At 40.1% G+C, this 143860-nt stretch overlaps 9 protein-coding genes across 11 annotated transcripts; 4 read left to right on the forward strand and 5 right to left on the reverse strand.

The window, feature by feature from the left end:
• Positions 1-1341: 1341 nt before the first annotated feature.
• On the forward strand, positions 1342-12834 carry acbd5a (acyl-CoA binding domain containing 5a). The gene is made up of 13 exons (XM_049565058.1): positions 1342-1440; positions 1757-1883; positions 3093-3213; positions 3950-4022; positions 4147-4264; positions 5590-5826; positions 5916-6107; positions 7931-8025; positions 8110-8341; positions 8451-8650; positions 9292-9351; positions 9539-9648; positions 10563-12834. The coding sequence occupies exons 2-13, from the start codon at positions 1787-1789 to the stop codon at positions 10573-10575; spliced, it is 1548 nt and encodes a 515-aa protein (XP_049421015.1). The 5' UTR covers positions 1342-1440; positions 1757-1786; the 3' UTR covers positions 10576-12834.
• Positions 12835-14351: 1517 nt separating this feature from the next.
• Positions 14352-25799, reverse strand: mastl (microtubule associated serine/threonine kinase-like). The gene is made up of 12 exons (XM_049565043.1): positions 25524-25799; positions 25304-25441; positions 25066-25205; positions 23869-23957; positions 23663-23769; positions 23410-23569; positions 23137-23285; positions 19503-20558; positions 17946-18087; positions 16827-16940; positions 16535-16636; positions 14352-15294 (listed from the first exon to the last, which is right to left on the reverse strand). The coding sequence occupies exons 1-12, from the start codon at positions 25689-25691 to the stop codon at positions 15137-15139; spliced, it is 2523 nt and encodes an 840-aa protein (XP_049421000.1). The 5' UTR covers positions 25692-25799; the 3' UTR covers positions 14352-15136.
• Positions 25800-26564: 765 nt separating this feature from the next.
• On the forward strand, positions 26565-36268 carry LOC125881748 (ATP-dependent zinc metalloprotease YME1L1-like). Of its 2 annotated transcripts, none has more exons than XM_049565044.1 (18): positions 26565-26788; positions 27409-27528; positions 28231-28399; positions 28561-28662; positions 29504-29613; positions 29747-29897; positions 29995-30102; positions 30585-30758; positions 30891-31043; positions 31134-31266; positions 31371-31433; positions 32665-32777; positions 32939-33094; positions 33221-33372; positions 33468-33594; positions 33904-33977; positions 35140-35226; positions 35320-36268. In XM_049565044.1, exons 1-18 carry the CDS (start codon positions 26753-26755, stop codon positions 35446-35448), a joined length of 2157 nt encoding a protein of 718 aa, XP_049421001.1. In that variant the 5' UTR covers positions 26565-26752; the 3' UTR covers positions 35449-36268. The 2 variants fall into 2 exon arrangements, with proteins under 2 accessions (XP_049421001.1, XP_049421002.1); XM_049565045.1 differs by having other exon boundaries at positions 29995-30078.
• A 1694-nt stretch (positions 36269-37962) lies between these two features.
• Positions 37963-45840, forward strand: pks1 (polyketide synthase 1). Its single transcript, XM_049565042.1, has 6 exons — positions 37963-38020; positions 38128-38281; positions 38971-39131; positions 39224-39427; positions 39513-39694; positions 39795-45840. The coding sequence occupies exons 1-6, from the start codon at positions 37963-37965 to the stop codon at positions 45288-45290; spliced, it is 6255 nt and encodes a 2084-aa protein (XP_049420999.1). The 3' UTR covers positions 45291-45840.
• A 112-nt stretch (positions 45841-45952) lies between these two features.
• Positions 45953-59635, reverse strand: LOC125881744 (uncharacterized). The gene is made up of 6 exons (XM_049565041.1): positions 56197-59635; positions 55625-55778; positions 54632-54792; positions 53769-53975; positions 53418-53599; positions 45953-52586 (listed from the first exon to the last, which is right to left on the reverse strand). Exons 1-6 carry the CDS (start codon positions 56252-56254, stop codon positions 47034-47036), a joined length of 6315 nt encoding a protein of 2104 aa, XP_049420998.1. The 5' UTR covers positions 56255-59635; the 3' UTR covers positions 45953-47033.
• Positions 59636-59779: 144 nt separating this feature from the next.
• Positions 59780-68195, reverse strand: rdh12l (retinol dehydrogenase 12, like). The gene is made up of 7 exons (XM_049565062.1): positions 68021-68195; positions 67637-67752; positions 64816-64971; positions 64624-64728; positions 61829-62038; positions 61531-61723; positions 59780-60314 (listed from the first exon to the last, which is right to left on the reverse strand). Exons 1-7 carry the CDS (start codon positions 68032-68034, stop codon positions 60212-60214), a joined length of 897 nt encoding a protein of 298 aa, XP_049421019.1. The 5' UTR covers positions 68035-68195; the 3' UTR covers positions 59780-60211.
• A 55169-nt stretch (positions 68196-123364) lies between these two features.
• On the reverse strand, positions 123365-130875 carry LOC125881758 (carbonic anhydrase 1). Its single transcript, XM_049565069.1, has 7 exons — positions 130709-130875; positions 130237-130434; positions 128430-128548; positions 126930-127022; positions 126733-126795; positions 126484-126639; positions 123365-123871 (listed from the first exon to the last, which is right to left on the reverse strand). The coding sequence occupies exons 1-7, from the start codon at positions 130740-130742 to the stop codon at positions 123752-123754; spliced, it is 783 nt and encodes a 260-aa protein (XP_049421026.1). The 5' UTR covers positions 130743-130875; the 3' UTR covers positions 123365-123751.
• A 1555-nt stretch (positions 130876-132430) lies between these two features.
• rad51b (RAD51 paralog B) lies at positions 132431-133851 on the reverse strand. The gene has a single exon (XM_049565061.1). It carries the CDS (start codon positions 133723-133725, stop codon positions 132664-132666), a length of 1062 nt encoding a protein of 353 aa, XP_049421018.1. The 5' UTR covers positions 133726-133851; the 3' UTR covers positions 132431-132663.
• Positions 133509-137847, forward strand: rbis (ribosomal biogenesis factor). Of its 2 annotated transcripts, none has more exons than XM_049565071.1 (4): positions 133509-133638; positions 136238-136353; positions 136462-136578; positions 136673-137847. In XM_049565071.1, exons 2-4 carry the CDS (start codon positions 136243-136245, stop codon positions 136739-136741), a joined length of 297 nt encoding a protein of 98 aa, XP_049421028.1. In that variant the 5' UTR covers positions 133509-133638; positions 136238-136242; the 3' UTR covers positions 136742-137847. The 2 variants fall into 2 exon arrangements, with proteins under 2 accessions (XP_049421028.1, XP_049421027.1); XM_049565070.1 differs by lacking the exon at positions 133509-133638 and adding an exon at positions 133875-134012.
• Positions 137848-143860: the final 6013 nt, after the last annotated feature.

The raw sequence follows: 143860 nt of genomic DNA on the forward strand, positions 1-143860 counted from the left end.
AAATGTAGAATAATAAACATAGTATGTATATCAATTATAAAAATAAAAGTGTTATGTGGAATGTAAAAAAGAATATATAATAAAATGCTAAAATAAATTAAAGAAATAATTATATAATTTAACATTCATATAAATTAATAAATTAATAATTATAAATTATGAAATAAATTATTAAATAATTATATAATGTAATGCTCACATAAATAAGTAAGTCAGTAAATAAATAACTAAAAATAAATATATATAAATAAATATATAATAAAATGCTGAAATAAATAAATAAATAAATATATAATTGAATTCTCAGATAAAGAAGAAAATAAGTAAGTAAGTAAATAAATAATGATAAATAATAATAATATAAATGCTGAAATAGATGAATATATACATAATTATCAGTTCATACTTAATAAATATATAATTATATTTAAAAAATGCTTATATTCATGAATAAATAATAATATAAGTTAACACTTAAATATAAATATGATTATATAATAAAATGCTTAAATAGATGAATAAACAAATAATTATCTGGTGAAATTCTTAATTGTCACCATAAATGAATAAATCACAAATTAAATGAGACATTAAATATATAAATGTATAAAATTTGTCTGTGTATTTATCATAGACTGTATAAAAATATGTATTTATGTATATACTTACACATCTGTATATTGATGTATGCATTTGTACATTAATTGATTTATTCACATATTCATTTGTTTACACATTTATTCATCTGTATTTTTATTCATTTATTCTTTCATTTATCCATAATGTAAATCGCTACAGCAGTTATTATTATTATTATTATTATTATTGTTGTTGTTGTTGTTGTTGTTGTTGTTATTATTATTATTATTATGATTATTATTATTAATAATAATAATCATAATTATAATAATAATAATAATAATAATGAATTACAATTTTAGATCATGTCGATTGACTAATAAATTAATCGACTAATTTCAGCTCTGGATATCTTACAACTTGTGGTACTCGAAAATAAAAACAAAGTGAGAGGTCTTGCTTTTCGTTCCCGTCTACTTATCATCATCCGTCCAACTGAAGAAAAAAAATCATGGCTCCCGAGTAGAGCATGATGGTAAATGTAGTTTTACTCTGAACTGTGGGGATTCATGCTATTTATTCAAGATTACGTCGAAATATTTTTACCATATCATTCTTATTTTTCACTTATTAATAGTTTTTTAGTTTCTCACTGAAACCCGCTTTCAATAACATTTCCACCAAAAGCGTTATAGTAGCCGAGGAGGATTTGTGGGGATTGTAGGCAAAAGCGAAATCCGGTAGAAAACCACAACTCCCAGAGTACACCTCAGCCAAGCCTCATTACACTGTTCATGGCGTCTGGTCGAAGGCTAAAGACAGGTCGCCGTCTGACAAACAGATAGGCCGTTGACTTTAACGGTAAGTATCATCGGTTTCGGGCTTTTCCGTCGACAGTTTGGAAGTTTATTTTGTATTTAGCACAGATATGTTGACAGTTAGACGTGTGTCGCAGAGCAGACGATGTGTCCTAGATACACAACAGCCTCCTACTGGTGGTCACAACATACTGTAAATACAGTAACTGCCAAGTTTAGCTAGTCGCATTAGCATTGCAAAAGTCTGGATATACACGCCAGAGTTGTATCAAGAGTTAGCATATATGCTATTGTGGACATTTTGGCATATTTTTGTTCTCGTGTGATGTTGCAGTGGTGTGTTTGTTTACTGTCTGTAGGTTTTGTGTTGACTGTCTCAGTGTGACACAATGGAGGTGGAGAGTGTCAAAGTGGAAGATGAGAGGCGTTTGACAGTGCTGAGGTTTGAGGCTGCCGTTAAAGTCATCAAGAGTTTAGCCCCGGATGGTAAGTGAGCAAATCAGTCTATATGCATATCATTTAGGCCAGTTCAACCAGTTCACGGCTTTAACATAAGGGCACAGGCAGAATGGTGTCAGACCTAGCTTGGTGCAGTGCCACAGCTTTGGGTGTTGTGCGACTTAAAAGGCATAATCCACTTTACTAACAGTGTGCAGAGATTTATCTCATAGCCTGCAGTCAACAACTCCATGCAAAAATCACAACAGTCACTTTTTAAAGGTCTAGTGTGTATAATTTAGGGGATGTAGTGGCCTCCAGCAGCGAGGACTGCAGACTGCAACTAGCTAAAACTTCTGCTGGTTATAATTTATTCATTGATTATTATTAAGTAGGGTTTTTAGGTCTCTTCTTCTTCAAAACAAACAGGTCAGGTGAGTAAAACCAGTAAAAGCACTAAATAAAGCAGGTTGCAGATGGCCTGCTAGCACAGCACCTGCAAGTGTGTGCTCACTTTATTTTGATCCAGAAGTTCCGGAGCTTTTTACTGGGAGCTGAATTATCCGCAGAGATCTCCTCCTCTCTAAAACAAACAGATCAGGCATTCAGTCTGCTGAAAACATTGAATAAAGCAGTGTCACATTACAAATCAGTGTTTCTCTGATGCTGTTTTGGATGTCAGAGGCAGGTTGCTCACCTAGTACCTGCTAATTTATCATTGGCTTTTTTTCTCAGATAACTCAGATCTGGACGTTTAGGAGGTTGTTACCAGGAGCTGTATTATCCACAGAGGTCTCGTCCTCTCTAAAACAGACAGACCCAGTGATTTAAACCACTAAAAATACTGAATAATGCAGGTTCATGTTAAAAAACTGGCGCTCTCTTCGCAGAAGGGCGCTAACTACAGTTAGCAATGCGAAAACATGAATGGCCCAATCCAGAGCTAGTGTTTGGTTTGTCCAATATGTTTCTGCAATCTCTGTGGATGTTGCACAGCTTCCTATAAAGATATAAATGAAAGGTAATGAAACCACAACGATTCTTTTTTTCAGGTGAATACACACAAAAGAAAACAGACTTATTATGTTTCATTTCTGCCTCTATATCCCACTAAATCCTGCACACTGCTCCTTTAAAGTCTGTTGTGTCTCAGAGACTTTGCAGATTTGTAAGAGATAGGGAAAAAGTAGGCTTATTGTGCTTATTAAACATTTGTTTTGCACATTTTCAGTATAAAATGTCCTCCATTTTCCTCAGGTCCCTTTCAGCCGTCCAACGACATGATGCTCAAGTTCTACAGTTACTATAAACAAGCCACTGTGGGCCCGTGCAATATACCCCGACCTGGCTTCTGGGATGCAGTTGGCAAAGCAAAATGGTAAAGACAACAAGAAATGCACAGTCATTCAGTATGTTTTTATTTTTGCCCCAATGCGTTCAGGTTTCTCACATGCTTTGTTGGGAACATATGAGTGTATTTAATTACAGTATTTTCTGTGGTTCTTCTGTTTTTTACTTTCAAGAATGATTCTCCTGTAATGGTCAAGCTGACGAAGACAAGTTTTATGAATAACACAGTCTTCAAGGCAAATCATGACATTTAATCTGGATAAGCCACTGTTGGCTGAAATAAAAACAATGTTTAACTTGTGCATGTTGCACAACATGTTGCTTCTGGGCCGCTTCAGTCTTACTGTGCAAAACAAGACAGAGCCACATGCACTCCACTGGGTATTTGTGACCCACAGCGTCCCCCATTTTAGTCTCCAGTTGTGTTAGGTGATCTGTGGACTCTTGGAATGTAACCTCTTACCCACTAGGCTGCTGTTTCTCTCATTACATCAGGGTGGGGTTTCGCAAGTTCATCAGGAAATTGTAAAAACACCTAGTGAGGGAATAACTCTAGTTACTGCTGAATGGTTTCTGTCGGCCTTTGTCCCTCAGCTAACGGAGGGCATATTGACCTCCAATAAAGTGGCCTTGTTGACAAAGTTGAAAACTGGCACATGAGTGTTCAAAACCGATCTTTAGGATGTAGATGTTTTACTTTTTTTTTTTTACATGATTAAAGGATGTAATAATGCAGTTTATTTATTTATTGTTTATTTATTCAGGGATGCTTGGAATTCTCTTGGAGATATGCCAAAAGAAGAAGCGATGGCAGCGTATGTTAATGAAATGAAGCTGGTATGTTACTTTTACAGACGATTTAACAGTTTTATTATATAAGAATACAAGTGATTTGATAGACAAAACTGTGGACTCATGGACTGTCACTGACATTGCATCTGTTGCTGTGTTTGATGCAAAGATCCTGGAGGGTATGCCCATGACGGACGAGGTGGAGGAGCTCTTACGCGTCCTCGGCCCGTTCTATGAGCTGATTGACGAGAAGAAAAAGATCACACAGATATCAGACCTGAGCACAGGTAGGTTTGATTCACATCTCACTTTGTTTGTGATGTCAGAAACAACATGTGGAGCTTAACCTTTTATAATTTGCCTCTTGTCATATGCTCAGCCCGTTTGACACAGTTTGCTAGGCAACTGGAAGGCAAGTATATGACTGAGTCTGGTGGTATAGTTTAGTGCTGGTCTGGTGTTGTAGATCAGACGCTTTTGGTGCTTGTTGTTATTAGCAGTCGTGTCATGCATGCTCAGTTAGTGCTATAGAACATGAAGCTTAGCACATTCTTTGCCATCAGAAATAGATGCTTTCATTTGATAGAGGTAATGCCAAACTTAATGTGTGCTTAGTTGGCACTGACTTTAAAATTGTGTCTCTCAACCTCATGTAAATAGATTATTTTGATTTAATTATAAAGTAGGGAAAGTATTATTAAAGGAGAACTGTGATATTTTTCAAACCAAACCCTAATTTCCCATGTTTTTGTGTCTAAGTGAATTTTTGAAATTGGTCTGTATTCCAAGAGAGTGCTGCAGCCAGCAGTGGTGAAACAGGCTGCAGTGTAACCATTAGGGGCGTGTTCACGCCAACAATTTTCATTCATTAAAAGTGTTTGTTTTTGCCACTCACTGGTTCACGTTATTCTTTTGAGTGTCTGGCAACATTACAGAAATGACCCGACAAAGAAATTAAATGTTTTTCCTTCCCAATTGCTTGTTCCGAACTGTCTTGTTAAAGGAGATGTTTTGCTTTGAAATTAAATACATTTTTTACATTGTTAAAATCTTCGTAATTGTCAGCCATGACATTAAAAATCTTCTAGATTATAACACGATTTATAATAAGATTTGCTTTCTGTACTCTAACACAAACTATTACTGGCACTTCTCTCTTCAACGGTCACTTGCATTTCTGTCGTTTTCTTCCGTCACCTCTTGTGAGATTTCAGAATGAGTCTTCTCGGTAGCTAGACTTAGACACCAAACAGACCGGAGCAAGTGAAAGGTACGGGAAAATGTTTAATTTTTCCATATTATCCTTTCTGTAATGTTGTAAGACACTAATAAAAAACTCTAAACCTGTCAGTGGCAAAAACAAGCACGTTTAATGGACGTAAGTTGAAGGGGCGCACCTGTGCCGAGTGGTTACATGTTAGCCTGTTGTCTGCGACAGGCTGCAGCCTTCTCTCTCAATACTGGACCAAAAACAATCGTCACTTAGACACAAAAACATGGGAAAATAGGGTTCAGGTTGGAAAAAACCCTGTATCGCTTTAACATTACCTCAAAGGAAGCACTGTCTTTTGGGATTTGCTGTGTTGGAATTAAATCCATTTTTGTTGCTCAGGATTTGGCACAATGTTGAATTCAATGCCGTCAAAGAGCGTCACAAAGAGCATCGTCAGAACGATGGAAATGAACGGCACTCTGGAGACCCGTCCTGCCAGGCTCAAATCAAAGGAAGTGAAGAAGATGTCAGAGGAAGAAATACAAGAGGAGGAAGAAGATGAAGATGAGGAGGATGAGGAAGAGGAGGATGAGGAAGAAGAAGAAGAAGAGGAAGTGATAAGGGACGTCAAAAAAGGTGACAAAGTTATAAAAACTACATCAGAAAATAATGCAAGAAGAAAACATTCAGTGAACGTAATTTTGTTTGTTGGGGTTTTATTTCAGATAAGAAATCAGCAGCATCACAGCCTAAGAAGAAAAGTTCAGCCAGGAGACACAAAGTGCCGCTGTCAAACGGTAAAGTGGCCAACGGGGTCACCCATCTGACCAATGGGAGTCATTCCAGGGCCGCTCTGAACAGTGACAACTCTCAGGAGGGGTCAGTTGGCGAGCCTGTGCTCAACGGTCACCACACAGGTAAGAAACACCGAGTTCCATGATGGCACGTCCTGTTCTAGTTTGAAGTCCCAATGAAACACCTTCTGCACCATGACACATTTCCCATTCAAGCTGAATATTCATGCAGTATACAGCAACAAGAAAGATTTAAACAAAATTATTAGCATTTGATTGGACCGCTAAAAATTGGGCGGGCTTAGACTATAGTGCAGTGCAGAGCTACAGCATACTGTTGGCTCTACACACACCTCCCACACCTGGAGCACATTCAATCTGAACTGTTCAGCTCCAGGTGGAACAACATGTTTTCTTCAAAATGCTTTGCAGTGTACTTAGAGGTATGTTCGGTCTCTCGTCATGTGGGTTTGTTGGAGCTGTTCCCAAATCAGCAGCAACGTGTGTATAAAGACAGTTTGCTTGCACAACACAAAAGGGTGTTCAGCTCTACAGTTTTCCATTTAAATAAACGCTTTGCCACATTTTGTCGGGGCTGAACGCACCTGTGTTGTTAGATCAGGAGGAGGACGAGGAACAGATGAAGGCATTAGACCTCACCTGCATTGTTTTGGAAATGAAAACAAAGGTTTTGCCCATAGATATCGAAACACACATATCTCCCTATCTCTCCCTATATTGCTCTTTTAGCTACTACAGCCCACAAATGGTCTCATTTGATTGGATGTACTCTTGTAAACGGCTCTGAGTGCAGCATAAAGGCCTTTAAACACCGGCGGCATGACAAATTAATGACATGAAAATGCAAAACACTCACCTGCGAATATTTTGCATCAAAACTGACAGCGATTTGAATTTGCAACAGTCGCAACACTTCTTTAATAAAAGATTAGAGTAGATTCATTTTGAGTGAATTTTAGTTCCCTCTGGTTAACAGTTACACAATGTCTATGTCTAGGGCTTTTATTGTGAAAGGTAAAAGGAAAGTGACTGGTTCTGGTATGGGCTGCATCTGTCAAGATTGGTAGAAGCAATAAAGTTTGCATTCTTGGTTTACACAAGCCTCCATGTTGCTGTTTGGAGATGCTGCTCCACACATTGTCTTTATCATTTTTGTCCTTTCTCATAAAATTCAGAGTGCCGAGAAACACAGACAATCAAAAGATCTGACATCGCTGTGATGTGACGTCTGTTCCGCGCAACATGATTGGTTGATGTCTTTATTTGTGCTGCAAAAGTTTTGAAAAATCAACTCCAAAAAAATATTACACCGCTTTTTCACTGCATAACATTCACGTTCTGTGTGTTGAAAAAATTTATTGACGTGTGTATTAATTGCACAAAAAAACCACAGTGCTGTGTAAAGGCCATAGTCATCAAACATTTTAAGACAGGGATTTTGATTTTAAAAATACTCTGATAAAGATTTTTTGGCATATATTTGGCATCGAACAAGAGATATATTATTAATTAAAGCAGCATTAAAACTGGGAAAATGTACTTTGCATTTCACTCTGTCTTAAAATCTGGCATTAGTAAATGTCCTGTCCTGTTACTGAGGACTCTGTACTCACCTCACCCGCTGCCTGTGACTGCCCGTGCTGGTGTATCAGCGCACCATGTGATCAGATAATCTGCTAAGCTTCATTCCCAGAGCTGTGGCAACTCAGCAGATACACTGAATCTTAACACTTTACACGTCAGCTGCTCCTGGGACAGTTTTAATGGACTAAACTAATGGCTCCCCTGAAATGGCACACAAAGCCCCCAAATAAAGTAAACACTGCCTTTCCTCCATGTCCCTCTGTTAATGATGGTGCAGTTTACTCTGCATTAAAGTGCTTAGCTTTTTTCCTCTCTATTTGTGCCCTCTGTGCTGATCTCAGATCCCAGTGTAGACGTGACTGGTCCCAGCCACCTGGCCAGTGACTCAGACAGCGAAGTCTACTGTGATTCTGTGGACCAGTTCGGCCAGGAAGAGGCAAGTAAAAACTGAAAACCACTTGTGCAGTGGTGGTTGCTCTTGGTTCGTCGTTGATTAATTTTTAATGTGCATCTTCTCCAGAATTCGGAGCATAACCGCTCTTTGGACGACCTGGAAGAAGAGGAGAACCACGTTCTTCCACCTCTGGAGGAGCCACAGGCAACACAGGAGCTCCAGGAGGACGTTCACGGTGCACCGCAGGGCATCAGGTGTGGGGGAGAGGACGGAGAGAACAGTGGAACAATGTCACAGAGACAGAGACAGAGACTGAATGTAGACATGCCGAACAGCTCTTTGGTCAGAAGAGGAAGAGGTAAGGTGATCCTCATAGGGCGTCAGTACTTTGGTTTGACTGTGTTTGCAGTCTGCATGGCGTTCTGAAGAGAGCTACTAAACGTGTACTAATTATGAATCATTTTTAGGCTCCAGGTCTCCAGGCCGCGGCTCTGGATCTCTGATGCCTACATACAGTGGCGGAGATGGGGACGGGGACCGCTGGGGAGGATCAACACCTGGGGGGAGCCTGAATGAGCAGATAGTTGTGGCATTGACGAGGCTGCAGGAGGACATGCAGAGCGTTCTGGAGAGGCTGCACACTCTGGAGGCTCTGACTGCAAGCCAGGTCAGACGAGTCAGACGAGTCCGTCCTCTCACTCATTAAAGGAATAAGGGCCCCAAAAACACCACATTTTGTTCCACCTTCTCAAATATGAATATATTTTGGTTTTATTTGTGTTTACAATAGGAATTTGAGGAATAGGAATTTTTGTGCTGTTGTCAAACAAGATAAGCAATATAAATATGTCAAATGCTTAAACAACTACCTGAGACTACTTTCAGTGTTTAACTAGCAAATAAAGGAAGAGGACAGTATTCAAAAATGACATGTGTAGCACACTAAAATTAAGTAAACCTGCCAAAAACTAGATGTATCCTAATGATATTTCTGTAAATTAAGTAGTTTTATTCCCATCTAAAAATAGCTTCCTGGGGCAGACAAGCTGCATGCTGTATGTCACTCCCTCTCTCTCTCCCCCCTATGACAAGAAGTGTCAGTGTACACGGACTAAAAATCAACTCAGGTCTGGCTAAGTTGTGATTTCAGTGTGCAGATGACGCCTTTTAGAGAGAAGATAAGGGGTCTGTACTTTGGTCTTGTCAACAACACACTGCAGACAGTTACTCACTGAAACATTCATACTTGAGTGGTGTCTACCTTTTCCTCTGACAAAAAGTATAAAGATTTTTTTTATGTCTCTGCAGGCAAGATCAATGTCTCTGTCGCCAACTTATGCATCACCTCCAGTGAATAAGAGGAGTCAGGTAAACTGTTTACAATACATCACTGTTTGTTCTTTGACTGATTAAGAAAGAAAGCTTTCTTTTTATATCCTACACCAGCTGAAATAATGTTTTGTGATCATTTGCAGGAATCTAATTAATAAATCAGTACTTTGACGAACCAGTTTTATTTAAAATAATGCTAATTCTTATTTATTCTTCACCTCAGAAACCATCCTGGTGGCCTTTCGACATCTCTCCGACCAGTTTGGCCTTTGCTGTTGTATGGCCATTTGTGGTTCAGTGGCTTATTCGCCTGTATATGCAGAGAAGGAGAAGGTATTATTTTACTGAAATTTAAAGGAATACTTCACTCCCCAAATGACCACTTAAATATTTGTTGCTCATCCAGTGTAACTTTGAATTTGTGAAGAAAACTTTTTCTCGCATACCTCCAGGGAATGAAGAATGAAGGTGAAAATTCTTGATGGATTTAAGTCATAGGGGTCCACGTTTAACAACAGCAAAACTATATCAGTTCATCTGTTAACAAACTCTCACACAACTCGTGCAGTATAATCCAAGTCTCATTTATCCAGTATGCTCGGTACTTTCCGAACAGACAGCCCTTTCTGATGGGGAACTAAACTCTCTCAAAGCCAAACTCCATTGACAAGAATGGTAATTTTACCTCGCTGAACACTGGAGCTGCTGGTCTACCACTGCCTCAATCAGATAATTTGTGTAACTGTATAACTTAAGTGTTTTAAAAGGTTAGTTTAGATTCACCAAAGTCAAACAGTAACACAAACAAACTACAGATCGAGACAGCGGTAGACCAGCAGCTTCCCTGTTCAGTGAGGTAAATGTCTGTTTTTGTCAATGGAGTCTGGCTTTGAAGAGAGCATAGGTAAATTTCACTTTCAGCTTGGTTTTCTGTCTGTGTGCAAAGTACTGAGCTTACGACTGGATAATGAGACTTGGACTATACTGTATGAGTTGTGAGAGTATATAGTTTTGCTGGTGTTAAACATGGACCCCTATAACTTTAATTCGTCAATTAAATTGATTTTTGGATTCCTTATTCACTGTTGAGGCATGCAAGAAAAAGTTATTTCATGAGTTCAGCATTACACAAGGTAATTGATTAACAATTGATAATTTGGGGGATGAAGTATTCCCTTAAAACTGCAATCTTCCACCATTTCTTGCATTACCCAATGTAACTCATTACATTTCTCCTTCTTTAATAGACGGACCAACTGAATCTGCTCTCACCCAAACACCCATGGGCATAGACGATAATGAGGAGTCCTCTGAATGTCTGGTCGGGTTGCTAATGGCTGTAACTCCCCCCTGCTTAGACCCACAGCCCAGTAATTTGCTTTTGCACTATAAAGAAGGCACCTAGAGTAATGAGTGGGAGGACGATTTCTCTTGAGCGTGTTGTAAGGTGGATGTGAAATCAGATAGAAACATGAATGTATGGGCTTAGAGCCTGTGATGATACAAGCTTTTTCAAGATGATACCACTGTACTGGAATATTTTTTTTCTGTAAACAAAAGGTTTGTGTTGAGAGGGGGAACCTAAAGTTGTGATGTTAGCGTATTTATAAACCAACTACAGCAGCTTCCCGATTATTTCCATATCTAAGGCTGTGTTGCACATCATATGGGCCTGATACTTTAGTTTGAGTATAAATGCTTGACGTGGTTATAAATTGTCACAATTCACTTTCATTAGACGCCCAGGCAATGCTGCTATAATAAGATGTTGTAATAACTAGTTTAGGCAGGAGGATTGAATGTAATTATATATTGATGTGTGTAATTCTTTTAAATTCTGAGAATATGTTAATATTTATTGCTTTTAGCAAGTTATAATGAAGGCATTGTTGGCCAGATTGCAGCTGTGTGAATGAGGTTTATGTTTAAAGTGACCACTAAATGTTGTTTATGGAAGCGTAATGCATTCACTTGAAAGAAAAGAAAATGTAGAGATAGATAAATATATATTTGCCCTGTTTCTCTGAATTGACGATATTATTATTATTATAATTTTGAGAAAAGTTTTATGACACAAAAATTACACTCTTTTCCTGAATTAACGAGATAATGTCGTAGATTGTCATTTTTCTGAAACATCCAGGTAATTTTATAAATTCTCGTTTTTACTGAATTCACGAGATTGTGTCAAAGTCTCATTTCTCAGAATTAATAAGATAATTACATCAACTCTTGTTTTTCTAAATAAATGAGGTCAGGTAATTTCACATTTTTCTGAGTGAACAAGATATTTCATCAAATCGTCCTTTTTCTGAATTTACAACTTAATGACGTAATTAACAACATTCTTAAATTATTGGGATTAAGTTGTTAATTCTCGTTCTTGTTTTTCCGAATTAACGAGACCATGTAAAATTCTTGTTTTCCTAAATTAATGAGACATAGTTCAAATTTCTCTGAATGAAAGAAATATTGCTGCAAAATTACAACATAATGTCGTAAATGTTGTAATGTCTTGTTTTTCTAAATTAACAAGCTCATGTTGTAAGTTCAGGTTTCTCTGAATTAATGAGATATAGCCATAAATTCTTGTGTCTGTAAATTAACGAGATAATGAGGTAAATTTTTGTTTTTTTTTTAATCTACAAAATTATCTCGTAAATTTTCATTTTTCCATATTAACAAGATCATCTCGTAAAGTCTTTTTTTTTTTAAATCAGAGATAATAATCTAATTTAGAAAAACACAGCAGATTTTTTTCCTCAAGTGAACGAACATATAACGCTTCCGTATAGCTTTGTATAGGTTAGACAAGGTTAGCGAGACTTCTCATCACCTGTCCTGCTGCATATCAGTCTGTGCTTTATGTCAAAGTGGACTCCACTTTAAATTGTTTTCCAAATAGAAGAAGTGCCTCAACATCATAAGGTACACTCATACTGTAGGTGGTGTTATGATTTCTTACATTAACACATTGTAGCATAACTGTTCCAGTGCTGGACCAAATGAACATGAATCATAACTACCCAGTGAGCCATAAGGTGGTGAGACTCTCTGACAACCTCATCGTCCACTCAGCTGATTATTAATGCATAACACTTGTCGCTGTCTGTGTTGTTTACGCTGTCACGTTTTTCTATATTGTATAATTTTAATGTGTGATGTAATATGTTTGTACAAATAATTGTGGAAAGATTTTGTGTGAGTGATAGTAATCCTTAATTGTTTGCAAAGCAGTGTGACCTATGTAAATTGTAAACAAATAGCTGTACAGTTCAGATGAAAATGCAGTATTTTAATTGCATTCCCATGTTTTATTAATATAGAATACTATATCATTTACAAAGGTGTGCATCTGCAATAGCACTAATCTTTCCAGAGCCATTATGTTTTAATAAAAAAGTAATAGTTTACCTTTCTACTGAAATGTACTAAGGCTTTCTCACCCTCTCTGCCTGTGGATAGAGTGGTGTTTGCATGTGATAATCCAAGCCTCAAATAAAGTTTTCATAAAGCATTCATTTGTCCACATTACTTCAAAGACACTGTTTGACATTTTGGGAAATATGTTTATGCTATTGTCTCAGAGTTAGATGAGATGAAAATGCTTTCATGTTTGTACAGTAAAGATGTCAGGGTTTCCAGGGGTCCTTGAAATCCTTGAAAGTTTGTGAATTTGAGGGGGAAAATTAAAGGCTGTGAAAGTTTCAGACATGACATTGGTGACTGAAAATTTATATTTATATATCAATTTATATTTTTAAGTTAATTTTAAGTTTTAAAGTTTTATATTTTTTTGTGCAAGAATATTAATTGAGGTTCTTTTGGGGTTCTTTTTTTTTTTTAACAATGTTGCTTAGGTTAAGTTGAACTACCCCCAACTTTTACTTTAGCAGCACTTGGCTGCAGCCCAGAGTGGCAGCTTTTCATAGACATTGCATGGGAGCTCACTGCATGCTGCATTTTTATATTACTACTACTTCTGCTGTCTACATGTTTCTCTCCCAAGTCCCATGTCATTTTTTAAAGCACCACCTACATCAAGAAAATGTGACATTTAAGTGCTTGTTTGAGTGACTGAAGTAATGCCATGTTAGGTCCTATAATTGAAGGGAATAAGGCGGGGAAAGTCCCTGAAAAGTCTTTGAATTTGATGCTTTAAAAAGGCACGGAAATGCTGGACGTATCATACAGGTAGCAGACAGTTAGCTCAGCACAAGATGGAAACAGAAGGAAACAGCTAGCCTGGCTTAATTATAAGGTATCAAAATCTGCATGACTATGCCAACAAATAGTATCTCCTATAAAACTACAACGTTTTACACTTCAATGTTTATATGAATAAAAAAGAACACACAATATAGACCTGCTTTGGACAGAGCCAGAATAGCTGTTTTCAGTCTTTGTGCTAAGCTAGCTAGCTAACCAATGCTTGGTTGAATGCTTTTTAAGAACTTTTAAAGATATTTTGTGAGGAAATTGATACTGACAATACTGGACAAATCATCTTTTTATTATTCAAGCATTGCAGGTAAGAATCAAAGTTAGTAACTTGCTGTATATGTGATCCCGTGCAGAGGTATGTTTTATGTAGGAATATGATTATAAAGCATGTTAGGTCAAACTACATTTTGCTGACATGTAGTGCAAGTATACAGTAAAAAGTATTATGTTAAGTGGTAGGTTTAAAGAATTGTAACATTAAAGATGTGGGCTTTCACGCAGAAGAGCTTGACTCATTTTAAGAAAAAAAATAATAAATTTAAAGATTGATAAATGAAATCGGACCAAATGTTTTACACAAACATTGGTTAGGTTTTGCAAATTTAATGTAATGACCTTTAAGGCCTGCTATTTCTAAAGCTTGATTAAAGACATCTTAAGACCTTTTAAGGACTTGCAGGCACCTTGTTTATCTGACAGACAAATAATTTAACAAATTGTCCTTTAAACATGCACCATTTAAATTTACATTTTATCCAAATGTAGTCAGTGATGTTTTTTCATTCAGCAGAAAAGGCACAAAGAACATCATGTTACAAACACAATTTTATTTGTATTTTACTTTTTTCTCAGAATGCACAACATAAAATTTTACGAGTACTTGGGAACCTAGTTAACTTATCTAAAACATAACTAGTAGTGTTGGAAATGGACAGGAGATCACATCAAAATTACAAACACAAATGACATAAAAGCAGCAAAAACTGTTCACAACATGACACTGAATGTTATTAAGAAGATTTACATATGAAACACATTATTGATGAATATATTAGCTTGTTTTTCTTCAGTACTGCACCCATCAAAGAGCTAATCATTTAGGGGGCCTGCCCACCCAGTCTGCCCAGAGCAGGGGAACATTACAGTGATGAACAGTACAGCAACAAATGGAGTGCATCAGCATGGAGAGTTAACATCAGGCAGTAAGAGCCACATTCTCATACAAAGTTATCAACGTTTAATCAGTATACCAGAAATTAAAGCCTATCATAAAGTAAAGCAGTAGCAAATATGATTTTGCTAGTATAAGGATCTAATACTATGTAATATGGCAACATTAAGTTTTAAAAATGTAACAAATTAAGCAGTCAACAGATTCAACTTTCTTCTGACTCTTCTGACCGGTGATTGCACAGAGGTAAAATGTTTTTTAAAAATATACAACCTTGAACAGAGAAACAACCAGAATCCCCATCATTACCATGTATTCATTTGTACAATTGATTCAGAGTTTTTCTACAATGAAAACACACGCCTCATTAACAGCCAAAATGTATTGACAGGCTGCTTTTCTAAAACTTAACTGTTATGACTAACTCTACAGACTGAAGCCAGACACGGCAATATTCTGAGCGTTGTTTCTTGCATCAAAGTACGAGGTGTCGGTTTCATCCTCTGGCTGAGGGATGAAAGGCATCGGCTGGTTCTGCAGGTTGTCCCAGTCCAAGCCCTCAAACAGAGGGTGACACTTGAGCTCTGGTAGATGTCCAAATAAAAATAATCAGAACACATTAGATTTACACACACACAACAGATGTTGAAACTAGAACCCACATTAGTATTTTTTTATGAGATAAATCCCTGTTACTTACAAAAGGTCTAATCCTTAGCATTTTTAACCACAGAAGTTTGAGCAAAGTTCTAATATACAACTTGAAAAAAACTCCCAACAGCGGAGATCTTGATATTTATGTCAGGTGGAATTCATGAATTTCGTGAAGGTCTCAGGAACAACAGTGTTTTAAAGCTGTGTTAGGCAGGTTTATTTTGGCATCATTTGGCAAAAATCCCAAGTGGTCTGAGAGAAAACTAGACCTGCAACTAGACTGCTCCTCCTCTTGGCTCTGTTTTTTGAGGCTTTAGAAAATCTAGCCTGTGACAGGAGACTTTGGCCAATCACAGGTCATTTTAGAGAGGGTATTCCTATTGGCTGTTCTACTAAAGTAGGAGCACATGCACGTCCCTTTGGTGAAAGCCTGTTTCAACTGCAGAGAATCCTCCAGAAAGAGTTGCTATTTCAGTATTGACAGCAACTGCCTACACTGCAAAGCAACCCAAAAAGAAGACGGACTTAGAGTCTAAAAGAGAGTCTGACCGAACAAAATAATGGCTGTGACTTATGTAGCTAATGTTAGCTAGAGCTTCGACTCACAGTGTGTCCTCTGCCTCACTCCTCACTGATATAGACCACCTCAACCGCAGCAATCCAAACCCAGCCAGCGCAAACTCCAGGTCTGGGAAACTGAACAGCCCCGACTCCTCACCGGATCAGCAAACTTTCTGTTGCTGCCATTACACAGGTGCTGCCACACCCTATGCTGGGGGTTTGCACTGGCGGAATTTAAAGCTGGTGCAGCCACAGACTAAAGGTCTGTCTCCAAGCTGTGGCCCGCTCTCCTCCTGAGGAAGCTGTCCACAGCAGCAGGGAAATGAGGCGAAGGGATCATAGGGTGGTGAGCTCGGTTGTTCTTGTCTCATTTGTGGTCTGATCAACAGAAACAGGGCTGAGTGAATGCCCTGCAAGCAGCTCTACAATGAAATTAAATAAATCAGTGTATGGGAAACACTGGTTATGGAGCGCATGATCATCTGGTAGGTGGGGCTTAGGAAAGAGTGGGGAGGGCTGCAGAAGGAGGGTGTATATTTTGCCTGTTTCAGATTTCTATCCACCGCAGCTTTCAATGTTGAAAATTAAAAATTGAAAAGTGGTCCTAACCTTTAAGACCAGCTCGTTTTGTCATGTCCATGGTCAGGAGGATTTCAATCGCATTTCTTGAGTTTACAGACAGTTCCTCCTCATCCTCAGGCCAGGGAATATCTATACACAAATTGACAGTGAGGTAGTAAAGGAAGCAACAAAAACATGTCATTAACATAATCAATTTTGTTCAATGAAAAATGTAATATGCCTTTTTTTGGCATGCTGATCATCAAATACAAGCTGTGTGTCAATTAAAGCAGTTTGTGATTTAGGTATGATTGCTCCTGTGAAAGATAACCACACCCACCTCTGTTGAGAATATTCTGGAAGACCAGCTGAGGCGTCTCGTCGTTGAAAGGTGGCACACCTGTGAGGAACTCGAAAAGACACACACCTAGCGCCCACCAATCCACCATGAAGTCTGGATAGAAGCAGAAAGGTCAAGTCATACAGCTGCTGGCTTCAAACACCAATTTCCACTGTGATTCCTGTTAGAGTGTGCACTAACTGTACTGCAGTGGCAGAAGCAGGGACTAAGTTAGGTTGAGGATAGAGGGATTGGGTTATGGGTATAAACTCAGTTTCTTTCATTCGCCCACAAGTAGCCTGAATTTTCTGTAATTATCAATCACATGTCACACATAAACCTTGACATTTGGGTCTAGCATTGTAGTTTTAAGTTATTTTTCTAGATTCAGAATTACAATTGTCACAATCATCTGATGTTGAGTTCAGAAAAATGATTGACAGCTGATGAATAAACACTGCCACACAGGATCATTCATGTCACAGCCTGACTGTCCATGAATTCAAATAGCAGCTACAAAATGGCATGGTGCAACTGACAGGAAATATTTTAATGAATAACAGCATGTCAGATCAATAGGTTATTATTAGATGACATTTTGCATGTCAGTTGCTAAATGTCAGAAGTAAAGCCAGTGCCACAGCACATTCACTTTGTGCCACAATGACCCCAAACCTACACATTTTAAGAGCAGACAAACCCCTTTGTCCAGTTAAAAGCACATCAGCCTGACTCCCCAACTGTTAACAATGGTGTTACAAGCTTAATGTTATCTTAGCCTTTGTAATCACACATAAAATGCTGCCCCCGTCCCTCTGATCAGGCCCACAGCTTGTTCACCATTCCAAGGGGCAGAAACAGAACCAGTGGGGAAAGGAAAATGGGGAAAGAATCAGCTCATTTCCTCTAGCGTATTAGCAGGCTGGGTGAACATGCAAGCTCGCTTGCACAAACAGGAATATCGTTATAAACTTACCACACTGTAAACGTCCTGAAACTCAAAGAGAATTCCTGTCACAAATACTACAATGTCAACCATCCAAAGTCAATACTATCAGGCTCAGTTGGGCTATTTTTGGGTTGTTGTGGTACTTGGAATTTAGCATTTTCTTATCTTACCATGTGGTTTTCCCAAGAGGAGCTCTGGAGCCAAATAGTCAGGAGTTCCTAAAATGGGTGCACCTTCAACCGGCAGTGCACCCCTTCTGACACTCTTTGGGGTCCTGAAGGGGGTGTGAGAGGTCGACATGGGCTGAGGAGTCTGATGTGAGATGGAAATAAAAGGAAATGTGATAAGCATATAATCCAATTGGGGCATGGGTATGGTTTAAAACAGTAGTTCCCAAGTGGTCCAGCCACGAGATCCAGAGCTCTCCTTCGTCAACAGTTCAAGGTCCACACAGTTTGATAGATTTACTGTCATACTTGTGTTTGACCATATTGTCAAACTAGTTTGCTGTCTTTGGCAATAAAAGTTCTATGCCGGAAATTCATTGTACTTAAAAATAAAGTGTATTTTTTACAAAATTGACATGTTTGCAAGTCACTTCTAGTCCACTCAGCATTGGACCACGGCCCACTAGTTGGGAACCACTGGTTTAAAAAACTATAACACCAGTACCCTTAAAGAGATACAAATACCAGTAGACTACTTTATTTGATACCTTTTTTCCCTACTTCATTCATTACCGATCATGTCATTCATTTGAGAAAATTAGATATCACAATATTTTTGACCAAGTACCTTGATAATTTGTGAAAGCATCAATAGTCAACCCTACAGTATCGTATAATATCTACATGATTTTTGATTAACAATCATCAGTAATGTGGACATAATGACTAAGGCCCTGATCACACAGAAAGCATTTCAGCAGCTGAAGACGTTTGTGTTGTGACACACCTCACGTTTCTGCACTTGCGCATGGCGTTTTTGATTTTAAAGGCGGCGGGTCCTCTGTGGTGGTCATGACAACAAATTTGAAGTTGGTAAACAACAGAGGAGAAACATGTGGTCGCAGCTGCTGGATACCCAGAGGCAGCAGCTTGTTAAACTGCCCTGGAGTCATCCTAAAATATACAAGGAAGCAGCCATCATGGAGGCGAAGCTCCTGGACTGACTGGTGGTACTCCCCGTGATCCACCCTCTTTTTTAGGGTCTCATGTACCCACAAACTACTCGCTGACAGCCTCTCACCCTCAACCAGACCTACAGCAAGTACCCTCTGCCTGTCCATTTTAGGAACTATCTACTAATTACTGTCAAATAAATAACATAAAATAAACAGTAGTTTGATTACATGGGAAGGTTAGGGTAAGGAGGTGAGTCAGTGGTTGCCTAGCAACAATAAAAAGGCATTCAATCAAAAAAAAAAAAAAAAAAAAGAACAGGCAGTGCGGCACCTTTCTATGTGATCAGGGCCTAAGTGGATAAAGGCAAATAGAACAGTCTGGTAAGTTCAGAAAATGACATCACTTTACTGTAATGCAGCCTTTAAAACCAGGAAAAGACAACACCTATGATATTACAATATCCAGAACCTAAGACAACATCTAGTCTCATATCACAATACCAATATAATATCAATATAATGACCCGCCCTAATTTGAATAAGGAGTTCTACAACTGTATAGCCTGAGCAAAACCTTTGTTAAACTGTGTCCTTGTATTCTTACCTGATTGAGTGAGCTGTTGGAGCTGGGTCTTTTCTGCACTGGTGTTGCATTGCCAGATGCTGTGTGATAAGAACCAGTGGCGGACAACTCCATAGCCTCAACAGAACCAACGCTAAATCGGGACACCCCTGACATGTTGGAGCGGTTAATGGAGCTACAGTAGCTACGGAAAGCAACTACATTTCGTGGCTTGAGGAATGAGGGGGATTGTGCAACACCGTCAGCCAGAGCAGGGAGCCTGTTAAGGAAGGAGCATTGAGATCCTCTCTGAGAAAGGTTACCAAGTTTAGGTGTGTCAGTAGTGACAGCAGATGGAGTCTGTGGGAGTGATTCAGTGATGGATGAATCTTTTTTTTCCTCTTGCTCCATAGATGACACTGAATTCCTGTTTATGAAACACTTGCTCGGCTTGAGAAGTGCACGGCTGTCAATAGTGGGAGACGTTTCATGCATAGACCCGTCAGAGTCGAGGCTCAGGCTCCTGCAAACGTCACTGTTCCCAGTTAGTGGTGATGTGAAACTTGTATGTGACAGGTCTTTGGCTCCGTCTTCAAACACGTCCTCTGTTGGCTCCTCCAGTTCACTAAACAGACTTTTGGCCACAGCAATGGGACTGGAGCGCTTTGGGATCCGGTCTTTAGCTGACCCAATCTCCTCAGTGGAGGCCATGAAGGCACCTATTTGAATGGTGGAAAATGTTCCAGTCAGGCCGGTGTGAAACCTCGCAGCCTCTTCTGGAATCTCGTAGCATCTCTTATAGGCCGCATTACTCCTCTTGGCTTGGTTGTCCAGGAGCTCAGGACTTTTCTCAACATCAGAAAATGTTCTCTTTGTAGATGAGGCTGATAGACAAAAATCCTCCTGAGCTATGGAAACAGACTCCAGTTTGTTGGTGTGAGGTCTCTTTCCTGTGAGATGGCCTGGATCTGACAGATTGCTGGTGACCTTGGCAGAGAAGCCAAAGGTGGCCACTTTTGTGGGTGAAGAGTCTTGTTTGGGCCCTTTGGACTCAGAGTGCCCTCTGCCCTTGTGTTCATTAGAAGGTTCATTTTCTTTCTGAAAGGGGATAAAAAAAATTTCTATCACAATATGGAACAAACAAATCTGAAAGACCAGTATAAGAACTGGAAGTGACATATTTCATTTAGTTAGTAACAAAAGGCCCGCTTCCACCGCAGGAACTTAGGGGTAATTTTACGGGGCCAGGGCTGTTGGTGCATGTCTCCACCACAGGAACCACCCCTGAAGGACAGAGTTCCGGAACTTTTACAGGGGCTAAACAAGTCCCTGCCTCGGAGTAGGTACTCAGAACGGCCCCGAAAAACTCCTGGGTGGGGCTTGGCTTACTTGGCTTACTCAAGGCGGGATGTGACGTCAACAGAAAGCGACAAAATAGTTCGGCATTTTTAAAACTCAGCAGATGAGGAGTCGCATTTTTAAAAGGAGTCGTAAGAAGAAAAGCAAGAAATGGAAGACAAATCGTCGCGCAACGATTACGTCACATCCAGAGCCCGGTAACTTTACAGGAACCTTCCTCCTACTGCGCCCTCTCAGTGGAGACACGGCGGTTGAGAGGGCCGAGTGAGAGGACTTTCCTGTAAAGTTCCTGCCCCCCAAATAGTACCAGGAACTTCTTCAGTGGAAACGGGCCTAAAGCCAATCAAAGTCCAGTCCTTTGAAAATGTTATCTCCTTACATCTGCACCAGCTGTTGTGTGTAACTAGACATTTTATATGACCCTAAAATGTCTGCAATGGGGAACTATTTTCACCCTCTGAGACCTAGCATAGACCAATTTTTTTCTTTTCAAAGGGAGACAGGGAACCTTTAGAGGTAGATGAAAGCGGGGAGCCTGAAGATTAATTATAGATGCAGCTCAGCACTGTGTGTCAGTTTTTGGTCATAAATGTGAAATAAACATTGTGTTTTGGTAAGGCGCCTCTTCATATTCTGAAGGTTTAGACTGTTTAGGGGCGTAAACATTACATTGGAGGTATATGATGGCCATTCCCATGCTCCATTATGTCTCATAGGTGGTTGCAGCAGTTTTTGGGTTGAAACCATTTGTTACACAGATTTGGTGCTAAATTTAAACACATTTTACCCCTTGAGCATTGATAGAAATGGTCAAAAATCCCTCCAAAATACCACATTAAGATATCAAGACCTTGAGTAATGTCATAGGAAAACCAATGCTGTCATTCGGTACGAAAAACTTTGGACATTTGGAGAGTTATATAAGAACTGTATTATTTAGCAATTGGATGGCAAGCACCTATGTTCTGGAAACTGCTGAGAGACCACCTTAGTGTTACCCTGGAAATCCAGAGTTCTTGCTAGAGCACAATTTGAATTTGCTCAGCGAATCACTCTGGCAATCAGTAATGATGCTCATTACCTATGCCCATGAAACCGAGCTGCACCAATCACATCAATGTATCTGATATAGGCAGGCCAGAGGCGAGCTAAACAGATGACGACAGCGCTGCAATGACGAAGTCCGGAATCAGTCAGTAAACATTGCAAGACGGCTACGGATGAACACCAGTTGTTTGAAATGGCTTTGGCCGCTACAATGAACGAGTTGGACTTGGCTTCTTCTCTAAAAGAGGAACAGAAGACGGCGCTCGAATCTTTCCTTTGCAAGAAGGACGTTTTTGCTGTTTTGCCGACCGGATACGGCAAGAGTCTAATCTACCAGTTAGCTCCGCTGGTAGCGCTCTGGATACGTCACCCCGTGTATTGTTCTGATTGGTCATGTTGTTATCCAATTGCGTGCAGTAGTATTTAGAAATGCATGCTTGGTGCCACCCCTGGAGCTGGGTCATTTTCATTACTCATGGCCAGACCCTAAATCCTTCTAGATTTGGGTCTGGATTTCCAGGCTACCTTAGTGTCAATATACCTCTGAAAGCCATACATCGTCTGAATGCCCAAGGTCTTTAGGTCTTCACGAGGCTGTGATTACCTTACAGGTAACAATAGGTCATTTTATACAATGAGGTCAAGTTTCAAAAATGGTCTCACTACAATGAAATACTATGGGGACTACTATGGGGACTAACATTGTCACACATGAATAAAATTGGGCTAACTGAATCCACAATAGTGTCAGTTTTTATGCAATTCCAAGACTGTTTAGGGACCCAGTATGCAGAAATATTCAAATACAGTTGGCTAAAATAACACGTTTGTACTGCATGCAAAAAACAGCATGTTTTTTTTCCTAAACTGTCTGAGATTAGCATAAACTGGACATGTCTATGAAGGGGAGACTTGTGGGTAGCCATAGAACCTGTTTTCCATTCAGATATCTTGAGGTGAGAGGTCAAGGGACCCCGGTGAAAATGACCATGCCAGTTTTTCCCTTGCCAAAATTTAGCCCAACTTTGGAGTGTTGTTTAGCCCCTTTCCCTACAAGCTAGTCTGACATGGTTCAGCACTGGAGGACAATAATATTGGGTGAGATTGCTGGCGGTCCCACAGGTTTCTGAGATTTAAACTAGTTAACAACGTTAAATGACTTAAATCAAGATTTGGGGGCAACACAGTTGGTCAAGACTTCTCGAATCAAAAAGTAACCTTGTGTGATTGACTGTAAATTGCTTATAGTTGTAGGTTTACAGTCACCAACCTCCTCACACTCCCACAGTGGACTGACGTCACCCTCAGTGTCTGTGATGCTGCCTGCACTCATCGTCTCAAACCTCCTCCTGGTCTTCAGCAGTGTGGGGGTCAGATTTTTAGCCAGGTTATGGGGACTGAACATCATGTTGCTGCTTCCTGTGGAGACAATACAGATAAACCAAACACATCTTAATTTCCAATATCTCACCAGAAAGCTATACTACGAACCAGCCACCAGTCATTCCACAATGTTAATGAATTAAAACAAAGCACAGTATACCTGTTTTCCAAGAGTAGCAAGCCGGTGAGTACAGCTGATCTTTTCTCGTCATCAAGGGAGAACCAAGAGAACCTGTTTTCTGCTTGATTTTGCCACAGGACATGGGACTCGACACAGCAGATGCGCTGCAGTGACGCCTGCCTTCTCCTGCAGGTGAATTCTGTGTTTGACCAAATGAAGAACAAGTCATGAATCAACACAAACTATGCATAAAGTACTCAATTAGGGCATCTCTTAATGCTACTTCACTTACAAATCCCAGGGAGCTGATTAAGGAGAGGACTTGGCCCGGGGTGCGGAAGTAATCTTTCTTTGGTTTAGCCAAGGATGGAGTAGTGAGGATATCCATAAGACTCAGCTCTGATAGAGAGCACAGATATACAATAAAAGAAATATTAACACATTACAAGTGGTGATGCTAACAGTTTGTTCAAGTGTCAAGATGATGGGACATCATACCTCTGTCGAGCTTGACTTTAGAAAGGCCGAAGTCTGTCAGCTTGATGTGACCTTCGTTGGATATCAGCATGTTGTCTGGCTTCAGGTCCCTAAAAAGTTAGAATTCAGGTCAATGTCCAGGTCACACAATAAATCTCACCCATTAACCAATCAATCAGTGCTATACACTAGGGCTGATAGATTAATTGCATTCAAGCCAACACTGCAATACTATAGAATGCAATTTTAAAACTGCAAAAGCTGCGATAAATACGAGGCGAGTGGTCGAGCCATAGTCAGTGTGCACTTTAGTTTGTGTTATTCGTTACTGTAACTGTCTGGAAACAAGTAAGATTCATATTTATGTATCATATAATATGTCTACACCAGGCCTGTTGTTCTGTATGCTTTGTTTATCTCAGTTTATTTCAGATTTTATTTATGTGAAGTTTAAGGGTTATATCACATGTTCACAAGACTTAAAGTAACAAGTGATAAAATTCTACTGCAATTGAAGGTTTTTACAATCAATAGCTATAAAAGATATGTTATTCATATCACTTCATCTAGTTTCATCATATCATGTAGGGGTGGGGGGAAAAGATCAGTACAGCATAGTGTCACAATATGTTGTGTGGCAATATTGGACTGATACACAGATGCAAAGTATCTTTTTTTAACATAATTATTAATATTGTGAATATAAATTTAAATTTTTGGTAGCTTACTAGGATAATACAATCAATTGCTTTTTCAGTACACTAGATACATTTTGTTGCAATAAAAATGACTGAAACAAGAGACTTTATTTTTAACACTTTCTTATTAGATACAGATGTTTACAAAGTTCTCATTTGCAGACAGAATTTACAGTTGAAAAAAGGTAATAAATTGAAATATATGTTATCGCATGTTATAGCATATTGCAAAATGTTAAAAATTGCTATAATATTGTATCGTGACTAAAGTATTGTTGTAATGGGAACACCCATTAACACCTATACCTGAAAGACCAGTTTTGTGTGTTGTATCCAATGTTGATCATACTAGAATGATTTATTGCTTGTGTATAGTAAATAATACAGAAGATAGGGGACTTGAAAAAAATCACATACCAAATCACAATTACAACATTGCCCCCCCCCAAAAATCGCAATTATTTCCCATATCATTCAGCTCTATAATATACACATTAAGAGACACCTAAGGAGACTGTACCTGTGGATTATACCATGTCGATGGAGGTAGTCCAGAGCCAGTGCAACCTCTGAAATGTATTTCACAGACATATCCTGGTCGAAATACCCATAGATATGAAGCAGAGATTTGACATCTCCACCAATGAGGTATTCCATTACCTGAAAGCAATATGAAAATGAACATGTAAGGACAGCCAAACACAATATAACTCACATAATTACTGTTAATGTGTCTTTATTTTGCCTCTGGGTGTTACCAGATAGATCTTGGTGGCTGTCTGAAGGGAGTAAAACAGGTGAACCACGAAGGGGCTTTTGCTTAAAGCAAGTGCATCTCTCTCTGCCTTCATCTGGCCTGTCATATTCTTATCAACCATGTCTGCTTTCTTCATCACCTAAAGAACAAAAGACGTATTGTTTAGCTCAAATGAGTCTTAATGAATGAGTCGAGGTTTTCAAAGATAAAAACCGACTCACCTTAATGGCATATAATCGCGCATTGCACTTCTTCCTTGCAAGGTAGACCTTGCCGAAAGCCCCGCGGCTGATGGGCTTCAAAACGATGAAATCCTCGACTGAAGGCGGTTTATGAATATCCACCGATTTATCACCTGCACCGGAGTCTGGTTTTTCTTCTGCGTCCATTTTGTACAAGTTTTCAAATGAGGAACTGCTAACTAGGTCAAAGTAAACACTTGCATGTTGAAATAACAACTTCGGGTTTGTTTTGAAATTTTGAATTGACTGCTCCCTCGCGGGGTCCTCTAACCTCTCGTTTCATTTAGTTGTTCAAGTAACTGCCTGGGTGTAAATCAGTCATGTTCTTGATGGGTGATGAAATTAAGTGTCAGTCATCAAATAAATAAATATTTAAAAGCTTTTTAGTGTATTAACATCTGTCAAAACAAGAGAACGATACGGTATATTTTTAATATAAAGTTATTATATATTTATTTTAACGGGGTTTTGTATTTTTTTTTGTTTGTTTTGCTCCATATCGTTGTCGTTTTTACTCCAAGCTGCTGTAACAGTGAAAGTCCCCGACAACATCAATACATTACTCTATCTATTTATCTATCTATCTGTCATTTTGATATTTTAATTTTGATCAGGCAGTAAAGAAAAACTTGAACAGTAAAGCTAAAAAACACACATACACCTATATCTATGCTCTTGCTCGTTTAATGCCTTTATTGTTCTTTTTTATTATTTTGTTGTAGCATCATTTCCACCATTGGTGCTATTTTATATCTTTTGTCTTTGTGCATCTATTCCCTAACTCAATTTGTATATTTTTCTTGTATTACAAAAAAACCTAAAAGAAAAACAAAAAAACTGTATTGACGGCAGTGTTTATTTATTTGTGTAGGGCACACAACGGAAAAAAAGTTGTATTTTTGCCTTGTAACGTTACCGTTTAAGCATTTTAATATTTTTGATTTACATAAATTTGCCGTTTGAGGTCCTCAAGCGATGTAGTGACGCAACCTCCAACCGGGAGTATTGGCTTGACGTCACTTTGTAGTCCATTTGACCTCAGATGCCGGAGGATCCATTTGCTGTTAGCTAAGCTGCTGAAAGTTGTGTAACAAGGAAAACAAAAAGGACACCGCTCGCGGGAAGACTCGTTCATTTGAGTTAAATAGAGGGTCCCTCCTCACACATCAACCCTCCAACTCTTTATTCTTTATTATAATTCGGCAAAAATGTTTTCACTGTCAACGTCGTTTCAACCACAGCAGGTAAGCCGACAGTATAGCCGTTTTTGTATTTAGCTAACGTTAGCTAATGTGTGTTCTTCTGACAACGTATGTCTTTTAGTTACAAAATCATTGTTGCCCAGGCTGGACTGTTATGGAAGTTGTAGCAACAAGAAACTCTGTCTTTTGTTGTTTATGTCTTGTCTTCATGGTCAATGACAACCTAACACGGCTAATGTTAGCATGAACAGCTAACGTCATATGTCTTCATAATCAGCCCATGCTTACGTCACGTTGTCATAGTAAGCCACTTTAAAGCCGTGAGCCCCGACACGCTTTGTACGTGCGGTTTCGGTCATGACTCAGACCATTAGATATATCTGTAAAGAGCTGGGCTTTTAGAAAATTAAAGTGTTGTAACTTAGTTTTTAAAGAGTTTAGGTTATGTAACTGGCACACGTCTGACCTATGGCCATACTGTTCTCTGATTGGCAAGCAGCATAGAGTTAGCCTGAATAACAGTGATATAACCGTCCTGTCCCACTGTCTTGTCTGGAGGATTCACATAAAACCCAGTAAAAGTGATGATAAATAACAGATTACACATCTGATAATGTGTGGAAAGACTGTTCTTCACCCTCTCCTGTTTGTTTCTCTGCCAGATGATAGTGCCCCTCAGCCAGCTCATCAATGCCCTCCACTCTCTGAAGAACTCAGCCACAGCTTCAGTCCACACCCTGCACAAAGACTTCATTCCAGAGCACAGTTCTTATTTAAAAGAGGTGAGATGACACCACACATACATGACATAATTCCATGTGGATACAGTACGTAATCATCAATGTCTTTAGTTTGAACTTGTATGTCTTAACATGCACTGTTTTGTTTATTTTGTTGGTAATACTGAACAATGGTTATGTTGAACAACCAGCAGTAAACAATATAAAGTGTCAGTAGCAATAAGATTATTGGATTTTGTTCTGAAGTCACTCTTTGTAAGTGAGAACCCTTTTTTAAAGAGGATTACACTTTGAGCAAACACATCAAGCAAGACAAATCCACAATGAGTGATCGCTACAAAAGCTTTTTTAAATATGCCTTTCATCATTCATTTAATTAGGTTTTCCTGCAAAAAGAGGATCTTCAACAGTAGCATTTTCCTTAACCACACAGTAATAATCATAAAAGCATGCATGTATGCTTTAAAAGCTTTTCCAATTTAACCCAAGTTAAGAAATGTATTTTCAAGCCAACCAGTACCTCTTTGTCTTGCTCATTCATTTACAAGCAAATTGTTTTGCACATCCCATTGTGCTGAAGCAGGTCTAACTTGTGCTATCAGGATGTAAATTTCCATACGTCTTTAAAAAAGTGAATGAGCCGTCATTTTTTTAGTTTTTTTAAAGACTCTAAAAGCCATGTGCATGCACTGATTGTCTTTAAAAAGGTGTAGATAACCTTCTTTTACTCTTCTTTCTTCACAGCCTAGCGTGAGTCTGAGGGATCTTGGCCTGTCAGACATCAGGGTGAGTCAGCTGGATGAGCTGGTCAGCAGGTTACTGCCTATACCAGGACCAGAAGAACCTCCCACTGTCCCTTCAACATGGAGGTCAAGTCACGTTTCTACAGACAGCTTCTTTCATAACAAGCATGGTGAGCAGCTCAGGCTCATTGTTTTCTTTGAAAATCTCACTTTATGAAAAGCCGTTGTATCTGAGATGATTGTGTTACTAAAGAAAACTAAATGTACACATTTATCAATGTATTATATCACGTTAAGTGAAACAAACCATTTTGCACTTTTTGTCTGACAGGGTTTTCACACAAACGAGTGGGGGTTTTTGGCTCCCCAATATTCCACAGACAATACCACAGTCCTCTAAAAGAAGCCTGTGCAGAGCTACAATTCCTGCCTGGTAAGAAACTTTGTACACTGAAAGAGTGAATTCAGTATTTTTCAACCTTCAACCTTCTCATGTTTTTGTGTCTAAGTGGCTGGTGGGAACAACAATTTCTGAAATTGGTCCAGTAATGAGCGAGACAGCAACAATTAGGGCATGAGCTCACCGATTACGTCCACTAAAAGTGTTTTGTTTTTTTTGCCACTGACTCAGACTGTTATTCTAAGTGTCTGTCAACATTATGGAAAGGATCCCTTCAGAGACAGACCTTTTTATTAAAGAGGAAGATCCTTTTGTTAAACAAGAAACAGCCCTGAAATTGCCATTGCCAAAGCACCAGACTCCATTTAAATAAACTGTAATTTTAGTGTGTGTACAGCCAGCATATTGGCAGAAGTAACTGGGTGGTTTTATTTCAACCGAACCAGAGCTGTTTATTGTCGGAACAGTGGAAAGAAGAACCAAGATGTTTTTCATCAATACAATTACTGTTTATTTAAATCGAGTCTGGTGGGTTTGGCGATGGCGGCTTCACGGCTGTTCCTGGTTAAACAAAAAGGTTTATCTCTGTAGGGATCCCTTTCTTTAGACACAGAGAATAATAACTGAGCATGTCTATGACAAAACAAGCACTCTAAGTGGACGTAAATTGATGGTGCGAACATGCCGAGTAGGTGACATTGCAGCCTGTTTCATGGTTGGTCCAGTTAAAGAAAATATTGTTCCCATCAGTCACCTAGACACAAAACTGTGAAAATATCCAAACTTATCTATAGTATGTGAATGAATGGCTTGGTATTTTAAAGTTGTATTTAATGGAGTTTCTTTTGGGCTTTCCATATGTGTTTCTAATTAGTATGGGTCCAGAGTCGAGGTTTCAAGACACTGCGAACAAAGACCAAGCGAATGGAGTCTGCGTATGATGGTCCAGTGGAGTCTGAGGCCTACACACCAGCCTTCATGAAGGTCAGCAAACAGTAGTGGGACCTACTGGAAGTTGCTCTGTATTAACAAAGTCAATGGGGGTTGGACAAAGGAAGTGAAAAAGGCTGTATTTTAAAGCTTTACCAACTATTTTCTCCCTCTGCTTCCCACACAGGGATTGCTTCACAGGGAAAAGGGACCAGAAGCACAATCACTGGAGCAGCTGATGAAACAAAAGAACCTTCCAGATAACCAGCAGGAAGCTTTCAAGACGGGTTTCACCGAGGGGTTCATGAGGTCTCAGGCCTTCACTCAGAGAACACAAGGCATGTGACAGGAGGCAGCGTTGGAGAAAAAACACACAGAGAGATTTATGATTGACATAAAGGATAACTCGTCTTTGTCTGTGCTCTGTTTTGACAGACTCGCTGAGGAGAACCAGGTTGATCCTGTTCGTCCTTCTCCTTCTCGGTATTTATGGCTTGTCAAGAACCCCGTTTCTCTCGGGTAAAGGCTCCTTTTCTGATGCTGGTTTGTGTCAGTTTTTATTCTCTCCTATGCTTGCAAATCAACTCACAACCCTACGTACACACTGCAAATAGAACAAAGCTTGTTAGTGTCTCCAAGGATGTAAAAGTGTTTTACTTGAGGCCACTTTCAGCTGAAATATTTGATATGTTGTTAATGTGTAACTGAAGTTAATACCTTAAAGTGTAGTGGATAAGATGTGATGTCTGTCCTGCGGTGTGCATGTAGGGTTTGACTGATTACTGTGATGCATATTTATGTGTAGTAAGTAATACCTAAGTATCTATATCAAATACATATGTTTTATACCAGTTAGCTGGATGTATTAGAATGTATAATAGCATAAATTTGTAGTTTCTTAGTATTAACATTTTACCACAGTAAGAATATTGTAGCTGTGTTGTCTGTCATTGTGAGACACTGTAAAGAAATGGAAAGTTTTTCTGGTTTTATTGTACTGAACCTGTTGTTTGGGGATTTCACAGTGAGGTTCCGCACCACATCTGGTCTTGACTCAGCAGTCGACCCCATCCAGATGAAGAATGTGACATTTGAGCATGTCAAAGGAGTGGAGGAGGCAAAGAATGAATTGCAAGATGTTGTCGAGTTTCTCAAGAACCCCCAGAAGTTTACCGTTCTGGGTGGAAAACTGCCTAAAGGTATTTTATATTTTTTCCACTTTATATATGTTTTTATTGTCCAGGAAAATGCACACATTTGACAATACTCCTATATTTTTCCTGATGTGCTGTTATGTTATTCTAATTCTGTTTCCTCTGTTATTCTCTCAGGGATCCTCCTCGTTGGTCCACCAGGCACAGGAAAGACTCTGTTAGCACGGGCTGTAGCAGGGGAGGCTGACGTGCCTTTCTACTACGCCTCCGGATCAGAGTTTGATGAGATGTTTGTGGGCGTCGGTGCAAGCCGAATCAGGAACCTTTTCAGTGAGTTGGCTGGATGTGAGAAATGTGAGTAACCAGTTAAGGATGTATGTAAACAACTACAATCTCTGTCTTTTGTTTTGTGGTTTGCAGAAGAGGCAAAAGCTAATGCTCCCTGTGTCATCTTCATTGATGAGTTGGACAGCGTTGGCGGGAAGAGGATCGAGTCTCCTATGCATCCCTATTCTAGACAAACCATCAACCAGCTGCTGGCTGAAATGGATGGGTGAGTTTTTTTGGCTGTTGATGTTTTAAAATGGCATAATGTAAATAAAATGTTGCTGTCAATAACTTTCTACTTCCTGTTTTCAATGTTTTGTTATTTTACAGGTTTAAACCAAATGAAGGCGTCATTGTCATTGGTGCTACAAACTTCGCAGAGGCTTTGGATAAGTATGTTTACATTTCTTTTCTTTTTTTTTTTTTTTTTCTTTTAAGATATTTTTTGGGGCTTTTTAGCCTTTAATGTATAGGACAGACAAGCGTGAAGGGGAGAGAGAGGGAGGGAGTGACATGCAACAAAGGGCCACAGGCTGGAGTCGAACCCGGGCCGCTGCGGCAACAGCCTTGTACATGGGGCGCCTGCTCTACCACTAAGCCACCAGCGCCCCTACATTTCTTTTTTTAACCTCTTGTTGAACAACCAGTTTGAAATGCATTCTGAAATAAGGTCAATCCATACAATATGTACCGTAGTAGTAATTCATGTTTACAAAACTGTTCCAGTTTTTAACTTCCTATTCTGACCTTTACTCTGACAGATGCCTCGGGCTGTTTTATCCCTGTGGCCTTGTCCTAGTAGTAACACTGTCTGCATGGAGCCATTTCATGTACACAAATGACAAAACAAACACTCTAAATGTAAATTAACCACTGACCTGTTTTATATCCACTACAGTAATATAACAACCTAAAGCCACACAATGATTTTTGTTTGCACATTTTTATGGCGAGTTTAATTAAATTGTGCTGTGCAGTGGAAAACAGCTTTGTTTTTATTTATTTTTTTTAGTTTATCATTGCAAACTTAGCTTGATTCAAAGGAAGAGCATCAGTTTCAGACATTATTATGGGTAGGCATGGAACAATATGAAAATTTTATTTCACAATTATCCTAAAAGAAGTTATGATTGAAATATTATCCCAATAATCATCAAAATATGCTTAAAACTCTTGATGGCACTACAATATACTTGAATTACTTTATCTTTCATTTTGTTAAGAAACAAACATGTTTATTCCATCACAGATAGAACACAGAGCTTTTTTCATGAACATCCTTTTAGTAGAGAATGGAAACAGTCTTAAAAAGCCAGAGTTTTGAACTATTTGAAGTGGTATCAAATATTTCTGTAAGAAATATGCCAATGCTTGACTAAGAGTCTTATTGTTAGTTGTCCAGCAGTCTCTTTGGGGCTGCTGGACATGATATTCATGATCATCGCGATAATGGAAATTCACCACAATGAAGTTACTTTTCGTGTCTTTATTGAGATCTGCTATAAAATCTGTATCACCCCATCGGTATTTGTGGGACACTCCAAGCACAGAAACAAGTAGAGCAAGCCAGTAGTATCACATGGTATTGTTTTAATCTTAATACTACTTTGCTACTATTTTCCAGCGCTCTGGTAAGGCCAGGAAGGTTTGACATGCAGGTGACGGTCCCTCGCCCCGATGTGAAAGGACGCACTGAAATCCTCAACTGGTATCTCTCCAAAATCAAAGTGGATCCTGGTAGGTCTCAGACCGTCAACATTAGCTTCCTTATCAAATGAAACCCTTTTAAAGCATCCAGAGCCGTGAGAATACCTTTGTTGCTATGTTTGTAAAGGACACCATTGTCTCTAGATCACTTTTACAAAGAAAGCATTTTCCATTGTGTTGCTCTTGTACAGCTGTGGAAGCAGAGATTATCGCCCGGGGCACAGTGGGCTTCTCTGGGGCAGAGCTGGAGAACCTGGTCAACCAGGCTGCCCTGAAGGCAGCCGTGGACGAGAAAGAGATGGTCTCAATGGCAGATCTGGAATTTGCTAAGGACAAGATCCTCATGGGTGAATACACACAGTGTTTAGATCTGCTCTGTATCCCTCACATCACATGAGACACATTACCTAGACGCACTCTTTTTTTTTTAAAATCACTTACAATACTTTTTTATTTTGTCCTTTGCATACCAGGCCCTGAGAGGAGGAGTGTTGAAATTGACAAGAAGAATAAGACCATCACAGCCTACCATGAGTCCGGTCATGCCATCGTCGCCTATTATACCAAAGATGCAATGCCCATCAATAAGGCTACCATCATGCCCAGAGGCCCAACTCTTGGCCATGTGAGCTTTTCTCATTCTCCTCACCAGAACCGCTTGTGTCACTTTTTTTGTTTAACTTAAAGCACATCAATAATGTTCTTGTCTCTGTCCTCTAGGTGTCCATGCTCCCAGAGAATGATCGCTGGAGTGAGACAAGAGCTCAGCTGCTGGCTCAGATGGATGTCAGTATGGGCGGTCGGGTAGCAGAGGAGCTCATCTTTGGGGATGACCACATCACTACTGGTGCGGGAATAAAAGAACTTCATTTAAGTGATGCTTGGATGGCAGTCCTGTCATGCTATTAGCAACAGAAAAGCACAGTTAGAGAGAAGACATGTATTCCAAAAATCAAATTTGTGTGGCTTCAAACAGTTTTGACAGATCGGTATCCTAATGAAAATGCATAATATTCATTTTTATCAAGCAATACTTTTCCTTAGATAAAAAAAGGCTTTGTTTGCAACTGCAATGACATCAGAACTGTTACACTACTATAAATTATTATTGTACATGTCTGATAATATTGACTGTATGCTTTGGTTATTTTTTTAGGAGCCTCCAGTGACTTCGATGGAGCAACCAAAATAGCAAAAATGATGGTGACCAGGTTCGGCATGAGTGACAAGGTAACCTTTAAGTTTGTGTGATTGATAAGAGAATGTTTTGATCCTTTTCAGTAACATACATAGGGATGGGAATTTATAGGATTTTATTGATACCAGTGCCATTATAGATTCTGCTTATTGGTCTGATTCTTTATCAGTTCCCTTATTGATTCCTGACCAATTTTCTGAGTGGGGAAAAAGGGCCTACACCCTTCCTTTCCATTTTCAAGCGTAAAAATGGGAAGCTGATTGGTGAATTGAGCTGATATACTTCATCCACTGTAATTAGCAGCCTCTCAGCGACGAGCAGCAATGTAAAAAAAAAAAAAAAAACCTGCTTTATTCAGTGTTTTTCCAGTTGAAATCTTCTGGGTCTGTTTGTTTTGGAGAGAAAGAGACCTCTGTGAAAAATTCAGCTGCTGGTTGAAAAACCGCCTGAACATCTGGATCTAAAGTTAGCAGAGAAAAAAGGTGAGCACGGATTAGCAGGTGTTGGGCTAGCGGCTTGTCTGCGATGAGCACTGATATGTAGCTTGAACATGCTTTATTCTGAGACCTCTGCATATAGTTGAGCTCCTGGTAAAAACCTCCTGAACAATGAATGCTGAAGGAATTCTGGCCAGGAGTTCACACTTGACAAGCGGGAGAAGTTTCAGCTGGTTGCAGTCATCGTCGTCATTGTTTTGCAATGTGCAACTGCCAGAAAAACATGCCAGCACTGATAAAAGGAATTGAAAGGCTCTGATATATATAATTCAGATTGATCAGACAATTTGGAATTGAAACAAGCTCTCAATTCCCATCCCTAAACACTGAAGACAGAGTTTTTCCTCTAAACAGTGCTGCTCTGCGGGCTGATCTTTTCTTTACAGTGTACACAACAATGTTTTCTCACAAAGCAAAGTGTAAAAGTACAATTAAATGTTATTCTGAACATGCTGACATCAGTTTGTCTCCAATCAGGGAGTGGAATACTGATTTATTGTTAAGTTGAAATGAAAACCTGCGGCACTCTGACATTACTGTAACATAATTACACCTAGGATAATGAAAATCTCAGTCTGAGTGTGGAGTCCTAAAAGAAAATCTCTCACAGCTTATAATGATCACTGACTAAGTGAGTAATGCATGAGAAGGTCTATTGTTCAGCCAACCTAAGGGTGTAATTTGTGTCTTGTTGCAGCTTGGTGTCATGACCTACGGTGACGTGACCAAGCAGAGCCCAGAGACACAAGCTGCCATCGAACAGGAAGTCAGAGCTTTACTGAAGGTGAGTTTTTCCACAGCACTCGGACTTAAATTTACAGATATATTTATACACAAATTAATCTCTTTTAATCATTTTCTTTCCTCTTCCATCCAGGACTCTTACGAACGTGCTAAAAACATCCTGAAGACCTACAGTAAGGAGCACAAGAAGCTCGCAGACGCCCTGCTGACACATGAAACTCTGGATGCCAAAGAGATCCAGAGGGTGCTGGAGGGCAAATAACTGGACCAGCAGATACCTCAGTAGTTATTTTAGACTTGTATCATGTATATATGAAGCTGTGCGATTGTGCACAGGCCTTTTGGAGGCCTTGTATTTCATTTGTTCATTATCAATGTGAAGATGACAGTGAACTGATTCAGTTTCACCCCGTATATACATTTTTATTTCATTTTCATTTGTCTTGCGTTTCCTCTAGAGAAGACTTGATTTCACAGCAATTTTTAAAGCACTCAGTTTAATTGGATGAAAATAAAATCGGATCTCTACTACAGACAAAGATGTTTGAAGTTTCATGAAGGACTATTTGTCCTCTAGTCTCAAGACAAATTAATTCTGTAGTAGTTTTATACATCAGTTATATTTGGTATCATATCAAGGTTCTCAGGCAAATTAATTTGACTAAGCTCATGATTAATTGAAGATGAGATGAATGATTTCATGTACGTGTATGTCTCCTTTTAAATTTGTACAGACTGATGAACACCATGGGACCTTAAAGTACCTCAATCCAGAATGTACCATTTGGCTGTACCAAGGTACCAGTGATACTGCTGTTCATACTAGAGTTTTTCCTCTAAATGATATCTGTCAGTTGCATCTATTTTCTTTGTTCTTATTTATTTAAGTGCCCAAAGGTGTGTTTTTTTTCTGAAATTAGATAGGCCCTCATGCCTCTGACTGTAGGCTCCTGTGTAGCTGATAAGTGAGGGGAAATGTATATAATCTGTAAGTGTGTAAAAGGATTGGCTTTGTGCTTCTGTTTGTTTCTTAAGACAAATGAATTCATGGAGCTCAAATAAAGGTTACCCTCACTCTTAAATGTGTTCTGTATATGACTCAAATGAAACTGAAGCTTGCACTAGTTGATTCTGGCCACTTGAGGGCAGCACAACAAGCTGAAGTGCCACACTGGCTTATTATCACCTTATGTAGCTTGTATGGCTAATGTGTTAGCAACCAGTCGCTTTTGCACATTCAGCTGACACAGAGAAACGTTAGTATTTATTTGGAGACAAATATAGTCCAATATTCACATTTCTTCTGGGTTTGGTGGACATCTGAGTGAAATATCCAGTTCTGTAGCTGCTAAACAGCGGGGTGGAGGTAGCCATTTTAGGTGGGTGTACTTTTAGGGAGATTGGTAGGTTACCAAAGAGTAAATTGGGTACATTCTTAAATTTTCTAGTGTTTTATGGCTGATAGTTAGGTATGTCTTGTATAGTTGTACCATCCACACCACTGATGCTAATTGCTCCACAAAGTTGACCAGCTAGCTGATAACTTTGTGTCTGTTAAATGTACAGATAGCTACAGCTGCCTGCTACCACTGCAAACAACTGACAATGTCAGTGGGACTGCCACATGGACATGGGTGTATTTGTCAACTTTTTTTTTTTCCTCTCTATTCTCAAAATTACATGCAGACAAGCACTTTTACAAAAAAAAAAATCTCCATCTAAATGAAAATGCAAAACACAATTGAAACACGATCAAGAGCACACCAATACAGCAGGTGTTGATAAAATCACAACACTACGCTAAAGCCACACTAAAGAGAAGATGTTGGCCCATCAGACTGGGCAGCCAGCTCTAAGATTCCCTGCTGTTCCAGACTTTTTCCTGATTTAAGAATAACGGAGGCCACTGCACTCCTGGGAACTTCCAATGCAGCAGATTTTTTTTATCTAGCCTGCCCCAGATCTGTGCCTCAACACAAGCCTATTTCTGAACTATGCAAAAAGTCTCTTTGACTGCACGACTTCTATTTTGTTCTGATATGTGTTGTCAGAAGCAAGACCTTATATAGACAGGTGATTCCAAACAGTGGAATTAACAACAGGTGGACTCCAATCAAGGTGTAGTAACACCCCAAAGATGATCAAGAAGAATGGGAGGCACCATGAATCTCAAGTTTCACAGCTAAGGGTGTGAAGGGCTCTGAATACGAAATGCACTAAATACATGAATATAAATTAAACCAGTTTAATAAAACTACTACTGTTAACAATGTCAAGAGACATTCATATGTATGCATTTATTTGCAGATTCTGTGATCATCCCATCAGTATGTCGAGAAGAATTAGAAGTAGAATTCAAATGTCAACATTATAAATGACCCTACCAAGCTTCGAACTATTTGGTACAGCTCTAAAAACATTACTGTTTCCTTTAAGAGATGATGTGGCCCCAGGTAACTCTGGAAGTGGCCAGTCATAGAACTTGAACAAGAACAAAAGCGTATTCACAGCTGCCTTCGAATGATCTTAACTGACAATTAGTGTATTTAGTTCCAGATGAAGCCAACTGAGATGCAACAAGGCAGGCATTGTGGTTTCCTCTTGTCCCTTCTCACTGACACAGTGTTTATAAAGAGAGGAGGTACAACAGCTCTAGTTCTGACCAAAGACAGCAACCAGGACTGAACATGAAGCTTCACTATGGAGAGGCTTGAAATTCATCTTTGGCTTTTAGAATAAAGCCCCTGAGCAACTTTACATCCGTCTCAAAGGAACAATGGAGGAATCAGATGAGGACGTAGCTGTTATTGGGATTGGATGCAATTTCCCTGGAGGTAAGACGCAAGTATTTCTATTTTCTTTAAGGTAATATTCTTTGTTGTTTGTTTCACCAGTGGTTTCTTGAGGTCAATTATTGGTATTCTGGTCCATTTTATTTTAGGTGAGGGGTTGGACAACTTCTGGAGGGTTCTTTTGGAGGGAAAGAACTGTGTTGTAGATATTCCAGCAGAGAGATTTGACACCACGTTTTGGTACAATGCTGATGATAGCAAACCTGGAAAGACACAGACAAGCAAAGCAGCTCTTATAGAAGGGTAAGTGTTAACCTATTAAAGGAAAACTTCACCCCCCAGATGACCATTTGTATATCAGTTACCCACTCCGTGTTATGTTGAATTTGTGAAGGAGACTTTGTTTTTCTTGCATGCCTCCACAGTGAACGAAGAATCCAAAAGTGGAGACATTTCTTGATGAATTAAAATAAAAGGGGTCTGTGTTTAACAACAGCAAAACTATATTAAAACATCCATTTACAAATTCTCACACAACTTGTGCAGTATAATCAAGTGTCATGTATCCAGTCATATGCTTAGTGCAGCCCACACAGCCTTTTCTGGCAGGGAATTAAAAGTAAAGTGATATCTTCACTTTGATTTTAGTCGGAAGGGGCTGTCTGTTTGGAAAGTAAGCATACAACTGGATAAATGAGACTCTGATTATATACATGACCTGTGTGAGAGTTTCTAAACAGATGTTTTGATATAGTTTTGCTGTTTGCGGACCTCTATTGATTCAATTCATCAAGAAGTTTCTCAGTTTTTGGATTCTTTGTTCACCCGAGGCATGTGAGAAACAAAGTTTCCTTCCCAATTTCAACAAAATGTGGGTGATTAATTGATACACAAGTGGTCATTTGTGGGTAACGTATTCCTTCAGGAGTGGGTGTTAAAATTCCATGGAGAGATGTTTGACTTATGATGGATCTGCTATTTTCATATTGCAGGTTCAATGAATTTGATCACAAATTTTTTGGCATTACTGAAGCAGAGGCTGATTTCATGGACCCCCAGCAGAAACTCCTTCTGCAGTGTACATACAGGGCATTAGAAGATGCGGGAATGGTGATGGAAAGCATAAGTGGAGGCAGAACTGGAGTTTACATAGGTGACCAATACTGTTCTATGATATACTCAAAATCAGCACAATTTCATGATACATAAATTGTGATGTTCTCTGCTTTTGTAATGGTGTTTCAGGTCTGATGAACAGGGATTATGAGATACTACGAAGTAACAGTCCCAACACGATAACCCACTACAACGGCACTGGGACGGCCATGAGTGTGGCCGCCAATAGAATATCCTTCACATTTAATCTTACTGGCCCTTCATTTGCTGTTGACAGTGCCTGTTCTTCATCTTTAGTGGCTCTACATTTAGCCTGCCAGGCTATAAAGCAAGGTACGTGGGTCTCTTTTGCATTGCAAATGTTATGCCTAAAAGCATCACACACTCAAATGTTCCATGAACTCTCTTTTTCAACTAGGAGACTGTGAGATGGCTCTATGTGGAGGTGTGAGCTGTATAATAGAGCCAAGAATGTTTGTTGCCCTCAGCAAGGCAAAGATGATCTCACCTGAAGGGACCAGCAAACCTTTCTCAAGCAGAGCAGATGGTTATGGCAGAGGGGAGGGCTGCGGGGTCGTTCTCCTGAAGCCTCTGAAAAATGTAAGCAAGTATTCTGTTTATCTTTGACAGTCATTTCATAACATTTATAAATCCTATACAGTACAGATAGTCTGTTTATAATGTGACTTTCTCTACAAAGGCCACAAAAGACTGCAACAAAATATGGGGTATCATCAGCAAAACAGCGGTCAACCAAGATGGTCATTCAGTCACTCCAATAACCAAACCATCCATGACTCAACAACAGGAGCTGTTGCAAAGAATCTACTCGAAGTCTGACCTTGCAAATGTCCAGTACATAGAAGCACATGGGACTGGAACCCCAGTTGGAGATCCAACAGAGGCAGGAAGCATCTCAAATGTCATCGCTAAAGCCAAACCTCGTGGTTCAAAGACACTGTGGATTGGCTCTGTAAAGGGCAACATTGGACATACAGAATCTGCAGCTGGAGTGGCTGGACTTATTAAGATTCTCTTAATGATGAAGCATGAGACCATTGTTCCTTCAGTTTTCTACTCAGAGGACAGTGCAAGCATTGATGCAAAAGCTCTGAGTATAAGTATCCCCATTAAGGCTGAAAGTTGGGAGACAAATGGGTCATTAGGAAGAGTAGCGGGGATAAACAGCTTTGGCTTTGGAGGCACAAATGCACATGCGATTGTAAGAGAGTCCAGACAGGCCACAGTTCCGACACAGATCCCAAAAGCTTGTCCAAAACTCTTTGTAATATCTGCAGCCTCTGAGAAATCACTTATCCTGTCCATTACTGACACCCAGCAGAAGCTTTGTAGCAATCAAACAGTTGACATACAGGCACTGTCATACACGTCAGCATGTGGAAGGAATCATTCTCGGCACAAATTTAGGAAGGCCTTCCTAACATCTTCCCTTTCAGATCTAGAATATCAGCTGACTTCTGCATTAAAAACAAACGTTGAGTCTATAAAGTCTGACATCCAGGTGGTGTTTGTATTTTGTGGAAATGGGGTTGCGTACAAGGGTATGTGCAAGCAGCTCCTGAGGGAGGTTCCTGTCTTCAGAGATAAGGTCAGAGAAGTTGAGAATCTTTTCCAGAGTCATAAAAGCATCAGCATCAGTCAGTGGCTTGATGGTAAATATGATAATGGTGATTTTAGCAAGCCCAGTGTTGTCCAGCCACTTCTCTTTGCAATACAGGTTGGCATTGCCGCTCTCCTAAAGCACTGGGGTGTCAAACCAGATGCCGTGCTTGGACATTCTGTTGGTGAGGTTGCTGCTGCTCACTGTTCTGGTTTCTTGTCTCTTGAGGATGCCGTGAAAGTGTTGTACCACCGCAGTGTTCTTCAAAGTAAAGTCACAGGAGGCAAAATGCTTGTTGTTGGTAATGTGGCCATAGAAGAGGTATTACAAATCCTTCCAGAGTTTTCTGGGAAAATTTGTGTTGCAGCATTCAACAGCCCCCAGTCCTGCACTCTGTCAGGGGATGCAGATGCTGTAGACATGCTCCATCAGCGGCTGAAGATTGTGTTTACAGAGAAGAATCTCTTCCTCCATGAGTTAGATGTGCCTGCGGCATACCATAGCCATATGATGGATCCTATACTAGATGACATTGAGAAAAGTATCTGTCAGTTGGATGCCAAGAACACAGAGTGCAAACTTTTTTCTACAGTGACCGGAGAGAGTTATTCAGATGGTGACTTCAGAACAGGCACATACTGGGCAAGGAACATACGAGAGTCTGTCTTATTTGAACAAACACTGCGTGCTGCCACCAAAGACAAAGGATCAAGAACAAATGTGGTCTTTGTGGAGATTGGACCTCGTAGGGCTTTCCAAAGGAACATACATGAAACTTTGGGAAATAACACTATAGTTCTTTCCTCTGCCCAGCCAGAAAAAGATTACGACACAATCTTGTCCACCTTGGCAAAACTATTTGAACTGGGCATCAGTGTGGACTGGCATCAACTCTACAGGGGGTGTGAGACATTACCCACAGTTCTGCCAGTCTATCAGTTTGACAACACAAAGAAAGAATTGAATTTTGAAGCTGTTAGAAGAGGTTATGAATCATTTCCTTTTTCTCCACAAACACTCATATCTCAAATAAAGCAGGATAACAAAGAGTGCATGTACAACCTCTCATTAGAGTCTGCACCATATCTTTGGGAGCATAAGAATAATGGTGTTCCCATTGTGCCAGGTGCGTTCTATGTTGAACTAGCTTATGCCTCACTGATGGCAAGTTTAAGGCCAAAGAAACCTGTTTCTCTGCTCCAGCTCAGTGTAAGATTTGACAGTCTGCTTACACTAAGCTCAGACTGTCATCAGTTAAAAGTGACACTGGAGCATGCAGAGAATGAGGCTTCATTTAAAATACAGTCCCCTGTTGCAACACATGCCTCCGGCACATACAGGTGCACAGATGGCCAACCATTGTTAGACGAACCAACCATTTGTCTTGACATGATCTCCCAAAGGTGCAAATTGGTTATGAAGAGAAAAGACATTTACTCAATACTTTCTCAAGCAGGATTTGAATATGGCTCTGTCTTCAAACAGCTTGATGATGTGCACTTTGGAGATGAATTCAAGGAAGCCATGACAGCAATTAAAGTCCCTTGTGAACTTCTAGAACACCTTCATGACTATTTCATTCACCCTGTTTTATTGGACTACTTCTTGCAAATGACCGCTGTGGTAGCTATCGGACGGCTAACAGCCAAGCAGGGATTCCCTTTAGGTATTGGTAGTGTAGCTGTATCAGGACCACTGCAAGAGGAAATGGTCATGTATTTAAGAGCCACTCAAGAGACTCCAGACTTCCTCGATGTATGTGGTAGCTTCTCTACCACAGAGGGTCATGTACTGGTGGAACTTAAGGGGGTGAGGATCTCATTTTTGGGCCATTGCTCAAGTGTTCTTCAGTCTTGGTTCTTCCACAATGAAATAACTGCAATTCCTGAGAAGACAGACTGGCAAAATTGCAAAATAAAAGCAATAGTTTTTGAAGACAAATTTGGGATCGCTAAAGGACTTAGGCCGTTCATGCACCCAGAGTCAGCACTTGTGGAGAGCAGAGAGCAATGGACAGCAGAAGAAGTTCGAAAGGTAGTGTTGGAATCACTCAATACCGTGGTTGATTTGGAAAATGTTCTCTTCATCTGGGGTGTAAAGGACCTCAGGCACTTGCCATCTGAGAAGATGTTGGACTACTTGGTGGTTTGCTGTGTGGTATTTCGCCAAATTGTTTTAGCCTTGAAAGAGATCAAACGCTCTTGCACTGTCCGCGTCATAACTTACAGATCGACAGAAGCAACAGTGGATCATATCAGTCCTGGTTTTGTGTTGTCTGGTATGACAAGGGCTTGTGCAGTGGAGATGGCGGATCTCTCTTTTCAGCTGATTGACCTTGCTTCTGTGACCAGTGAAGACATTCAAACGCTGGTTCATGTGATAAACACCTGCAAACAACAAGAGGTCATGATCAACAAAGGGCAAGCATCAACAGCAAGAATAGCACGGACTCCCATGTGGGAAGGGGCTTTATGTGACGGTGACATGCACTCAGTAAATGTGTGCGACTTTGTTCTGCAGACAACTGATCCATATAGAATGACTTGTGTGTCTGCCATCCCCTACGACACAAATGCAAATCCTGTCCAAGAGAAGTCTGTTGAGATTCAGCTAACCAATGTATGCGCTCATTCATCCGATTACTTTCCCGTCACCACTTCACATTTGAACTACGGCAAGACAATGTATTGGAACAAGCATACATCACAGAATCACAAGCTTCTTGCGTTAGATTTTAGTGGCATTGTCACAGCTGTTGGGAAAGACGTTTGTACTCTAGGAGTGGGAGATCATATTGCATCGTGTTATCCAGTTGCTGCAACTGCAAAGATCATAATTCCTGAAGCAGTGTGCTACAGCACAAAGAGACTCCCGTTTCTGAAAGAGACTCCATGTGTGTCATACTTCATACTGGCATGGGATATCCTGCAGAGAATTCTGTCTAATGTAAAACAACAGCAGAGGAAACTAATCATCATCTCCTCCAACTCAGCCTCTGCTCTGATGAAAATTTTGGCTCTGACAGCAAACAGGTCAGGTTGGAGTGTTTCCTCTCTGCCACATCTCAGAGGAGAATCTATGCATTATGATCAGAGTCATGCATTTGTTTTCCTGCCCCCGTTTGATCACTCCTGGCAGGGGATGCATTACAGTGGTGGTCATGAGAGACACATTATTTTTGTATGTAGCAGTAACAAGTCCTCTTCACTCCCAGAAAACATGTTTGCACTGAAGACTGAACACATCCATGTGCATAACCTTGATGTGGCTAATATTCTCCAGAGAGCCAATCTGCTAGTACAAAATAGGGATATCTCTAATTGGCTGGTGTCATTGGGCTTTGATACAGAGTCTCTACCTTTGAAAAGGGAGACTTTTCAGTGGTCAAGCACAAAGGAGCCTAAGACTGATGCAGATGCTGAGTCCTACTTCACAACAAAGACGGTGCAGCAAGTTGTTCTAGATAACAGAGAGTCTGGTTGTCCATTGTCTGATATCCCTTTGCTAACAAGGCCTGGACAGCTCTTTAAACAAAGCTGTGTTTATATTGTAACAGGAGGACTCTCTGGTTTGGGACTTGAGACGGTCAAGTTCATTGCCTTTAATAATGGCGGTTGTATTGCCACATTGTCCAGAAGTACTCTGACTGATGAAATGAAGTCTGAAATGGAACTCCTAGAGAGAAGATACAGGGTGGCAATCATGAACATCCAATGTGACGTTTCTGTGTTGACACAGGTTGTGGATGCGATCTCAGAAATTGAAGAAAAATTCTCCTCTTGTCCAATCAAAGGAGTGTTTCACAGCGCTGCAGTATTACATGACGCTTTGATCGAAAACCTTGAAGAGCCCCTCTTCCGAAAGGTGCTACAGCCCAAAGTGAGTGGTGCTCTAAACCTTCACTATGCAACACTTCACAACAAACTGGATTTCTTTGTGTGCTACTCCTCCATCTCTTCATTCATTGGCAATGTCTCACAGTGTAACTACGCAGCAGCTAATTCTTTCCTGGACACATTCTGTCATTATCGGCGAAACCTTGGGCTTGCTGGACAGTCCATCAATTGGGGCCCTCTGAACCTCGGCCTCCTGTTGAACAAAGACCATTTCCAGAAGTTCCTGGAGGCAAAGGGAATGATGGTAATGGATGTTTGTGACATTCACGAGGCACTTGAAAAGTGTCTTGTGATGAACAGACCACAACAAGTTATATGCAAGTTCAACTTCAAAAATCTTCATGTTCATGTACTTTCACAAAATACATCTCTCAGAGAGCGGCTGTCAGCTTTAGTGGAAATGGAGCTTGAAGATGATCTAGGTAATGAACCCATGGTTCAACCTTTGTCTTCCACACATGACAGTGTGAGAACAATTGTCAGTGAGATCAGCAACGTTAGTGTAGATGAGCTTGATGATGACTCAGCTCTGTGTGAACTTGGTATTGACTCCATGTTGGCCATGACTCTGCAGAACAAAATTTTCCAAGAGACAGGCGTAAATGTACCTTTGGTTAGAATACTGGACCCCAACAGTACTCTGGCCACTTTGACAGCTACAGTAATGAATAATGGCTAATTTCAAAGCTACATCAAAGAATGCCTTAAATGACGGATTAAAAAGGGTTTTGTCAATGCATGAAAATGTTTGGGGGAAAAAATTGCACAGGGACTGCACTGTTTCACTGCTGTGGTGAGACATGATGAAATTTTTAATAGGTTTGTTTATACAGTCCCACATCCTTTTATTGTTAGTAAGTATACAGTATGTTCTAGTTGTTTTCCACCGACATCTCGGCTCAGTCACATTTTTACAAAAATACAATGCTGTAGTACTTTCCTGATTTCTATTGTGATGTGTATATTTATGTTGTTGACAAGTTCTCTGTAGAAGATCTGTACATTTCCTGGGTATGTTCGGAACCAAGTGTTGTTAATCAGTTTACATCTTTAAGTAAAAATATGTTTGGTCATGTCTTGAATCTTCCTCAAATCAAATCAGTTAAAATGTGACTTTTTTGGCTGTACATATATATATTTAATATTTTGTAATTATTGATCTTGATATTGATTTGCAGAGCAAATTTTAGGAACTGTGAACAAATAAAGCAGGCCTTCATGATCCAAGTTGGAGCTGCTCCTGACACTCTTGCCAGAGTGTCTAAAATTGCAATGATGTAATGTTCATGAAAGAATATTTGTTAATAAACCAACCTTATCAAGCACACAGAGAAACTGGCAGCTGGTTTTATTGTGTCATGAAGAAACAAAAAATTAAAAACAACAACATGAGACATGTTGCAATGACAACATGAAATGCACCAAATGTACCATTTCACAGATATATTTATATTTTTAATAGGCGCTGGTATAAAATCGCAGATGCAATACCAAATATCTGTACTATCAAAATTCCCCATAATAGTTCTATAGCCAAATAATTTATTGACTGATAGGAGGAAGTGCTTAGTTGTGATTTGTATTTAGAGAAAAATAGAGCTATAAATACTTACATAAGATATTAGAATATCTTTTTTTTTTTTTAAATTTATTTGCATGTATATCCTTATTGAAGCAATGTCCTTGTCCACACATGTAATAAATTAGTGGCTGAAACAGCAAAAGACTCAATAATTATTTCTGCAATTGAACATTTATGGGACATACCAGGATACTGTATCACATTTTGTTCCATCATCACCATGATAAAAGTGATAATCAATCAGAATCAATGAGCCAGCAGTGATAACAACTGACCATGACCTATGAGAGATGAGTGAAAGTAAAACAGACAAATAAAAGATGATAGTATTATGCGGACCGAACGCCGTGATAGATTTGAAAAATGACTTTAAAAATGGATGAAAATTGATAAACTAAGAATGCACTTACATTTACATTTATACAAATATTTACATGTATTTACATAAATTATTAACTGTTAAAATCATTTAACAACAATAACTGTGTATTAAAGTGTAATTCTGACTGTTTTCATCATGAACATATTACACAAAACAGAATGAGTAAACCCAATACAAAACATCCATTCAAAATCAGGCATGTCTCCAAAAAAACATAAAAATTACAGTGTAAAACTGCAACACCAAAATGAACCAAAACAATAACCAAAGCAAAGCATTTACAAAAAAAAAGAAAAGAAAAATACAGTATAAATATGTGGCATTAACACAGGTATGCTGTTGCATTGCAATGGCCATCATCAGCCTTCTACTGAATCCAATTAGAAATGTTCAGCTAGTCCAGCATTACAATGCTCTGATAACTAATATTTACATTTCTGTATTTGCGTTTCTCATTTTTACAATCTGGTAGAAACGACACTGATGTCTTCCACTGGAAGCGGCTCTGGGTTATCACTAAAACTTTCACCTTCATCTTCTTCACTCAGTATAGCTACTACTGTTGATATCGTGGCATTGGGATCCAATAGTTTGACCAAAGGCACATTCACACCTCTCCCCTGAAAGATGAGATTCTGCAGGGTCATGGCCTGCATGGAGTCAATGCCTAAGGATAAAAGAGGCGATTCATCTTTCAGCTCACTTTCATCCATGCCGATGGTCTCAGAAAGCAGAGATATGACATAATCTTTTGGTGAGACAGATTTGGCTTGTTTAGTTTGAGAGTCTGTCTCTTTGGATTTTTGGAGAGCCTCGTCTACCAGTGCGAACAGGCGCTTGGTCAAGGCCACATTTTGAGAGAGGATGTTCTGGCTGATGTTTCTGAAGTGAAACCTGCAAACAGCCTGTTGGGGTTGATTGATCACAAGGCATTGCTCCAGACTTTTATAAATCTCAGCCACATCCAACACCATCATCCCCTTTGCCTCCAGAAACCGCTGGAAATGCTCCTTGTTCAAGAGGAGACCAATGTTTAGAGCTCCCCAGCTAATGGACTGCCCAGGCAGCCCGAGTTTGCGCCGATAATGACAGAACATGTCAAGGAATGTGTTGGCTGCTGCATAGTTTGTTTGTGATGCATTTCCCAGAAAAGCTGAGATGGAAGAGTAACACACAAAGTAATCCAACTGAAAGTGCTTTGTTGCATGGTGCAAATTCAGTACACCATTTACTTTGGGTTTAAAAACTTTCTCATAAAGAGATCTGTCAAGGGTCTCAATCAGCCCATCATGCAAGACAACTGCACTGTGAAACACTCCTCTGATTGGACAACCAGGGAATTTCTGGCCAATGACACTGATGACCTTGTGCACACACTCAGACACTGATACGTCACACTCCATGGTAGAGATAAAGTTTCCACACTGTTTCTCCACATTGTGTATCTCTTGCTGCACATCTGGCGTGGGCTTGCTCCTGGAGAGTATGACGATGTACTCACCCCCTCTTTGTGAAATGAACTTGACGGTTTCAAAGCCCAGACCAGAAAGACCACCTGCCACTATGTACACTGCTCTCTTTCGGAAAAGCTGTTTTTTTGTTGGCAGCAATGGAATATCAGACAGTGTACTGCTGACACTTTTATCCAGAGCTACAACAGCTAACTTCTTTGAGTTGAAGTATGATTGTGGTGTCTCTGAATCAAGGCTCTCAATGCTTTCAGATTTCACATTCTGAAAGGTAAAGCTCTCAATAGCAAATTTCCTGCTCAGGTTTAGGAACTTCAGCCAGTGGTAAATGTGTGGCCTTTGTGAACTCAAGAATCCCTTTTGCAAAATGAGTGGCATCTGAATTGTCTGCACGTGAACACTTTCCTTCACACTTTGGGACACATCCTGAGCAAGCAGGCACTGCATCTGAGATACACAGATGAAGACAACATGTTGGACACCTGGGAAGTTGCAAATTTTTGCAATCAGAGATTCATCAAATGGAGGCAGGACGACAAAAACATCCATTTGATTGACATTGACAAAAGAGCCATTGCACTGTGTGCCAACAACCACATTCCAACCTGACTTGTAAGAAGTGAGCGCCAAGACTTTCATCAGAGCAGAATCAGGCACAGATGATACAATTCCTAGATTATGTTTGGCTCTGGGCAAAACACGATGCAGGATTTCCCATGCTAGCACAAAGTAGGAAACACAGGGTGTTTTTTGAAGGAATGGGAACCGCTTGGTGCTGTAGCACACATCCTCTGGTACGGTGATCTTGCTGGCTGCTACCACAGGGTAACAGGAAGCAACATGGTCTCCTACTTTCAGTTTCCTGACATCTTTTCCGACTGCTGTAATAGTACCACTGAAATCAAGAGCCAGTAGCTTGTGTTTCTGTGATGAGTGTTTGTTCCAGTACATTGTCTGGCCAAATTTGAGATGTGAAGCACTGACAGGAAAGTAATCAGATGAATGAACACATATTCTTGTGGGCCGAATTTCAACTGATGTATCCCTGATTGGCTGGGCCTCCTCCTCAAAGAGGATGGCACTCAGTTGAGTCATCTTATGTGCATCAGCAGTCTGAAGGATGCAGGAGTCAGACATTGTAGTGGTAAAGCTGCCCTCTGAACTGGGACTGATTTCAGGTGTAGTACGGACGATGGAAGGTTTCAGAATCAGCCCGTCTTTTACCACCAACTCTGGGTAATTGCTGCAAGGATGCGATCTTAGGACCTCAGACAGAGCTGCAAGGTCCTCAGCAGAGGTAGAGCTTATGTCAATCAGCTGAAATGTAAGATCTGGTATTTCTGCAGCAAATGATCTTGTCATACCAGCGAGAGCAAAACCTGGACTTATGTGGTCCACTGTGATGTCAGAGGAACGGTAGGTGACAGCTCTGATGTTGTTTGGGAAGCTAATTCGCTTCATCTCAAGGACAATTTGGCGGAAAACTTCACACAAGTTTGCCAAATTCTGCAGGACAACTTCAGCGGCCAGTGAAGTGAGGTCCTCTTTGCCCCACAAAAATAAGACCTCATCAAAGTTTTTCTCAATATCTGTTATGTTGAGATTTGCCAACTGAGAAGGAAACCCATGGCTCAAGATATCTTTTGCATGTGTGAAGGAAATGTATGTAGACTTTGAGTCCAGATATTGCTGTAGGCCTTTAGAAATCCCTATAGAGTCGCAGAAGACCAGGGCCTTAGGAGGAGGAACAGATGTGTCGCCTTCAGGGATGACACTAAAGGCATTATGGTAGAAATACTCCTCAACCACATGTGAGCGACTGCCAAGGTACTTGATGATCACATTCTTAACCTCAACCAACACTCTTCCCTCGTTATCTGCAAAGCAGCCACAAATCTCAAAGTGATCAACGCCCACATCAATTGCTCTCAGATAGACAACCATCTCATCATGCAAGGGTTCAAACACTGTCAAACTTCCTATTTTGGCAGGAAATCCTGGTCTACCAGCGAAAATGTGCTCTACTGTTACTGGCAGAAGCTGCATCAGATAATCCAGCACAACAGGATGAATGCAGTAGTCATGCAACTGAGACCGCAGTTCTTCTGGAACTGTGACATTTGCAAAAGCCTCCTTGAGATCTTCTCCATAGTGCACATCTGCTTTATTCAGGAAGACATCTCCATACTGAAAGCCTCCTTGAGAGAGATACCCATAGAACTCTTGAGAGCTTACTACAGATTTGCATCTTTTGAGGATGGAGCTTAGTGAGATGCACTGCTCCTCTATGAGCCTCTCTTTCTTTGAAACCACTGTGCCTGACGCATACGTTGCAGACGGGGAGAGTACCATGAATTTAGTTTCCTTCTCTGTTTGTTCAACTTGCACCTTCATTTCAGGGGAATGCTGGGTTAAAACAAATGGACTGTGAAAACTGACACTGAGCCGCAGTGAGCTGAGTGGTACTTTTGGTTTGGTGGTGGCCATGCATGCAGCTAAACCCAACTCAGCATAGAAGGCACCAGGGATGATGGGGATGTCATTGTGCTTGTGCTCTTTCAGATAGAAAGAAGAGTCAGACATCAGATCACAGCTGAAAACATTGCTTTCACTTCCTGTTTGGCAGAGCACAGGGTGATTACTTGCTGTGCTTTTCTGTGCTGCCCCAATGATAACATCTCTGTCTGAGCAATCAAACTGGTATTTCGGAATAGGCAGTGGCGTCGTCTCATATCCTCTGTAGAAGGTGTTCCAATTTACATGGACACCCAGTTCAAACAGTTTAGACACAACAGACATTAACGTTTCCTGATCTTTCTCTGGCTGCACTGAGGCAAGAACAGGCGTGTCATTACCCAGAGATTCCATTATGTTTCTCTGAAGCGCCCTTCTTGGCCCTATCTCCACAAACACTGTGTTATTCTTGCCTTTAGTGGCTAACCTTACTGCCTGCTCAAAAGCTACTGGCTCACGAATGTTTCTAGCCCAGTATTCCCCTGTGCAGAATTCCCCCTCCTGGACCTCCTTGCCTGTCACTGTTGAGAACAACTCTGTGTCAAGATCATTCGCCTGTAGGGAGCCAATTGTCTCCTTGATTTCTGGCAGAATTGGGTCCATCATGTGGCTGTGGTAAGCAGCCGGGACATCCAGGACACGAAGGAACAGATTCTGACTGTTGGCTGAGGTGCTCAGCTCCTTATGGAAGCTCTCAATTGCATCTGCATCACCTGAGAGGGTGCAGGAGTGAGGGCTGTTGAAAGCAGCAAGGCAGATTCTACCAGAGTAACGAGGGAGAAGAGCAGTTACCTCTGATACAGCCATGTTGCTGATCACAAGCATCTTCCCCCCAGTGACTTTGCTCTGGAGAGTGCTGCGGAAATAGATGACCTTAACTGCATCCTCAAGAGACAAGAGGCCAGAACAGTGAGCGGCTGCAACCTCACCAACAGAGTGTCCGAGTATTGCATCAGGCTTGACACCCCAGTGTCTGAGAAGGGTGGTAATGCCAACTTGGATAGCAAAGAGGAGTGGCTGGACAACATGTGGATTGTTGAAGTCACTACCCTCAACCTCACTCTCAAGTGTGTCCAAGATGTTCCGCGTACTATGTCTTTGGAACAGTCGTGCAGTCTCTTCAATCTTATCCCTGAATACAGGCTCATGTTTTAGTAGCTGTTTGCACATGCCATGGTAAGTGACACCATTTCCGCAAAAGACAAACACTAACCTTGAATCTGAGTAGGATGGGTGAATGTTTTTGCCTACAGTGGCACTTAACTTCTCTTTTAGATCAACTACAGATGAAACCATGATGGCCTTTCTGTATTTATGTTTTAGATGCGTCCTCCTACAAGCTGACGTGTACAGCAGTGAATCTAGATCAACTTTGTGTTCATCTTCTAGCTGTTTAATGGTGTCTTCCATCATCAGAGTAAGAGATTTTGGTGAATTTGCAGACATGACAAAATACCCTGCCTGTTTCCCATCATTCTTTCTCTGAATGTGGGACTGTTTGTGCTGTTTGACAATGGCATGTGCATTTGTACCCCCAAAGCCAAAGTTGTTCACTCCTGCAATTCTTGCACGAGAGGAATCCCACTTTTCTGCTTTCTTAGGAACTTTAATGTTCAGGGCTTTGGCGTCAACACTGGCAGTCTCCTCAGAGTAGAAAACTGAAGGAACAATGGTCTCATGCTTCATCATTAAGAGAATCTTAATAAGTCCAGCCACTCCAGCTGCAGATTCTGTATGTCCAATGTTGCTCTTTACAGAGCCAATCCGCAGTGTCTCTGAACCTGGAGGTTTTGCTTTAGCGATGACATTTGAGATGCTTCCTGCCTCTGTTGGGTCTCCAACTGGGGTTCCAGTTCCATGTGCCTCTATGTACTGGACATCTGCAAGGTCAGACTCTGAGTAGATTCTGCGCAGGAGTTCCTCTTGTTGAGTCATGGATGGTTTGGTGATTGGAGTAACTGAGTGTCCATCTTGGTTGACGGCTGTTTTGCTGATTATGCCCCAGATATGGTCATGGTCTTGTATAGCCTGTAAAGCAACAACAAGACTAAAATGAAACGAGAGTATGATGTTTATGACATTGTAACATGCATCATACTGATATACAATGGCACAGGAAGTGAATATTATGTGAATTAGTGAGAGAAGAATAACAGATATAACAGGAACTAGGAAGTTGCTGACTAATATAACATTTATGTAGCCTGGAAATCCATACCCAAATCTCGAAAGCATGCTTTTGAAAATATCACTGCAAGCAATTGGATAACACTACGACCAATCAGAACAATACTTAGCGCTTAGCTACCAGGGGAGCTAACTGGTAGATTAGACTCTTGCCGTATCCGGTTGGCAAAACAACAAAAACGTCCTTCTTGCAAAGGGAAGATTCGAGCGCCGTCTCCTGTTCCTTTTTTTTAGAGAAAAAGCCAAGTCTAACTTGTTTATTGTAGCGGCTAAAGCCGTTTCAAACAACTGGTGTTCATCCGTAGCCATCTTGCAATGTTTACTGACTGATTCCGGACAGCGTCGCAGCACTGTTGTCATCTGTTTAGCTCGCCTCTGGTCTGCCTATATCAGATACACTGATGTGATTGGTACAGCTCAGCTCCAACGGCATAGGTAATGAGCATCATTACTGATTGCCAGAGTGACACGCTGAGCAAATTCAAATTGTGCTCTCGCGAGAAATTTCCAGGGTAACATTTATGGGTATTATGCGCACTTTAAAAGAAATAAATTGCTTAATAATAGTAAGTCAATCAGGTTATTAATTGATGTTTCTCTAATATCTGCTATGGGTGCTTGTTAATAAAAGGAAAAAATGTGCTGCACTTTTATAACTCTAAATATTCTGACCTTTTTCAGAGGCTTCAGGAGAACGACCCCGCAGCCCTCCCCTCTGCCATAACCATCTGCTCTGTTGGAGAAAGGTTTGCTGGTCCCTTCAGGTGAGATCATCTTGGCCTTGCTGAGAGCAACAAACACCCTTGGCTCTATGATACAGTTGACTCCTCCACAAACAGCCATGTCACAATCACCTGATAAGATAAAACACGTTTCATAATATCTTACAACATATCTGAATGTCCATTTAACATGTATCTTTGTATTTAAAACCACAGTGCTGTGGCATAGCTTTTTCATTAGAGTCACCATAAAGGTTGCACTGAAAGAGTCATTGACCTTATTTGGACATACTGCACAGACCTTGTTTAATGGACTGACAGGCAAGATGAAGAGCCACGAGAGACGATGAGCAGGCACAGTCTATGGACAGTGAGGGCCCAGTGAAGTTGAAGATGTAGGAGACTCTGTTTGCTGCAATACTCATTGCAAGGCCTGTGCCGGTCCAGTGGTTGATCACACTTGGATGCACGTGTGCAGCATTTGTCTCATAATCTCTGTTCATTAAACCTACAATAAAAGCAACATAAAAACTGGTTGGAGCACAGAACCAACCATGTAGGCAGAAAGAATGGTGGCATTGTACACTTCTGAAAACCAGGGATACATCACCATTGCATGTTATTATGTAGCCCATACGATGAACTTTACATTTCAACAAGGCTGAGGTTAACATGTGGTTAGGTTTAGGCACAAAAACCACTTGGTCATATTCTAGCTTAAAAAAAGCGATGGGTCTCTACAAACATCCACGTATTACCTAAGAAGGCACTGGAAACACAGGAATGAGTTGCTAAATCACAACCCGTTTTGTTGCCTGTTGTTCTCGAACAGTGGTCTGTAGTGCAGCTTGGCAGGCATTTCACTCTAGTGACACACCATCCACCATCACGTCCACCTTCCAAGGGCAGTCAGCTCACACACTTCATCACTTTAGAAATATTATGATACGTATGAAACATGCAAATGATTCATGTTCGTGGTTTGCAGATAAGTACAATGCCAACATTTTCTTCTGGTTACTGGGCTGACATATTGCAATGATTAATGCATGGAGCTCTTTAAGAGAGTTCAATAATTCAAGGAACAGCAAGAAAAATGTGACGGTAAATTACACAAAGCACATAAAAAAGCCTGTCACTTACAACATGCTTTTACTGACTTACCAAAAAACACTCCTGTCCTGGTCCCACTAGCCTTCTCCATAGGAATTCCAGCATTCTCCAGCGCCCTGTAGACACACTGAAGGAGCTGTTTTTGTTGAGGGTCCATTTGTTCCACTTCACTGTCACTGATGCCGAAAAACTTGTGGTCAAATTCATTGAACCTGAAAGCATTCAAAAACACTAGATCAAATTCAATGACTGAGAAATGGATCATAATCTAATACTGTACCGGCCCAAAGTGAAATTACTGGTGATGACCATAGTTTAAAATGAGAAAATCAGAAGTGCTGCACGCATGAAATGCACACACCTGTTTTCTTTTACCCATTGGAAATGTATAGTTAGAGGCCTAAACTATAAGCTGGTACAAATACAGCCCAGTCACCAGAATAAAATATTGGCATTGTACTTTCTGCAAACCACTGCTATGTTTGTACTAGCAGTAAATGTACCTTTGTACGTATATTTGTAAGTTTCAGACTTGTGATGTAGTTCAGATAACATGTTTATGAGCTGAGTTTCTCATCAGGAGGAGGAGGAGATGGTGGATGGCTTGACACCTAGATGAGACGGCTGCCAAGCAGCAGATAGCGGCAGACCAATGTTCAAAACCAACAAAGTTTTTTAACGAGAGTTTGGAACATTTCCAGCCGTGTTTACAGTGACCAAACCAGGTATTTTAAGGCAAAACATGATCTTCTCCTAACCCTCACCAAATGGTTTTTGTGCTTATGCCTAACCACGTTAATAACAGCATTGTCACAGCATGTGATTCAAAATAGAATGTAAAGTTTGTGAACAACATGTGATATTACAAATGCAACATATCTGTCAACATTTATTCTGGCAACTGGGTTGACAAACAGTATGTAAAGAACTTTTTATTAACAGTGGAAAAAGACAAGTCTATAAGACTATCTCCCTCCACATATTCACAAGACACACAAGTAGTGACATCTAAATAGGTTACATGATAAGGTTCAAAAAGCATACCCTTCAATGAGAGCAGCGTTGGCTGTCCGGGATTTACCCGCTTTATTGTCATCTGGGTCATACCAGCTGGCCAAATCAAATCTCTCCTTTGGAATCGGTACAGAACAGTTTCTCCCATCCACCAGAACCCTCCAGAAATTGTCAAGCCCTTCTCCTGTTTGAAAAGATATAACACTTAAAAGCCCAATTGTGGTTCTGTAAACTGTAGTAGGCAGATTAGGAGACAAATGGCCACCATCCAAGTGTTTTGCATGATTCCCCTGATTTGCAAATACAAAAGATTTGTAATAAGCCTAAACTGAATAAAATAAAATGACAACCAAACACCCTTTTATTAATTTTGCCAACCCTGATGGTCATTAAAAGATTGTTTATCTCAGGTGAACACATTTTAATCTGTTAATTTCATTTCTGATCTAGTAATGTTAAAATTATGCAATTTCTAAGGTTTTGGTCGTTTATTCTAAAGTACATTGTGGGAGACAGAAAAAAAGCTTTAACTGGCAGATTTGTTGATAAAATAATAAACATATAAGAAAACACAACTAAGTTACCAAATTTAAATAGCTTACCGCCTGGGAAATTGCAGCCGATGCCGACCACTGCAATACTGTCTTCAACTTCTTTCATTCTGACTAACAGAACATCACTGAGAAAGAAAATCAAAAATCTTTACTGTACCATCATGTCAACATCACTCTTTCTTCCTGGCAACATCACATCCAGAGAAAAATGTGTTGAGCATTTGCTTAACGTGTGTAATTAGTCCAGTTGTGTCATGCAACGGTGCGTCCTTACATCCATTCTGTTTGCCTTTTCCCTCAGTGATAGTATCACTCTTGGACGTGCGCTTGATTCTTATAGCCAGCTTCTCTTGTTTATTAAACATTAATGATTGATTGTATACGTGGCCATGGAGATGAAGGACTTCAGTGCACACATTTATGGCGCCTCGCAAATGATTAGACCGAGTTTAATGAGTAAATCAATATGATCCAACGACTGGGTGACTCTAGGTCTTGGTTCGTTGAAGCTTAGTACAGTTATGCCATAATTAACAATCAACCAGTCAATCAAGGAAATCAACTTTAAAATATGGGTAAAACTTCATTTTAAATCATAATCTACCACATTTTAAGAAATACGAAATTAGTTTTAATGACTCAACAATATTATCATAACCCCAATACAATGCATACAACATGTTAAATTACAGTGTCCTTAGATTACCTGTCATTAGCCTTATGTTTTGATGAAATACGTTGAGTTCAAGGTACATGTTGAAAGGTGCGCACAAACAAACTCTCATTTTCAGATGTCTTTACAACATCCAACTGATCCTCTGTCTCTTGTCACACTCAACGCAATGATGTCCATATATCACTTTGGATACACTATGCAACAAATAATTACTTAAAATATCAGAGGAATCAGCAAAGACCTTTTATAAACACACAAAGAAAATATTATAAAGTTTTCACAAACACTGTATGCTACAGAAGTTGTCCGTCCATCAATATTCATCCGCTTATCAGGAGCAGCAGGCCAAGCAAAACGCCCCAGACGTCCCTCTCCCCAGCAATGCTTTCCAGCTCCTCCTAGGGGACCCCAAGATGTTCCCAGGCCAGATGAGATATGTAGTCCTTTCAGCGTGTTCTGGGTCTGCCTCGGGGCCTTCTACAGTGAGAGGTGCCCAGAACACCTCTGACGGGGGGTGCCCAGGAGGAATCCTGATCAGATGCCCGAACCACCTCAACTGACCCCTTTTGACACGAAGGAGCAGTGGCTCTACTCCGAGCTCCCTCCGGATATCCGAGCTCCTTACCCTATCTCTAAGGCTGAGCCTCGCTCTCCATTCTACCCTCACTCGTGAACAAGACCCCAAGATACTTGAACTCCCTTGCTCGAGGCTGTAACTCTCTCCCAACCATACAGAACTTGTAATGTCCGCAAAGGTAGCATACTGTGTTTGCTTTAGTTATGGCCCAAACATGGGCGAATTATGAGACTGTGGGCTCCTGGGCACAGATATGCAAAGGGCCCCACCCACTCTGCCACATGGGAGCAAAACGCATAGTCTGTGGTTATTAAGTATCTCTTAATGGTTGTTTTTGTGTCGTTTTGTAGTCATTTGGGTCTTACCGAGAGATTTTTGTGTCTTTTTGGGGTAATTTTGTGTTTCTGTAGGTAATTTTGTGTCTTTTTTGGTTGCTTTGTGACACTTTGTAGTCATTTTGTGTCTCCTTGTGGTTGTTTTACTCATTTTTGGAGTTACTTGTGTCTCTTTGCATTTTCTTTGCATCTTTTTGTGGTCTTTTTGTGTCTTTTTATGGGCATTTTGGGCATCTTCCCGGTCGGTTGGTCGATACGAATTTATTTGAGTGACACTTTAGGTCCCTGGGCCTGTGCATGGTAGGCCTGTTCATTTTCGAATTCCTAGGCCAAAGTATTGATTGGGTTGAGGACCCTGTTCTAATACAAGGGATTATCATCATTTATGCAAGTGAATTGCATCTCTGAGGGGCTAAATGTGCTCAAAAACTCACAAAACAATTGAAAAAGTTTACAGATTTTGGTTTTCATGCTCGTGTGTGACATAATAGCTCGATAGTGCCCCCTACAAAATTACTATAAAGTAGCCCTCGTGGCTCATTTTACCTAGATGCCTGACATTTAGCAAGCATATTTAACATACCAAGACTTAAAAAAGTGTCTTGGAGCCATACACTTAACACAACAGGAAGTAAGACATGTTGAAATTAATGGGCAATATCAGTGTATTTTTGGCCATTTCTAGGTGTTGTACTGTTCCTAACTAATTAATGAGATCGACTTCAAATTTGATCAGCACAATCTTAAGACCTTAACAAAGACAAGCTGTTAAAATTTTAGGGGTTTCGTTGAATGTTTCCATGGTGTGGCAGCCATTTTGCATGTTTCCCCAACACCCATTAAACAGGAAGTTGTTGTAACTTGAGCATACATTGTCCAATCTGCCCAAAATTTCTCATGCTTGATAAGAGTTCAGACCTGAAGTCATCCACATGCCAATACTGTGTCAAATTATTGTGCCACCTATTGGCAACAGGAGGTGGCCCTTGTGTGACAAACATTATCGGATTAACAATAGTTTTTTGCTGTGTGGTCCATGCAGCAAAATAATGCATGCTTAGCGCATGCTATCTTGCGCCACCTACCAGACCCATGGAGCGATATAAAATTTACCATACATAATTATCAGTGCAATGCAGTCCACGCAGAAAATATTGTCAGATATAGCTCATGCATGCAGTGTCTGACATCGCTGCCTGCAGTTTTAATTTCTCCTGTTTTTCTTTAATTACTTTAAGTTAAATCAGTGATTACACTCAAACCAATCAAACCAATCTCTAAACTCTATGACATTACATTTTTGTTTTGGTAATTTGGTTGATAAATGTAGTTTCATAGGACACTGCACAAAGCAGAACCATGGATAGTTTCTCTGATGGTCATCTTTGTTGCAGTTACCTTTGCAAGTTCCCAGTTCAGTCATGTTCATATTAAGCTGTTATCTGTCTTTTATTGCCTTTATAAATCTGGTCACACGGAGATCACATGGTGGTATTAAAGTTATTAACTGTGGTTGTCTTTATTACTCCCTGTGAAAAGGGTGACCAATCCTAGAGGTAAGATCAGGTCGAACGTGTTGGGAAGTGCAGTTTGTGCCAAATGGGTTGTAAGACATTTATGTAACAACTTAACAGTTACATAACATATTAGTCGATAGACACTACAGTATTCTAAACTTAATTCCAAAAGAAAGAATAACTACTTCAAAATGACTGACTAGATGTTTTAAGTTTAATTTTAAAGTTAAAAAACTTTTACTCCCCATTATAAATCTATGAAACAGTTCTATAACCTTGCACTTATTCCCTCTCCCCAAAAAATAACAAGTAAGCTAAGCAACTTAGCTAATGACAGCATATTCAAACCAAGATATGTGAAAAATATTTACAATAATATATCACAATTAAAATTCATGCAATTACAATACTGCTTCATAGTGTAGTAGTCCCGAGGCTTCACTTTTATGTAGTTGGCCAAAAATTTGTCTCTTTGCATAATAATTGAAATATCAAGCATGTGCAAGTTGGGACAAAAACAAAAAGATGGAGTGTAACATTGGGTTTAATGTTGAAAAATACAAGTACAGAAAAACATGAAGACAGTCCCGTAGCTTGATTCTGTAGATTTTCTTATTATTCCACAATTTCATCCAAATATTCACTACTAAGCTCTTATAAAAATAGATAGAATAGAAATAATAGAAAAGTACTGCAGTTTGTGATAATTTCTGTGAATCACAAACTTATAACAAATGATGTACTTTATATTATATACTTATTAAATATTTTCTTAATTAGAAGTAGTGCTATGTTGTGTGAATACTGTATGTTCCAGAAGTGCTAGAAAATATGTAGCTGTAGGAAAACTCATACAACGATCATGTTTTATAACATTACTCCTTGGTGGCGTTTGTGTAATATGATATGTTGCACAGAAACAGTAAACTGAAGGATATTGTTTTGAATCCAGGTTGCATCATTCCCACGTTACCGACAGCAACTGACAAGTCAGCTCCCACAACTTCTCCGCCAGCACGTCGTCTTTACCGGCCGCTGAGCAGTTGGCAGGAGCGCAGTCGCTGAAAGCAAAAACTTATTAGATGAGGGACGGAAAATTTGGATAAATCATCTCGTTCACACATTCAGTGAGGCTGTGCGTGATTTATGCAGAATATATTTATAGTTCAGTTCCTCTCTGGCTGCCTTTGTCTGATATATATTCCATCAAATAGCTATAAATGATAACACATAATAACTGTATTCTTGTAAAAAAGTTCTTCTTTACAAGCCAGTATCCTGTAACAGTCTTTTTCTACATTTGTATCCTAATTTAAGTGACTGTGACAGAGAAGACTGAATTGCTCAATCCCTCTTCAACCAGTTTGGCTGCTGTATTGTATATTAGGCCAGTGGTTCCGAATCTGGGGTTGAGACTCCACTGATAGATCCCAAGGGTTGCAAGATGATTTAAGGTGTATTATACCTATTTTACTAGAAATCAATAAATAGATTGATTCAGAAATAATCACTCTCAATCATCTCTTATGAACCAGTAAAAGTGTGTGGTGGTGTATTTATCTGCAGAGACCCTGAACTTTTCTTCTTATTTTGCTATGATGGGACGTTCCCAAGCACAGCGTACAGGTGAGCTTGGGACACTATAAAAAGGGATTGACCAGTGGCCGTATTCACAAAGCTTCCTAGTGCCAAGAGTTGCTCCTAGTGAGGAGAGTCTAGGAAAATTCTTAGAACTGTGCCATTTTCTTATAAATTCCCCTTAAAGTTAAGACTAGGTCCTTGTAAAGATAAATGTTATTCGTAATATGGCCACTGATGCCTGACCGTGAGCAACATGCATCAAAGAGGAAGCTATGAAAATAACATACATAGCGTTGAAAACACGCAATATGCCAAGTGGACAGTTTGTAAGTTTGTTCCAATTACTTTATTTGGGGTTGGCTTATACTTAAAGCTGGCGATACTGTTTACAAACAGTAGCCCTACAATTCTTGCATAATGAACCTTTAACAAGATTAAGGAAGAATCACTGCAGCAATGCTGTGGCTAATAAACTAAACTAAACTAAACTAAACTAAACTAAAAATTATTTAAAGAAATCAATCATAGAAGGAAAATTTTACTGTTTGGGAAACTGGTTACAGCTCCCAAAAATGTTGGTAATCACTGTGTAAAGACATTTCTTTCTCACCCCCAATTATCCCCTTGACCTCCACAATTAATGTATGATAGACTGCTGTCCATGTGTTTAGCTGCATGTCAAAAACCAAACTGTACCTGTAGTATCCGCCAGTCTCTTTCTCCAATGACGGCTCCACTGCGCAGTAAATGCTTGTCTGAGCTCCCTGAGAAGAGTTTTTGGTGAAAGGACTGACCATCTTCATGAAAAACTGCTGAGGGCCGCTCAGGTGACGCCATAACTCTGTTTGAACGACTCCGGGGTGGAGAGAATATGTCGTCACACCTGTGCCTGAAAGACAGCATGTGTCAAACAGTATATGAATAATGGAAAATAGCACTTTTCAACCTTCTCTTACAAAGACTCAAATGATGGAGATGAGGGTATGAAGCATACCTTCCAGTCTCTTAGCCAATGAGCGGGTGAAGAGAATGTTGGCTAGCTTGCTCTGAGAGTAAGCTGAGTTCTTGTTGTAACTCTTCTCGCTGTTGATGTCCTCCAAATTGATGGAGCCCCATGAGTGAGCCATGGAGGACACCGTGACAATCCTGGCTGGTGCCGATTTCTTAATCAGGTCAATCAACAAATATGTCAACAGGAAGTGACCTAGAGAACAAGGAAATTACTTTCATATTGCTGCTTTAAGAAAGCAGAAAGGGACATTGTATTTTACAGGTATTACAGCATTAATTATATTTGAGAAAAAGAAAAAATTTAAAAAAGAAAAAATTTGGTTAAACAGACAGCAGTCATTCATAATGTCACAGAAACAAAAGCTTTAACTACTGTGATAACTGAGATACTATGTTACCGAGAATTAGCTTTAAAACAAAGTTTATTTGAATACAAGTGCTTAAAGGGACAGTTCACCCAGAAAACAAATATATATACTTTTCCTCTTCACTATAGTGCTTTTTATCAATTTAAAGTGACTGATAACCTCACAGAAGGAAGCGTGCATCTACTCATAGACGAGAAGTTTGTACTTGTGACAGTGCAAGATATAAACATTAATTAATGGCATCTTCTTCAACTGAGCTGTGACGTTAGCTAGCTCAGTGATGCTAGGTGAGTCAGCAGTAGATGCATGCTTCCATATCTGCAGTGATACAGTTAGCAGGTGCAATTCCGTAGAAGAAAATAGTTCCTACATGAAACTGCTCACAACAAGGTCTGTGGATTATCTTGAGTAACCGGGTCATGATTTCTGGAAAGAGACATTGCTATTGAGTTTTTCAAATGTATTTTTTTTGCTGCTTTGAGCAACACAAGCTGAGTGCCATCAAGTTCCATTATATTGGAGAGAAGGCAGACATCTCTATGGCTGATATCTCCAACACCCTGCAACTCACACCAAAACAATCAAGACTGATAAATAGCACTACAGGTAAAAAGGAAAATGTATTTTTGATTCTGGGGTGAACTGTTACTTTAAACTATTAAAATTAAGTTGGAAATTGGGAGCAACTGTAATTGACATTTGGCAGGTCTGGGTTGACAACAAATTTGGCTGGGTTAAAAATGCTGGCAACCTTCTTTAAGGTATAATGACAAGATTAAGAAACATAAGAACTGGACAAAATTGATCCAAGTTTGCAAATTTTGTTGCTATGATTATGTCCAATAAGATCTCAGATCTCATTTTCACTAAGAATTTCTCAGTTACATTTACTCACACACACTAATTTAAACCTATTCCCCCCTACAGTGTATTAAAATAAAACTTTTGACTAGCAATGTGAGAAACTTGTGTCCAGTCTGTCTTAATACTGATCAAACAGGCAGACCAGTAATGATCTCCAAGACAAACTATATGGATTCTTAGTGACCAGATTTACAGACAAGGTAGTTACTAAAATTGTGGTCTATAAACTTTGGCAGGGCTAAATGTTCTGATGGCAGGGTCATGAACTGTGCTCTTTATCTTACCCAGGAACAATTTGCCTTATCAGATACCAGCACAGCAAACTCTAAAAACATCAACACCAATAAATATTTGACAGGGAAAGAATATTTCTGCTAAATAATAAAGTATAATAGAGGGCTGTAAACAGGTGGGTGTGAAAGTGAACTTTGTCCTAAGTCTATATAAATGTATTATCTGTTATAATTAAAGAAAGTAACAGCAAAGTGATATAAGTGAGTTGTTTAACCATTTCCAAATAACTTATTTAAAATATTACAATGAACCTAAAGCACTGTTATGATATATGAAATTAAGTAAGAACAGAAGTTGCCAACTGCAAGAAGAAGAAAACTTTTACATCTGCCCCCTTGTGGACATGATATGTAGCTATGGGAATTGTTTTTGTTCTTCTAATAAAATTAGCTCTGCTTTCAAAAAGAGTCAAGTATCTATAGAAATTAATTAAAAATAGATTTTAAATATGTTATATATGTACAGGACATAATATTTCTAATAATTCAGGTGTCAAATCTGACACCAGGTGGTGAATTAAGGGGAGACGTCTGTATTTTTCAATGTGGATGCTATTTTTCCATATTTCTATGCCTAAGAGACTGATGGGAACAACATCTTTTAAAATTGGTCCAGTATTGAGCAAGAACACTGCAGCCAGAAGCAAAGAAACAGGCTGCAATATACTAACTTCAGGCATTTGTGCATCATCAAGCAATCAACGCATTTCTTTTTGCCACTGACAGGCTCAGATTATTATTCTAAGTGTCTGACAACATTATGGAAAGGATCCCTACAGAGATAGACCTTTTTGTAATAGGTAAAATCCTTTTTGTTTAACCAGAAACAGCCCCCAAATCACCATAACCAAACACACCAGACTCCATTTAGAAAAACAGTAATTTTAGCTTGTGCAGAGCCAGCATATTTTCACATCTAACTGGGTGAGTTGAGGGTTTATTTAAACCAAACTAGAGTTGGTGATTGTTGGAACAGTGGAAAGACGAACAAAGACAGTTTTGTGAGTTTTATTTTGTTACTGACAGCTCTAAATGAAGTATGTTTCACAAAGGTAAAATTACTGTTTATTTAAATGGAGTCTGGTGAGTTTGGTGTCAGCGATTTCTGGGCTGATCTATCTTTGAAGGGATTGTTTCCATAAGACACTTATGACATAATAAATATCTGAGCTTGTCAGTGGCAACAAGCACTTAAATTGGACGTGGACACCTTTCCTTGTTACACAGGCAACAGACGACATAGTTTTATTTACCAAAGTGATTGACGCCAATCTGCATCTCAAAGCCATCTGCTGTTTTCCCATAAGGACAAACCATCACACCAGCATTGTTGATGAGGATGTTGAGCTTCGGCTCATCTGTACAAAAGGACATTAAAAGGTTAAATGGTTGTGTCTGTGAAGTCCCTTCCTGTGTATATTTTAATAAGGAATAAATGAGTCAACCTTTGTTGATGGCTTCAGCGAATTCTTGTATCGACTTGCTGTCGGCCAAGTCAAGCTTCATGCAAACAACATTTTCATTGCCAGAATTTTCAATGACTTCCTTCACGGCCGCCTGTGCTTTCTCCATGTCCCTGCATGCCATGATGACCTTTGCCCCTAAACAGAAAAATAAGCAGCAGTGAGATACAACTTGCACGTAATGTGCGTGAAGAGCACCCCCTCGTGAGAAAATGTGTACTTCGTGTGTAATGTCTTTCATAAAGCCAGCATTAAAACTCAAATTTGTGATGTCACTGTAATGTGAGAGGCAGCTGCACGGCATAGGTTAACCTTAAAAAAAGATCACATTAAGTTCAAATTAGAAACATATTTACTTGTTTCTTGTACCTGCCAAAAGTCACATGTTAAGCTTCACAGAAAGATAACTGGAAAAAATGAAAAATGTGCCTGGAACTGCATTTTTTTTTTAGACTTTGCAATTTGTAATTAGCACTAAGTAACACTTACAGACTAAATCACTGTGACGTCGTGCTGACAACAATAATCTTGTCCAGATAGACAACTGGCAATTGATTTTAACTGCAGGGATATGTGAAATCATCACACTTATGATTTCTGTTGCCATTTTCCCCCGTAACTGTAATGCTTAAAGATAAACAGTTTAACATGATGGTCTGACCTATCTGACATATCTACTGTGCTTATTTGATGTAGCCTACTGTGTTGCTTTGCTCGTGTAAACTAAATAAAGCAGCACAGGAGCTAAACAATTTACTGGACGGGCTAATAGTCCCATCTAAAGATCAATATCAGTGTAAGTGTACACTTTATTAAAATATTTTTCTCCCCTTTAACTTACACACTATCTGACGGAGGCAGTAGACCACCAACTCCAGTGTTCTGTGAAGTTCTGTTAAGTTAAATTTATTTCGATGCAGTCTGGTGGCTTTGAGATGAGAGTTTCAGTTCCCCATCAGACGGGGCAGTCTGACAGCAAGGTAGAGTAGTGAACATATTTTAAATATAGTGTACACTTGAAGTAATATTGATTTTTTGAGGTGGACTTTTTTCAGTGGCAAAAAACTAACCAACTGAGGCAGCTTTTGCTCAGCGTGGTTTCATTTTCTGTATGTGATGCGGGGGGAAGCTAACAAACGCTGTTATTCAGTTTATACTGTTTCTGTTTGGATAAGTGTCACATCTTTTAGCATTAAAATTTGTGAGGTACCCACTCCTGGCATCAAATTCATTCTGAAGTCTTATTAATTTATTCTTTAATTGGATATTTATATACACTCATCGGCCGCTTTATTAGGTACACCTTGCTAGTACCAGGTTCGACCCTCTTTTGCCTTCAGAACTGCCTTAATTCTTGGTGGCATAGATTCAACAAGGTGCTGGAAACATTCCTCAGAGGTTTTGGTCCATATTGACATGATAGCATCACACAGTTGCTGCAGATTTGTCTACTGCACATACATGAAGAGAATCTCCCGTTCCACCACATCCCAAAGGTGCTCTATAGGATTGAGATCTGGTGACTGTGGAGGCCACTGGAGTACAGTGAACTCATTGTCATGTTCAAGAAACCAGTTTGAGATGATTTGAGCTTTGTGACATGGTGCGTTATCCTGCTGGAAGTAGCCATCAGAAGATGGGTACACTGTGGTCATAAAGGGATGGACACGGTCAGCAACAATACTCAGGTAGGCTGTGGTGTTTAAACCATGCTCAGTTGGTACTAAGGGGCCCAAAGTGTGCCAAGAAAATATCCCCCACACCATTACACCACCACCACCAGCCTGAACCACTGATACAAGGCAGGATGGATCCATGCTTTCATGTTGTTTACACCAAATTCTGACCATCTGAATGTCGCAGCAGAAATCCAGACTCATCAGACCAGGCATCGTTTTTACAATCTTCTACTGTCCAGTTTTGGTGAGCCTGTGTGAACTGTTGCCATGTGACTGGCTGATTAGCTATTTGGGTTAACAAGCAGTTGAACAAGTGGATATTTGGAGACCATCTTTGAGTGTCCTTTTGTACCTGTAAGTTATTTATTCAATTAGCAAATGCAGATGTAGATCTTATGCTTTCATCAGTAGCAGTAACTTTTTGCATTTTGTTTTTGGTGTGGTGATTTGATTTTAATATGGAATGGAAAAGTCTTTACATAATGAAAAACAATTAACAGGAAGGTTTTTTTAAACACTAGTTTGTCATTTAACTATTGCACAGTAAACATATACAGTACATGAAAAGAAAATGCATCTCACTATGTGGACAAAATTTCACTTAATTTCTTTGTTTTAATTTGTTTCAATTTAGTTATTTTAACTCTCCAATACCTAACAAGAACTGTGAATAAGGAAAAGTTTTTTTTCCTCATAATCAGTGATACATATTTTGGTCTGTACTCAAATGGTATTAGAGTTTGAATCCCACCTCTAAGTACAAATTTTAATGTCTAAAAAAACAAGTAATTTCAGTCACAGTTAATTTTCTTTGGGGCTTAATATGCATTTTTAGGTATTTAGGGCAAATGCATTTTAAATATTCAAAAGGTGTGGCTGCTTTGTATTGGCATTTGAGAAACTGGGCTTATTTTTGTTAAACAGAACAAAGGGAGTTGAAGCAGTAAATAACTTTTATGTTTCTCCCTGTGTGGCACAGAAAATACACTTTATTTCGTTCAGTCCAGAAACAGAAGGTGTCATATTAGCACCATATCCAAATACCAAATAATACCCAGCCCAATATGAGACTTATAACAAAGTACAGAGTTGATGTGAGGATCAATATGTGGTGTGAGACGCACCTCTCTTTGCCAGGTCGATGGCTGTCTCTTTCCCAATGCCAGTGTTGGCACCTGTGATGACCACAGTTTTGTCATCCAGCCTTTCAGCAGAGGACCAGGGTCCCCGGAAGAGATTTCTGGGACATTGAGAAATCACTGTTACTTAACTGTGAGTGACTCAACCAGCAGAGTGGGTGTGATATGAACAATGACAAAGCAAACACACAAAGCTACTACAAAAAAAATATGCTAGTTTGCTCCAACTAAAGCAAAGAAAATTTGTATTAACTATTATGTCGCCATTAACTTTGTTTAACATAAGTTAGGCTAATTTAGCACTTGAACTAAAACTACAGAATTTATTCAGACAGCTGGTTTGTTTTCATGAATGAGAGGCGTCCTCACCTTATGGCCTGCATGTCACTTTACACAGCGCTCAGCTGGTCGGCTGGTGAGACAACAAAATAAAGAAAACTGGAAACAAATGTTAAATTTCAGATATTCAACAGTGAAAGAGCCCCATAAACTTCTTCTGAAGCGTCAGTGGGTTAAATTGGCAATGCGGAACTATAAGTAAATAGTCTCGTTTGACAGGCTGGGATTTCAGCCAATCGGATCCGACTTCGTCGCTCTCGGATAACGCTGATTGGTTGAGCTTTGAGGTTTTGTAATGTCCTCTGTGGTGTGTGTGTGTTTGATTATCATTGCGGGACTGCGCCGGATGGGCGGGGAGCTAAGTTTACAGTAACTAGAAAAATAAATAAATAAATAAAAAAATAACTAGTTTATGTTTTTATTTATTCATGTAAATATAAACTGCGTAATTTGTATCTTATTATTATTATTATTTTATAACACATTTTTAAAAAATAGTTATTAGTTTAATAAACTCTGATATGTTTCAGTATTAATGAACTAAGTATAACAACACTTAACAAATTAGAATAAGTAAAAATGAATAAATTAATAAATAGAACACGTAATAAAAAATATAAATAAATAAATATATTTTTATTTGACTTTTTAATTCATTTCAATCTAAACTTATATGTTTCAATAACAATTAAGAATAGTAATGTTAACAGCACTAAACAAACTAGTATAAGTAAAAATGAATAAATGAATAAATAAAACAGTTAATTAGTATATAAAAATAAATTACTTTTTTATTTAACCTATTAACCCATTTCAATCTAAACTCTGATATGTTTCAAAACTAATTAAGTATAGTAAGTATGACAGTAATAAACAAATTACTATAAGTAAAAAATAGTAAACGAATGAATAAATAGGCAGTAACTCAGTATGTAATTAAGTAGATTAATAAATAACTTTTATTTAACTTATTAGTTTATTTTAATCTTAACTCTGATATGTTTCACTAATAATTAAGTGTAGTACATTTAACAGCAGGAAACAAATGATCATAAATAAATGAATAAATAAAAAAGGAAATAAATAAGTGAATTTGAAAAGCAAACAAAATCTGGCATTTTAGTTTATGTTTACATTTAAAGATCTGTAATCTGTTAATGCAGTCTGTATAGACCCTATAACTGTTAGTACATAACTCCGGTGCATTGTATCCATTTAACAGTAAATTATATTTGTTATGAATAAGATAATATCATATGTATATCAGGGCGACACGGTGGTGTGGTGGTTAGCACTCTCGCCTCACAGCAAGAGGGTTGCCAGTTCGATCCCGGGCGTGGGAGCCCTTCTGTGTGGAGTTTGCATGTTCTCCCCGTGTCAGCGTGGGTTCTCTCCGGGCACTCCGGCTTCCTCCCACAGTCCAAAGACATGCAGATTGGGGACTAGGTTAATTGGTAACTCTAAATTGTACATAGGTGTGAATGTGAGCGTGAATGGTTGTTTGTCTCTATGTGTCAGCCCTGTGATAGTCTGGCGACCTGTCCAGGGTGTACCCTGCCTCTCGCCCGATGTAGCTGGGATAGGCTCCAGCCCCCCCGCGACCCTCAAGAGGATGAAGCGGTTAGAAGATGAATGAAGAATATGTATATCAAGAAGAGCAATGTAAAAAACATGCAAACAATCTTTCCAGCAGGTGGCAGCCAATGACCATCTACCAGTGTGACTCAGCTGACAGAGCCTGTTTCACTTTGACACCAGCCCTGTGTTACTGTGTTATGTCTATAGACAGATTACAGGTTGGTATTTGGGTAAATCCTGTCCTTGGCTGAGATCTTGCTCTGCTGGCAAATAATTGGCTGTAAACAGAAATGACCCACCAAAGTTCACCAAAAATCCATGAATGGTTCATTCATACATTACAGGCATTATCGGAGCATATAGTGGGATTACCCTGTGGACAGAGGGTCATTAGAGCAGGAAACATTGTGCAGGTCATCAGCTGATTGTGCGTAAGCAAACATTTCCTTCCCTTTTCTGTGGGCGCTCAGTCAGCAAAGGAGTGTAGGGGTGTGTTATATGTGTGTCTGTGCATATATGTGCAGAACTAAGGCAGATAGAGGCGTTTGTTCCTGTGAATGTGGGACAATATTGAATTCACACTGATTGTAAAACACCCAGAAGTCAAAATCTGGTTTGTTTGCACTTATCCTGATTGCATCCTCCCAACCCTCCACCTCCACTCTTTGACTTCCTCTTCCATGTTTATTTAAGTAACAAATGGTAGTAAGTGGGACAGGAAGAGGTTGTAGGTAGCTGTAATTTTTCTCATACTGTATAAAAACATGACTTACTGTGATCATCTGTGAGTAAATCATCTTGTTATGTAACATATGCTCTGTGGTTCAACAGGTAAACAAACAAAAATACACATTCAGGTGAATATTTGGCTATCAAAGACTGCCTGTGACTTTTCATTTTGTTATTTGTAATATTTTGTTGTTGTTTTCTGACACAATAACAATCCACCTGCTTATTTGTTCCCTCCCTCTTGCGTTTGCCATTGTTGATGGGCTACTGTTTTGTCATTAGTGGCAAAAAAAAACATTAGACATAACAGTTTACCTAAACTATTACTGGCGCCGCATTAGCAGCTTCCCAGAGGCCAAAGACAATAGAGAGGCAGGAGGATGCACTGCATAAACTATGAGAACAATCCATTAGCTATAATGGGACTATTAACTTCACTTTGGCAGATGGAGGGGGAGAGGATGCAGGTCTGTATTTTTATACAGAGGGGAGAAAACACAAATAAACGTGTGAGAGCAAGAGGAGAATATTTATGTTGATGTGACTGTGCAGGTTGGTGACTTGGAACCTGTTGGGTTTAATAAAACTCATCCAAGCAATGTGTACTGTATTCAAAACTACTGAGTCACTGTACTGCTGTGGTATGGTATACTACATTTGACTTTGTGAACAGTGCTTAGCCTACAGATTGTCTTTTGTAGAAATCCATCATTAGTATTGCACATCAACTATAAAAAAAATAATACCGGAGCATTAAATCTGAAAAATATTTTTAAAATTTTGTCATTGGACAGGAAAAGATTATAACATAGCATTAAATGTGTTACAGTTACAACCTAATCGCCAGAATAAATGTTGGCATTGTTCCATTCTGCAAACCTGAGATATGTTACATTTGCACGTTACTATGGATATGTTGAAACTTTATGTTTCATCAGTGCTGTGGTTAATGTGTGGTTAGGTAATAACACTTGGTAACTTGCTAGGGCTAGAAAAAGATTGTGTTTTGGCTTAAAATACCAGGGATGACACAATCTCGGCAGGAAACACAGCACCTCGGTAAAAAATAAGCACTTTTTGTGGCACTATCCCACCAGGAAAAGCAAAGATGTCTCAATAAAACAACCACCTTTCATGCCATCCCATCAGAAAAAGTAGCAATGTGTAAAAAACAACAACTGCTTTTTGTGGCACTATCCCAACAGGAAATGCAGTGACTAGGTAAAAATCATCCACTTTGTGGTGCTAAACAAGCAGGAAAAGCAGCAATCTCTCTGTAAAAAAAAAAAAAAAAAAAAAGCTTTTCTTGTCACTAACCCAGAAGGAAAAGCAACAATATCTAAGCAACAAACAACAACAGCAAAATGCTTTTCGTGCCACAATCCCAGCTGGAGATATATGTTTGAGTTGCTACCAAACATCCATGTTTAGATCCCAAAAAGCTGCAGGAAACATAGCATTGACTCACTAAATCATAACTGGTTTTGTTGTTTGTTGGTCTCAAACAGTGGGCTGCAGCTTGCCAGGCGTCCCACCATTCATTATCTCCTCCACCTACCATGACAAAATCAGCTCATATGTCAATTTTAGAAATACTAATATAATACGTTATGTATAAATGTGACATATTTGTGGTTTTCAGGGGACCAGGCTGGTAGTTAAACTGGTCTGACTCACTTTAAACTGGTTTACAGCAGCTTCCCAATCACATTACAAGACAAATAAAAACAGAAATAATCGAAACAACAGCAACAAAACAACCATCTACACAGACATCCCAGAGGAGAGGAATAAGAGCAGGATGGTTTATGAGATTTGAATCAGTATTTGATGATAAGTCCCTCCATCAGATAGTACTTATGTATGAATAGAGGTTTGTGGTGTGGAAAAATGATCTCTGACTGGAACTGTTTTTGTAGGCCAGTACTGGAATAAGGGCATGCAAAACTGATCTGCTGTTTCTTGGAAGTAGAGCAGTATTTAAAATGTTAAAGTGCAGTACAGTGGAAACAGGAAGGGTTGCCATGCATGGATCTTTTCAGCTCTATTGTATAGTCTTCCTAAAATAAATATATTGCTCTTCAAAACAAAGGTACAGGGTGCTTTACTAGGAGAAACAATAACAAACGTAAGAGCAGCTAAAAGATATGCATGCAATTCATACCGTACCCCAGTATTTCCTATAGATTGATTTTTTAAGTCTTATTTTGTTGTAGAGTTACCAGCAGTGCATTCAGTCAGCCACTCCTTGCTCTCCTCTTTCTGTTACAAGACAAGAATTAGCTAGCTAGCCTCCCCACAGTCCCCTTGCCTCCTTTTGTTCTGCTGTGGACCGCTTTGCCAGGAGGATAGCAGGCAGCAGCTCAGGTGACGGACCTTGGGTTGGCGGCTTTAGTGACTTAAATTCAGCTTTCAGCACAAACCAACCAGCACCAGGTGTCACAGTAGGCTAGTGGCCAGCAGCAGCGTTGGGTCTAACCTGTGTAACAGCAGCAACAGAAAGTTTGCTGCAGTTTGGGAATGTGAACTGTCGATCCCCCGCAGCTGGGGTTTGTGATTTGGGTTGCTGTGGCCTCTGACTGGCGGTCCATCTCTGGCGCTGCTGCCTGCACTTTTATTGGTGAGACATTGTAGTGGTCGGACACTGAGGCAGAGGACACACTGTGATTTTAGGCTCTAGCTAACATTTTTATCAGGAGAGACAGAAGGATGAAATAAAGATGAATTTTAATGCGGAATATAAGTGTACAGATTAACAGCTGATTTGTGTTGACAACATTTAACAAAAGTCTTTGGTGCTTAGACAACCAGAGGGACATTATTTGTGATCATGGGACATCTGAGAGGCAGCAATATAAATTCCCCATGGAGTCCAGATACAGGTGGTGGAGGTGGTGGTGGCTGATGACTCTGAGGCTGCTGACTGCTGAGGCAAAATGAGGCTGATGAATCCGTAAAGACTAGGTGGTGATGGGCATGAAAGGACTGTGGGCAGAGAAAGAGCCATATTTAAAATGAGGAGCAGTAAGATGATAGGCTGACAGAGAAGGTGTGTTGCTGTGCTATTGGTTGATTGTGAATCAGCTATAGAACAACTGATGACTCGACTGACAGCCCCAAACACTGACGGCCAGAGATAGAGTGTGAGCATGTGTGCAAGGAGTGAATGTCAGGGTGAGAAAGAAACTTACAACCTAAGCCTGAAAATGTATTGTCCTCCTGACTGAATTTTTGCAAGAGCTTCATTTCCTACATAAACGTGAACTTTGCTGATATGTTGTCAGACACTTTTTATACTGTCTTTTTCATGAGTCAGTCTTTCTTTTCTGGGTTGCTCTGCAGTGTAGGCAGTTAATGCTAAAGCTGGAATAGCATCTTTCTTTGCAGGATTGTCCGCCATTGATTCAGGATTTCACTGAAGGGATGTGCATGCGCACCTGCATTTGTAAAACAGCCAATAGGAACCCCCTCTTTCTGAAATGACCTGTGATTGGCCAAAGTCTCCCATCATGGGCTAGATTTTCTAAAGCCTGAAAGCAGAGCCAAGAGGAGGTGCAGAAGTCAGTCCACTTGAATTACAGTAGTTTATTCTGGGATTTTTGCCCAGTGAAGCCGAAATGAAACTGCCTTTCTCAGCTTTAATAACAGCTATGACAGTTTTCCTATCTGTGGGATAATGTGACGCCCACTGTTACACAATAAGGGAGTTTCCGTCTTTCATCACAACTACTTTCAAAACTCTGCATACATCCCTCTGCACAGTGAAGGTCAGTGTTTGAGTTAAGGGGGGCTGTAATTATTCTAACAACTGAATATAGGCTAGTGATAATTATGCAAGACTTTGCAAGAAGGATATACTTAGGCTGAAAAACGATAAACAGTACAAACATGGTGATTTAGAGAAAAGTTATGTTTAAAAAGAGTCAAACTCCTTCTCTTGCCCTTTAAAACGGGTCAGTAGCAAAGCTGGCAGAGCAACAAACCCTTCTGTTTACATTATAACAATATCTTCTCAAGGTCACAGCCCTCGCTGCCTCCCCGGACGCGCAAACACACACACACACACATACACACACACAGGCGGCCAGCAGTCTGGCTTGTACAGTGAGCTCTCATCTACAAAACCTGAGATTATCTGAAGCTGTGGGACGTGATAAACATCTCCAAGTGTCCTCATGTCCTGTCTCACCTTTACTGTACAGACAGACCTTCACTGCCTCATCCATCACTCACACTCTGTTTAGTCTGGCCCTTTCTGTACCCCCCCGTCATGCTTTTGTACTTAGTTTCTCACCCTCTTAGCCTCCCTCACCTCTCTAAGTGGTTACATAACACATAAACGGTGCCATTCATTTGCTCGGACCGTTCCTCTTTGCTGATCCAATCTGCGACGTCTAATGGCCTTTTTAACTGCTGCAACATTTCCCTGAGATACCAATCTATACATTCATGATTACAGTCTTTTGAAACAGAGGTCACGTTATACACCAGATGACAGACTCCTTCATCTCACCCCTGCACCAGTCCTTGTTTTCTCTGAAGAAATCAGTACAGAGATGCAAAGACTGGAAGGTTGACCTGTCAGATGAGGTCCAGTGTTGATTTATGAACTTTTCCTCCCTCATGTATCTAAATCATACATGTTTTTGAAAAAACAAGGTTTATGTTACATAACAGCCCTTCCTTATGGGCTCAAATCTGCCTTTTGGTACTAATGTACAGTGTCTGTTGACCCTGCATATGCAGAAAACTGAGTGTCTCACACTATAGCACAGATTGTATAATTTGTCTCAAACTTTAGATTGACCTGTGCTCCTTATTCTAAACTCCTATGCTTGAAGGGTCAGTTTAACTAAATTAAATAACAGCAACATCAACAATTTTCTCACGCCCCTGTAGTGAATGAAAGTGTAATTATAAAGATTTAAAACACATACACACATATATGGAGGCCAGGAGTACACAGGGAGGAAAAACGAAATTGAAGGTTGGAAAAAAATGACATACTTAAGCGAGATCAGGGTATTAATCAGTGCTCGGCAGTGTGCACAGTTTTCCCACAAGTGAGAGACACATGAAGAGAATACCTAGCACAAGGGGACACCTGTCGCAAAGCGTACTTTCACCTGGCCTGGCATGAGGCGAAGGGTGCACCAGCATTATCTTTAGATGTCCCTGCCTATTCCCAAGCACTTTTTTGTATTTATTTATTTTTTTTAAATTGGGAATTAATATCGTACAAATATCAAATACAAGGTATAAATATATGTTGTGCTTTTTATTTGTGGTTGTTTTCCCTTTCTCCCCATCCCATTTGTTCTGTGGTAGGTCAGAAAAACGAAACACCGCCTTATCCTAACATCCCACCCACACACCTCAAACTCCGGAAGTAATTAAAACAAAGATAACAAAAAAATAAAGACCTTTGAAAAAATATTTTAAAAACCCCCAAACATTTTTATATTTGGGGCCAATTTCAAAATAAAATCCTCTGAACCTCTCCTTGAGTGCTATGTTCTTGTGGTGGTTGCCATAGTGCCAAACAGACTTTTTCCAACCATAAAGTTTTGCAAGATTTTGCAAAAAGACATCATTTATTTTTTAACCTTTAATTTTTTTCCCTGCTCATGTCCTGGGCTCTGCATATGGGTACACTGACATCATCAGCTCTTTCCAGAAACAGTGTCCCAATTTTTTGTTTAATAGGTGAACTAAACTTTTATATAGGTGCCAATGAGTGTATAGGGGTAGAAGTTTTAGATCCGGTTAAGAGGGTGAGAGAAATGAGTTTCAAAGCATATGTAAATTTTCAGTCAGAGGCATTTCTCTGTAACATAAAATATTCATTAATAAATGCACTCTAATCAAAGCTCAAGTTCAGATAAACATTGTCAGGTGTTGGGTATGTTAGGAGTTAAACTCTGAAAAACTAAGAGTTTAATCTCATTCAATCTGCTTTTTCAGGATGTGTTAGTTTGATTTTATCAGATTTGATTGGCAGCAATAGCAACAAATGTGTTTTCTATTCATTTCAAACCAGCAAGTAGAGCACAGAATAAATAGAAAATACTCAATCTCTCATGTGAAATCACCAGAACTGTTTGCAGAATACTGTGGCTCATACACAACTCATGTGCTCATAGTAGCAGCTGATTGAGAAAATAGGTTTTTACAGGCCCTCTCATGCTGAGATATACCAGAACAGATGCACCAGAAACATTTCCTGCAGATTCTCACCTTTTACTTCCTTCGCTTTATATCCACCTTTTGATCTTCACAGTTTCATCTTGGTGGCAACATGAATCATCAACCCTCAACGTCACTTTGTCACAGAAAACTGGGCAACACAGAACAGCATCAGTGACAGGGGTGTGTTTGAACACCAGCCTAAAGCTGTTAATGTGTTCTGGCTCTGTCCATCAACCAGATAATTTAAGATTGTCACAAGATGGCACTGTGGTGAATTTAGGTTACGTTGCCCTTTGAGGGTGAACAGACAGTCATTAGGGCCCGCTATGAGCCCCAGGAAACAGGCGCTCAGTGCTATTTATAGAGCTGTCTCAAGGAGTCAGTATAGTTCAGAGCTGTGCAAGTGTGCTCCTGCAAAGGACGAGGATGGCCTGTTTTAATGGCTGCTTTATGACATTTATATAAACACGAGATGGATTATATTTCAGGATAACAGTCTGAGATTATCATCTAAAATTAGGGATTTGGAATGAAAAGGTTGCAGAATAAGGTGCCATTGCATAGATCATACTTCAACAAGATATGTTTTATAAGAAGCTTGTAATTTGGTTCAGTTAAAGGAGAATTAGGCAATTTAGACTTCTGCTGGTGACTGAGGCATTGCCACGACATTGACAACTCTGGGATGCTGCTCATGATGCTGTGTGCGTACATAAACATTCACATCTTTACAATTCTACAGCTGCTTTATCTGCTTCCATTTGTTTTGGCTTCATAACAAACTTGCTCCTTAATGTCATTGCCTTCCATCCTTGAGCTGCTTAAACTGCTGAAGGTCAGGGAACACTGGGAGCATTTGAAATGCCAAGAGTTTGGCACTCTTTTGTTTCTTACCTCGATACTGAAACACCAGCAACAGCCAGAAATCTCAGCACTTCAGCCAAGAGCATGACATTGGTTTAAGAAGTGGAACAATAAAACAGGGGATGTGAGGGTCGCAATTTGAATCCCCTTCCTGCATTTATACATATTTTAAGGTATATAACCAAAACATCCATCCATCCATCAGTTTTTATCCGCTTATCCAGGGCCAAGCAAACCGCTCCTCCTGGGGGACCCCAAGGCGTTCCCAGGCCAGATGAAATATACAATCCCTCCAGCATGTCCTGGCTCTGCCCCAAGGCCTCCTACCAGTTGGACGTGCCTGGAACACCTCTAATGGGAGGCGCCCAGGAGGCATCCTGATCAGATGCTTGAACCACCTCAGCTGACCCCTTTCGATGGGAAGAAGCAGCAGCTCTATCCCGAGCCCCCTCCGAATGTGCAAGCTCCTTACGCTATCTCAAAGGCTGAGCCCAGCCAACCTATGGAGGGAACTCATTTCAGCCGCTTGTATCCGTGATCTTGTTCTTTCGGTCACTACCCAAAGTTCATGACCATAGGTGGTTGGGATTCAGATGGACCAATAAATCGAAAGCTTTGCCTTCTGGCTCAGCTCCCTCTTCGCCACAATCGAGCATCACTGCAGACGCCGCACCAAACTGCCGATCCATCTCACGCTTGTTGTACCTTCACTCATAAACAACTTCCACTCTCCACAGTGGGAATAACACCTCGGACTTCAGCAAAGGAATTGTCTGTTTCTTTTTTCTCCTTTTTGCAAGTTAGTTTTTTCTCAGAATTTTTATGCTTCCGTGTTATTCTCAGGTTGTTGGTTCATCTGGTGTCCACCCCTCCGTCCCATTCTCATGAACGCAATATCCCAAAAACACAGATTTGGCACAAAAATCGACTTGGACTCAAGAATGAACTGATAAGAATTTAGTGCTCGAAAGGATGTTTTTAGCCGTAACTTAGGAATTCAATTGTGTATTATTACAAAATTTCACACAAATGTCTATCAGGATAAAATGTGACATGTGTGAAAAATGATGACATTTTATACTCAAAAGGTCAAAGTAATGGTCAAAATAATGTTCATCACTAATCTGGTCATCACTCAACGTCATATCTCAGGAACTAAAGGGGAGACAGATACTGACTTAGTGACACTAATCTTGGAATCCACCTTGAAACAGTGCTGATTGTATAGATCTTCTGTGCTGCTGGGGGGAACGATGTGTGTGAAGCACCCATGTTTTGACAGACATCGAAGTAAACTGTGAAGTGCCACTTGACGGGTTCCTGGAAGCATACAACTGCAAGACCGAAATTCTAGTATTTCTTACAAACAATCAAATTTCAGAGAGTGATGACCTTATTCTTAAAATAAACTCACAGAAAGGTTATTATAAGGAGATTTCTAACATTGATATAAAACAGTTTCTTGATCACTGCAAACTACCTGCTTTAAATGAAGATAAACAAAATACACTTGTTGCAAAGATATCAGTGTCCTACAAGGGCATAGGTTTTGTTTCAACATTAGGAGGGGAAACATATGAAACGGGGTGTTTAGGGAGTCTTTTGCAAGACAATTTTGAGAAACAAACACTTAATTTTCTACATCCTGGTAATTCTGTCTGCACCAATTGATGTTGTAATTGTCTAATTTTGTCAAAACAAATGTTCTCTGCTACTTCCACGTTTTTATCGTGGAAGACAAATGCAAATGTTGTAAATATTTAGGGGGGTGTGTCCCCCCGAAATCCACACCTATGGCATCCTGAAAATTTCTTGGCAGATTTTTTTCATATACCTAATTCTCATTTTGTGTAATCTGGCAGTAAATATCTTGCTTTTTATCCGTAAATGACTTCTGGTCCGACATTGAATTATTGTGTGATGTTTCTTAGGTGGGAAAAAACACACACACACACACACACACACACACACAACACAACACAACACACACAAGTATGTACAGTAACTGAGCCCGTGTTATCTATACATGTCCTCTCCACATGACACATAAATTTCCCCTGTCATCCCAGATGCCACCTTTTCAAATACTCTACATGGGAGCAGCACCCTCATTATGTCATTCAGCTGTCAGAGTCTGTTATATTGTTTTACACAAGCAAATCTAATAACAACCATTGTGGACCAATATGAATATAAACTCTATCATAATTCTTTATTTTTATTGCCGCAGATTGTCTTGTTGGTGTTAAAGTGTGACCTTCAGAGCTGGATCCAGTGTCAGCCTCTCCCTGTATCATATGTATCAGGTGCAGCTCCAGCATGAAGTACAAGCTGTATCCAAAACTAAATGATCAACAGCAATCCATCATCCCTCAGCAGCTGGGCGACTGGCGTCTGCCAAGGCAGTTATTGTAAAAATGATCAGGCTGCATCATCTGATCCCTGGGATGCACTTCTGACCTCGACAGGACTTCCCTGACTGTGGAGACCATGGACCCCTGTGACCTGGAGTACTTATCAGTTGGTATAAACTTCATGGCTTCATGGTCTATCTTACATCCAAAAACTGCACACTCTGCCATATTTGGTGGAATGTTTGATGGTGTTGTGTCAAAATCTGTTCCTCCTTCACCATGTGTTTCCGGTATTAGATGGTCATTGGCTTTGGTATTAGTCACATACTTTGTCTAGCTAGCCTGGCATATGTTTTAATCTCAGATTTTAGGACATGTGTTGGAGACATGCACAAAAAAAGGCTTTACTTATGTTACTTTCCAGTATTTTATGTTTTTATCTCACCTTTATATTTTTGCTAGTCTTTTGCAAAATGAGCAAGAGGTTATGTCTTCTTTATATCATGCAACATATGGAATATTATTTTATCCAGATGGTTAAAAGAGTCTTGGATGGTGCTAGAAATACCTTTAAACCATGAAAAATGGTATTAAATTACCTTCTCTTTTCTTTTCTTCTCTTTTGGAGAAGCAGACTTTAAGCTCTATGACACTAGAGATGCATGTGTACAGGTCCACTCTGACTGCATGTGCACAGGGTCCAGGTTTTCAGTTACACCCTTGTTTGCGGCCATCTTTTTCACACATTCTATCATTTTGGTGATTGGCATGATCCATATGCGATATTATGAATGAGGGACATATAAAAGCTTTATTTATTTATTTATTTTTTCTTTCAAAGAAATGAACCAGTGTTATTTTAATTAGAAAGAAGACATGAGCCAAATCTGAGGCTTTTTCACACCTCCAGTCAGTTAGAAATGAACAAATAAAGTTGTATGGAAAGCACGATGTGACTGAAGCTGATTCTCTTCAAATTTGCATTAACGAAAACTTTTGGAAGACTGAAGTCTAAGGGCCTGCCCATTGTAGATGCTGGTTGGAAATGTAGATGGCTCGCAGCTTCCTGTTTAAAACAGTTAGGTATGCGTGAACATAACTGATGCGGTGACGTAGTGAGTGGTGTCCCAATTCCTAGGGAAAGATTTCAACCCTTATCCCTCGTTGTTTCATTTCAAGGGCCAAGGGGTAGTGAGCAAGGGCAAGGGGTAGGGCCAAGGGCTAAGGGGTAGCGGACAAGGGGGGGTATTGGGATTGGGCCTAAGTCACTTATTTCTACAGACAGTCAATTTGTCTGCTTGTACTCTTGGAGGAATTTACAACACTGGATCAGTGGTTGTATTGTATACTGACAGTTACAACTAGAGGTTACTACATTCTCTGCCTGTCACATGTGACAGTTTTATAAGCTCAAATGTGAGAAGGGTCTGCATGAGTGAATTATTTATAGCACATTTGTTTGTTGTGTCCTTTGTTCCCACACCGCCTGCTCTCATGATTTGACATTTACAGTGTATCTCATAATTCATCAGAAGATAGTGGAACAGCACACATTGTGATGGCAAATATATGTTGAGCAACTATCATTTACTTTTCATATCCCCATAAAATATCAATCATTAATTCAGTTTCAGTTCTCAGTTTTTCCATGAGTGAGTCTTAGCTCTGTGATGAATGACTCTGTGAAGACTGTTGGTCAAATGCGTGACTGTGTGCCTCTAACGAAGGCTTATGAAAAGACATTTACATGCTGACCAGAGTATCTAACTAAACAAATTATTGTCTGTTGGTTTGGATGAGTTTGCATGCCTGGAAGTACTGAGGCTTTTGTTGGTATGTTAATGAATAAAACCAGGGATCATCCTTGATCCATTTTTATCTGTACCCTCAGTCTGTCTGTATCTGTATCTGTATCTCTAGTTTGTTTAGCTGATGACGCCATCCTGTATCTGACCATGTACTGTGAATTCAGTTAAGGTGAGATTAAGGTGAGAGGGTTACCCTCTGTTAAACCCTAACCCAGTCAGACCATATGGGATTTTGGACTCTGGACTCTTCGTTCTTATATTATGGTAGTTGCTAGTAGCATTACAAACTGCTGCCAACCAATGTGTATCATACCACCACAAAAAGTGCCTCTATGCGTCAGTCTCTGATGCCGAAATCATTGACAATGTCATTATTTGACGAGTTTGGAGTGAGAACAGTCTGTAGCAACTGTACCTAGACACAAGTGGCCTATTTAGAGATTTTCAGGCCTAGGAAAATGCCAAAACAGCGTGCCTATAGAACTTGTGAGTCTAAAAGCAGATAGTTTAGTTTATATAGTTTGGAAGACCTCATTCACACCTGAAACCATCGAAAATCACCAAAAACTCCTTCACTTGCTCCTAGGTAAGATACTATCTATGAGACAATGGGCCCCTCAGCACAGATATGCAGGAGACCTGACCACCTCTCTTACAGAGGAGCAAGAAAACTAGAAGAGGCCAGCTCAGCCTCTCTAATGCACCTGCTCAAGGGACCACACAGTGTGGAAGCAGTGCCAGTCATCTGGGTAATTATATTTAGCAACACTAGGCAACTTGCATAGGAATGAATGGGGCCTGCTTCCATCACTGTATCCAGGTCTCTGTATACATCCATGATGTGAACTTACTTAAACTTTTAGATTTTTATTAGCCCAGACATGCATACATTGCAGTAGCCACAGCAGTAGTCACAGGTATCTCTAAGTCAACCAGGAACTAGCTGTCAACACTGACTCATCATCTCCTTAGAAAGTTGATATGGCGTGTAAGCAAACAGCCTATTTGCCTATCACACATCCAGCAGACAAAGAGCTGGGAGTCATGTGTGGCCACAAAGCAAATGCACATCCAATTTTCTACATCTGCCCAACCAACATTTGTATGTATAGTAGGGCCCATGTGGATAATAAATGGGCTGAAAAATACACCCTATGTCAGATTGTTCACAGCTTCCATACTGACCCCATGCTGCATGCCCCCAAGGGTGGGTTTACCCAAGTGAGCTCCAGATAAGGTGCCCATTTTGGGCCCATACACAGTTGCTACCCAGGTAGCCCAAGCATAATGCATGTGGGCACTTGGCATGGAGTCAGTATGGAACCTGTGGACAATCCCATATTGGGCCCGTTTTTCAGCCGATGTAGGACAAAGGTCCCACATACAAATGTTGGCTGGGTAGGCTATTGTCTAATAAGCTTATGAGCTTCTCCAAACCTGCTGCTAAATTTCAGATTTTTTCCACACAACAATAATTTACATTAGCAATTTACCGCTAACATAATATACCACATACATTCAAGCATACATCATATAAAGGCTGCTTGGTACCACAGACCCACACCTAATAAACTGTTACAAAACACTTTCTTTTACTGCTCCAGCATTTAATGCAAAGACTTCATCATGCACATTTTAGTTTACTTATTCACCTGCTACAATTCAGACTGTACAAAGTAATTACAACAATTATGCCATTACACATAAACAAGTACATCCTGTACATTTGGTGGAAGAGGTCATTTTACAGTCACACATACACTCACACAGAAAAAGAGCCATACAGGCCCCAAAACACACAAAATACGGAGCACATTTGGTCTGACGGCAGGGATTGTGATGGATGAGTGGCATGAAAAAACATTTGACATGGGGAATTATAACAGCGCAGCTCCCTCCTTCAACAGCAAAAGGCTCTGACCTATTCTGTCCTCTTCCTGTGCCCGACAGGCTTTCTCCAACAGACGGGGTCCAAAAATACACAAACTGAGTCCAGATGATTCATTTGGAGTGAGTGGATTGGGGACGCTGTTTTATGTAATCGGAGTGGGTTACATTACACACACAAATGATGACAAAGTACAAATCTGTGTTGCTTAATTGCTTTTATTCAGTCAGACTGCATTTTTCCTCCTAAACCCAACCCATGGCTCATTTTCATTATGTGGGATAAACGCCTGATAACTCAGATAGCTGGGGTGAAACTTTGCACTGTAATGGCTCCACATCTCACGAGGCAGAGGAAGAATGATAAGAATGATCTGGTAAATGTTTAAGTTGAGAGTTTTGTTTTCTTTTGGTTCTCTTGTGTATACTTGAGGAATAATATCAGCAGCACTCAGGGGGATATGCTTTACACATCTGGTCAGTGTATGTTCGCTGACAGCTGGTTAATTGTGTAAATAATGATGGTGGTATGCACATGTTCCTTAAAACCTTTCTTTGGGAGTTAAATCTTCAAAATGAAATTCGAGTGAACTCCGCGAGGACACAGATTTGATCTGTTTTGCCGACAGGGATTATATTATGTAAGCATTCACATAATCCCAATTTGTATTTAAACTAGATTTCAACACTGATCGAGTGGATTAAAAAGTGCAAACACAAAGCCACACTGCATTGGGTCACTGAGTTCCTCTGCCGTCCACCTAGTTTCTATATTTTAAAACAGCATGTTACAAAAAGATAAAAAACAACAACTGGCCAGCTCACTCAGTGTAGCAGTCCTTAGTATAGGCAGGCGTTCCAACAATTAGGCACTCTGACTGTAGTTAAAAATCCTTTGTTAATACATGGATAACCAGACATTTCGACTAAAGAGTCTTCATTAGGGTGTAAAATGCATTGGGAACAGGTGTGCATTTAAGGAGCTCATGTACGGGTCGCGTGACACAGGTCACATGATATATTGGTGTAGCCCTACTAGACACAAAACCACATTGAAATGTATACTTTAAATAATTAACATATTTAGTAAATAGAAAAAAGGTTCAATGCCAAATAATAAAAAGGAAACAACAGGGAAATAAAACAAGGATCGATATATATTGTGACAATCCTGCACATAAAGTTGCAGAAACTGCAACAATTTAAGATGTGTATGACAAAGACCAAAACAATATATGTGAATAGACAAGAAACTCATAACGTATCAGTCATTGTCAAGTGACTCTTTGCCCCATCCCCTTGAAGAGCACCTGATTTTTTTTTTTTTTTTTTACAACTAACTACACACAGCCTTAACCCAGTGCAGCACCCCCTATGTTTTCTTCATTATCAGAATGTTACAATTTTTTTTCTTTTCAGTGCCTTGGCACCAGCGACAGCCATGGCGATATGGAGGTATTATGTTTTTGCGTTGCCAGTCTGTCCGTCCATCTGTCTTATTCTCATGATTGTGATATCTCAAGAACACCTAGGAGAAATTTCACTAAAATTTTGGCACAAATGTCCACTTGGACTCAGTGACTGATGATTAGATTTTGGTGATCAAATATCACTGTGACCTCACTTCCATCTAATTTTCATGAACATGATATGTCAATAATGCCTTGAGGGAATTTCTTCAAGTTCGGCACAAACATTCATTGGACTCAATGATGGTTAAATTTTGGTGGTCAAGGTCACTATGACCTTGCATCTGTCTCAATCTCGTGAACGCAACATCTCAAAAATGTCTTGAGGGAATTTCTCCCAATATGGCACAAACATCCAATTAGACTCAAGGATGAATAATTTGACTTTGGTGGTCAAAAGTCAAAGGTCACTGTGACCACACAAAATGTTTTATCAATAACTCAAGAATCCATATGCTAATTATGACAAAATCTCACACAAATGTCTAATCAAAAAAAAAAAAATGTCATGAAGTGATGACATTTTATATTCTAAAGGTCAAAGGTCAGCTTCACCGTGACATCATAATGTTCTGCAAAAACACTTTTATGGCCATTATTCAGCCTCATATATTAGGATCCAAAAGGGAGACATCTGATCAGATATTGAAATAGTGACACTAATCTTGGGTGTCCAGCATCCATATTTTAGAACACGTAGCTTCTTTGCAGCAACATCCATATTTATATTTGAAGCATTGTCTTCTGCCATGGCTACACATGAGTCTGGACAGACATGAATGTAAACTGTAACTCTAACTTGACTGGTTTGCGGAGATATATCACTGCAAGGCAGTAATTCTAGATTTAATAATGCGTCTATGAATCTTGATACTGGAGATATGCAAGGACCTGAATGCAGCATTGTTCTTGCTCTTTCTGCAGCTTTGCTTCCAAAACCTGGAAATTTGCCACATTTCTCCACTGCAGTGAATTCACTATGAGGCGTTATGTACCATACTGCATGCCAGACATATGTTCAACTGCTGCTGTGTGTAAAGAAGAGATAAATCACCACGCACACACATATACAGTATATACACCACACATACATAAGTAGCTGCTGTATAGACATAGACTGTCTTTCCTCCCAGCTCTGTAGTCTTCAGCATCTCTAAGGAAAATACTCAGCATCGTACATACAGAAGATGAAGAATGACTACTATGAATAGACTCAAATACATTATGTTTCTCGTTGTTACCATGCAAAGCACATCTACTTTGCACAGTTTTGTCAAAGGGAGACGAGGAGCTCTTTGCCATTCACTGGACACATTCACAAAAAAATGGGCTTCAGAGCCAGGGGCAACAGAAAACTGGACTTTCAAAGGAGCACATGGCCAAGAGAGGATCTCAGAGGGTTCATATGCATCTGAATGAGCAAGTGAGAGACCGGATTGGAGCTGTGATCCTTGACACTTCTTTTCAGTCTGGCAGGGAAAAAAAAAAAAAAAAACGGTCCAGCCGTGGACTATTGATATTCCATTCATGTCCTTGGGTGCTTGTCCCTGAGGGGATTTTCAGGTCTCAGCAAATTCTCAGTACATACCATCACCAAGGAAGCTACTGTATAAACACAAAGAGGTTTGTTGGCTGACACCAGCAACGAGTCAGTCTCTCATGGAGTGAGGTTTATTTTCGTCTCACAAATTCCCTTTTCCAGAGAGTTCCCCCCCCCAAGACAAATAAGGTTTCTGCATTTCTTATTGGTGGTGAGGAAACACTGGAAAACTCAATGTGTTAATTTTGAGCTTTCCAAGGCTTCACATTGGCATGCACCAGTTTTTGTTGGCTTGGATAAATTAACAGTGGAAACAGACAACTTTTAAACAGGATGAAAAAAGGTCTGCACACTGTCGCTCCCTTAAGTGCAATTTATTAGCAAATCCACATGTGACATTTCGAGCTAATTCTCTTCTTCAGTCTGGTGGTGAATGGGTCTGTTGAAGATATGTGCAGAATTTTAAAATCCTTTGTGTGCTGGTTCAGCTGAGCTCACACCCACCCAATGGGTGATGAACGGGTGGCAGGTGGTGATAAAAAGCTAAAAAGCTAAAAAGAAAAAGGTGCTGAAATCATTATGCCTGTTTAACATGCAAAGACAAGACCCTAGATTTCTACTCACCACATCTTGTTACCATACACTGCAAACTGAGGGGAAATTGAGGGAACTGTGCATCACTGCAGGCATTCCCTGCGCTTTCAGTCACTCCGGCTTCAGCAGGAAAGCACACAATAGGGAGCTGGCCTTGTTTCTGTGCCTCACAGTTATAGGTTGCACAGCAGTGTTATTTGAGGGAAGACTTGGCACATGCAGTGTGTGCACTGAAGCCCCCACACCCGTTATTTCTGGCTCCCATCTCCCCCTGGTTTACTGGCAAGAAAGCATTCTCCGTTTAGTAGGAGCCAAGAGGCAAACAACAGTGTGTCTGTGTGCTTGTGCTGAACTTGTTTGGGGACTAAAAAGAGGAAACATAGCAACATAGTGCTGTCTTGTTCATCCCAAGCTTATTTTATTTTATGTGGACATGACTGTCAATGTTTTGAACAGATGGTCTTCTTCAGGTGAGGTGGGAGATCTTCCATCTGTCGGGAAGACCATCTGTTAATAAAAGGAAAATATTAAATGTACAAAAATACTTTGCAACAAAAGGCCTCTTCATGTGCTTAAATCTAGCGTTTGTTGCATTTGTGTGCATTTTCATTTTCACACAGCATGTCCTGCATTTTATTAGTGTGCAAATATCTGCCACTTTGAGATTCAGTGTATCAATACACTATTATTTCTTATGTAACAGTCTAATCTGGGTTGTAGTATGATAATTGGGACATGTAGTATTATAATGGCGACCATACAGTACATGAATTTTTAAAGGACTGCTGATGAATTATGTTTCGGAGAAATTAACAAAAGGGGAGAACACTGATGACTGCAGGGCGGCAGGTTCCTGGAAATCCTGTTATAATGTTCTTCCTACAAAATGATGGATTATCCCTTTCAGTTGGCTTCGTAGCTATATTAAAATGTGCACCATTTACATAATCAGCCCTGTGATCATGCTGGTACAATGATATCAAGAATCTAAAGCATGCAGATCATAGGAATTCATGATTTGTACCCCAAAGAATTTGTTCAGAAATAGGTAGCAGAAGGAAGTGTGCATCTACTCATGGATGAGAGGCTTGTGCTCATGACAGCAGGAGATGTAACCATTAATGGAGTCCTCCTCGGCTGAGCTGTAACATCAGCTAGCTCAGTGGTGCTAGGTAAGCTAGCAGTGGATGCATGCTTCCTTCTGTGTGGTGATGCAGCTGGCGGGTGTAGTTTTGTAGAATGAAAATAGTTCCTACATAAAAGTACTCACAACAAGGTCTGAGGATTATTTCGAGTAACCCAGTCACGGTTTCTGGAAAGAGACATTGCTGTTGAGTTTTTCAAATGTATTCTTTGGTGCTTTGAGCCACACAAGCCGTTGCTGTCTAGTTCCATTATATTAATCAATCAGTCAAACATTTATTTGTCACATGGAATTATACACGGTACAAACTTGGATGAGCACCAATTTCCTGATGTTAAATTCAGACAAAACTGAAGTTATTGTTCTTGGCCCCAAACAACTCAGAGACTCTTTATCTGATGACACAGTTTCTCTAGATGGCATTGCTCTGGCCCCTGCCACTACCGTAAGAAACCTCGGAGTAATATTTGATCAAGATTTGTCTTTTAATTCTCATTTAAAGCAAACCTCACGGACAGCATTTTTTCATCTGCGTAATATTGTGAAAATTAGGCCTATCCTGACCCGAAAAGATGCAGAAAAATTGGTCCACGCTTTTGTTACCTCAAGGCTGGATTACTGTAACTCTCTATTATCAGGTAGCTCTACTAAGTCCTTAAAAACTCTCCAGCTAATTCAGAATGCAGCAGCACATGTACTAACAGGAACTAAGAAACGCGATCATATCTCTCCTGTTTTAGCTTCTCTGCACTGGCTCCCTGTAAAATCCAGAATTGAAATTAAAATCCTACTGTTAACTTATAAAGCTCTAAATGGTCAAGCTCCGTCATATCTTAGAGAGCTCATAGTGCCATATTATCCCACCAGAACACTGCACTCTGAGAACGCAGGATTACTCGTGGTCCCTAAAGTCTCCAAAAGTAGATCAGGAGCCAGAGCCTTTAGCTATCAGGCTCCTCTCCTGTGGAATCATCTTCCTGTTACGCTCCGGGAGGCAGACACTGTCTCCACATTTAAGACTAGACTTAAGACTTTCCTCTTTGATAAAGCTTATAGTTAGGCTGGCTCAGGCTTGTCCTGTACCAGCCCTTAGTTAGGCTGACTTAGGCCTAGTCTGCCGGAGGACCCCTCTATAATACACCAGGCACCTCCTCTCCTTCTCTCTCTCTCTCTCTCTCTCTCATATCCTATTACTGCATCTAGCTAACCCGGCCATTCTGGATGTCACTAACTCGGCTTCTTCTCCGGAGCCTTTGTGCTCCACTGTCTCACAGATTAACTCATACCGCAGCGGTGCCTGGACAGCGTGACGTGTGTGGTTGTGCTGCTGCCGTGGTCCCGCCAGATGCCTCCTGCTGCTGCTGCCATCATTAGTCATTAGTCATACTTCTTCTGTTATTATACACATATGATTATTGTCACACATGTATACTGCCAGGTATTAATACATACTTTCAACATATTGTACCACAGTAGCCAGAACTATAACTATAATATTATTACTTTCATTAATGTTGTTGTAAGCTACTGTCATTACCTGCATCTCTCTCTCTCTCTCTCTCTCTCTCTCTGTGTCATATGGATTACTGTTAATTTATTATGCTGATCTGTTCTGTACGACATCTATTGCACGTCTGTCCGTCCTGGAAGAGGGATCCCTCCTCAGTTGCTCTTCCTGAGGTTTCTACTGTTTTTTTTCCCCGTTAAAGGGTTTTTTTTGGGGAGTTTTTCCTTATCCGCTGTGAGGGTCTTAAGGACAGAGGGATGTCGTATGCTGTAAAGCCCTGTGAGGCAAATTGTGATTTGTGATATTGGGCTTTATAAATAAAATTGATTGATTGATTGATTGATTGATTGATTGATTGATTGATTGATTGATTGATTGACAACTCCAATGAAATGTGATCCCATCAGCTCCTTCAACTTTTGCTCTGTAATTTAGTCCTTTATTCATCTTCTTATATTGTTGGCTGCTGATTTATAATTGTCCATGTTTCCAGATAGTTCTGGTAATCCATGGTTTCTGGTTGTGAAATGATTTCACTGTCCACACATCCTGACCCCAACAACAGAGCCGCATGTTCACTCCTCCCGAAACATGGGCAGTGCTGTTCTACAGCCGCCTTTGAACAGCATATAGCAGTGAACCACAGCAGGAACAGGACAGCACCTCACATTCCCACTGTCACACCAGTCCTTAATCACCAAAAAGCCCTTGGCTCCTCTCTTTCTCTCACTAGAGTCCTCTGCTATGTCAGACTGGCAAAAGAGCAAAAGAGCGTCCTGATTAAATGGCACTGTTAGGATTTAGCCAAGTTTTGGTGAATCAAAAGATATTACAGTTCCTGATAACCTGCTAGAAACTGATGCAGCACAGACGCCTATGCAATGATTAGCAGGGTGCAGGTACAGCTGGTGCCATCTTCTCCATATTTCCTTAATGTTTACTTATGTTTACGTTTGAAAACCTCAATCTGGCTAGCTAGCAGCTAGCTAGAAGTCAGCAGAAGGAGAGTTTACAGACTGGTGAGCCGATCCTGACATCCTGATGATGACTCACAACCATGCACCACCACCATCCAAAGCCAACCACAAAAAGCACCACCAAGATGTGCAAAATAGACATAAGCATCTAAATTAGTTTAGCATAAATTTAGTGGAGCTGACAGAGAGGCCACTGGAAACGGCCGATATCTCCAACACTCGACAACCTGTTAAGATAAATAATGTGTATTTTTGATTTTGGGGTGAACTGTCCCTTTAAGAGGCTATTTTTGGCCCTTATTTTCTCTTTTAACTGTCTGTTTCATGCTCACTGTGTACTCTAGTTTCCACACTGCAGAATCCTGAACCTTTACTGCTGCAATGACCTCATTTCTCGACACAGATCAATAATGTTTCACCACATCTTATCTTCGCAGGGCTTTTGTACATTATGTGCTACCCAGCAATACAAATTACTCATTTGGGTGTAGTAGTTGCTGTTGTGTTTTACTATCAACACTGAATACACATCACATTCAAAAGAAGCATTGTGGTGAGCGGTGTGGCATTTCCTGTTGTTTCAAGGCAGAGGTGGTCTGGTAAAAACTGCACCAAGTCAACCCAATTGCTGTCGATACACAAGGTCAAGACTCTTTTTCCCCAGTGAACCCTGAAATACTTTAATATGCTAATCCTCTTTGTGCATTTTGAAATTATGAATTAAAGCTTTGATTGCCATGTTAAGACTTTGAGACAAAGTGAGATTTAATAAAATACAGTAATTGCATGCTGGTCAACTTTTACTCAAAGTGAAAGAACATCATCTTTTCGTTGACAACAACATTGCCCAGTAGCCACCTTCAAGTATAGGCTACTCAACCATTTTTGAATTGCACTTTAAATTTACAATAAAGGAGAGATTTCAATGCAGCAGAAACAGAGATATCATCTTGTTTATTTCATACAGTCTTCTGTCTCTAAACCTACCGCCCACATTACTCACACTGCAGCGTGACTGCTGACAGTTTGTTCTGAGTTTCAGATGTTAATAGCCTCGAGCCGCTAGCCTGAAGCAAAGATGAGGAGCAGCCAAAGAGGATTGGCAAGCTCACTTCTTTCTAACTCGACACCCCCAGATTGTTTTTTATTTCCATTTTCAAACTTGTACTCTTAAAGCCAAACTAACACTGATTCAAGCGTGATAACTTCAGGCAGTTTATCAGGAAATGTTCTGTGAGGAGACCTACTACAGAAAGCTTTGCTGTGCAAATTTGTTCATGCCATTTCGCCAGGTTTTCCATCTGTCTAAATGATTTTCCAGTCTGATATGCATGCCTGCTGAAAGGCTTGGACAGAGGTCTCATGCAAGCCAAAGACCTGTCTGACCAAAAGAATCAAGTTTAAAGTCTGAGGTGAAAATTGAAATCTAGTTAAACCTGTCTGCCTCAGATATTTAAGGTCAGTGAGCATGCAGTCTGACAGAATTACAGCCAGCAACTGTGTGTTTGAGGCTTTGGATTAAAGCTGCTGTGTGCTATATTAAGATAATGAGATCTACTTTCTAAGGACAGATCTTAACCCATTTAATCCATTAATTAATAGTGACAGTGAAAACAGCTTTAAGGCTCTAAAAGTGTCACTGAATGATGTATCAATGCACTTCCAGCTGATATTGAAATAATAAAAGGTCTCAATGAAATGTGTGCACTGTCACATGTTTAGTGTAAACTGTCACATGACCACAGCTGTGTACTTCCTGGTTGCACCATGAGATGAGGATGGCTGCATCAAAGCTCCCAAACAAGTTCTTATTCTTTTTACTTTGTTTTTTTTTTAGGTTCACTTTGATTGAAGTTTTGGATATGTGAGATCTTGGTGACAGCCCAGACAAGGCAGACAACCTTACAGTTGTCCCTCAAAACAAAAAAAAAGAAGCTGTCCTCAATGATAGTGATAGCGATGGGTCAGACTATGAGGGGGAGACAAGCCATTTGCCATCCAGGCTGTTGAATTCATACACTGAACTTGTGCGAACAGATCATGACAGGAACAACTTTATGACCTCTAGAGGGTCTAGCCAGAAAAGCTTAGGGCCTCCACAAACCAGACAGGCCAGCCACACGACTGACCCATCTGGTTCAGCAGTGAAGGAGTGTTGTGTTAGATCAGGTTAAATTCCCAAGAACCTTAAGTAAGCCTCAGGTGCAAACAACCCCTGAATTAGCACAGTTAAAGCTGTCTTAAACATTCACAAATGCAGACCTTTGTTAATTTATAATCATCTTAAGGAAAGTGCTGGTGGTTTGAGTAGGAAAAGGATATAGGCTGATGTAATCCCTGTAAACCTGAAAACAGAGTTGTGTTGTGACTCAAAATATTAGCCTCTGAAACAACCATTTCACTGGTGGGGAGTAAGAACAAGTTTTCCCTTATTTATTTAAAGGTCATTATGTTTATGCACCTTTATTGGCATGCTGCAGGAAACAATGCCTGACTGCGCTTCACTTCATGTTAAATTTCACAATAGATAATGATCTTTCATGACTTAAAAGTGCAGATGGTCAGCCTGAGATGAAAAATGAGCTATGTAAACATTTTCAGAGATTTTGATACAAACAGACCAGTGGCAGACTCAGGCAAAATAAAAAGGGCACCGACTGGATACGGTTGGGCAACAGCATGCAGTAAGTGGGGCAAATGGCAATGCATCATCTTTTCTCCTCTGGAAGGGCACCCAAGTGTGTCCTTGATCACGTTTCCTCCGTTATAAGGGCAGCCTAGAAAGCACTTTATCACATTTTCTCCACTTGAAGGGCACCTTACATGGCACTGCTTTCCTTTTTTTACACTGCAAAAGTACACTAGAGGGCACTTTATCACATTTTCTCCACAGGAAGGGTACCCAAAGGCTGCTTTATCATGTTATCTTTATTGGAAGGGCACTTGCAGTAGAGAAACAAGGCACTTGGTACCACCTTATTCCACTTTCTCCACAGGAAGGGTCCCCTAGAGGGCACCCTATAACACTTTCTCCACTAAAAGGTCACCTTAGACACCTCTGCATCCCATTTTATCCACTGTAAGGGCACCCTGGAGGGCCCTTTATCATGTTTTCTCCACTGGAAGGGCACCCTAAAGCCTAGTTCACATTACATGATTTTCAGCGCGATTTTGATGTTGCAGAGGATCTTGAGAGCCACCTTGGGTAGGAGGTGAGTCGGCAGATAGTCTGCCACGACGAGTCCTCATGTGTGAACAAGCCCACGAGCAAGTCGCCCTCTCGTCTATGACTGGGACTGAATATCTGGCATGCTAGAAAACTGGAGAAGTGTGACACGACTGACAAAGAGCATCAGCCAATGAGAGGTGGGATACATCCCACGTCAGCACGCAGGAGGACAGAAGAAATGTGAGGAGGACAAGCCGCAGGGTTGTCAGGTCCGCTTATTAGCCGCGACTTTGGGCTTGTTTCTAAAGTGGAGTTGCTTATTTGGACTTGCTCTCTAAACGTCACCTTTCTATATATCCTATCCGTCTAATAAGTTATTTAAACACATGATCAGGCTTGTTTCCATAGCCCTGGTTGCTTGTTTTTCTCACTGAACACTGACAAGCAGGCAAGCAACAACAATGATGGTGGCATCCATAGGATCACGGGGAACGCGTTGTGTTTGGACCCAGGCCCTGGAGGCACATCTGATTCAACACTGGGAAGAATATCCATGCTTTTACGATGTGTCATCTCCAAGTTAAAAAACGTAGTTTGGTGACGTTACCGCGTTATCCGGGGCTCTGTCAGTGAGGGCTCAGTGGAGAAATCTTGCAGTGTGCACACACAGGTCGTAACGCAGTTGGCGAGACGCCTGCTGACAGAAACACACGTCACCAGGTATGAACACTCAAAAGATTACGATAGTCTCCGCGACGCAAAATCAGGGTGAAAATCGTGTAATGTGAACTAAAGGGTACCTCATTGCATTTTCTCCACTGGTAGGACAACCCACAGGGAACTCTGTCATGCTTTGTCTCCTGGAAAGGCACCTTAAAGAGACCTGTATTATGTCTTCTCCTTTTGAAAGGGATCCCAGAGGGCAATTCATGATGTCTTCTTTCACTGTTTCCACCATATGAGTGCACTTTTCTGGTATAAAAAACACCGCCATAAATTAGGACTTTAGGAGATAAAAGAAAAATGCTGAAGGTCCCACACAATGACTGACCTTTTCACATTTTGTGGCAAAAACAATAATACAAAGTTGACAGACACGTTTCAGCATCACTCCCCACCAGCTTCAGATTCAAATGTTGCTTTCATTTTGTCCTCTCCCTATACATTCAAGTGTCTCTCAGTCCCTTGAACCTATAACCTAATGGCCACTCCGTGCACTGTGTGATGTATAAACACATAAATGTATGATCATAATCCATGAACACCTTTTTTTGGACAAACCTGTTCCCTCGTCTCTCTCAGTATTTGTACACTAGCCTGATATGTGGGTGCCAGACAGACAGATTGTGTCTGGTTGCATAAGGTCCATACTGCCCTCACGCTCCCTCTGAAGCTCACTGGGGAGGAAGTGTGATGGCAATCAGCTGGCCTATTACTCTGTCTGTTTTTACTTCAAATGACGGAGCCATTTGTGTTTGCTTTGCCAACATGGAGACACAGTCGGTATCTGGTTCTTGAGCGGGGCAGATAAGGCGGCTGTTGTGGTGACATCAGATGTGTAGGTCAGAGAAATGTCACGCAAAATAAGTCTGCTGTCCAACAAACGTTAGATATCATCCTACAAAAAGTGCTCATAAAGCAGCAGCTATGAGCATTTGTCTCTGCTGTGAGCCTCTGTGTGAGTGCGTCAATATTTAAAAAAAAAAAAAAAAAAAAGAATGAATTCAGGTCAGCAGGCTTATGCAGCAGATTTTATAACAGCACCTCACATGAGGCAAAACAACACCCAGCCCAACCAGCTTCCTGATGCCTCTGTGTATTACCGCATGATAATTAACTGCGATCATCATTATCTGCAAAGACATCAGAGCAGCTCATCAAGGCAGCAGAGGGGGAACACACAGTTCTGCTGTTGCATCAATCTGGATAAATTCATGTTCAAGCATCCTTTTTGCTTTTTTTTATCGAAGTGAGGTTTATCTGTGGTACATGGGGAGTTCCCTGATGAAAGTGAGATTCATATCGTTAAATAATACTCCATGTAAACACCAAGTAGGGGATCAAAGGCTGGTGCTGAAAAGTAGAAACAGGGTGGGAGAGAGAGAAAAAATGAACACTTCTTGTAACTTAATTAATTTTTTTATTGCTGAATCGTAAAAGATATAGTGCCATATAAAGTTTGACAGTAACATGAACAGTTAGTCTTTCTATGTATAGTGGGGGCTTTGAATGTACTTCCTTCCTCATAAAATACAAGAAGGCGGATTGTTTTGAATATTATTAAACTGGTAGCCTATTGTTTTATATTCAGGCTCAGCCTTCTTCAACATTGCTAGCCCACTTTTTGGTGCACTACAGCATCAACTTTTTATTTGGCATTACATTTCATGAAGTCAGATTCCATTTTTATGGCCATTGCATCAGGAAATTTGATATGCAGGTGCAGCAAAGTCATAGTATCTTTCCAGGTGAGGTAGGATCTTAAAAACAATAGTGCTTAAATACCAATAAAGTTACAATTTAGAGTTGCCCTTTTGCTTTGTGTTTTATGGCTAGCATTGCTCCATAGCACCACTAGTGGTCATAAACTCTACAGGGCACCTTTAATTGTCAGTGAATGAGAAATGAGCATTTGCATTAAGCACCCTGTTGATGCTCATTTCGTAAAACCTCCGGAGACTGTGCACAAGAGATCTAGCAACACATTCTCACTCCCAGTTTGTCAAGTAGCTACGCTTAGTCAGTGGCCCGTCATGTCAAACTATGATGCATTGGGCACCCCTCCTGCATCAGTTTTGGATGTTCAGGGACGGTGTGTTGATTTACGCTTGTTACATGCATCATCTCTTTTCAAAATAAACTTCTGTTTTCACAGGAAATGTACAGTTTCCTCTTGCTAAATGAATATAGTCTTGTTCAAAATAAACTTAGAACATTGGAAAAAATCTTTGTTTAAGGTTTACTTCCTTAGGTTTAGGTAACAAAACTTGTAAACAGAAAATGTTGTGGTTTGGCTCAAAATAATTACGTTTGTTACTAGCATAATATAATGTTATGCCATGTGCACACTGCACAGTGGTGTAGTGGAGGGTATACGCATCTCTTTTTTTGCCCATTTACAGTACACCCACCTATCAGCCAAAAAGTCATTGGAATATATAGGAGAATATACCAACTTCCTCCTCATCTACACGCAACTCATCAACTGCCAACACACCACTGACACAACGTAATTATCAAAATAACTTTATTGACCTGGTTTCAAACGGGACATGAACAGCGAAGTTCTTGGTGAAAGTCCAGAGTTTGTTTGACCTCTCTGTTTCCTCTCCCATGCCCCATATGTGGACTTTCTCACTCATTATGCAACAGCTTTTGCCCAGACTGTCAACAAATACTGGCAATTAGGGTGGCTTATACTGCTACTAAAGGGTGCCTCTGTACATGGATGTCTGGCCACTGACCAAACGTCAGTATTTGACAAGTTGGAAGTGAGACAGGGTTGGATCTGGTGCATCAGAGTTTGGAAAACAACTTCTACAACAAGTGGTAGAGCATGTGTGGAGAAATATGACTCCCTGTCTGTCAATGGTGAGTCATTGCATCAGGCTGCTGTGTTGTATTTTAGAAAATAAATGTAACAATACTGCACGATATTGGATTTTTTGCTGATATCCAATTTGCCGATATGTAACAACTCATTCAACCGATAACCGATAATGATAGATACATCCATTTTTTTCCTACCGAATTTTAGTGATCATTAAGTCTCCTCTGTAGTGAAATTAAAATCATATTATCAATGCATACGCTTATTGTGATGGCACACCTGCATATGGAGACATGAAATACAATGCTTTTCAAAGTATGTAATATTCATTCATTGTGCAAAATAAGAAAAAGCAATGTTGGCCAATTCTGATTTTAAAGCTGATATTAGCTGATACCAATAACATGCCGATATTATCGTGCATCCCTAAACAATACACCTGCTCAGGTGAGGCATAGATGTTACATCAGTCTAGTGAGACTGCTGTAGTGACCTCTGAACAACACTCAGTCTGGAATGTGTCTAAGAAAACTTCGTGAGTAATCTTTGTTTATCTCTTTCTCTTCCTTCTCCCATCCACACACACAGACACACAAACACGGCTGCATCCCACAGATTTACCGCCTTGACCCCCGAGGTCTTCCTCATGCTCAGCGATATGTCAGATTTACAATGAAGCTGTCATTTCGTATTCCCTTGTACAGCCACTGGGCCTGCAGGCGAGGGACTGTGGTAGATGACACTTCAGTTGCGTTCAGCTTTTGCTACGCTGCACAGACATGCTGCAGAATCTCTTGTTCTGTGAACATATACTTCAGCCACTGTTACATAACCAATGCAAGGCAATTTTTTGAGCTTTGCGGGGTGTAAATAGTTACATAAATCATGCAGAATGTAAATACTGATATTATTTGTGTTCAAAATGTCATTAATGTATGATTCAAAATTGTCAAGAAATATTTACAGATTAAGGACTAAACATTTGGTCTCATTCATGGAAACACAAAATGATCTCCCCATTTAGTAGCTGTGTTGGAGCTTTCACTCATATCATGTGATCTTCCTCAGCAAATGCAGTTTGAAAAGTTGTCGTGGAATTGTAGATGATCAAATTCCCATTTTTGTTGACACTTTAAGGACTTGAAATTTTTAATCTATCTTTTAGATGTAGAATATTTTGTATGCATGTGCTTTGGGAACAGGCAAAATGATCCTTTTGATGTCAAATAAATAAAGTAAAATCAAATAAAGCATATTTGAGGACATTTGGTCAGTTTATTTATAGGTTACTGTAAATTTAAGGGGTAATTTTCCCCTCTCATTAGGAACGTACAGTGGGCCCTACGTTATCACAGTAACTGCGTGTTATCAGAGAACCAACATGGTACCAGAAGTCAAAAGGCAGCCACGCCCTGTGAAGCATCAGATACGATGCGTTTCTCTGCAGCATGGACAAGGCTTTGAGACAAACTGCCGGTTGCTCATTTAAAGAAAATGTAACTGAAAATGCAACCAGACCTCAGGCTGTCACTACTGTTACATGTTAACCCTGTCAGTGGTATGAACAGGGATAACCTGGTGAGCCATTAACCGTTACATAACTACACAGCAGCAGCATGTTGTCAGTGATAGATGTACAGTAATGGCATGTTTCCTGTCACAATACATTCCTGCAGTTTTTTTTGTGGATGAATTTTGAGTGAGTTTATGAGCATTTTTATTTTAGCTGGTTTTGTTTATTGGCTCACAAGAGATCTGTAAATGCTAATTCCTAATTAGCTTCAGTTGCCAAATTTTCTATTTTCATCCCCTCAGACATGACCTTTCATTTTAAATGATTATTACCCGGCTACATATTTAGTTTAACAATGCATCTACATTATTACATTTCTCAAGCATTACATTTACATATCTGTTTCCGTCCTTTTCCATTCCCTTCTGTCTGACGACAGTTTACCAACTACGCACATCAGCATCCCCCGTCCATGCCAGTTAACCTGAATTCTGTCTGGATTGTATGTGGGTGAACATTGAGTACTTCCGCAAGAACTGAATATTTCTTTGATGAAATTCACACATCAAATGTCACCTTTACATTTCTCCTAATCTGTGTGAAGGAGTGTGAAAGTTTCAGTACATTTAACAAGAACTTTATCTGATGATGAGACATTTAACGTGAAACCCACTGTGACTGTGTCTGAGAACAAATACCCAGCTTCCTCAAAGGCTTCAGTTTGTTTGATGCTGATGACCACAGTCTGTCTGGGTGAGAGTTGATGCACGGTAGTGATGCTGCAGATAAACAGGAGCGATGGCAGATGATAAGAAAGTGGTTAAGCTGTCTCCTAAAACTAGGTTTATTAACAACTAATTTGCTTTGGAGTTTTTAGGTGCCCAACAAGGAAACTTAAAGTTATCTGTAAACCTTCAGTATATCCACTCCTGATACCTAATGCACAATTAATATTTTATATTTTGTTGTGGAATGTGATGGAAAGTTATCACTTTTGTTGAAGTATGAGATAAAACCATAACCTTTGTGAAACCTTTAGGCCTGTATTTGCCTCAAACAGACAACAGAGGAGATGGTCTTTGATGTCCATGTCCTGTGCTTTGTACACCCAGCCATCCAACCTCGATCTTATCTGTATGACTTCTGTGCAGTGTAACGATGTACCATTTACTAGAGATTGTAAAAAAAAAAAAATCTTGGTTGTAAACTTAATCTGTGCAGCAGTCCAATCACAGCCTGTTTCCACCGGAAGGTATTTCACCATAAAATTAATCTTTATAGGACAGTGTTGAAATGCACGGCACTAATTATAATAGCTTATGGTCCTCTGCATGAACTGAATAATCAAGGTTGTAAATTGATATTATGTCTACACTCTAAAATGTGGCAAGCTGCCATTATTCAAATACTTACACCTGTCATCTTTGGCTGAATTTGGGTGCATTTGCATTGAGGCTTTGAACATATTAGATAATGCTACATGAGCCATATGTATGTGCTGTGTATCGTCTGTCGCGGTGGGACCCCCAGAATCTCTTCCATCTTGAGAGCTGATGAGGGCCGCGGCTGTCGCATTTTATCACCTCATCACTCTGTATTGCAGCAGATATTTCCTCCGCCTAAAGAGGTTTTTATTGAAGCTATTTAGGGTATGTTGGTCTATCAAAGGCGTGATCTTTCTGTACACTGCTGTTTACGTTGAAGGAATTTCCTTCCTTATTTACATGGCGCCAGACAAGGGTCCCTCTGAAATGAAAGGGACTCTTAAATGGACAGTTGTTGTGGCGGTGTGGTGACAGATGTTTGGGCTTTGTGTGATACGTGCTGAGCTTAGTTGTCTTTATCTTTTTGAATAGCCCAGGAGAACAATGTGCAATGTTCCACCACAAATGTATAGAAATTTATTTAATAATAGAGTGTAGTGGTCAAACTTTTTCCAGGTAACAGCTGAATTAGAAAAAAATCTGTCTCCTATGTTTTTTGCAAATCGATCAAATCAGCAGATCTGTACCTCTTATGTAACATGTCACCACTGCGATATTTATCGTTTCACAGCATCTTAGGCCTGCCATTTTGCTTTCATCAGTCTTCTTATGAATATTACTTCACAAAAATACTTTTTATTTCTCATCATACATCTACAACCTATAAACATATATAGTAAGAAGCTAAAACAATATGTAAAATTTAGAGGTCAATCAGGCCCTCCACCTCATGGACCTCAGTGCAACCGCACTGCCTGCACTGTCTACATTTACACCCCAGGCTGACGCACATGTCATGAATCCAACATTGATATTGCATTAATATTTTACAAGCAGAGTAAGAACGTCTCTATACACATAAAAGTAAATGAAGTCCATTGACTGTACACACAGGTTGTATAAAAACAATAGACCTACCTACCATTACATCACCAATTTTTTTATGGACTCCCATTCTGAAGCTGTGGAGGAGCAAAGGGTGGATCTGACTCACAGAATGTGGTGATGCCTATGCCGATGCACAATCAGAAAATATAAGTAAACATAAACAACTTTCTCCCAAATGCAAAAACTAGAGTTTAAAACTGAAATTTGTGATGTCATCATATATAAAGATGTTTCAGATGACACTGAGAGCACCCATGGGGATGTTGTGAGTATGTGGGTACATTTTCTTTATACCCTATGAAATCTTCTTCTCTGGTTTATGGCTTTAAGAGAGTATAGCTTATGTTCACGAATACTGATTGAACTTAACTGGGCCATGAAAATATAATATTGGAATTCTTAATTCAGGTTTGTTTTCATCTTTAAATTCAATTTGTTTCACATCGTTTCTTGTTTTAAGAAGACTGTATTGAAGTGTTTTACACTGCATCATCCCGCTGACAGATTTTAGTGTCAGTATTTCAACAGTCACATAATCTTGAAATCAAGTGTTGCCAAATAATTTACAAGGAGGAACGATGACTAAAAAACGATTACACTAATCTCCTGATAGCAGGTGCAATTCAACAGAGAGGTAAACCAAACATTAGATCTTTAATGCATAATCTAAAACAAACACATACACACCTTTAAATACTAGTGGCGGTCATGGTCCGACCAGTTAAATCTGATTATTATCATCTAAGAAAGATCACTGAACACTCCTTCTTATGATAATAAAACATTATCCCCAACCCTTAAAACACTGAATTGAGCACTTCATTTTTTAAATGAACATTGCTGCATTTGTCTCCCTTCACAAGTACTAGCAAACAGGTGGTAATGTGAGAGACATTACCTCCCGCAGCTCTACATGAAACCCTACTCCCATGGGTAATGCTAGCCAGTCTGCCATCGAGGGAGCACGGGAGCATGAACAGAAATCCGGCCTATGGGTGAAATCAGTTGATAACATGAAGAAGAAGAAGACAAGATTGAGACTGACCGAGGAAAAAAGGGAACAAAGAAAGGAAGGAAGGAATGAGAAAGTGAATGAGTGATTGTTGTTATCTATTCAGGCGAAACATCTCTCCACCTCAGAAAGTTTGTCCCCTCGTGTGTCTGAGAAAAAGTAAGGGACAAAGAGCGAAAGAGAGAGAGAGTCAAGAGACCAACAAATGGACAAAGCAATGGCTGGAACCGGTACAGGTTTGGCTTTCGCTCGCTAAGCAAAGCGCCAGCCTGATAGCCTCGCTGAATAGACTCATTCTTCTTATCAGAGTGGCCAGCCGAGCAGGAGGAGGAGGAGGTGGTGAAGTTCTGTGTAGGTGACCTAGATAAGGTTATTCCCGAGCTGTACGAGGCAAGTGGGGCGGCCTCCCAAGGTGACACACCCCTCCGCTATCAACACCCCATTTTCTCTGTTATCAGCAGAAAATGTTGTCATGTTAGTCAGGAGATATCAGCATGAGGGACCTCATGCCAAACAGCACATGGTTGGTACTTCGTGTTATGTCATATGGCTTTCGCACGGGCTGTGTCAGCTCAAACTCAGCTACTGGGCTGTTTGATTAGGGGGTATACGCTAAAGTCTTGAGTCAACTTTGCTAAAATACCTCATGAAGTATACTTAAATCTTCTTGGACTTAGGTGAAACGTGTGGAAATATTCAGGATAACAGTGAACAGAAAGTAATAGGCCTTACATTTTCCAGATAGAAATACACCACACATATTATAACATTATAACGTCCAGTGGCACAGGCTCAACTTGTTGGCAAGATGTTAGGGGGGGATCCACTGCGAGCGCATTTGGCATTAATGTTATCTGAGACCTCACAGAGTGCTCCTTGTTAGCCCGGCTATCGAAAGAGACACAGCTGCTCCTTTTCAGTTGAGAGTCAGTGAGAGAGCGTAAATTGCACACACGTTCCCTACAAATTACCCCCACATCTTACCCTCATCTGTGCAGGGAGATCTGTTGGCTTGTTTTAGACAATGGAGGAAGATGATCTGAGTGGTGCATTCAGAATGCAGTATGTCGGAGCGCACTCTGGCACAAACTGGACTGTTCCGAAATTCGGAGCACTGTCAGAATGTACTGTTCCGTTATCCAGAGCACTGCACTCTCGGAGTGGCAAAGCACACTCTGGGCACTCTGTTTGCAGCAGAGTGCAGAGCAGAGTGAATTAACCCAACCATTTGTTAATTCATGTAGACATATAATGCTCAATTTCTTTGACCAACAGGGCTCTCATTTTAGTGTATAGCGTCAGACTGAATTTACGAACACATCATGTCAGGTCACTTACTCTCTGGGACCACGAGTGTTACATGAACAAGTAAACTCTGACCAGTGGGACCAGACTGGCCGACCTGTGTGCTCACTCACTCAATGGATGGATGATAAAGGTGTGATGGGCAGCTTTGTGGTTGATTACTGTGCCAGTCTTACAAAGAAAGACGACACTTAAAAAGTTTCCTCCAGATTGTATAGCTATCGAAGCTGGCGCTAGCTAATGCCTTAGCTAACGCTCTAAAAGGTTAGTGTTATGGAGAAATCCAATATTCCTCTTAATATCTCCCTAATTTCTGATTAGGTGGACATGATAGCCCTTAATACACATAACGATATTCATCCCTACAACAGTAAATACTTTTCCCCTAACCTGATTTGAAGTGTGCACTGCACATGTGAGCATTTTAATGATTGCCTCCGTCCTTTCCTTTCGTCTTATCACATTTAACCATAGTTGTCTTTAAGTTTTGAGCCATGACTCCTATTTTGGCATCCAATAACGCTACAAGACGACATTTTAAGACTCCTATGTAGCCTACAGCCCTGTGGTGGTGAGTGGTGTTTTGTCTCCAGCTAATAAAAAGATGTCATTGTGATGTCGGCCCCAAAAGGGTCTATTGGCAATCTTGCAATATGCTATCTACTGGTAGTGGCTACAGTGTTATTTTTTGTTATTGCCCTTTTTTAATTGATATTTAGCCCAAATCACGATCTTTCTCTAACCTTAACCAAAGTGTTTTTGCTGCCTGAACCACAAGCAAGAGTCTGAATGCAAACCCAGAATTCTGGTGTCACAATCCTGCACTCTATGTCCACCATCTACCCCGACCACCTCCGTGTGAATCCAGTGCAGTACATAAATGTAGTGTTTCATTAACTCAAAGAAATTAATGTAGTCCAGGCAGCAATTACACTGTCACCATAATGAAATTACGAATGCAATCAAATGTAATTTCTATGAGACAGGGTTGTAAATAGTACGCTTTCATAAGGCAGGAATTCTCAAATGGTGTGCTGTGACACGACTGTGGGATTTTGCCATAACCACACATTATTATTGCAATGTTCAATTGGGCCTATACAAAAAAGTTATGAATGAATCTTAAATTGACTTCATCAGTATGTTGTGCACACCCATTTCCTAATGAAGAGGCAAACTCTAGCTGAAAAATGTAATTTAATTTAATTCAATATAATTTAATTTGATTTAAAAAACCTTCATGGGAAACCTATTTGTCACTGTTTGTGCATGGGAATTAGTAGTGTGTGACACATCAAAAGCTCTGATTGGCAGCCAGTGTTAGGGATGATAACATTTTAAAGGAGAAAGCCGTGAGTTGGACAATGGATCACTTTATTGTGTGGAGCAAATTACAACAAAGCACCAGGGAAGATGACCTACCACTGTTTGAAAACCCCTGATATAAGGTATATTTGGTATATTTATAGGGTGGTTAACACTGTGGGCATATAGATTTAATGTTCAGCAATGAATAAGTGAGAGTGGCTATTTTTCAGCACATTATGACTTTCATAAAAAAGCTGTACCACTGAATAGTAGGCTCAGATTTGTAGGGCGGTATCTCTCCCCAGCTGGCCACCAGTGTCGTTAGGCATTGATATTTGGTGGAATTAAGACCAAAGTTAATGTCAGGACAATGTCTAATGCTAACATCAATTTCATGTAGAATACTGACAACAGTTGACGTTGAGATTTTGTTGGTTTTAAGTTGCATTGTCCAAATGTCTCATCTTGACATAGAATGACATTTAGTCGTAAAGTATAGAGAACAAAACCAAGTGTCTGCAAAGGATCATAATCTTAACATCTACACAACGTGAAATTCTAAAGTCATTAGACATTTAAAAATATTGTCAACATGATTTTTATTCCAACCAAAGTTTAACGTCTGTCCGATGTAAAAGTCCAGTGTCTTTCTGACGTCATATTCTTGTCCGGTGTCAGCTGGTCCAGGCATACAGCACAGGTTTATATCATTGTTGAAGCTCCATTAATTAATTTCACATCTTCTTATCCCTGATGTGTCTTTGCAAGGAATTCTGTAACTTGTGCACATACCAGGGTTGCATTTCTCCATTGCTTGAATCCTTGTAGCAACTGCAAACACATTTTTCACTTTTCAGAGGAACCGATTTCATAAGAACAGGTTGCTGACAGACGGACTGCCTGGGTGCACAATGGCTTACAAAGTTGACCTGGATGCTAATGTAACTGATGTTTTGTGCATTCCAGTTTACTGTGCACAAATGAGAAGTGGGTAGTTAACATGAGCAGTAATAGCTACCTTAGCCTGAAAAGATTGTCCAAAGCTAAACACACACACAAAAGAAAAACAGATTGAACACTCAGAGGAAACGAGCTCTGTAAAGCTACACTGTGAGTCTGAGCCAAAAATAGACTTAACATTTGAAACACTGCTGGATAGAAAACTGGGTCCACTTGCAGTGCTGTTGGACTAAGCTCATGAAATGCTGTTGAAAAAAAAAACATTATCACTGCTCTGCCTGATGATGTCATCAAAATGACTAAGCATCTTGTGGATTATGGGTTTAAAACAGACACAAAATGCAGTCATCATTATCCAGCCTGTTGATGATGGGAATGATTGATTAATAAAAGTGTAAACAGATGCTGTGTGTCCGTGAACGCTCCATATGTCACTAACGACCCACAGTGTAATTGTCAGTTTGGTTCAGCAGTAGCGTGACCCTGCAGTTAACAGGGATTATCCCATGATCTCATTAAAGTTGGAGCTACTGTAGAGTATGTGGACTGGTCATACGTAATGCCTCATGCAGAGCTGCAGGGGAAAAGACTTTGTTTGCATCTATTTATACCCTAAAAGAATGTCAAATAAGATGTTTCCATTGCAAGATAGCATCACACAGTGGTTTTTTTTTTGTATGAATCAATTTAAACATACTATTGTTTTAACAAATCAGTGAACCATCTTTGAATAAAATGCAATAAGAGGGAAAAAAAGAGGCCACAATGGGATTAATATAGACTTTCAGTGAATGGACAAGATGAAGAAAAATGTTTGTGTTTATTTGCTTTTCCGTGTGAGAAACTAAATAAAGTGGTTCCATTTTGCATTTTTACTTTGTTTATTGACATATCTTCTGGCCACTAGCTTCCCCATGGATTAACATGTAAAACACTGTTGTTGATGTTTGAAGCAAATATCCTGTTGCCCCAAAGTGTCCTGGCTGCAACCACAGCAATAAAACATTGTGTTTATGAAATGCATTTTTGATTAACTTATACAATTCAAGAAAATACACAATAAAAAATACACATTCACAAATTATTTTCTTTTAGCTCTAAACCATTGTTTGAATTACACACAGAATTTGCCTCTAGAGGTTTGAAAGTCACACACAGGGTCAGTGTTTGTTGATACTTGTCTGGGAAATAAAGTACACACTAGCATGTGCTTTAAACAAAGGACTGGGCCGTGAGATGTAATACATTTGTTTAAATTCGATCTATCTCATGCGTCATGTTGCCAGGTTTAATGCCAGAGTGTGTTGAAACATTTTATTTTCTAATCAAACAATAAGGGAGAATATAATGAATCACATGTTTGTCACAGGAGATTGCAGATATGTCAGTGAAACACTCTTCTTGAGAAGTGGATGTTTACATAAAATGGCAATGAAGGCAGCAGGAAATTACAGAGGAAATTTGCTGTTGAAATATTTACATGAAGTCATTCTTCCTTGCAGTTTGAAAAATGCTTAGTGCTAAGTGGAAGGCTTCCTGAATACTATCTTTGAACTGATGACTTTAAGATTCTGCACGAGGGCATGAGGACTAGAAGCAGATATGAAATGAATATGTCATTCATATTGCTTTTTTACTTTATTGTTGAAGAATGTTTTCAGAAGGAACCACGGCGAAAAGCAGGAAACAACATGGATTGATAGCTAAAGGCGGTATGACCACCACAATCAGGTTAAGGAATAAAAGCGCACTCAGGACTCTTACCTAACAATCTTCTTTCCATCTTGTTTAAACCAACTTAACTCTCCCCCACATCTCCTTTTCTCACAATTGTCCTTCTTGCCCTGAATTACAGCAAAGACTCTTGGGAGGCAAAACACACACTCCCACAAAAAGTGAATCACCAGACCACACATGAGCAAAAGTCAAAACAATAACCTCTGCACATCAGAAGCTCCTACTGCAAAAACGGTCTATGGTCAGCAGAATCGACTGGGTGACATTTTAAACACAGTCTAAGTCTTCATCAGGCCCATAAACAACATAAGCAACCATAGATGTTCTGTCACATGACTGGTTCAACATCATGTGACTCATTAGTTTGATCATACTACCTGGAAACACACAGATTCCTACCAGATATGACAGAAGTTAAGAGAATAAAGTATCATCTCACTAGTTACACAGGTAAAACCAACAAAGGGTCCTCTTCTGAGAGACCATCTTCCTGTTTGGGTCTGGGAGGTAGACACCGTCTCCACATGTAAGAGTAGACTTAAGACTTTCCTCTTTGATAAAGCTTATAGCTAGGGCTGGCTCAGGCTTGGCTTGGACCAGCCCCTAGTTAGTCTGATATAGGCCTCGTCTTTTTTCGGGGGGAATTTTTCCTTATCTGCTGTGAGGGTCTAAAGGACAGAGGGATGTCGTATGCTGTAAAGCCCTCTGAGGCAAATTGTGATTTGTGATATTGGGCTTTATAAATAAAACTGAAATTGAAATTGAAAGTGGGGACCTACAAAAGCAACCAAACCAGGACTGCTTAGACCTTGGCTCATGTCCCAGCAGCACCGGATGCTTTTCTATTCTACTATCTAGGCACTTTTGGACCAAACATTTCTGGGCCTCTCTGAGAGGAACTGCTCATTGGGGAGCTCCCCCAGAATTACACACCTTGAAGGGCTTCTTCTGTTTGCTTTTGCCCTTCAAATAGGAACGCTGAGGTGATGTAAGCAGCCTGACAGTTGGTATTGCAACGTGAATTCTGTGTCACAACAGCAATCAACTGCTCCAAAACTTGTTTGTCCAATACTGCTTCGGTTCATGTGTTTGACTAATCACCATACGCTTACATCACTCAACATTCCACTTCTGCTGGGAGAGTACCGACCCTTAAATAGCAGTTAAAAAAGTCTCTCAAAATGGCTTTCAAAGAACTACAACTGTTCTTAGTTCTTGCAGCGCAGACACAAGTAAAAGGGCGCCTCAGCCCAGTCGCCAGAATAAAATGTTGGCATTGTACACAAACTATGGATATGTTACATTTGTATGTTTCATACATATGATATAGTTCAGATTACATGGGTATGAGAAGAGTTTGTCATTTGGATAAGGTGGATGTTGAATCAAGATGGCTCCCAAGCAGCAGACTATCATGCATTGTGCAGCAGGTGCACTCAAACACAGGGGACTGCTGTTCGAGACCATCAACACAAGAGGCTTGTACTATGAAAACATGATATTTTCTAAGCCCTAATCAACTGTTTTTTTGTGCCTAGGCCTAACCACGCATGATAAAGACAAGACAATGCCTCCACCTTGACTGATGATTGAGTTTTACCCTTGATTTCCTGTAAAATCCGCAAAACAATCAGTAGTTTTAGAGCTATTAGAACTATTGACCCAGGAAACAGCAGGTGAGAAAAACAACCTCCCCACAAGGTCCATTTAGTATTTGTTGTTGTCTTCCATGGACGAAAGTCTTAAAAGAAAAAGGGGAAATTTGAACAACTCCATGATGACTAGGCAAAGTCCAGTTGCTGATGAGCATCACGGGATATGATCACGGGGGGAGTATGAGACAATGGGCCCCTAGGCACAGATATGCAAAAGGCCCCACCACATTGCCTACACAGTGGCAAGACACACAGATTTAGTGGTGGTTTTGCATCATTTTTGTTGGTTTGTGTCTCTTTGAGGTCATTAAGTGTCTCTTTGTAGTCACTGAGTGTCTCTTTGTGGTTATTATGTGTCTCTGTTGTCATTTTGTGTCTCATTGAGATCATTTTCTGGTCATTTTTTTTGTCTCCTGATGGTTGTTTTGTGTCTCTTTGTAGTCACTGATTGTCTCTTGAGTCCATTGTGTGTCTCTGTGGTCATTTTGTGTCTCTTTGTAGTTATTGTGTGTCTCTTTGTGGTTGTTTGTGTCTCTTTGTAGTAATTGTGTGTCTCTTTGAGATAAATTTTTTTGGTCATTTTTGTCTTTGTGTGGTTGTTTTGTGTCTCTTTGTAGTTATTAGTTGTCTCTTGAGGCCATTTTGTGTCTCTGTGGTCATTTTATGTCTCTTTGTGGTTGTTCTGGCCTCTTTGTAATAATTTTAAGTCTCTTTGTGGTTGTTTTGTGTCTCTTTGTGGAAGTTTAAGCCCTTTTTGGAGTTATTTTACAGTTCCTTTGCATCTCTTTGTGGTCTTTTCTTGTCTCTTTGTTGTAATTTTGAGTCTTTTTTTCAAAACAATAATTTGACTTCTACCTCAAATGTATGTTTGACTTGATATGAAACTACACAGACACATCTGAATACTTGTGTGTTCATCATCCTGACTGAATGAGATTAAGTAACACTGCGTCAGTACAGTACAGTTGATGCATCCCTCCCTTCATGGTAATGGACATCACTGTCCTTGACTAGAGGTCATATTTTACGCTGCTTGTCAGTCACACAGAAGTGTGACGTCAGATCCATTGACTGCATACTGCAGAGGTGTGCATTTAGATGGCCCTCTCCTAGGAATCTCTCTTCTTTCCGATTATGGATGTGTGCCTAGTTCCTGTCTCCCTAATACATCACCCGCCTGCCACGCTTGATTATGCAACAAGCTGCACCGCTGGTTAAAACCCTGGAGGAAAATGTGTGACATTCTGACCCTGGCTTATGCGCTGACCATAAAGAATTAACCCTGATTTGTTTGCCCTCACCTTATATGTTCAATAAAATCCATTTTAAAAACAATACTCCATCACCACGTATTTCATGTCGAGCTCAGCTCAGTGTGACTAACATAAATCTGTTATAACATTGAAGTTTCTGACCTAGCTGCAGACTATGACCAGGCCCTTATGTTATAGCCTCATTAGTTTATGAAAGCATGTTTTCAGGGAGACAAAACATACAAGTTAGCATGGCCACATCTGTGTTACATGATGGTACCCAGCAGGAACTTTTCTCCCACCCAGCTGTCACAACAGCAAGTGAGATGAAAAGATGCAACACGGAGGCAGCGTGGGTGAGATAATGGTACTGTGGAAGTAGGAAGCTGAGATGACGACGGGGTATAAAGGTGATCAAAGCCTGTTTTTTTTTTAAAAACAACCATCATGTAGGATGTTAAAAGGACATCTCTGGTTTTATCTTTAGTTTGTGCAAAGAATGTCATCCAGAACAACTAACCGTTTGCTAAACCCCTGCACTTCCAACCCCAATCCATCCATGACGCAAAATTTTACGTAAAATCCACACAAATGCTCCAGATTTTCAAAATGACATAAAAACTTTACATTTACTTGACACAAAAACGCATCCCTTGTGAGTTTGACATATTTTTTTTTATGTTAAGTCAACAATTTTTGAGTTTTAAGTTAATTTGACTAAAATTTATAAAGCTGATGTCGCCTAATTAGTTTGAGGCCAATAAACAATACTATCATGTATTGTGGCGTGTTGCGGCAAAATGCATGGAGTTTCGCAGCATGCCGTGAGACAATGTGTTTAATCAGAATTGTATACAGCTAGAATAAGAGTATGAAATAGAAGTGTGTAAATATATAGCAATAGAATAAAATAAAATAGAAATAAAAATGTACATAAAAATAAAAAGAAAATAGAATGTGCATTATGCTACAGTGTTTAACACTGGTACATAATATATGAAAATATTGAAGATAAAATAAATAAATATAAATAAATATCATCACTTTGCTAGGGCTGCAAGTGTAAAATTACAACTACAATAGAATAAACAAGAATAGGATAAAAGTAAACATAAGAAATATGTACAGTTATGTGCATGATAAAGGTTTATTCTGAAAAATATTGCACAGTTGAATAATTGCACAGAATATTGCGGCAATTGAATAATTACACCCAATAGATACTTGTGAATTATAAATTCAGAAGGTGAACAAAATCCAGATGCTAGTCTACTGACTCAGAGCGACTGACACTCTGAAGGCAGAGTTGTATGGGTTTACGGCCACAGGCAGACATGACTTCCTGTGACGTTCTGTGGTGCATCTTGGGGGAATGAGTCTGTCTTTAAGCCGCAGAAAACTGTGTTTAAATGTGTTTTAAATCACTAATGTTACCCTTTAATGATGAATGTTTTTGCATTTCACAATGGTTCTAATGGGTTACCAATCTTGTGGTAAAAGACAATTTGCACCACGAGCTCAATCAATCAATCAATCAATCAATTTTATTTATAAAGCCCAATATCACAAATCACAATTTGCCTCAGAGGGCTTTACAGCATACGACATCCCTCTGTCCTTATGACCCTTGCAGCGGATAAGGAAAAACTCCCCCCAAGAAACCCCCTTTAACGGGGAAAAAAAACCAGTAGAAACCTCAGGAAGAGCAACTGAGGAGGGATCCCTCTTCCAGGACGGACAGACGTGCAATAGATGTCGTACAGAACAGATCAGCATAATGAATTAACAGTAATCCGTATGACACAGAGAGAGAGAGAGAGAGAGAGAGAGAGAGAGAGAGAGAGAGAGATGCAGGTAATGACAGTAGCTTACAACAACATTATTGAAAGTAATAATATTATAGTTATAGTTCTGTGTTATAGTTCAATATGTTGAAAGTATGTATTAATATCTGGCAGTATACATGTGTGACAATAGTCATATGTGTATAATAACAGTAGAAGTATGACTAATGACTAATGATAACAGCAGCAGCAGGAGGCATCTGGCAGGACCACGGCAGCAGCACAACCACACACGTCACGCTGTCCAGGCACCGCTGCAATACGAGTTAACCTGAGAGACAGTGGAGCACAAAGGCTCTGGAGAAGAAGCCGAGTGAGTGACATCCAGAATGGCCAAGTTAGCAAGATGCAGTAAAAGAATAGAAAGTAGTATTAGAAAGAAAGAGAGAGAGAGAGAGAGAAAGAGAGAGAGAGAGAGAGAGAAGGAGAGAAGGTGCCCGGTGTATTATAGAGGGGTCCTCCGGCAGACTAGGCCTAAGTCAGCCTAACTAGGGGCTGGTACAGGGCAAACCTGAGCCAGCCCTAACTATAAGCTTTATCAAAGAGGAAAGTCTTAAGTCTAGTCCTAAATGTGGAGACGGTGTCTGCCTCCCGGACCGTAACAGGAAGATGATTCCACAGGAGAAGAGCCTGATAGCTGAAGGCTCTGGCTCCTGATCTACTTTTGGAGACTTTAGGGACCACGAGTAACCAACCCTGCGTTCTCAGAGCGCAGTGTTCTGGTGGGATAATATGGCACTATGAGCTCTCTAAGATATGACGGAGCTTGACCATTTAGAGCTTTATAAGTTAACAGTAGGATTTTAAATTCAATTCTGGATTTTACAGGGAGCCAGTGCAGAGAAGCTAAAACAGGAGAAATATGATCTTGTTTCTTAGTTCCTGTTAGTACACATGCTGCTGCATTCTGAATTAGCTGGAGAGTTTTTAAGGACTTACTAGAGCTACCTGATAATAGAGAGTTACAGTAATCCAGCCTAGAGGTAACAAAAGCGTGGACCAATTTTTCTGCATCTTTTCGGGTCAGGATAGGCCTAATTTTCGCAATATTACGCAGATGAAAAAATGCAGTCCGTGAGGTTTGTTTTAAATGAGAATTAAAAGACAAATCTTGATCAAATATTACTCTGAGGTTTCTTACGGTAGTGAGCTAAGTCGTATACACAGTTAGTAACCTCCCACCTGCGTGGATTCTTAAATGTATATATATATATATATATACATACACACACACATATATATATATATATATATATATATATATATATAAACACTTTGTGGTTCCGAGTTCATCTATTTGCCTTATTCTAGCAACCAAGAAACCTAAGCATGCCACGATATAAATTCACAGCTCAATGAAATTAAAAGAAATTATGTAAAATGTGTACTCTGTTCACATAGAATTAAATGCTCAAACAAAAAAACAGTCAGGTTAAACTGACATAAAATTCCTGTCAGACAATTAAGGGTCATGGGAAACATTAGTTTTGTGACTGGTGTACTCAAAACTTTTACATTACTGTTTTGCACTAAGTTAAAAGTTTTGAGTGCAAGCTATTTCCAAAAAAAAAAAAAAAAAAAAAAAATTCAAATTGAGTGAGAAAATTGAGGTCCAAAAGTATATGCTGGACATCAAAACAAGGCTTGTCAAGCCGGTCAAGAAGGTGGAGTTTTCTCTCTTCTATCTTTCCAAAAACACATCAGTAAAAATGATAGGAATGGATTTAACCACAGTTATCTGTTTGAAGTAAGGCAAAGTCATTAGCATAACTGGCTAATAGCTTACTACAGTGGTAACCAATTATTACTTGAGCTAATCAGCAATTTGGGGAGTTTCAGGTTACATTTTTAAAAAGCCCAAGTTATGACATGCTAATGTTCTGCGTATCATCTTGAATAACTTGCCCAGCCTGCTGTCCCTGCGACCCAGCCCCGGATAAGAATAGATGAAGGGATCGTGGAGCTAATGTTAGCTTAATTAGCTTGCTAGCTACTGCTGACAAAATCAGCTAGCGACAGTTGTCATTTCCAGCTGTAAAAAACAACGTTGGCCAGCTAGGAATAAGAAGCTGCTTTTGTCAACGCCTCTACGAACTCAAAGTCCAATTGTTTAAAAATTACTATGAATTTTCAGTGTTAAATCTGTCACTGTTATAGAAAATGAAAAGTTCATGTCAAGCTGTGTTAAAGTACAGGGGGCGCCATGTTGCAAGGATTGCGCTGTGTTACAAGCTGTGCCTGCTGGTCAACAAGAAACCCTAAGCAGGTTAGGAGGGTGCTTCTTTCTTTCCTCACAGTTGATGGAGACACAGCTGGGGAAGGCAGGAACCCCTCAGCCCGAGAGAACACCAGAAAGGTCATAGCTCAGCCTTCAGCGATCATGTAGCTGTCTGAGAGCGGGGAGGCAGCGCGGAGCAGTGGCACCAAAAGAGGAGGGGTGAGGATGTAGCGTGGTCAAGTGGTCAAGCAATGGTATTTGGACAAACCAACCATGATAAACAACATAAATTCATGTGACTTGACAGGTCAAGGCTGAATTCCTGCCCTTAATGCACTACCTTCACTCACATACCCGGACACTGTAAACTATCTCATTTTCGGACTGCATGCATACACTTTGATAACAGAGATAACAGAGGAAGTACCTCACAAAATGGGGCTCTGTCCCACATAGAGTGATGTACCCTCCATGTGCAGTAAAGGGGTCACTCATATGTTCTAAGGGTCCTAGTTTAGCCTCATGTTGAGTTTTGTGCATTTGTCTGTTGGTATAAAACAATATTGTACAAGATTAATAAGGATTATTTTTGCAGTTGCAGTTTGATAATATGGACATATTAATGTCTAAAGTCAAGAAAACTGTCTTGCCCACAAATACAAGGGTGTAGGTTTTGAAGAGTCCAACATCACTAGGCTACAAACTGTAGGTTGGTGATTTCAACATACTGAGCCAGGAAACAAACAAACAACATCTGACCTATAGGGCAAAAACATTGCTAAGAGCATAAAGGGGTGGATGGATCAATACCAAAATATCAATACTACAGCTACTACATTTTCAATTTGAAGATCGATTCTAGTGTCAATAGGATCAATCTACTATGTCGTACTCCATCTGTATTCAAGAGTAAAACTGTTCCATTGTTGTGAACTCCGCTAGTGCATGTGGTCTTCTCCACTGCTGTCATAATAAGCCCGTTTCCATCAAACACTTTTGGAACCAAATGCAACCCTTCAGACAGACTAGACCCTAGGATTTCCACCGCAAACAGTACTCTTTCATGTGGGCAGGGTTGTTGCCACTCACTGCTCCGTCCAGCACTCAGTGTATTTCCTCAATACCAGTGATACAGATGGAAGTCTGCACCTTGTTTATCGTCCACGTCCTCATAAATCATGACACGCTGTTCTCACCTATACGTGAAAGTACATAAGCCACTTTTAATAATAACAAGTATTGGTATCTGTGTCAATATCAGCAATCCGGGCCCTGTTTTACTTGGTATTGGATCAAACCAGATTTTGTGGTATCATCCACCCCTACATAAAACCCTTTGGAATATCTTCTTAATGTGTCACATGAAGAGGATATTGAGCTGCGGAGCATATAGAAAACAGAGTTTAGCAAACTTTCAATTACAGGAAACAACTCCAATTTCACAAGGTTTTCTTGAAAGGTGACTCATGGTTCATCTGATAGGCAGCAGTTCCTCATACTTCACAAGCCTGGCATAACAAAACGGACTAATTCTCACTGTTTATGGGGGTTTGTAACTGGTTTGAGCACAGAGGGCATCCAGACATTGATGGTGTCGTCTCCTGTTGTGTCCTGTCCCCACCAACACAGCTGACCTATTTGGTCCACTGGTTATAAAACTTTTCCTAGTACCAAAGAGGGTTTTTTTTAATATTACACAATTTGTTATTGATTGTGACTGGGGCAGTCAGACAGACGGTTGAGCAGTCAATAGCTCTTATTTTTATTGATATTTTAAGGGCACATTCTACATTGGGATAACTAAGGGCACACAGGGGACTGAGGATGTACTGGGAACAAACCCAGCTCTATTTTGAGCTCTGTGTGGTCGAGCCAAATTTCACTGTACATAAGGGACACACATTCTTCCACAGAGCCTCAAGACCAGCTGACAACACAAGGTAACACCAACCCTCAAGCAGAGGAGCTCTCTTGATTACAATCGGTCTCATCTTCCTGTGGAAAGTTCATAAGAGAGGTGAGAAGTCAAGTGTTGCTCACACTGCACAAAGGGTGAAATGCTTCAGCTGATTAAAAACTCGAGTACACTGAGGTATTAGCAGCTCGCTGTGTGTTCTGTCCCACACATGATGATGACAGGCCCACACATCTGATTGCTGTTCACTTACACTGCTGGAGTTAACATTCAACCCTGTCTCAGTCTGCACTTAAAAGATTATTCATTAGCTAAAATAATTACACTTAGCTTTAGGATTAGGAAGTAACTCCGCTCCAATGTAGAAAAATACACCTTGCCCAGTGCTGAGGGTGCAGCACTTTGGACCACAGACAGATTTATTCTTGGCAAATATTTTCACAAGTACTTTCAAACTCCAACAGCTGGAGCTGCTGTACTGAAATAGTTACACATAATGCCAGTGGTGGAAAGTAAGAAGTACAGTCACTAAAGTGCCATAGAATTTTGAGGTACTTTTCCATCTATTACTTCATATTGGATGACGTGTTGGATGACGTGGGACACTTTTTGGTAGCCAAGAAAACCCCTATAATTGTGAAGGCAAGCCTAAGTGTTACTTTTAGAACATGTTATGCTTCTTTGCTAAAAAAAAAAATGCGACAGTCATGTTTATTTTTTCTGTGAATGATAGAATTAATTTATCAGTTCAGACATTAAATAACTTAACTATTATTAAAAACGATCATCCAGCTTTTCTTCCATGCCTTTTCTGTTCTTCTGCTGCCTGTTTCCTTGGTGCCACATTGTCTGCAACGGACACGGGTGTAGCACCAAATTCTGGGCCCTGTGCAGAAGCACCTCTGTGGGCACTCCACCCATCCTCTCTTGATCCAGGTCTTCCTCCCATGCACTTTTTGATTATTTTTTCCGGTCACTTTCCTTTCCTTTCCTTTCCTTTTAAAAAGTGCAAACAAACTTTTCATTCCAGGCTTTGCAAGGAACCATCTCCCACTCAAGCCCTTGGTAATCAGTCCTGCTTTTCACCCGACTACTACACCCTGGCAATGGACATGTGTGTGTTCATGTAGCAACAATGTTTTATTCTGGACTATTGTGGAAGACATGGTCTCACTGAATCATATTTAAAGGCTCTCTAAGTCTTCCTAAGCTTGAAAAGTTTTTGTCACATACAGCAAACATCTCCTCACAATCCGCTAGCTACATGTCTTCTGAATATGCTGTGAAAAAGTCTGGTCTTTGTAGGCAGCCCAGGCTCTATGTAATATAGCAATGTAGCCCAAGCTGTATGTAATATGACAGGATGACACACAATAGCATAAGTCATGATTTTATGGCACCTGGTAGCCCAAAAACTTAATGGTTTCACTTCAGAAAAATGTCCCATTTTAGCTAAGAGAGATAAGTTAAATGGTTGATAAAATGCAACATCCTACAACCATTTTTGTTGTTATAGCCTACCTTTATGTTTTAGCTGTAGTGTTCTTATTACCAAAAAGAGGAAATAAACATGCCACATGGTTTTCCTCAGGGACCAGTGATTTTTTGACACTTTGCTCTGCCTGTCCCAATTATCTCAGATTAATCAAAATTGTAAAGCACATTTGTGGTAACAATGGTAACACTGTGGTGACATGTTTGGTGATTGACTGCTAATAAAGAATTGAAGAGGCAAAACCTTATTTATTCCATTGTACCTGACTTCACTTTTTCCTACTTCAAGATATTACATGTATCAGTGAGTTTGAGATGTGCTGGTATGGACTGTGTTGCCTTTTTTCACAGAGCTGTTTCCCCCTCATTTCAGTTTTTAAGCTAAGCTAAGCTAACTTTCTCCTAGCTATAGCTTCATGTTTAAATAACAGACATGACAATGGTGTTGACATTCAGATCTTATTCTCCACAAGAAAGCGAAAAAACATTTTTCCACAACGTCAAACACTTCCTTGAAGAAAGGATCTGCGCTTCTTTCACTACCGTTTTTTGCACACTCAGCCACACTTGTTGCTGTGGCTGTTTGCAAAGGTGCACAGGAAGTTTGGTTAAAAATCTAATTTCCTTTTCAGAAATGACTTGAGTGACTTTGCATGATCATCATCACAACATGCCCATCCAGGAAGTTTGACCTTGTGTCTATCTTTGGAGACGTTCAATGGTGCATTTCTCTACCTTTGAGATAAGATAATGTCCATGTCCAATGCCATGCGGGGCGATTCTAGGATCAGTGGTTTAGGGGTGCTGAGCACCCAGAGAGCTGCCCGGCCAGGCAAAATAAATTTCACTGTTTTGTACATTTTAACGCAATTTCATTCCCGCATTTGTGAAAGAAAAGCACAACACTTTTTGGGAAAGTCTGTGACTAAACCATCAAATCTGATAAAGGTTATTTAAATGCTGAGTCACAGCAAAAGAGGAATGGATTGTAATCATAAAAGAAACACATCGTATTCCTAATTTCTGGGGGAAGACAACTCATTTTGATACAGCAGCTCCTCAACATACACATAAACAGTATGTATGTTTCTGGAGTAAACCAGCCCCTTATAGTGAGTACCAAAAATACTAATAAGAATATTAATAAATAAAGTCATCTCTCTGCTCCTCTCTCTCTCTCTTTGTACTGTCAACCAAAAGGCAAATAACCAAACAATGCGTTTTATATCTAATAAGAGATATAAACTGATACATTGATCCAACTTACAACATCATTCTAGATAGACAGACCACACACTCTTATCTGAACCTGGCTCTTTTTTTTTTTTTTTTTGAAAAAACAATCTTGTATCCCACACACACACACACACACACACACACACAATAGGAATTATAATGTTAATGGGCATCCAGTCAGTTAGCTAGTCAGTAGCACCTTGGCTTTAATATTAACACATGCACACCTGAGCCCAAGGCCAAAACACACCGGCGGCGTCACTGACGCGAGTCAAGAACACTGATGAGACACACAAAAAGCGTCGCGCTGCAGGGCGTCAACCGGATTTCTCTTGCACGGGAGCTGGGAAGTACAAAATAGCGCTTTTTCAAGGGCAGCGACGCTGGGAAAATAGGACAATAGTGTAAAGTGCCGCGGCGCCGGTGTGGGTTTGTAAATAGAAAATAATGGGGGCGGCTGTTTTGACGCGCGTCGTACGCCGCCGGTTACTTCCCAGCCTAGCGGGCTGGAGTGTGCAACAGAAACCTGGTTGACGCCCCGCAGCGCTGACTACCTGTAACGTTTCCTAGCTAGAAAAAACGTCAGCTAACTCCTACCTAACAACATAAACAGTGACCTACGATTAAATGCAACAAAAAGAGGCCTGGTAATGATAATAACGTGTTGTATTGAGTGGTAGAAGTTAAGAAATGTGCCACATATCCTGGTTTCAGCCAGGTACTGCAAATCCCCCACTCTAGAAGGCAGCGCTTTGCTCTGTGCAGTGCAGATAGCAGAAGCAGGATTAATGTCTTAGCGAGGTAACTTCAGGGTTAACCCTGGGTTTTCGGTCTCACGAAGCCGGTTCAGTTCTTATCGGGGTAGATCACCATGGTAACTTACTCTGAACGGCTATCCTGCTCCGGAGCAGGGCAAGTTCAGGGTTGAATCTGATCCTATAAAACGCACCACCCACTGGCCAATCAGCTGTTCGGAAAAAAATGACTCCGCTGACAGAAATGTAGCTCAGTCATGACGGGAAGTTTAATTCATTAGATTGATTTTGATTTGAAAGTTTATTTTGAACATTAAAAAAGAAAAGAAAGCAACAACAACAGACAATGAAAACATTGTTCAAAAAGGAGTGGAAAGAAGTCGAACTTTCATCCCACCCCTTCATAAGAAAGAAACTGATAATTTGCGGACACTTAATAGCACCATTAATTAGTGCCAACATTTTGTTTTGTTGGAGGAAATGATCCCTGTTAAAGATAATGGGCCTAATTGACAGCTTTGCTGCTGGAAATGTGGAAAGTAGCCTATCATGTCTACACTTCATGGTGTTTGAGGGATTTTCCTTTTTGTTTTTTAAAGAGGGAGACTAGGTAGCCTATATTTTTGCACAGCTGTTAATTTCTAACACAGCTCAATATCAGGATGATTTTATTCAGACTATCAATTTGGTGTTGATATGATTTAATTGTGGCGTCAGCTTTAAGCTTTATTGTAGCATATATAACGTTATGACAAAGAAGACCAATTTATCAGACGCAATGATGTTAGACGATAATACACACAATTCATCTGCACAGCATTGATTTCATGGGATTCAAGGGTGTGATCAGTGTCAGATGTACAGGTAGCCTACAGGTACCGTAGCTACTTGAACCAGTGATGAGTCATTTAACCTACACATCATTTTATTTGCTACCTTGTTTTGTCTTGATTTTCCCCTCTCTCCTCCTCTATTTCTTCTTTCCTCACCCGTTTTTTTTTTCTTGTCTATCATGTGATTTCATTGATGTTTTGACAGGGGAATTTCTTTGATAAGCTTTTACTGGCTTCTAACCTCTCCAGCACTTTTCTTTTTTTAATCTTGTAAATTTTATACTGTCTGTTTTTAACATTATGTAAAAATAAACTAATCTAAACTAAAGCCAAATATTATTCATCCCATTGCCACGCATGTTTCCTCCTCCTGCAGCTGCCACGGTGTTGGCCTTTTCTGTAAAGTTGCTTTTCTCCTCCTCATATTTTAGTAGAATTAATCTCTGATCCTCACGAGAAATACTTTTTTCCCCTCACATACGGCGCTCTGTGAGGACACTCAGTGACGCTCAGTGACGCTGCGCTTCTCTCATGATTGTGATTGGTCCGCTGCGTGCACGTTCACGGCTCTTAATAAAGCAACTCTGGGTTGAGTTACCGAGTTGATATCCAGCGTCGTGATACCGATTATCCTGATTGCCATTGTTGGGTTAGTCAACCCAGGATAGGTCTGGGTAACCCAGGAAAGGTTGATCTTGCTTCGTGATACAGGCCCCTGGTCGGGGAAAGGTGGGAGGGATGGGGTGGATCAAACCATTTTTGAGGCAAGGGGGGATGCTGTATTTTTGTTGTTAAAATATTACGTTTCAACCAAGTACTGCATGGTTTTGACACTTTTCTGGCTTGTTAAAAAAGGACATACAGTAAAATAAATAAATAAAAATCTCTCAAATATTAGGGGTGCTGGGATTCAATTTAGGGGTGTCCCGATATTTTCCTTACTTTAAAAAATGTTTAGCTGAAAACTGGTGCAAATAAAGTGACAATATTTAGATATGATACATAAAGCAGTCATGTTACACATAAACTAATCTATCTGCACCTTTATATTTACACATGTACTTGCTATTTTTTTGCATATACATTTTACTACACTAAATTCCTGTTTACATTCTGTCTTTCAGTGCAACTACTGATTTATATCACCTTTTCCTATTTATATTAATTTTATCCCTTATTCTAACTTGCACTAATTTCTATCATTGTATCTTAGATTCTCTTTTGTTTCTACTTGTGTGATTTTATTATTATTTTATTATTTTACATATATACAGTATTTAAATTCCATTGTAGGAGGAAGTCTGTAGCAACAACTGCTCTTATCATTGTTGCACATGTGACAATAAATTACTTTGAACTCTGAACATTAGTTTTTGACCAGCCTGTCATCTGAGATTGTGTCATTCTGTTGGGTGTCGTGTGTTGACTGCTGAAAATAGAGTCTCTAGGGCTTGCATGCCAAAGAAGACTTAAAGCCTGATGGACTTACATAACATATAGAACTCACAGAGGTGATTAACAATAGACAATAAAACATTAAACAGTAGCTGATATGGAGGATTTGCTGAATTGCATAGAAAGAAGCAAAACACTTGACACTTGATAGTCATAAAATATATTTATTTAACTAGTAAAACATCCACTTCCAAAATAGAATGACAACAGCACATACGTATAGGACGGCCCTAACAATGATTGGCATAAGGCTTTTTTTTTCATGGTAATTACAATCTTTCTGGTAATGTTTCACTACTGCATACAGGGTTAACTGCGGAGGTGCTCAGGACCTCTCATGGCCTTTTGTTAATGCTGCCCCTATTCAGGGCCTGACACCAGGCTGACACTATAATCTGATCTGTTGGCAGGTTCGATTCTTCCTTGGCTTCCTTGGCAGGGTAATTTATTCCTTGGCTTTGTGCATTAGCCGCTATGGCTTTGCCAAAACGGCGACTGTGCGTTTTAAGCTTTAGCACTCGATACACTGGAGTTCAAAACAACACATGAAGGTATTCTGAGAAGGAGGATCAGTCCTCTCCATTGCTATGTTATCATCAGGGCATCAAAAATGCAGATGAGTTTTTGGTTACAAAACATAATTTAGGAATCACTTAAGACTTATTTTGCATAAGCTGTCAGGCTAAAAACAGACATAATCCAAAATACTAATAAAAACACAACACAGGATGACAAACACATGAAAGATTGGAAGATTAGGTTGTAAAATAAGAGAAACAAGCCATTGTCGTGGTGTTGAGAATCCAGCATTAGCAGCAGCCTGTCCTCATGTCCTCTGTTGCTGTAATTCAAATCAATAAGCAGGTCAGCGCCTATAGGCATCACGTCTGCATGAGACTGTGCGTGCCATGTTGTGTGTGTGTGCGCGCCAGAGGGGGATTTTCTGAGTCAATCGTTTGTGATGGAGGCGGCTGCAGCGTTTCATTAAGCTGCTGTGATGCAGAGGCTGGCAGTCAGTCAGAGATTACAGGCAGACTGGCAGCGGCCCTGTGTGTTTGTGTGCGCCTCTTTTTATCTGCACCTTACCCTCCTCACAGATGGTGATGTAGGCCTAGTTTCACCCCCCCCCACCCCACCGACCCCACCCACCCCCCCCCCCTCTCCACCTACTGCGACAAGCTTGTGCTTTCTGCCGACTCAAGAGCTCCATAACTCATCTTCAGTTTTCATTATTGTTGTGTTTGTTGACACAAAGAAGACCTGCGCACACCGGTGTAATGTCTCTAAAAACATTGGCACTGAATGCTAAGTCCCAGTAAACGTGTCGCAGCCATTGTGAGGTGTCTTAAAGAATAAATTATGACAGACTGCCCAGCATTTAAAAACAATGCGCCACAGGAATTTCATTTCTTTTAAAAACTGGACGGAGAGCGATATGTTTGCATTGTGGCTCACTGCAAGAGAGGTAACTGACTAAAGGGAGGGGGAAGGGAGAGGGCAACAGGGCAGAAAGGGCATAAAAGAGGGGGAGGGGGCATCACTGGAAGGAAGCACGGACAGAGCGACCCTTGAGAGGCTGGGGAGGGCGGTAGTTGTCCACCATGCAGCACTCGGGCTCACCCTCAGCGGAGAAGAGCAGGCTGCGGAATTTGGCCATCTGTGAAAAGGGAGAAGACTGTCATGTTAGCCATTCCTGCTGACCTCCTGTAACTGTCACTCAGCAAACACATCACTTGTGTCATAGCTGAGTCACTGACTTCAATTCAGAGCCTTGTGCTGTGGATTTCATCTTAACAATTGTATCGTTGATACTTAAAGGAATAGTTTGACATTTTGGGAAATAGATTTATTCAGTCGCCATGATGACAAGTTCGATACCACTTTCAAGCAAGCCCCTGAAAACAGTGCCAGGCTTTGAAGCCAATTTTACATAATGATCAAACATGGAATTGCAGCTTCCGTCCGAAGACTTTTTCACATAGACTTACATTGTGAAAGAAATATCTGTAAATAAGTGGAGAAATTTTTTTGAGCATCACAACCCAGATGAAATGAGTTGTTTCACCATCAGAATTAGATTCATTCTGTCTGATAACTTCTAAATCTAGAATAGTCACATGATTAAATTATTTTATCTCCATTCAAGTTAGCAGAGCACTAAACTGGAAGTTAGCCGCTCAGCAGTAAGTCGTGCATTTGCTCCAAGGGCCCCATGATGCGAAGATATGGCAATTTCCACACTGCGGAAACTGAGCAATTTTTCTTCACTGAGCAACTTTAATAAGAATGAATGGGGCTTCGCATCCACTCATGTATGTATGCCGAATGCAAAGCTAAAGCTAGCAGCCCGGTTTGCTTAGCATAAAGACTGCATTGTCTGTATGCTAACGATAAAGCTACAGTTAGTAGCTGGTTAGTTAGTGGAAGAAACAGCTAGCGTAACTCTGTCCACAGGTAGCAAAATCCTCCTACCAGCACATGTAAAGATCACCAATTAAAATGTTGTATCTCATTACTTTGATGTGTACAAAAACTTAAGTGTAAAAACTACAAATTGAGGTTATTTACCACTTATAGTCTTTATGCTAAGATTAAGCTTGCCGCCTCGTTCCTGTAGCGTCATGAAGGAGATACCAAGCTAATGTTACAGAGTTGCAAAATGTAGCTGTTGGTGAGCAAAACACAGGCATACTGTGGTAATACGGTGCACAAATAGATCTGGGAGATGGGTAGTTAAATATAGGGGCCTCCTGTTTCCTTCTCAACATCACCATGAAAGAAAATAAAGGTGGCTAATGGCTGTGAAAAGGAAGAACTGGAAACTGGGATCAGACGAAGGCTTTTGCGGTACACGGTAAGTATTGTCAGCTAACATATGAACCATAATTAACTGACATAAAGTTATCGTTTTTTTTTTTTTAAAGTGAAAATTTTAGATGTCTTTATTTATAATGGCAGTCAGTATAAGTGCTAAAAACTGGTTGCAGACATGTTTAGCTGGCTAACGTTACATAACTGTCCAGTGTAAATTTATGTAATGGCTCACTTTAATCACATTTAGCATTAGCACACACAGCTTAGCCAGCTAAGTCTCTCAATTTCACTAATGTTACAAACATGTAAAAGTCGTGCATTCAAAATGTTACTGAATCTATGATGCATCACATTTTATAAGCTGAACGTGTTTTGTACAAAAATTGTATTTTTAGCAAAAGAAATGCATTGCCTAATCTTTATTTTAAGCTAACTGCTGCTGGTGTTAGCTTCCAAATAGACACAAACACAAGAGTGGTATCAATCTTCTTGACTAACACTTGTCAAAAAAGTTTCCCAAAATCTAGCAGGGCAAGAAAAGCAAGTCAGCTGCTACAGCATGGTGTCAGGTGGCCTATTTAAAGGATTTATCATTAACTCAGGCTAATGAATTAGTCCACGGTAATGTCACTGCTGCAGCCGCTTGAGTATCATGTTCACACTGGGTAAGAATGCACTACTGGGACAAAATGATTCAGTTAATTGTGTATTACCTGATTAGCAACCATTAACTTAAGACATGTATGACTTCATATGAATGACTTCCTCGTCATTTATCTGCTTGACCGGCCTCATATGGCACCAAGTCTAAAGGTTGTGTCAACACGTCTCACATGTTTACCCTTGAGACACCTACTTGCCGCCATGAAATAAACATTTGAGCTGGCAGTGTTCATTTCAAATGGCCTATAAAGACTCCAACCACAAGGACAAATCTGCCTCAGGAGGCTGTTAGTTTAGATTACTGGGTGGTTAGAAGTCAAATATCCACTTCAGCAGTTTAGGGTTAGGGGTAATTTTAGGAGTAGGCTAAATACTTAGCAAATGCAGGTATGATGTCGACAGTGTTTATTCAGTTATGGTTGAAACCACCCACAGACTCAAACTAAGTTTCTTCATCAACAGTATGTGATGCATGTGTGGGGTGGACATTTCCTGTTGACTCTCCACACACTGAAACAGAAATTCTGTGGTAATGCAATAGCATGTGTGAACTCTCATTTGTCTCCGTTCTCTTGGTATTTTCTTTTTTCTTGTGAAAGTGAAACAGGCTGCTGTATTGCCTCTCCTCCCATTACAGAGGTTTCTTCTTCTCCTCTCAGCTTATCTGAACAATTAAGCCCTTGATTTAGATCGTAGAGTAAGAGAGGATTTGCAGACAGGGCTATTCTAGACCACGGGCACACAGCCAATGCTTCTACTACCCACTGAATGGGATCTGTGAGCACGCCATACCTGCTCACAGCTGACGGTGATTGGCTCTTTGCAGACAATCCAGGTGACGCTCTCCAGCAGAGGAGGTGTGGTCAGGGAGCCATCATATGTCCAGTAGTCTAGGCTACCAGGGAGCAAGGTAGAGGGGTCAAAGCCACAGAAAGAAGTCTGCTTGCCCTGAACACAGTAAAGAAAATGAAGAACAGGTTGGTGAAACACCTCATCAAAAATCATCAAATGAATGAGAATACAGTTTTTATGGAAACATACCTTGGTCTTGATGGAATCAAAGGCGTCAAGAATCTTCTGCAGACTTGCATTTGCAGCACCAATCTGAAAAATAATAATACAGTGTTAAAGGGATTAATTATATGATCATCAGCAAACAGCAGTACCCATTGCTTTAAAGGTGTGCAGTGTGTTGTGCTGGTTACAGTAATACTAAACAACATGCTTTAACTACTGACCTTCAGGAATACTCCAACAACAGCGAGCCCATCAGGCTTGCTAGCAGCGTCACCAAAACTTGGGTATTTGGTGTTCCAGTGCACCAGATGGAGCTGGGAATAAATGAAACAGATAAATAAGAAATAAAGCCCCTCGAAAGTAGTCTTGTGATCCATTTTCAGAACCATGGAAATTCTGCCATTTCTTATCTGTATCAGTAGATATTGAACTGAAAAGCAGACGGGATGGATGGATTTTTTAAGTTTCTTTTGACTTCAACAAAGCTTTTTGATCAAGGTAGGGGTGGGGATAAAACATTATTCTGTAAGACAATAACTTGACTCAACATTTTGGATTTATTTTTAGTTAAAAAAAAAATGTCAAAAATGTAGTTATTAAAGAAGAACAACCAAAAACATATTCTCATACAGCAGTTTGTATTATATGTCACAAATTAGCACCCCTACCAGTTAGGTTAAGTTTAGTAAAAACAATCATCACAGTTAAGCAAGTTAGGTTTAAGAAAAAGAAACACGGTTGGGCGTCTTCAGGTTACATACCTAACGTAAGGTTACATGCTTAACATAACGTGACGACGTAATGATGTTCTGTAACTCTAATTGTTACTCTATTAGGCATTGTTTTTTGCTTTTGCCCCTTGAAAACACTTCTTATCGTGTATATTTGTATATTTTGACAGATATTTGATACACATTTGTTTCTAAAACTGAGCCCAGTGAGTGACCCTGACCTGGTTGTTACTGGTTGTTGAACGTTAAACTGTGGTTACTGTACTTAGTGTTACTGTAATTTGAAGCATTCTCTGGCACAAGGATTTCCTTTGGGATAAATAAAGTTCTATAGAATTGAATTGAATTGCAAATAACTCAAGGTTCATTTGAGTTTCACACTGGAACCGAACAACTGTCTCCTTGGGGAAAGTCTTGTGTTTGTTTGAGCCACCCACAACCTCAACTTGGCTCCTCAAGCAGAGTTTCCCTCTTTATACTACTTCCTTCTTTACTCTCGTCAGTGCATTGGTCACGTGATTGCAGCCGCCACAACTACATGGGTTACATACCAATTATTTGCTGATCATTACATGGGTTATATATGAATTCTGGTGCATTATTTTTCTTGGATAAACATACCAACAGTGCATGAGAACAGCCTGCAACTATATTAATTTGCTCACAGATTGAAGTTTCACCTATACAAACATTCCCTGGGGTTAAATACCTTAATTGGTTGAGTTCAAGCAAAAAACAACAGATAACAAGCACAAAAAAGTTGGTGAACTGGCAAAGCTTAAAGGCAAAGAAAATTAGGCTAGTTCTCTACTTGGGCCTAACTTTTATCTGAGCCAGAGAATGATATTTAAGTTCACTACCTACAATACAAATAAAATTAAAAACTCAAATCTGCTTTATCCTCCTCGTTACTGTGTGTCAACCTCAATCTGTCAGAAACAATAGCTGTATGAGTATTACTTTCATAATAATGGCTCAGAGCATCCATACCTCAGCAGGATACTTGGTCCCCCCCACAGTATGTTCGGAGCCCTTGTCATCAGAAGCTCCCCAGTGGAAATGAAACTGCTTGAGCCTGTAGACTCCAGAGATCGGTCCGTCTGTCAGAGCTGCAGAACAAACACACATTTTCCCATCAGTTTCCCACACTGACCGTGGGTAGCGCTGTGGTCAGCCATGATGAGACCTTGTTATAAAATGATGTGGTGATTCATAGGCAAGTTTTAAACATCCACGTAGAAGGAAAAATTTTTTCCGAGGGGCAGACAATATGAAAAACCAAGGTACACATTAACAAGATGTAAGTATACACACCCACACACACACACACACACACACCACGTACACACTTGTGACACTGTGGCAGACATGGAGGCAGACTCAGTTCCTGTTGTGTCGTCAAATTGAGGATTCAGTCGCAAATCATGTCCAGGTATTGTTAACATCAAGCCTCCTTCCAATGTTACATCATGAATCTATTCGCAGCCTACAGAGTGGCTGAAACTGTAGCAGATAATCCTGTACATTGTTCTATTTCTGGTGCTGCATTAGGAAATGCTGTGACACACAAACACACACACACACACAGCCCTCTCCAAACAGGACCAAACAGGATATTTGATTCCCAGTAGTCGGCCTCAATAGATAAAAAGGTGCAGACGCAGTTTAAGGGTGTGTGGAACAAAGGATGACTGAAAAATAAAAATAAAGAGGCCATCCATCTTTTCCACTGCGCGTGCACACACACACACACACACACACACACACACACACATGATGTATAACATGGTGTATGACACTGACATGCAGACTTAGCCTTGTCCTTTATGTAAAAGGGCAGGGTGGAAAATAAGTGAAATACCAAGGAAGAATGAAGAGGCTCATACTCATCTAGCTCATATTCTCAGCAAAAGTGCTTTTGTTTTTCATCTTGATGGGCGTCCAGTAGATTGTGTTGTTACGTAACCATATTCTTCTTTATCCTTTATCACATCAGCTAAAGGACAACCTATCCAAATCCTTAATCCATAAAAACCCTACATTTTTCTCATCTCTTTTTGGAATAAAATCTTACAGGAATGGAAATGCAATTAAAATAAAGAGGAAAAAATAATGCAATCTCCATTTTTATATTCTAAAAGGGAATAAAATCCAGCCTCTGTTATATGGTAACTCAGTCCCACGCATATTTGGCGCATTAACAGTGAACCAAGCCAGGGTTTGTTTGCAGAGTAACCCTTGTTTTCTGCGCTTTGACCCCACAGCCTGCAGAAAGGACTTGGCGTGGGAAAGGTTTACCCGGGCGTTGCATTACCAATTCAATTAGTATCTGCATGCTTTGTGCTCGGCTCTTCAATGGAGCAGCCGAAATTCATTCATTAATAAATGCATGTAAAAACACCAAAATGATAAAAAAAAAAAAAAAAAAATCTGTGTTCATTGAAGGCGCAGTTGGAAACTGGGGCGCATTATTCATCCATACAAATATTAACATATTATTAATATGCTGGACAGTCTGACTGTGAGAGCTGCACACACAGCAGCCGAGCACTGAACCTGAATGCCGCATCCTATAAATCATCATCAGGACCTTGACTGTCTTTGTTTGCATACCAATAATCACACAGCTCCTCTTTTATAGCTACAAACATTGCAGTAATAATTGGAAACACAGGAGAATGTTGTTTCTCCAGGTTAAAACGAAATATAGCACTGCACATTTCTTAATCAGATTCTGATATCAAGCTGAAGGCTCAAATGAGCGGCTGTATTCATGCAATATTAATGTCACACTAACTTGAGCTGTCGGTGTCGTCTACGAAGGACACTTGGAAGGAATGTCCGTTGTTGAGGATATCAAGGCAGGTGGAGGGGTCGTACTTCAGCTTGAGCGGCTTCAGCCCCGCGTCGTAAGATGCTGCACCAGGGACGATGTCAATGGGAGACTGGCGGAGTCCATTGGCAATAGGGAAGTTATCACACCATTTGTCGGGTCCTAAAATGACATATTGATACAACTGTGATTAGAATATTAGTCTTGAAATGTGCGTTTTTAATTAGACAAACTGCGCGTTTGGGGATGGTGATATGCTTAGACGCGCGTAAAAAGCCCCAAAATGCGCAGAATTAAAAGAAAAAAATCTCTGCAGTGACCCGTGCATTCCCTGTCCTCCCATTCATTCACTGCATACTGGTATGACTGGTTTAAACATCCCCCAGTGATGTCAACTCTACATTATTATAGCGTGTACGTGCAACGAGCGCCTCACCGTTGTTTGCTGCGTATCCCCAAGCGTGAGACATTGTTACAATTTGGATCTATGAGTATCTAGAGCTGTAAATTCCCTAAAGCGAGTCGTCCCCCAGCGCACAAGCAGCCAGTGTCCTCCACCTGACAGCTGCACCGCTTATATAGGGTCCCCTGTGAGCGGCGTGTGTGTCGGGCTGGTGTTGGCCACATGACGTCCGCGCAATGACCGGGAGGAGTTTCGATGCGCCGCAACGTTGCAACACTGTGGATCAATGAGGATCTGTCTCTGCAGACCCCCCCCCCCCCCCACACACACACACTGCAGTGTGATGAGAATCACACTGGGCGCATTTTCACCTCTTTTCACCTCTCATAGCGGGTTTAACTTACATGCCATGTGAGGAAGTAACGGAATTACGCGGCAGCGTGCAGCCTATGTGTCACCTTCAAACTGCAAGTGGGCTACAGCTGTGACTTTAAAGAAACAATCGCTGTAAGATATAATAACACCACGGACTGAGAAGTTAAAGGAAAATGGTTTGTCCTATAATAAGTTATTATTAAAGATTAGCATATTTATTACCTGTTGGTTCACCGAGGGGATGAATGAGAGATAAGTGTAAAACAGTTAACAAAAATGGACTTTAATGTCAATGGCTGTGACAATAAAGCAATCAAACATTAATTGCAACAAAGGTTGTTTGGCTTCAACACTGCAGCCTGTGGTGTGTGTGATCCTAAAAAGGAACTAGAGCTTGCAACTGCACAGACTCTGTGTCTTGTGGGTTTTTTTCCCACTTCACTTGGAACTCCGAAATAATGAAAACAATCAAATTATTAGCCTATTTCCTGTAAGCAAATCATATACATAAAAAAACATTATTAGCGTCTTAAGGACTTTCGGTTGGCTCAGCAGTCCTAGAGTTATCTGGCCAGCTCTTGCACACTGAGGCAGATAAAAACAGAAGGCGCACTGTACTGTATTTGTCCATCAGTGACGGTGCTGCTGCTGCAGGTATACACAAGTAGGACAACTCTGTGTTTACTGATAAAGAATTGACCCAGATGGCTGACACAGCACAATCACACACTAGTAACCTATATAACATATCATTATTTGCAAGAAAAGTATTTGCAAAAGTACTACTACTACTAGAACTACTACTAATAATAATAGAGAAATAATTAATTGTCTTGGTGAAGGGTCATTTCATCCTTCCAGTGCCTCTCTCCAAAATCTCCATTATAATTTGACTGCATCCTAGTGGCCAGTGCAGTGAATCAATGACAGCTCAAGTTTTTCAGTTATTCAGGCTGTGATGAACACGGTTGTGGTGGTATTATGGTGCCACCTGCTGTTGGTCAGTGAGACTACAAGGTGAGTCTTTTGATAGGCAAACAAATACAACTGAAAGAAAAAATAATATTAATTCGAGTAGATATTGCATAAAGGGTATTGTAGAACATAGTGCTTAAAAGGTCATATTTTTTGTGATTTCTCAACAGATAACTTATGAAATGTTAAATCATAGGCATACCATTAATTTCAGTGGTAGGGTGACAGGGTAACTTGGTGCAAAATGTAGTGCAACAAGTGGATGGTATTATTAGATAAAAAATAATTATTTGCAGATTTGCTGTGCTTTTATTTTGAAGGATTCATGTCCGAAACGGAAGTGTTTTCATTTTATCTACTTTTATTCGCTGATAATAAATAAATCAGGGTGTTACGACAATGAACTGGACATGAAAAATATCAGTCATATTTTTTATTAAAACAGAAGACAAAAAAAAATAGACATACGTATGGTCAAAGTCAGCACAGCATCCCTGAACATTAAAACAGGAAGTAGTTTTCTCAGTGTCCTTAAAATAGGCTAATGGTGTGGACTTTAAGCAGGCAAGTAGCTGTGTCATTTCCTGGCATCTCCACACACGCACACATACACACAGGTGAGTCAGTGTTTGACCAGTCTAGTCCATAGGTCTGGTTATGTAATTGAATCCAGTCTGAACCCGGATTGGCTGCAGCCCTGGATCCGTGCCCTCATACAAGGTCTCCTGACTGCCCTCTCCACCCACACAGATCCCCTGCTTCTCAATGGTGTAGTTCAGCACAGCAAATGGAGCCACGGGTGACTTGGCTATCAGTATCTGTCTCTGGTGTGCGTCCACATACTGGACAATCAGACGTGTGTTAACACTGTGACTCCACGTGTTCCCCAGAGCTGCTGTTACAAACCCAGAATCGCCCTCAGATCCCCCCACGTGAGTTGTGATCTGGTTGGTGAGCACCACAGGGATGTTAAACTGGTGGGCCAGGTATTTGAGGGTGGAGGCCTCGTGGCCCAGCAGGTTGCTGCGGTGAATCAGGTTGCCGGGCAACGTTGTGTCAAACTCCTTTCTCACCACAGAGGCCACAGAATCCAGGATGATGAGACCCGCTCCAGTTGAGATTATGTCCTCTTCTAGTCTCTCCAGTCTGTTGAGGACATCTTGACAGGTGAGCTCCCTGAACAGATGCACCCGCCCGGCCATCTGCAGGACTTTCTCCTTACTGCTGAAGAAGTTTGGGAACCGGCTCTGCGCAATCTCCACCAGCCTCTCGGCAGAGAAAGCAGACTCTGTGTCTATGTAGATCACATCACTGTCCATGCCTCCCTCACTCTTTGGCAGAGTGGCCAAAACACTCAGCATCAGACACATCTGAGTCTTCCCACAGCCAGAGGGCCCTGTCACCTCTGTGATGGTCCCATAGGGCAGGCCTCCTCTCAGGAGTTTATCCAGAGCAGGTAATGATGTGGAGAAACACGAGTGTTGCTTCCACAGCTCCAGAGCCGTGATGACAGGCGGTGCGACGGCTTTGCTGACGGACTGCATCAGCACCAAAGCTTTCTGATAGCTCATCCCTGCGGCATGCATCACCTCAACAGGAGTCAGAGATAACAGGTCTTTACAGCTTTCTATGTGATGTCGTTTGAGTTGCTCACATATTTCGTCTGAAACGCCGGCTCGCTTCAGAATTCTAGTCGCCATGTTGGGTCCTTTTCACATCTTTCTTTTCAACTGTTAAGACGGCAAAACGTTAAAACAATTCAACTTTCTTCTTCTTCTTCTTCTGCTTCTTCTGCTTCTTCGTGTTCTTCTTCTTCTACTACTGCTACATTGCGTAGACCCGCCCCACTGTGCTGTGATTGGCTACTCCTACCGCGTTGTAATTGGCTAGTACTTGTTACGTTGACGTGATGACGCAGCAGAAAAGGCACGTTTGATAGTCGCTAGCACATGAGGATAACAACACCACCAGCAGCTTCTTAAATAAGGTATGTTTTTAAGTATTTTATCATTAAGTTTGAGCTCTGTACGCGCTGTTTTCGAGCCCTTTTGTCAGATATAATGCCATTTAGTAAAATTTATCAACTTTATCATCAGAAAATGACGAAAATAGCTCGCGCACAGCGTCATGTAGCGTGTAGGAAGGCAGCAAGCTGGCGACAACATCTGGACACTTGTGAGTTATTTGAGTTGACTTGATGTTTAACCAGGCGGATATGAATACAGTTTAAGAGTCATTAAATGTTCTTCAAGAGGCAGGCTACGTGCTTGGTATTTATTTACATTCAGCTATAAGTAAAACTCATAATTTGCCCTAAGCACATTACACATTTCATTTACTCATTTCAGATAGACTTAATGTGAAGACAAATAAAAGGCAGTGTTACACAGTACATGATAATATCTGTCAAATCCACTGTCAGGTTGTCTAATTCACTTCACAGTTGACCAGTGTTAGTCTTGTACTTAAATAAAATCTTAATGCTACAGTGTAGTAAAAAACAGTATCAACTATCGTTTATTTATGGAAAATAACTGAGTATTAAGCTCTTATGAGCAATGCCCTAAATTCACATTCATACAGGCTTGAATGACACATAATATATGACATCAGCTACAAAAAAAAGGATGAAAAAAATCAGTAAAAAGAAATAACTGGCTGTGATCTGTCGAGAATAATTAACAGCAATAAAAACTGTAAAATGACAAATTAAAACAAACAAATAAACAAACCTGCCATGAATTGAGAATATATAACAACAACAAAATGTAGTAAAATAAAAACAATTAATAATGATCATGTCTGTAATTTTCCCAAAGCAGGAACACTGTACAGCAACATATCATCTAACGTACACATGCACAAATATTCCAAAGGACACATATCTCTCTGATTTCAACACCTCTTGTAACTTATTCCATTTACTTGGTGGGGGGAAAAAAAACCCAAAAACTAAAAGCTATTTTACCAAGTTCAGTGCTGATCTCAGGAGTTACCCCGTTACAACTAAAAATCCTGCAATCAAACTCTTACTTAGTTAGAAATAAAACAGTATGAGCATCATAATTAACATTAAATACCACACTGTACTCTCACTGCAGCATTTTATGTATTGTATTATTTTAACTATTGATGCATTAATGTGTACACCACTTTAGAGTTGCAGCTGGTAGAGTTTGGGTAATTTTAATAGCTTGATATCAAACTTGGTAGCTTGATCCATATTAATAAATCTTCAGTTGATTATTTTTTTGGCATTGAAAATCAGAATCCTTGAAGATTATTTTTTTGGCATTGAAAATCAGAATCCTTGAAGAACTAATGCTGTCAAATAAATGTAGTGGAGTAAGAAGTACAATATTTGCTTCCAAAGTGTAGTAGAGTGGAAATACAAAGTAGCATTAAATAGAAATATTCAAGCAAAGTACAAGTACCTCAAAATTGTCCTTAGTTACATTCCAGCACTGCACTTCACTGTAGGATTTTGTTAAGTTAATAATACAGTGTATCCAAATTTTGTTTACTTTTTTCATGTAGTAGGCCAATTTCCTTTATTTAAAGGTTTAAAGCACATTACATTGTATCGTACATGTATTGGTCTAAAAGTTTCTGTAAAGCTTATTATCTTTACCACTACTGTTGCTGCTAGTGCATTATATTAATTTGAAAGATGCATTTCTCAAAAGCAACTTGTATTTTTCTTTTTTCCCCTCCACCAACCCAAGTGACTGTCAGTCAGACTGTTGGGGTGAGAGTTTGTTTTGTTTACGGTGCAACTCTTGGTAAATGTCTAGACACTGTCGTGCATGAAACTGCAAGGAGGTCAGCTGCAAATTGGAAAAATGCCCAAATTGGTGTGTTTGACGTCTATTTATGCCGCATTCAGAGTCACTTAATGAGCCTTATTAATACACCATCTGAACCCCTTGACCCTGTTCAAGTTATATGACTCACTGTCTCAAGGAGTGAGCTTTTGGCAGAAACAGAGGTGTTGCTAATCAGGTGGCTGCTGAGTGTAGGAGGCATGTGGAGAGGCTGGAACAATCTCAGCATTAGTCTTTTTAGAGCAAGTAGTGAGCCTGCGTGATCAATGTGGAAACCATCACTTTAGAGCACTGGCTAAAGAAAAAATACATGATAAAACAGAGGCTATGTTATAGAAAGGAAATCTCTCCTGTGAGCCTATCATGCTGACTGTTGTTCTCTCCTCAGGTAACATGGGGAAGAATAAACAAAAGGGGAAGAAGCAGAAGAACGTCTTTCAAGTGGCAAACAAGCACATGAAGCACAAGAACAAAGCAAAACCTGTCACAACGACGCTCAAACACGTGAGATCTCTTTCTTCCTTCTTTCCTACTTGCATATATTTTGTATTCTCCCTTGTATGTTGTATTAAATGCAGCTGCTCTAGCATACGGTAATTTGTGGCTTCACAGATCAATGCAGTGAAAAATGAGAAGGTGGAAAACCTCAATCAAATCTTCACAGAAGTCCAGAGGGACGTTAAGAGCATTTCCAAGTCTGTTGCTCCTGCACCAAAGAAACAAACACAGGTAGGAAGTTGTAACGTTTGAACATGTAAAACTTGTATTCATCATCCAGCATTTTAATCCTCTTGATATAACTAATCCTTTTTTGTCTTTTTAGGTTGTCAGAGAGCCACCAAAGGAATCTGTAAATGTTGACAGTGCTGCTCAGCTCTTTTCCCAGCTATAATAAACCATGAAAGTGGGACTGTCATAAAGTCTGAGGACAAACGCAGTGACTGACTGTTGTATGTCTCTCCATGTTGGACATGTGATATAACAAAGTTGGTTTACTTCTGATGTATTTTGACACTCTGTGCCAAAATGAGGATTGTAGATACATTGGGGTTTATGCATGAAAGTAAAACCAGTGTGTAGGATTTAGGGGAATATATTGGCAAAAAATGTGATATTATATAAGAAGTACATTTTCTGTAGTGTATAATCACCTGAAAAAAAAAAACTGTTGTGTTTTCGTGACCTTAGAATGAGGTGTTATGTCTACATAGGGAGCAGGTCCTCGTCTACAGAGTCTGCCATATTGTATCGGCATGTTTCTACAGTAGACCAGAATGGACAAACCAAATACTGGCTCTAGATAGTGCCATTTCCGTTTTCTTGTCGATCACCACAGTAAGCAACCCCTCCATGATGAGAGCATTGGAAAAACACAGATTTTTTTTTTTTTTTTTTTTTTAAGTGAAACTGCTTTATTCAGTATTTTTACCGGTTTAAATCACCTGGTTAGTTTTAGAGAGGAGGAAACCGCTGCAGAGAATTCACTTCCTGGTAAAAATCTCCTGAACAATGACCAAAATAAGTTTGAGCAGAGTGCAATCTGCAATCTTCACTGCTAGATACCACTAAATCCCCCTAAATCTTACACAGTGTTCCTTTAAGCCCTCTGTATATTCAGTGCAAAAAAATGTAATCAGTTGACAGATTTGTGCTCTGTCAATTGTGTCATTGTTTCAGATGCAAAGGATGTTTTTTTATCTTTATTGATGAAGAGTCTTTTGTATAGAAATGTATTCTTTTTCTTCGAGCTGCAACTAATTATTAATCTGCTTAATACTTTCTTGATTAATTTATAACTTCTTGTTTTTAAGATAGCAGAAAAAAATAAATAACTGCCCTTACAATAAACAATAAACAGTCCGAAACAAAAATGTATTCCGTTAACTTCATGTATATTGAAGAACGTTAGCAAATCTTCACATTTGAGCAAAATGAAGCACTTTTGCTTTGAAAAATGACTGAAATGATTAATCATTAAAAGAAAAAATCCTCTATTGATTTGCAGTCAATCGATGTAGTCATTTTAACTTTGTCTTTATTAAACAGTGCTGATACAGTTTCCTCATTACTCATCATCTTAAATCTGAACATTAAAGTTTCTTGTCATTTCTAGACAAAACATTTACAAAAAAACTTTATATAACCATGTGCACTTTACCATATGCTTTGAGTTTTGTTTTGCAAAGCAGTTCAAGGTTTTCACACCCTTTTTTCATGCTTTTCATACCTTGGATTTGGTGTAAATGAAGTCACAAAGGAGATGATTGTGACTTGTGCTGGTTGTACTGATGAAAGTGTTTGCTTCAAAGAATTTTGTCCTCATGGAAATCATTAAGATTTCAAGTAGAAGTTTGCAAAAACAGAATTTAAATGAGGAATTCACACATGTAGTTTCATTAAATAGTATGTTTAAAGCTGCTTTTGTCATGGAGGTGCTGTTTGAACTCGTTTTGAGGCCGTGGTTTTTCTGCACTGGACTGAATCATTCTGTCAGGCATTTCTGATATTCCGTCCACCCCCGTATGTACAAGCTATCTATTTCAGGGCTTCACACTGTCATTTCTATTAGGACTGCACCTGAAGATGAAGTATAGATTTTTCGGCTCCACCTGCGAGCAGTGGGCTGTTATCAGTATGCTGCTGCTGCATCCTGTTGTAGCAACTTGACATTAGAGGTCACGGGTGTACCAGTGCCCGGCTGATTGCTTGTCTTCATGCCGACCTCTGACTGAGTTAGTTGGTCAATACATCTGGAGAAAGGTGAAAGCTTGGGTGAGGCTGGTAAACAGACCAATGTATGTTGGGATAAACAAGTTAGGAAGAAGGTTTTCAAGGTGAGATGACTTGAATGAAGGTTTATTTTATTCTCCAGTGGATGTTCAGGTACTGAATAGCTTAAACATGCAGCGACTAATTGTTGTGACCTCTTTGTGGGTGGCAGAGACAAGCTGTAACCAAAACTGCTATCACTTTTGAAGTCGATCTGATGACTATTCTTCTCAACATTTGACATATTTATTAAATATTAGTTTTGTTGTTTCTAGCCAGCAGGATAGCTTATGTCAGGGGTGGTATGGTCAGGTTCAGTTGTAATGCTATGTTATAATCGACCACACTAGGGTTAAGATGGTGTCCAGTTAAGCAACGAAATTAAAATAGCTGATTTTTTTCCCTCTCCACGCCAGGGACAGACGTGGACAGAGGTATTATGTTCTTGGGTTGTCCATTTGTATGTGCGTCTGTCTGTCCCATGCTTGTGAATGCAATATCTGAAGAACACCTAAGGGAATTTCTTCAAATTTGGCAGAAATGTTCACTTTGAATCAGAGCTTAATTAATGTGTTTTTGATGGTCAAGGGACAAAGGTCAAGGTCACTCTGACCATGCATTCTCATTCTCGTGACTGCGATACCTCAAGAACACTATGAGGGAATTTCTTCAAATTTGGCACAAATGTTCACATGGACTCAATAATGAATGTTTATTTTTTTGTAGTCACAGGTCAAAGGTCACTGTGACCTTGCCTGTCTCATTCCTGTGAGCATGATATCTCAAAAATACCTCTAGGGAGTTTCTTAAAAATTGGCACAAATGTCTCACTGATGAACTGATTGGATATGGATGGTGAAGGTTGCTGTGACCTTGCATCTATTTAATTCTCTTGAATGTGATATCTCAAGACCAGCCTCACTGTGCACTCACACCAAAAGCGTCATGAGTGTCATAAGTGGCTGGCAGCCATTCATTTTCAATGTACGCTTGCTACGAAGGGTGTCAGGGGCGTCGGCTGCAGCAAGCGGTGCGATGCCAACGACCAGAGTGTCAAGTAGAAGTTGAGAGAAGCTGAACTTTATGCAAATGAGCAGCACCACTGCCGAAGCAGCAGCCAATTGCAGACCTGGATTTTGTACGAGCCGGTGAAATTCACTGTGGAGGTGCCGGGCTTGCAGGACTCTGTGGACCCAGACAGCCCGACGGCTCCGGGCCCTGTGTTTCCTCAGCAAATACACCGATGCAGTACAAAGGAGGTTTCCGAAAGTGCGATTAATGAGCTCCCGCTTATTTATCACCAATTACATTTCTCAGTGGTCCTACATGCCAACAGGAGGGTAAAATTATAATTATAAAGGACTCATAAAGGCTATATTGACTGTGTTCATTAGCGTTATTTTAATTGTGTAATGAAAGTCATGGACAATACAAAGTGAAGACATAAATGATATATTTGTTCATCCTTGTAAAGTGAACAGCCGTGTCAGCCTTGATGGACGCATCTACAGCCCCCCCTTTGGCCGCTAAAAGCGCCTGCTGGAGCTGCTGCCAGGCAGCGCGATGCCAGCAACCTGAGCGACCGCTGGCGCTCATGACGCTTTTGGTGTGCATGCACAGTCAGGGAATTTCTTCAAATTTGGCACAACTGTTCACTTGGACTTGAGGGTGAACAATTAGGTTTTGATGGTCAAGGGTCAAAGGTCAAAGTTGCTGTGACCTTGTGTTCATCTCATTCTTATGAATGCAATATCTCAAGAACAGGGAGAAGAGCAAATTTCTTCAACTTTGGCAGAGATGTCCACATGGACTCAACAATGACCTGATTATTTTTTGGTGGTTTTAAGGTCAAGGTCACTGTGACCTTGTCTGTCTCATTCTTGTGAAGGTGATATCTCAAGAATACCTTGAGGGAATTTCTTAAAATTAGCACAAACTAGCCAGTGGGATACACACATGCACCAATATGCAAATGTGTTCGGACAGTCTACCACAGCAAACCAGAGAGAAGCTCAGATTACAGCACACACAGGAGGTAGCACCAGTGATGTAGTGGAGAGTATGTGCAGGTAAACGGGGTATACCCACCTCTTTTTCTGGCCGTTTATACCCACCTATAAGCCAGAAACCTGTTGGAATACATAGGGGAATATACCCACTTCCTCCTCTGTAATCTACCCATCTACCTTGTAGGTTAGCACACCCACCTCATCAACAACACTAAGGGCCTGTCCCAATACCCCACCTTAGCCCTACCATTTGGCCCTACCCCTACATTTGCGCATTCCCGCAAGGGGTAGGCGTGTCCCAACTCCTTTTTGCGTGTAGGGGTAGGGGGCATAACGAGGGGTAGTGGGTATGAAAGTAGCCCTTCGGAACGAGGGATTTCAGATGCTGACTTGCCAGCGATGGGTAGACGTCGCCATGGCTACCACCGAGCAAGAGACAGGGAAAAAAGTCCATACATAGCTAACGTTACCGTCGTCAGGTTGCTTGTTAGCTAGCTAGCTTGCACTATCTGTCGTCTGTCATCTGTCCTGTTCTGCAAAATTGTCGGATTTTTCACATTACAATAACACGCCAGCTAGTATAGCTATGCTGCCTCGTAATGTTAGCTGGTTAGCTAGCTATCTAGCTAGCAGAAGTTCCCTGTTGTCTGTTGTTCATCAAACGAAGCATGATGAATAATGCAAATGCAAACGGTAGGATGAATTCAACTGGAGACTCCATTGTAGATGCCAGTTGAAAATGTAGATGGCTCGCAGCTTCCTGTTTAAAATAGTTTAAAATGCGTGAACGTAACCGACTTGGTGACGTAGTGAGTGGTGTCCCAATTCCTAGGGAAAGATTTCAACCCCTACCCCTTGTTGCTTCATTTCAAGGGCCAAGGGGTAGTGGGCAAGGGGGGGTATTGGGATTGGGCCTAAACCACTGGGTAGAATATTATCTGCTCAGGATGCCATCACTCCACTATATCTTTACATAGCAAATAGTGGTTTGCTGCCGTATCAATGCTCTGAATGATGCTTACAGAACATTTACAGTTGTAACCCATAAAAACAAAACAATGAGCTGAAAGATGCTAAAATGCTACACAAAGGGGGCGTTGGTGGCTTAGTGGTAGAGCAGGCGTCCCATATACAAGGCTGTTGCCGCAGCAGCCCGGGTTAGACTCCAGCTTGTGGCCCTTTGCTGCATGTCACTCCCTCTCTCTCCCCCCTTTACACTTAACTGTCCTATCAATTAAAGGCAAAATGGCCCAAAAAAAATATCTTAAAAAAAAAAATGCTACGCAAAGCTACGGGGAACTGCAAAGGGTTTGTCACTTGTGACTGACCCCTTTCACATTAAACGTTTTTGATCTTTTCTCATTGTGATTTGAGCTGCTTTAAATATAAATGTGTAACTGTATGAAGAGGGATGCTGCTGAAAAAGAGCAGCAAACCCCTTTTAGCATCAACAAAAGTTGCAAAAAACGACAGTAGAATCAGAGGAAATCTCAATAAACATGAAAAGATTTGGTCTGAAATGCATCAGATCTGCGCCTTCAGGGCAGGAACATTTATTTCTAATAGAGAGGAAAAGGTTTTCACTTGGAAACGATTGGCGAGGAGAGTGTAGCAGATGCAGTGTTAAGGTGTCAGGTGCTCCCCACTGTGATCCAGATGGCTGCACCACAGCACAGGCAGTGGGGTTGCACCGCTACACACCCTGGGGAGACAGATATCATGCCAGCACACACAGACATTGAATTTTGAATGTAATCTACATGAGCTGGTAGGGGGTATCTGTGGTAGGGGCTGAGGGTGTGTTTGTGTGTTTGTGAGCCACTGAGTGTTGTTAGTCATTTCTGTCACTGTAAGTCATGCAAAGAAAACTTAAAACGTATTCCTTTGATCCAACTTCAAACTTTTGAACCATCAATTATACAAGAACTTGGCTCAGCGTGTGAGAGACGGAGACAAACAATGCTAATGATGCTATATTTTAGAACAGGGAATTGATTTTCATAAATTAGATTCATAACTAAAATTGTGTCTCGAGAGAAAAAACACACCCAGACTCTTTTGATTGAACTTTATTAGTCAGTTGTTTAATTAGATGTAATCAAAAGTGTCATTTTAGACAACCACCAGAGTTGGAAATGTCCACAAGATGGTGCTCTGGATGGGCTTATCAATATGCATGGTGACAAGTGAGGAAGTGGATCTCTGTATGTGTGTGTGTGAGTGTGTGTGAGTGAGTGAGTGAGGCTCGCTGAATGCCAATAAGAAGCTGAAGGCCTATTTGCAGTATGTCATTCCCACCACACAGCTGGGTTTTTCACTCTGACAGGACTAGCAGCAAAAGGTTATAGCACCTGCACTCCTCCCTGTGACAGAAATAAGAATCACTGTGTTTGTCTGTGCAGGACAGGAGAGACAGACATGGAAAGTGTGTGTGTGTGTGTGTGTGTGTGTGTGTGTGTGTGTGTGTGTGTGTGTGTGTGTGTTGTCTGCTCGTATGTGCCTATGCAGATTTTTTTTTTTTTTTTTTTTACAGCCATTTCAGATCGCAGCAGTTGTCTTAACCCAGACATCAGTGTTTTCGAAAGCCTTGGTGGTGATAGACTCTTCTCTCTGAACTTCTCACTGCTCAACTTTTTTGGATAAACATGAATGCTGTTAGTTGGCAAGGACATGCATTATCAGCTTTAATGTCCTAATGAATTATGCTTTTAAATGCTTAATGCTTTTCTGAAGGCTTGTCAGGAGAGAACATGGTGGACCTTTTTCAATGGAAAGCAACCTTGAATTTGAAACAAATGTGCAAATATGATGTTTTAAAGGTCAAAAAGTCATTCACGTGAAATTCTAATTTCTCATTCTGCTGCATATCTGATAAATCTGGCTGAAAACAATACATGTTACTCATAAAATTCTCCTTAGGGAACGTACCTTATTTATCAGAGGAGGGGGGTGGCTTGGGTGTGACTATTTTTCCTCGAGCCTTCCTGATTGACTGAGGGAAAATGCATGACCTTTCCTCCACCAAAAAATAATCATATATTATTTTTGAATATTCAAACCAAATGTATTGAGCCATTGAAAACTGTACACAACAGTGGCCATGTCAGATTAGATTTTGAAAAAGTACACTTTGATGTTTAAAAGTTGAAAACAAAATAGTGGAGTTAAAAAAGCAAGCCTTGATATTTCACAATTATTTCGTTTATGCATGCAGCAGTGCAGAATTTATTGTT

The sequence above is a fragment of the Epinephelus fuscoguttatus genome, linkage group LG21 (genome assembly GCF_011397635.1).
Source record: "Epinephelus fuscoguttatus linkage group LG21, E.fuscoguttatus.final_Chr_v1".
Taxonomy (NCBI): domain Eukaryota; kingdom Metazoa; phylum Chordata; class Actinopteri; order Perciformes; family Serranidae; genus Epinephelus; species Epinephelus fuscoguttatus.

Bases quoted from the DNA above. Each gene is read 5' to 3' on its own strand.
- acbd5a (XM_049565058.1), top strand. From the start codon at position 1,787: ATGGAGGTGGAGAGTGTCAAAGTGGAAGATGAGAGGCGTTTGACAGTG. The intron at 6,108-7,930 runs GTAAGAAACACC...TGCTGATCTCAG, and splicing joins GCTCAACGGTCACCACACAG to ATCCCAGTGTAGACGTGACT. The intron at 8,026-8,109 runs GCAAGTAAAAAC...CATCTTCTCCAG, and splicing joins ACCAGTTCGGCCAGGAAGAG to AATTCGGAGCATAACCGCTC.
- mastl (XM_049565043.1), bottom strand. From the start codon at position 25,691: ATGGACGCAGAAGAAAAACCAGACTCCGGTGCAGGTGATAAATCGGTG. The intron at 23,570-23,662 runs GTAAGTGAAGTA...GGTCAAACACAG, and splicing joins TAATCAGCTCCCTGGGATTT to AATTCACCTGCAGGAGAAGG. The intron at 16,637-16,826 runs GTGGGTGTGGTT...ATTTGTGTATAG, and splicing joins CCAGAATATTCTCAACAGAG to ATATTCCCTGGCCTGAGGAT.
- LOC125881748 (XM_049565044.1), top strand. From the start codon at position 26,753: ATGTTTTCACTGTCAACGTCGTTTCAACCACAGCAG. The intron at 28,663-29,503 runs GTAAGAAACTTT...GTTTCTAATTAG, and splicing joins AGAGCTACAATTCCTGCCTG to TATGGGTCCAGAGTCGAGGT. The intron at 35,227-35,319 runs GTGAGTTTTTCC...TCTTCCATCCAG, and splicing joins AAGTCAGAGCTTTACTGAAG to GACTCTTACGAACGTGCTAA.
- pks1 (XM_049565042.1), top strand. From the start codon at position 37,963: ATGGAGGAATCAGATGAGGACGTAGCTGTTATTGGGATTGGATGCAAT. The intron at 38,021-38,127 runs GTAAGACGCAAG...ATTTTATTTTAG, and splicing joins TGGATGCAATTTCCCTGGAG to GTGAGGGGTTGGACAACTTC. The intron at 39,695-39,794 runs GTAAGCAAGTAT...TTCTCTACAAAG, and splicing joins TCCTGAAGCCTCTGAAAAAT to GCCACAAAAGACTGCAACAA.
- LOC125881744 (XM_049565041.1), bottom strand. From the start codon at position 56,254: ATGAAAGAAGTTGAAGACAGTATTGCAGTGGTCGGCATCGGCTGCAAT. The intron at 55,779-56,196 runs GTAAGCTATTTA...CTTTTCAAACAG, and splicing joins CGGCTGCAATTTCCCAGGCG to GAGAAGGGCTTGACAATTTC. The intron at 52,587-53,417 runs GTCAGAATATTT...GTTGCTTTACAG, and splicing joins TCCTGAAGCCTCTGAAAAAG to GCTATACAAGACCATGACCA.
- rdh12l (XM_049565062.1), bottom strand. The intron at 64,972-67,636 runs GTGCGTCTCACA...TTTTCTGTTTAG, and splicing joins CATCGACCTGGCAAAGAGAG to GGGCAAAGGTCATCATGGCA. The intron at 62,039-64,623 runs GTAAATAAAACT...CTTGTTCTCTAG, and splicing joins GATTGGCGTCAATCACTTTG to GTCACTTCCTGTTGACATAT.
- LOC125881758 (XM_049565069.1), bottom strand. From the start codon at position 130,742: ATGTCTCACGCTTGGGGATACGCAGCAAACAACG. The intron at 130,435-130,708 runs GTGAGGCGCTCG...ATGTCATTTTAG, and splicing joins GGGATACGCAGCAAACAACG to GACCCGACAAATGGTGTGAT. The intron at 126,796-126,929 runs GTCAGTAGTTAA...ATTATTTTTCAG, and splicing joins TTGTTGGAGTATTCCTGAAG to ATTGGTGCTGCAAATGCAAG.
- rad51b (XM_049565061.1), bottom strand. From the start codon at position 133,725: ATGGCGACTAGAATTCTGAAGCGAGCCGGCGTTTCAGACGAAATATGT.
- rbis (XM_049565071.1), top strand. From the start codon at position 136,243: ATGGGGAAGAATAAACAAAAGGGGAAGAAGCAGAAGAACGTCTTTCAA. The intron at 136,354-136,461 runs GTGAGATCTCTT...GTGGCTTCACAG, and splicing joins TCACAACGACGCTCAAACAC to ATCAATGCAGTGAAAAATGA. The intron at 136,579-136,672 runs GTAGGAAGTTGT...TTGTCTTTTTAG, and splicing joins CACCAAAGAAACAAACACAG to GTTGTCAGAGAGCCACCAAA.